General features: G+C 39.9%; 1 protein-coding gene and 1 long non-coding RNA gene across 14 annotated transcripts; one reads left to right on the top strand and one right to left on the bottom strand.

The window, feature by feature from the left end:
- Positions 1 to 613: 613 nt before the first annotated feature.
- LOC114012630 (uncharacterized) lies at positions 614 to 14,713 on the top strand. Of its 10 annotated transcripts, none has more exons than XR_008746361.1 (6): positions 2,451 to 2,843; positions 4,069 to 4,210; positions 5,605 to 5,779; positions 5,982 to 6,073; positions 6,253 to 6,884; positions 14,415 to 14,713. It is a non-coding gene; the product is annotated as an uncharacterized LOC114012630 (long non-coding RNA). The 10 variants fall into 10 exon arrangements; XR_008746356.1 differs by having other exon boundaries at positions 5,982 to 6,653; positions 6,758 to 6,884; XR_008746357.1 differs by lacking the exon at positions 2,451 to 2,843 and adding an exon at positions 883 to 2,441 and having other exon boundaries at positions 5,982 to 6,884.
- CDYL (chromodomain Y like) lies at positions 9,044 to 119,808 on the bottom strand. 4 transcript variants are annotated; one of them, XM_027789037.2, is made up of 8 exons: positions 119,148 to 119,808; positions 71,203 to 71,869; positions 33,134 to 33,178; positions 21,007 to 21,263; positions 20,228 to 20,400; positions 16,663 to 16,873; positions 11,960 to 12,103; positions 9,044 to 10,924 (listed from the first exon to the last, which is right to left on the bottom strand). In XM_027789037.2, the coding sequence occupies exons 1-8, from the start codon at positions 119,169 to 119,171 to the stop codon at positions 10,766 to 10,768; spliced, it is 1,680 nt and encodes a 559-aa protein (XP_027644838.1). In that variant the 5' UTR covers positions 119,172 to 119,808; the 3' UTR covers positions 9,044 to 10,765. The 4 variants fall into 4 exon arrangements, with proteins under 4 accessions (XP_027644838.1, XP_013155993.2, XP_055655041.1 ...); XM_013300539.3 differs by lacking the exon at positions 33,134 to 33,178 and having other exon boundaries at positions 119,148 to 119,805; XM_055799066.1 differs by lacking the exons at positions 33,134 to 33,178; positions 119,148 to 119,808 and adding an exon at positions 22,545 to 22,608 and having other exon boundaries at positions 71,203 to 71,333.
- Between the last annotated feature and the right edge of the window lie 2,088 nt (positions 119,809 to 121,896).

The raw sequence follows: 121,896 nt of genomic DNA, 5'->3' as shown, positions 1-121,896 counted from the left end.
TGATCATTAAGAAAGATAAACTTCCTAAAACCAGGCAGTAAATATAATTCTGGGCAGATTGTAGCCAGCAGTGCTTGTGGCCTAGTTCATGTATGTGTGAATGGGAGATTAGGAGCCTAAATGCCTTAGGTTCTTTAATGCTGTATAGTGTAGTAGCTGTGGGTAGGTCAAGCTCGAAGAGTGCCTGGCTCCCTCCAGCACCCCCGTGTCCCTTTCACTGGTATGGCTGACCTCTTCAGATGGCGAATAGTTTCACATGTCCTTGTCAAAAGCTGTTCTGAGCATTGGTAAAGTTCTGCTTCAAAGTTGGTGTTGGATAAAGGCAACATAGCAGAGAGGGATGAAGGATGTTAAATATGTGTCAGTACTGCTCTGAAGGGCTGGGAAGGATACAGTGCACAGCCTTTCAGGGGCTCCTGTTTCATGTGGCTCCTGCCTCTTCTCTCAGTAAACCTGAGGGACACCATGTTTAATAATTTTGTGTTTCCATACGATTTGATCAGGGGATGCATAGTTCCTGCTACAGAAAAATAAATACTATTCAGATCGACTCTTTCTAGGCAGGAAAAGCCTAGAATCAAATAACAGTGCAAAATCATTGCACTGTTTGAAAAAAAATATATTTTTTTTTGTTTACAACAGGGGACATCAAGGAGGATGCCTGATATCTACCTCCAGAGGTCCTAGAATTGATTGTGGAAGTTTCCCCATCATGCATAACCTTGGACCAAGAATCTTTACAGTGAAGCTCCTGCAGCCATGCCAGCAGACCCTGTTTTGTGGTTTCACGAACACTTCTGATCTTCACAAGTGTTGAATTCAGAAATTCTGCTGGAACAATGATAGGTCAGTGTGATGGGGATAAAATTGAATCTAAAGTTGTTTTGATGCACAAAGATAATTGGGTGATTTGTTAGTAAAACATTAAAAAAAAAAAGAAGAAAAGTTACTGAAAAAACGTGGTTAAAACTCTTAAAATGGGCAAAACCTTGTAAAATTTAGCAAATTGTCCATGTAGAATATTAATACATGTTAAGAACACGTTATACATTGTATGCATACAATCAGCTGTTTGTGTATTGTAAATATATCTTCAACAAGGGGTCTTTGTAAAATTTTAGTTCTGAGCAAAATTATTTCCCACTTGCTTTTATTGACAGCTATGTGTCAAAACCTCATGGTTACTGTCAGAAATATCAAACTTTACCGCTGTCTTAGAGCATAGGTTTATTAATTTACACAAATAAAGAAGTGAGGATGGAGGAAAATCTGTAGCTAAGATTTTTAAAAAGTTGGAGGTCATTTTGCTTTGTTCCAGGGCTGTGCAAAACTGTAATATGCTTGTCAGTTAAACTGGCTTGGGGTTGTTTACCCATTCCGGGCACCTAGCCAGCCTGACTTACAAAACTGCAATTATCATGATTGTTAGGAATAGTTCCACTTCTCTAGGATTTCTTCTCCCTTGCTTCTTTTCTTCTTTGAGGAAGTCTTAAATTTTCCTGTCAGTTCTGAGGAGACCCTAATTTTCCCCTCAGGGGTTCCCACAGAGATGCAGAGGCTCTCCAGCTCGGTGACAGACATCCTTCCAGATGCAACAAGCAAGAGTGTCAATCCTTGGGATCAAATCCCTGCTGGCCCCGGCCAACAAAGCCAGGTCTTGCTGCTAGGAGACCCACAGTGTTCACTTTTTTTTTTTTTAATTTTATGGTTTAATGCAGAATTTCTAAATATATGTCTAATTTGAAGGCTGAGAGGCTTTGGCACTTGTGTTGTTTCTCATTTATGGCCACACCGTCCCTGTGGCAGTTGCTGGTGGTTTGTCCACAAACGCTCCTGGGGTATTTTGAGGCCCCTCCACAAACATGAATTGGGAAGACAGAAGGGCACCAGGTGCTGGGCACCCAGCAGCTTTTGGGCTGCAGGTGCTGTGAAGTGCCCACCGTTTGAAGGCGCTCGGGTAACATGGTGTTTACTGCGCTGTTGCCTCCGGCCTCGCTGTCTCCAGGAAGAATAAGCAACCGCTTCTGTTGGGCTCCTAGATAACTCCTTTCCAACTCTTCCCAGTCTGCCGCGCTGGCTAGACGTAGCGGTGGATGGCTTTCGTTATCAGGCAGAGCACGCGGGAAGGTGCAGTTTCATGTTGCTGGTGTGAGCTGGGATCGCGGCTTCCTTCACGAGAAAGCCTGCGAGGTGGTGATAGCGTGTTGACGTAGCGGGGAAACCGGGCAAGTCTGTAATCTTCGCCGTGTCGTACTCTGCTGTTTTATCGTCGGTGATTTGCAGGGTCAAGTATGGCCGCAGGCCAGGCACGGCGCATGGATGCCCTTGCGCAGCTCTCGAACGGAGCTCCTGTTGTGCACAAGAGGAAAAACAGATGTAAAAGACCCTTAATCTCAGCTGTCATCCCCGCAGGGCAGCTGTGCCTCTTCCGTGTCTTCCGCGTAGGTTTTGGGTGGGATGCTCTGATTCTCCTTCGTCTGCGCAAGTGGTTTTAGTTTGTGATGAGGCAGTGGTCAGAGAGAGAAAATCCAGGGGTTATCTTGCTTGTGCCTTGTGATGCTGGGCTGCTGCTGTGTCTTCAGTGATAACCCGTTTCTGGGAGCTGCTGTGGGTCCCTGCTGTTACTGCCGGAGCCCTTCCCAGGCTACAGCTGCTCTTCATCACTATGAACTTAGAGGAGCACTAGGAATGGTAGAGACAGGACAATAATGATTGCGTGTCAGGTTATTGCGGGTTGCTGGCCAGAAATTTTCCATCAGGATGTTTCCTGGGTTCAACTTCTTGGGGTACACAACTCTGCTGAGGATTTCTGAAATCTCTGAATGTAAAGTCGGAGGCTCTGTGTTATGTCTTTTTCTAGACACTGGCAATATTACATTTATTTTCAGCCAACCAAACTCTCAGGAACTTCTAGATGATTTTTATGGCTAATCTGTTGAATTATTTGATATACGTTAGTGTTACGGACTGCTGTATTACTTGCTTACTTGCTTTTGAAAGTTCAGTAATCAGGTGATATGCTGAGAATCGGTGATAACCGGTTCAGTGGCAAAATTACGGTTTTAATGCTTCTGTGTCAAGAACAGTCTAGAGGCAGATGTGCCACATCGCTTGTTCAGCAAAGGTTGCTCCCAAAGCATTAACTTACCACATGAGCATTGGGTGGACCTACCCTGTTAGGAAGTGTAGTGGAGGAACCGAATGGCATTTTAATGTAGGCTACCATATTTTCCCTACATATAATGTAGGCTACCAAATTATACCTACATATAATGTAGGCTCCTCACGTATTTTTCAGGTTTTGAGGTATTTCATGAACAGCAGTATTGTGCGCTTACCACTTTTTTTCAAAGCTGTGTTTACAACCAATTATGTTTAAACTGTTCAATGTCTGTGAAAAAACTGTTTGCTGAGCCACCGTGTCTAAATCTGTAGCAGAACCTAAGAGGACTGAGTGAATGTGAAGAACTGCTGTCACCTTCATCTGAAAGGCTGGTAGTAAGGCTGGGGGCGTCTGCTGGAGCGGAACATGAACTGTAGGCCTTGGGGTTGCATCTTTTTAAGGATTAAGTGCAATAGCCTATCTTCATGTGCCAGGACCTTCCAGAAGCATTTGGGATCTTAAATAATTAATTGTTTATTCTACTTCAGAGCTGGGTTATGTAAGGTCCCCAAATTTCCTGCTTTATAACATTACGATTAACAATTTGCAAAGATCTTCTGTTGAAGGATTTGGTAACAGTTCTGCTGCGCCACGGAGTAATTATCAGGAAGTTCAGATGCTTATGATTCTAGGGGAAAATAAATCTGTTCTCACGAGCTGAAATAGATTGTCCAAAATGCCCAAAAGATTGTGGAGTTGTTGCCCCTGGTTCTTCTATCAGACTGGCTGTTGTGTTTTATTTTGCTTCAAGAAAATTGATGTCAAGACCTGACTTTTTTCTTTCTCTTCCCTTGGATGCATGGACTTGTGTCATTTCTATCCATAATAGAATTTTCTGTCAGCATGAATTGTAATTCCTTTAGATACACTTTCATTTTTTAATGTAACTTCAATTTTATTCCTAGATACCATATAATGCTGGCTTCAGAAATACTTCTGTGGATGTTACGGCCCAGCTCTTGAGATCACAAAGTTAAGTCTGCAGACTCCTATTTTGATGTGATCAGTCTTGAGACGCCTACTAAGAAACAAGCAGAAGTGGATGAGGTGCCTTCCCTTTGCTTTCTTATTTTCATCCCCTTGATTCAAGGGGTCATCCAGTTTAAAAACTCTCAGCTTCACATTGTTTTAATTTTTAAAATTGTTATTTAGCATTCAAAATAATTCTTCCAGCACATAAATTCAGGATTTATCAGGTTTCCAGCTTAAATCCCACCACCCCCTTTCTAAGCACAAAGCCCATGGAGGTGGAGGTGTGGTGGAGAGAAGAAAAAGAAGAAATATGGGGATGTGCCTGTCTTTTGACATTTGAAACATGGAAAGGAAATTGTTGTTTGTTGATTTTACTCTACATCATGTAGTGCAAGCATGATTTCTGTAGAAGTGTGTGTCTCAATTATTCCTGGCTTAGCAGGTGGTTTTAGGTTTGTTTGTTGGTTTGGTATTTTTTTAATAATACTGCTTGATTTAAGATCCCAGTCCAACCTGACAAGCTCAATGAACTCCAGAAATGTTGTTTTTGTAAGAAGCAGTATCTGCATTTCACAGAAGTTGCTACTGGCAGCAGCCAGTTTACCCAGCACATGACTGGCGTGACTTTGAGGGTGGCCTCTGTGAGTGCCTTTTCTTACTGAGACAGATGGTACAGTGAATTTAGTGAAAATTAATTAGTAAGGGGGAGGCAGGGAAGACAACCAGGACTTTGAAGATTGTTTATACTCTAGGTTTTGTTTAGCAATAAGAACTTTTTGCTGGAGATGGAAGTAAAGGGTTATAATGAATGGGTCTTGGAAAGCAGCATCTAGGAAACACTCATTTATTACAGCATTATGAGTTGACTTCTCATCCTGCAGAGTTATGTAGTTGCTCTATAGTGGTGTGTGTTTAATAAGTTATATCCAGAGGACATAGTAAAGATGTGTTACATTTGACCCAACGGCTCACGCTATGTGCAGTCATCTTGAGTAGCTCACATGGTTACATTTCAGTATGACCACTGGTGGCTGGGTTACTGTTCAGCTTGACTGATTGAGGCAGATCTTGGGAAAAAAAATTTCAAAATTTCAAGGAACTGCTGAGACCAAAGCAAAGTTTCAGGTACTGTAAAAGGCATGGCTTTGTTTTGGTTGATTATTGCAATCCTGTTTATCCTTGAAGAAATAAATTCTTCTTCTTTGAACAAGTAACATTATTTATGCTTTTTAACAGACAGGGTAAAGATGATCCCCGTCTTACCTGAAACTTGTATGTCGATCTGTACTTCTCTCTGTTCTGGGTGATTTGGTATCACCCAGCACAAGATGTTGGCTTCTCAAAGATAAAGGATTGCAGAGCCTGATGAGCCTGCAGTTCCAGCCACAGAGGTTGTTTGATGGATGACTAGCTAGCTAGAAAACAAATGCAAGTTGGTTGGTTTTGTTTTTTATTTTTTCCACACATAGTGGTAAAGCTTAGAAGGGATCTCTGGAGGTCATCTGGTCCCACCCACCCCTACTCAAGGAGGGCCACCTACAGCTGGTTGCCCAGGACCATGATCAGAAGCTTTTTGAGTATCTCCAAGGATGGAGTCCCTACAGCCTCTTTAGGCAACCTGTGCCGGTGCCTGTCACCCTGACAGTAAGAAAGTGTTCCCTGATGTTTAGAGGGAACTCCTCTGTTTCTGTTTGTGCCCATTGCCTCTGGTCTTGTCACTGGGCACCACTGAGAAAAGCCTGGCTCTGTCCTCTTTGTTTTCTTCCTGCAGCTCCTTTTGACTTCTTACCTGCTGTTTCTTGGTGGCTTCTAATTCCCCTTGTTTGTTGTATTTTTCCTTGTGCAGGAGGGATGAGGAGGACCAAAAGAACTCTGTCACCATCATCTCATTTTCTATTGCACTTCAAAATCTTTGCATATCAAACCACTCTCCATCCTGTGAGTACCTCACGAGGTAATTGTATTTTGGATTTTGTTTGTTAGTAAGTCTGGTGCATGGCTTGCCAATCATGTCCCTCGCAAGTAGGAAAAAAAATGCAGACTTGTGAGCAAAGTATTTTCTAGAGAAATCAGAGTGACTGTACAGGACTGGACCATGATGATTGTGTGCTATACAGGGCCTCTCCTCCTGATACTTCTTCCCTTGGAAAGAAAAATTCACCTGTGTGCCATCTTCAGTATAACTGAGTTCCCAAGCTGTGTGACTTAAGGTTGCCAACCCAGCCTCTGCTACAGCCTTGTGAGACTGCCTGTGTGTTGACAGCTGCTGACAGTTCCTTTAGGATGGAAAATCATAATGCAAACTGTAATTGAGTTGAGGTATCTCCTCCTTCCTACTCTCTTCAGCAGCATACTTGTCATGTTCCAGATGAACGTTAAGTGCCTCAACTTCCACCAGCAAACCCAGGGAGAGTACAGGCTCTATTGAAGAAAGTCTCTCCCGTCCACTCGGCCAGAAATGGTTTGTTTGCTGCCCAGTTCCTTAGATGCCTGCAGTCTTGTTTTATCCACTGTTTGGGTAAAGTATGAAAAGTATCGGTGTAAAGTTAAGCAGTTTACAGCTCAGTATGACTTTAATCTCACCTAAAAAGATTACTTAATTCCCCTGAACCTTGTTTTCAGTATAATGGTGCATGGAGCAGTGTCTTTTAGCAATGTCAGCAATCCAGTGAAGGACTCACTGAAGGAAACTGCTTCACATCCTGGATTCATGCAAATTAGGAAGCTTGAACAAGGAAAAGACCTGTAGGTGAGTTCAGATCTTCAGATTACCTCAAAATACCTTTTGTTGTAGGTTGGCTCTCCCAGTGCTAAGACCTTGCTGTGCTTTATTTACTCAAACTAACATATCAGCAGAAAGTGTGGTCAAGTGTACACAGGTGGCTTTCAAACAGTTCCAAGTACATTCAACCCGTGGCTCTGTGGTCCCGTTTCTTGACCAGGAGAAAAGTTCTTTTATTTACTTCCAAAAATAAACTTCAATGTGATGGAACTTTTGTGAGGAAGGCATACTCTATGGCCTCAGTGCAGTCCAGTGGCCAGTGCTGGTCAGTTTGCTGTTTGCTAGTGCCTGAGATGTTACCTATTTCAGGAAGAGAATTAGAATGTCAGATTCCTACACTGCACTATCAAGGCTCCTGTGCTCCTTTAAGGTTTTGGCACCAACACTGACAGTTGCCTTACAGTGTGTCTCTATGCTCTGTAAATAATTAAGCAGATTGTGTAGTACAGGGATGCAATCAAGCCAGTCTTGATAGGAGACTTAGGGGTCAGGACTAAGAAGGCTAAGCCAGCTGGATTTTATGTTCCAATACCCTTATTACTAATTCTACTAGCCCCTGACTAGACATCTGACACCCAAACAGATGTGATTTGCCTTCAGGCCTGAAGGAGGAAAAAAATGAGGAAAATTTCTCCCTTGCTGGGAAAAAAACCCCAAACAAACAAAAAATCCCAACCATACAGAAACTCTCTGTATCTTCAGAAAGATACCGTTTCTATGTTCTTACATTCACCTGAACCCAACAATTCACGATGCTCCAGAATTCCCCTAGTACAAGGTGTTCATACATCACTACTAGAATCAATTGCTTCTGTGAGGCTGGGACTCCAAACCAGGTGCTTTAGAAGTGATGGTGGCTTCTGCAGCCTCCCCAGGCTTCTCCTTGAGCCCAGTCAAACCCCTGTGGCTACAGCTGCAGTCAGTCATCAGAAGCTAAAGCTGATGCTTCAGGTTAGTTTATCTATGCAGTACTGCAAATTTATGTAGGACAATACAAGCATCAGCAATGAACCAGGCTGGACAAAGACCTATGTCTCCTGTGAAGAAAAGCTTGGAAAACACTCATGTAAAAAATGTCCTAAGTCATTTTTTATGATCTGTCAGGCCTTCTTGCTTGCTAACTTTTCTGGCTTTGTTCTATTGTGGTTTTGCAAAGACTAAACTAGACTTAACTGTAACTGTCACACCCATCAAAGGATACTTAGTGACCAATCCTGAAAAGAACAGGGCAGTATTTCCTCCAGAAACAGGGTATCTCTAGTCCAGTATGTAGGCAAAACGTCTACATTACTTATTCATAAGGACATAATTTGTTAATAGTGTGAAGTTAGTTACTGCTTTTAATATAAAGGTTGGGCAATTGCACAGTGACTCTGATAGTGTATGTGAATTTGTCTGAACTAAGGACTTTTTCCACTGAAAGGAATTTACGTGGTCACCAACTTACATCTTCAAACTGTCAGCAGCAGCACAACAGCCTGACAGATAGTAACACAAAAAATGAAGCAAGTAGAATTTTTTCAGTTGAATTGCCTGCACCTTCAACTGATTTAATTCTAAGTATCTCTAGACCCAGCCTTCTGTTACAGTGAAGTTCTTTCATGTTTAAAGAAAGCATAAATAATCCTCTAGCTGAAACAGATGCAATCTATGCCCAAATACTTCTTACAGAGGCCAGAAAAGGGACCTTTTATATAAATTTGAGTTGAACTCCAAAAGGTTTCCCATTACAGAACTGTAGGTAAGGTATCTTTCCTTCTGCCTTCAATAAAATCGAATTCAACTAAGGAATTTTCACTTTACCACATCACTGTAGGAAAAATGACCCATTTTTAAGAGATTCCAAAGAAATAATTACTTGAATTTTTTTTTTTTTTGAACTGTAACAAAATAATGAAGAGTAGAATGACTTCCTATGTCATCTTCTCCCATCAACCTCCTCTAAGAGAAAACTTCTACACAGTTTACAGCAATAAACGGATTTTCAACTTTTCATTTAACGGAAATTAAGAGCTTATAGAAGTTTAACAAAATAAAATATTGAAGTCTTTAATTTGAAAGATTTGTTTCAGCAACCCTTAAATCAGAAGTATCTTTGAAAAAGACAATTATATGAGAGAATCACATTTAAAATGTGTTAAGAAATATTAGTTTTATTTAACCAGTTTTCACAGCTGAATATTTATTCTATAAAAACTTTACAGATTGTACAGTTTATATATAGTTCAAACTACTAGAACAAAGAAGTAGGTCCCACAGATGCAAAAATACTGTACCAATCCAAGGTAAAGGCAGATTTACACACTGTACAGCTCTCCACTGGGAAGGGGAGGTGGGTCAGTTCCAAGTAAAAACTTCAAAACTGTACAAAAATAAGGTTTGATTTCTTTTTCATTCTTCATAATACATTCATTAAGATTGCAAGCACAGATACCCAAGTAATAATAGGTATCTGCGGTCAGGAATCAATAACCACTCCTGAAAGGAATGCAAAATAGGTCTATTTACACAGGGCACTCTTACACCATACTGTATATAGTGTATATTTAAAATAATAAAAAAGCATAGACAAAGAACATTAAACATCTAATATAAGGTAGTTTTTTTTTTAAAAGGAGTTTTTTTTTTTTACTTAATAGTGTGCCAAAAGATTTTTAACTTATTAAATAATATATTCTAAGTGAACCTAAAACCTATGAACATAAAATGCATTTTTGGTGTAATACATCAATTAAACCAGCAAATAGGAAAAAAAAAAGAACCGAAAACAAAACCCAAACTGTATATAAAGTAGTATTCTCACCCAGCAACAGAAGCACTTATGTAGTTATTTAAAAAAGAACCAAAAAACAAAACAAAACAAAAAAAACCAACCAAACCCAGAGAGACTTTTAAAAAACCCACTAAAACTAACTTATAACTTAGGATATTCATACATAAGATATTCAGTGATTCACTAATACTGCAAAACAAGCTTTTTTTTTTTTTTCTTTCTTTTTTTTCCCTTCCCCCTTGCTTTTCCCTCCCACTTCCCCTTATTCCCCTTTCCCAAGAGACAGTGGTTTCTTCATGCTATCTGGGTAAGAATTAAACATATTCCTGCCCCCTTCCTCCCACCCCTCTATACCTCCCCCCAAAAAAGGACAGAGTGTTTTCTTAGCATTAATCCTGAGCACACTCTCTTTTTGGGGATACGTGTGATTTAAGCTTAGGGTTTAATTCCCAAAAATTTTAGAATGTTCCATTACTTGAGGTATTTTAACCTTCTTCTGAGACAGTGCCTTGTATCTTAGCTGACTCATTGGGCAGTGAAAGTAAGGGCTGGCTAATACCCGTTTCAATTCTGTATTCTAATGAAAAAGAAAAACATGATTCCAGACTTCCCTGCCACAGAAAATAATGCAACACCATTCACTTTTTAATCCATTCTCTATTTGATACAGTACTAGCCAAAGATAACAAAAACTAGAGCCTTTAAAGAGATGTTTGGTAGTGCACTCTATCTTTTTTTTTTTAGCTTGTGTGTGTGTGTCTACATACACACTCTCACACACATACTACCTTTTATATATATATATATATATAAAAAAAGAGACATATATATGCACACACATACACACAGGTGTGTGTATATATATCTATATGTAACAATCGGGGAGAAAGGAGTTTTGTTCAAATTTAAGTGATACAGTACTTTTAAACCCCTTGACAATAAAAGGTGGGGGGGGTGTCCACTCCTGTTCCCAAGCTGAGCAAGGGGTTAGTTTATATAGGTTTTCCTAAGATGGGCATATTTTGCTTGCCCTGATGTCCAAAGAAATACAATTCCAGTGTCAACGGGCATCTCATCAGAACTCATCAATCTTCTTCTGCAGATATTTTAACATTGAGTCCATCCCTTGTGCTGAGCCCCAGATTTTCTTCAAAACTTCACACTCCTTTTCATTTGCTTGTTCCAAGTCCACCTTCATGATATTACGTACTAAAGCTTTGGATTCTTCAAGTACCTAGGCCAAAAATGGAGTTGGCTTAGTATTATGAGAACTGAGCAACATGTATACTTACAGGTTTATATGGATGAATCCTGAAGTTGGTCATGAACTTTTAAACTTATCAATTCATGGACATACTATGCCCCTAGGAAATGTTTCTCAAGGGTATTTCTCATAGTTTCACACAGGATTTCCTTTATGCTATACCAGCACAGTTTACAACTGCATAAAAATGTGGAAATAATAAAAAAATCTAAATCATAACTCTCTGCGTGTGTACATATGTATTTTTTTTTTTACTGATAACTAGAGAAACCCTAGAGAAACCTCCAACTCCATTTTGGTGAAGGCTAATCATAACACTGTTATCCAGAACTGCTCTAATGACCTTGAAATTCTTGAGCATTTAAAACAGACTGAAAAATCTCGTTTGCTTTTCCATTTAGAAAACTATTAATCTGTTTCAAAGTCCAAAATTTCTGATGTACAGAACAGTTAATTTCTGCTGCATCTCTTCTCATAAGAAAGCACTGAACACCGGTAGTTTCAGCTACCTTGTGCAACTGCCAGTAGTGCACACAGCCATGAACGCACTAGGCTTTACTCATAAAACTAAGTTCAACATAATGTCAAAGACTGCATTTATTTCCTTGGTAGTTTAAATTGCAACTCAAGACATTAAATGATAACTCAAGATTTGTGTGTTTCTGTGCAGTTCTTAGGGCAACTGTTTACACTGTTGATTACAGTAAGTTGGACTTACACAACTATGTTAAAACCAAAACACACTGCAGAGTCCAATGCTGTTTTAATGTTCTTAACCACAATGTGCTACGGCATATGATAAAGAAGAGTTAGATGCAAACTTTAAAAAACATCCTCAAAACCCCAGAAACAAAAAGTTGTATAAGAATGTGTTAAAAGACATTGCTATACTAAAATGTGGTCCTTATTTCATGAAAATGGTCTTTGTTTAGGACATAATGATGTAGAATAATAAGAACTAATCTAATCATAAAAACGTTTTGTAAGAAAATGAAGGAAACTTACAACTGAATTACATGTGACAAGTTCCTTAATTCGAACCATTACTTCTTGTGTGAATGTTCCTGGCCAAAACACTTGAGACACGAGTCCTTTGGCACAAGCCTCCTGCGCAGTCAACTTCCTTCCACTGAACAACATTTCATTGGCCTGAAGGGATAAAAAGTTACTTCTGGTATGAAATGTAATGAGACAAAACTCATTAAAGGAAAAATGTTCAAAACAAATAAGGAAAATGCCTGCACTATTTGAAATAGTTTTATTTATTATAGCTCTTCCAACTTTTAATTAAAGAAAAATACTTGCCTACAGATAGCTGGTGAGTGGTGTTGACTATACTACATGTCAGTAGTTATAAAAATACAGAGGTCTATGATTAAGGGTTAAACATGAAAAAAGTCTTTTGTCATCTCCCATTCATGAATGTTCATTAGCTCTAGCTTTCTTGCAGTATTACTGACTCGTTAACTGTATATGTGGTAATACGTTATAAAGCCTGGCAGATCTGTAAAACAGCAATGAATACATCAGCTTGCCATTTATAATTACATTAGTTGCAGCACTGAAATCTTTGCTAAAAATCTACTTTATCTGTAAGTTATAAAGATAATCCAGTTTTGGTAGTAGATCTGGGAACTTCAGTTTTCATAGAAAGGAACAGTTAAATATTTTACAACTAAAAATGTTTTTTAGTACTGAAAATGTTTGAAATCTAAATATATGGTTTATTTTCAGCACTTCTCAAAAGTCTTCAGCAGTATTTCATTTATGATGCAACATTTAAAATAGCTGGATCATCTTAGAATTTGACCTCCAAAACTCACCGGTTTTGGAGCAGGACATGTTCCAATTTCTGATTAAATTCATAGAACATAACCATTCCCATCTTATTCAGGGGTTCAATACTGAACTGCCAAAATCTTTCAAAAGCTGATTTAGCAGTCTTATTAAAAAGAAACACCAGTATTTAAAGGATCTTGTACATAGCTTAAAGGTACAGAACAGTACTACATTCTATACAATAAGGAGATCTCTAGTTCTGTAAATCTTTTTCATCTGTAATCAACACACACCACTATTTATCAGCTTCCCCATTAAAGCTTCAGCCCACAACTACTTATGCTTTAATTCTACCTATAGTGAAGTTTCTTACAGAGTCAAACTTTTTGTCTGCAGTGACATCAACCACAAAAAAAACCCCAAAACTTTTTACTGTTTCTTAATGACTAATTTACATTGAAAATATGGCAAAGCCATTGCTGGACTCTTGAAATAGGGAAAGTAAGGCTCTTATAAAACACCCAAACCTGACACGTATAGTATTTCTGAGGACAAAATTCTGTGTTTCTTCATTTTTTCTAATACTGGAATTCTTGGTAATTATTATAGCAACTTCAAGTTACCCAATTACTGTAGGTACTGTTCTAGTATTGCCATTTCACACAGGAAGAAATCTGAACTCTCAGAAGTCTATTACTCGCCCTTTTGTAATGAAATAAAAAGCCTGGGTTCTACGGCAGTTTAGTTGCTGACTCCCAACGTGTTAAAATAAAAATGAAAAGAGGCTTCCTAGGATCTTTTACATAAATTTTATCAGCAGTACATCTCTCCTAAGTTAATATGGGAAGTTGTGATTCACATATTTTAGTTAAAAAAAAGAAAGCCTCACACTAGAGGTACAAATTATATACCCCTATAGTTGTACCTTCTGTGAAAGCAAAAATCAAATATACAAGGTTGATTAACTATCACAACTACACCTCCTGATTTTCCAGGATATAGGTGAGTAATACTAACCTGAAACACTAGCGAAAAGATCAGTGACATACACAAGTATGTCTAAAACAAGGAGTCATTTTCCTAAGGAAAAATTCTTCCAAAAATAATTTTAAAAGATACTTAACATTTATATCAAAGATCAAAAATGTGAAGTCAATCTAATTGGGAGTTAGAAAAGTCAGAACTTTAAGTCAGCTGGTCAGGTCTACATATTCTTCACATGTATCTTTGGTAGCAAGGGTGAAAACAAATGCTAGAAAACCTTAATAATCTTTTTCTATAACTCAGTAGCAACTCTTGAGTTCTCCTGAATGTGAAAAACCACGAACGATAATGGTGCAGTTATCTTATTTCTGCCAGCTGTAACACTGCATTAGCAGAAAACCTCACATGAAATGAGCACTCCCATTACTGTTCTGTTGACAAGTTTTGAAGGAAAATGTTTTGCTCTGGCATCTTCACTTTTGATCTATACACAATATATGCTGGAGTACACGGCTAAGTAAGTTTTAATCCTATAATCAATCACAAATTGTATCTGCTGTGAAAGTTAACACACTTGGTGGTTACTTTCCAAGAAATGCAATACAGCAACAGAAACGAAGACAAAAATATTTCATTAATACAAGACTCTCATTAACAACCTACATTTTCTACTCATTCTGTCTTACTCCTTTCACAGAGGAACATCCTACAGCCCCTCTCTTACAGCGAGTGCTTTGAGGCTTACAGGAGACCTTTACGGAGCATCTCAGCTCTCGTGCACTATGATCAGGAGGCAGCCCGACACCCTGGCTGTCATGTGGACTACAGGCACGATGGGATCGTGTATCCCTCATCACTGACACAAGGGCGTAAGAAATACTGCCAAGCGTGCTGGAGGCTGACAGGGAAACCCAGCATGTGAAGCCTGATCATGCAGCTCCTGTGCTTTGCATCCAAGACCAGAAAGCCAGCCGAAGAACTCCACAGCAGACGCACAATAACATATCTCCCCAAACAGATGCTGCCTTCATCTCTATTCTAGATTATTTTCAAAACTCAAAAGCCAGGTTTAAGAATCCTTCCAAAATTCTTGGTATTCCCAATACAGTATCGGTTTTGAATCCTAAGGTCTGGGCTTCAGCTTTCCTGTAACAACAACCTCTGTTGAATGTGGTCTGTGGAAAAAACCTCCCTCCATGGCAGACCTGCTCACCAGCCAAGACTGACCTGGTAGGGAAGATTATTTCCAACAATCTTGCGACTGAAGATTTTTACATAACTGCTGATTATAAAAAGAATGCACCGAATCTGACAAAGAGTTAAATGTAGGACTAATATTGCCAAGCTAATACACTTGCAGCAAATTTTAGGATGCATTCAGAGGCCTCCATTCCTTCTTTTGTGTATTTTTCCCCCCCGAACACTTCTCATATCATTCATACCATCTCTTCTTTCTGCTGACTTCTATCTCCCTTTCATAGATAGAAAGCACACTATTTAATCAAAATTTTCAGTATGGATTCTGAACATAATTAATGAAATCTGCTGATTAAAGTCCAACTTTGTCCCATACAGCACTGACATTGCTACATTGCAGAGGGTTGAAGATAGTATGCAAACAGTGGCCTTTCCCCCCCTCCCCTTTTGCACTGAAGATTCTGGAATTGTTATCACTAGAAGCTTTCAATTTAAATCTTTATATTTTAAACCAAAAGCATTCACACACATGAAAAGAGTTTACTAGGGAAGAGCTTCTTGGATTTTTTTTGTACATCTAAAGAAAGTAAAAGTAACAACCACAAGTCTCTAAAGGACGGGGATGGATGGAATGGATGGATGAATGGATGGATGGCCAAATAAAAAGGGAAAGGAACAATCAGTAGTTTGAAACATGCTAAGATATTAAAGATACTCTTATAATTATTAATCTATTTCAGTTACCTTTTCTGTTCTCTTCTAATAACTTAAATCCAGACATCACACAATTAGTCATTAGATCTGTTCAAACTGATGTTTTTAATATATCAAAGTCTGTATTTTTACATTGATAAATACTTACAGGGAAAAACTGACTTTTATAATAAACAGTAATTTAGAAAAAAAAAGGTGTAGCTACAAGCACTTGTTTTATACTGTTACTGTTTAAATTGGAGTGGGACGTAGGTCAGTTTTCAAAGAATACAGCATAAAAAAATAGTAAGAAACATGAAAATAATGTAGGTAAGATATTTTAAAATAGCGTTTTGTTACATTTGCTTCTTTCATCTGACTGGAAAGCAAGAAAAGGGGTACTAACTAACATGTAGTATGTTTTCAGCAACAATGCAAAGCGTTATTTCCCCCTCCCCCCCCATCTTGTAAATTGAGTGCAAGACAAAAAAACCCAAATCCTTCACAAAGGTGGTCTGGGTTGAGTATTTCTTGCATAGCACGCTAGCATTAAACATCAACAGAGAACTACCAAGCAAGGAAGTGCGACACGACTTCTTGAGAACAAGTGCACGAAAGCTGACTTGCTTTGCATGAGACTGCTAATAGCTGGTGACACAGCGCTCTGCTATGTAACAACACTGAGTGCAGACCAGCCCGTTCTGTGCTGAATGCAAGACACTGGTGTGGCTGGTCCTCATAAGGCATCAGCTGGGAAGGTGTGTCCTGGTATGCAGGACACAACCCTTCTGCCACTGTCACAGGGCTAAGGGTGCTCGTGACGCGGGATTACGTCCCATGCCTGCTTTCTGTTCTGTGCATGCAGGTGGGGGCTAGTTTGTAACAGCATGGAGCAGAGAAACTATAAATACTTGTTTCTCATGAAAGTTTTTCATGAGAGAAAGAAAAAAAAAATAAAAAAAGACAACACAGCAAAGGTAAAAAGTCTTAAAATCACTATGGATTATCACAACTGCATTGTGAAGCTGTCAGCCCCTACCCTTCAAGCTACTTACAGAAGCCAGGCCCATTATCCGAGGGAATGTAAGGGATGAACATCCATCTGGACTTTGTCCAAAAGTAGTGTATGGTGTCTGAAACCAAGCCTTCTCGTTAGCCCAAACCACATCACACAGAGGCAATATAGATGCTCCAAGTCCAATGGCTGGGCCATTTACTGCTACAATGATAGGCTTCTTAAACTGAATAAAAGTATTCACAAAATTCCTGAAGAGAAACAGAAACATGCACTCACTACATGAGAAAAATACACCAGCCCTTGAAAACTCAGTAATAATTCATCTCCACAGTAACATCACTTTCAAACCCAACCTGATCACCCTCCACGATGAGGTGGTTAGCTTGGTGGGCGAGGGGAGAGCAGTGGATATTGTCTAACTAGTCTTCAGAGTGAAGCTTTCAGCACTGCCTCCCTCCACAAGACCCTGAGAGTCAAGCTGTTGATGTATAAGCTGGATGAGCAGACAGCAAGGTGGACTGAAGAACGTCCGAATGGCTGGCCCAGAGCGTGCTGATCAGTGGCATGAAGTCTAGTTTGAGGCCAGCAATCAGTGTTGCACCCCAGGGGGTCAGTGCTGGATCCAGTACTGTTTGTTCAATAACTTCATCCATGATCTGGATGATGGGGCAGGGTGTACCCTCAGCAAGTTTGCCAATGATACAAACCTGGGCTGATACACTAGAGAGGCATGGTGCCGTCCAGAGGGACCTCGACAGGCTGGAGAAACGGGCTGAGAGGAACCTCATGAATTTCAACAAGGGGAAGTGCAAAGCCCTGTATCTGGGGAAGAAAAACCCCAGGCACCAAATATATGCTGGAAACCAAACAGCTGGAAAGCAGCTTGGCAGAAAAGGACCTAGGGGTCCTGGTGGACATCAAGTTGAACTTGACCCAGCAACATGCCCCTGTGGCAGAGAAGGCTTACAGTACCCTGGGCTGCATTAGGAGGAGCATTGCCAGCAGGTTGTGGGAGGTGATTCTTCCCCTCTGCTCAGCACTGGTGTCCAGCCCAGTGAAAGAGAGATGTGGAGCTACTGAAGACAGTCTAGTAAAGGGCCACCAAGATGACTAAGGGACTGGAGCATCTCTCGTGAGGAAAAGGCTGAAAGACTGTTCAGCCTGGAGAAGAGCAGGCTTGGGGGGATCTCATCAATGTGTATAAATACCTGAAAGAAGAATGCAAAGAGGATGGAGGCAGGCTCTTTTCAGTGGTGCCCAGTGACAGGACCAGGGGCAATGGGCACAAACTGGAACACAGGAGGTCTCCTCTGAACATCAGGAAACACTTTCTTACTGTCAGGGTGACTGACCAGGCAGCCCGCAAGGTTGTAGAATCCCCATCCCTGGAGATATTAAAACCCCCTGCCTGGATATGGGCAACCTGCTGTGTGACCCTGCTTGAGCAGGGGCAGGTTGAACAAGATGACCTCCAAAGGTCCCTTCCAACCTCAATCATGCTTTGATTCTGCAAAAGCCTAGTATTTCTCCCAGCTCAGCAAAGCACAATATCTGGGCAGGTGTGGAATTAACACCCCTCCTACAAGCAGCAGCTGATACGGCACTTGTGGTATACGCACATGCCTCACAGCCCCCTCTTAGAGGAGGCTGCAGTCAAACCTCACCTCTGGGCACCAAAACCACGGTTATAGCCCTGCTTGGTCTTCACTGTGGTTATGTATGGCACTGGTATAAGGTATCCATCTACATTTTTTTAAGTGAAGGTTTATAGATATAAGTGAAGATGAGCAAAGCATTAATGAATATTTCTAGGAGACAGCGCTTCTTAATAAATAAATTTGCCTTTTAAAATTATGAACAAGCCATAAATAGTAGAGTATCACACACATCTGTAAGACTTCCCCGCCTTCACCTTCCCTCTCTTGGTTGGTCATAATGCTACCGGTGCTAGCCTATTAACTTACAAAAGCATATTCCCATCCTCATTAATCAACACAAAAATCACAATTCATTCCAGTACTCACAGAGCATGGATGCTTAAGTGCTTCTCTGTTCTCAAAAAGCAAATGCCTTCAGGAAAAAGTAAGCATATGTTTGTACATACGTACATGTACACATGCATTAGACCAAACAGAAACTTCTAAAACCTCAAAGCTGAGGTGCTGACATTTGTCAGTTAATAGCTACCATACATAATTAAGAAGTTGTCCATATTTACTTCAAGTTCATGACAAATTCTGATTAGAATACAATGTACAACACACAGTTGTCAGCACTTGTAAAGCACTCCTTTGCTCTGAATGACAGATGATTTTTCATTTCATTTTTTCAGTATTAGATGCTGAAACATGGGATTTTCATCAAAATCTTAAAAAAAAAAAAGGGATTTAGTGGTAGTTTTAAAGTTTGCTCTTTATCTGCACTACAGGTTTTTGTATTTCTGCAAAACAGGACATTTTTACTATATTGCATCCATCGCTAAAGGTTTTCATGCTGCTTCTTAGCTCATTCTAGTGAGCCAAAATTGATGAATGCAAAAACATTTCTGGAACCATCTTATTCAAGCTGTCATACAGACATCCCACTCAGAGACTAAAGATAATTTTAATCATATCAATATTCCAGAGAGGACCATCTCCAGCATATATATGAAATATACCATTATTATATTTGAAGACAGGATATGTAGGTGTTTTAAGTTATCTTTATCCATTTTATTAACAATGAATAGTAGGTGACAAATCAGGCTTCTGGAAGGGCCTGAATTAAGCTAGGGACAGAAGCTTGGCGTTAAGAACCTCTGTCCCCGGCTGCCTCTGAAGTCACTGCGTGAGCAACTTTTACATGGAATGATTGAAAAATTTCCTTTGAAAAAAAGAACTATTATCATCTCTATGAGCCAACTGTGCCTCCAATGAAACAGGCTTTTCACATTACAAGGTCTTTTTTAGCGACATTAATAAATATTGATAATGACAATAGAACATAGGTCTCTGAAGGAATATAGATACTCTGGAAGCATATAAGAGATAATCCAAGACCGCAGGTCCTCAAAACTGATGTTCAAAAGATAAGCTACTTGTTTGTACTGTTAAAACATGTCTCTAAGATCCATACGTTTTTCCATATATATTCTTTTAGTTCGTAGTAGTTCCGCTCATTTTGTTTAATTGTTAGGTTTGGTACCTAGCATTGGGATGATGTTCACTACTATTAATCTACTCCTTTAGAATATCCATCGTTCCACTGCTCTGAATGTACTATGTGAAGTTAACTCATGCGATGCACACCTTGCATTTGTGAGATGTTTCCTGAAACCCTATGGTTGTTTAAGTCTTCAACAATTAGTTTCAAGTGGAGAAGTATTACTACACCACCAATTTTCACAGTTAAATTTTAGTAGTAAAAATAGTGAATGATGTGTGAAATGACAACCCAAATAGAAAGGGACAGGGAGTATAAAAGAAGTGTTGCACGCTATATCACGTAACAGGTAAATGTCTTAGATCTTGTTGAATGACAGGCTTTTGAAATAAGATAAACCAAGGCAGACTACAGTATGAAGAATATCCACTCAGATGACTGGAGATAATCTTACGTACCTAATAGCTTCTGCCATCTTAGTGCTTTCCTTTTTTCTATCATCTGTTAAACGTCGTATAAAATAAATAAAATCAAGACCACAGCAGAAAATGCTACCAACTGCACTGAAAAGCACAAGTTTACTGTCATCTGCAGCTGCTGTGTTCAGTGCACTTTGGACTTCCTTCATTACCTGAAAAATCAAAAATTCATTAGGATCTTTGTATTCTATCATTAAAAAGTAATATACTGTTCTCCTCCTTCCCCTCCCCCTCCCTCCCCCCAGATCTTCAACATCTTTAATTTTTACTTAGGATCCACTCAACCATCATACTGGAAAAGTTAAACGGTTTTTCATTATCCAAAAATAAGAAAGTTAAAAAAAGTATTAGAAGCTTTGCACTTCAAAAAATGTAATTAGATTAAGATAATGAAATCATTAAGAAAAGATCTATTAGATTTTATCTGTAACTAAAACACTCATTCAGCATTTCTGTAATTCGGACAGCAGATGGCATATGCAACCAGTTCAGAAAAAGAGTAATTCAGGCTAAAGCTTGTTTCAAGTTGCACTATGTAAATCACCACATCTCATAAAAGACAGAATATCTGCATGTTCAGATAACGTAGTTCTTAAACTCAGCTGAATTACACTTAAAGTCTGTTGTATGTGTAAAATCTTGCAAGCAACAACCTGAATTTTCCTGTGTGTACATCTGTGCATACGTGAGTCATAAATAAGGCAAGGATTTAGAACTCCCCCAGCACACTTCCCCCCCAAAATCAGAATTGTTCTGACCTCTGGATTTAGTGAATTATTTTCAGATGATTTTGTTGATAGCAAAATGTGTGTGAATCCATCTTGTTTTCTGACAACAATGTCTCTGTACCGGTACGCACTCTCCGTTTGTCTCACACTGAAACGTAGCCTTTTATCAAAAGGTTGATCTCTCCTGTCATCAATAAACCTTCGTTTGCTGGCTGTCACTCCTGTTACAGATGTCTGTATGTTGGTTGTACCATTGGCTGCTAATGCTTCCATAAAGGTGGATGTACCTGGAAAGGGTTTAAACAATAGCATTCTATTAATTACATTTTATTAGCTCAGCAGTTTAAAAATCCGTATTAGCATGAAAACATGCTAGTCATATTGAGAACACAGTAAATATGAAACTCAGCCCCCTGGAAGTTACTGTAATGCTACAGAAATAGACACTGTGCACAGAGCAAAACTGAAGTGACAAAGGTGTCCAACAATTCATTTTACAGTTGTAAGACGACACATGTTAAACAAGCTTAATAGACCACATACTCATTTTTAGAAGGAGGGAAAGGTTTATTTAACATTTCTAATACCAATGCACTTCAGTAGGTTAACACTCTGCTTTCTCCTTTTTACAACATCTTTCAGTCGTCTAACAGCATCAAGACTGCAAAGAGAAAGCAGGTGGCTTTTGTTTAAAACACCGTGAGAAGTTAATATATGAAAGAAAATGACACAAAATAAGCTAAATAAAGACTCTAATTGACAAGATCATATAAAACATAACACTCCTTAAAGGAAAATGGAAATGAAGAAATACAGACTATATGTCTTTTGAGAGGGAAACAAGACCCATGCAGTAATGGGTATTTTAATAGATTCATAGACAATGAGATATTTCTTAAGTCTAAACAATTTTTGCTATTAGAATTGGCAAATAGAGCATTATGTCTTTCTGGTTTTGTTCCCAGTCACTTAAACAGACAGAATCTGAAGGCATGCAAGTAAACAGGCCATTCCTCATGACACAGAAGGGACAGGTTTTTCCGTACTCCACATTAGAAACGGAATACAAAATAATTAACGTTCATGAGAGAAAATAAGAGAACATATTGGATCTAGAATCCATCTCTATGTTAAAGTCTTCATGTAAAATCTTCATAAAGTTTGTCAGATTAAAGTAATGGAATACATGTTGGGGGGAGGGGATGGTAGGGTTAAAAAATGTTGGAAAAACATGTTACAGGCCAAGATGGGAAAGTTTTGAAAGCCTGTTCTTGAGAACTGAGGTCTGAGACTTCATTAAAATCTACTGGAAACCCACAGCTCTTATCTCACTAACAGGTACTTCAGAACATCATGCTATGATATCTTAAATTTTTAAGTACAGCTAAACTGCATATAAGTTGTTAATTAAATGCCATCAGTGGATCTTGCTTAAATTGTCATTCTCTTTCTGAATAAGCTGTGTTTTTAAAATTCTAATATGCAATGCTATGATTTTTAATTTTTGTTTGTCTTTACAAGATACTACAAAGACTTGTGGGTCCAGTGAAGACATTAAACAGGCTCACTTATATCACTGGAATATCCTATGTCTCCACATTTTAACTGTATTCAAATGTTGCTTACTTTGACCTGCATGAAGCATGAGAGAGATATTAAGAGAAAGGCGAATGAAATTAAAATTTAGAACATTATACATTTTTCCATTTGTATTTCAGAAACTGCCTTCAGCTATAAATGAAGTCTCCATATCAAATATTTTCAAATAAATCTTTGATTATGAACCTGTTATGATTAATTAGGCAAGTTGTCTATCAAAGGAACTATACAATAATAAGGTTTTATTTTACTTTTTAAAATCTTTCTTGTTGTACTAATGATTTAATTCTCTTACCACTTTTTGTGAAGTTAAAAGACAACAAGATTTTTCAATTATTTCAAGTAAGAAACTCAATTTAGTTTGTGATCAGAGGTGAACAAAATGAAATGGAAAGTTAATATTTGATGTTGTCACAAGTTTCACATTTATTCCTAAATTTTTCACAGCCTATCAGATTCCCTTTTTCATTTCAGCAGAATAAAGTTTTTATTTGATGCATACCAGAGGAAGTTGATGAGGGATGCTTTCAATACTTTTCCCTTGTAAGCCACACTATGTTGTTTATATTCCTTTAAAAGAATTCCCTTCAAAGAGAATTTGCAGGAACACCACTGTTGCCCCGTATTTCATCAGCAACACAAGGTGAAATGGTATCATTGGCTGCAATGGTTTGATTTTCCATAGGAAAGGTAAATTAACACAACTGAAATCACCTCTGATTGCTATACCCTGATATAAGACTTTATGGCTTCTCCCCTAGCCAGAGTGAAAAACGTGGAGAACCAGGACAGCACAATAAACTAGACTAAGCCAAAAAGAGTCAGTAAACTTGTGTAAGAGCTTTAAGTAGATCTTTTCCCACGACTCATACTTCTAAAGACTTCCTCAAATATCAGAAAATTACTTTTGAGATGTAAGAGGCTATTATTATACACCTTGAGAGATAAAACTTCTGGCAAGAGAGACGAAGATGTAAGCACCACCAGCCGCTTTTCATGCTTACTGAATTGGCAAGAGACCACCTGAGTTTTTACACAAACTCTTGTCTGCACTTGTCAGTAGCTGCAGTTTCAAACCCCAAACAAGGGACAGCTGCAGTTCAGTGGAAGAAATCTTCTGCATCCAACTCTGAAGCACACTTTTATCACACCTTAGACTGGAATCATAAACCTGTTGTTGGCTTTAGAAACTGCCTCTGTGCAGGGAGATCTGCTCAGCTGGTGTGGATTAGAAAATGGCACCAGCAGAGTTAAAATACATTTGTTAAGTGTTTGTCCTTATCGCTGTAAGTTTGTGACCTTCTACACCTTAAAGCCTAGGAGGCTTGCTCTTTTGGCATTCAGTACTCAAATATGAAGAGACAACTCAGCGATGTAAAGCAGTACCTTCGTGCTGTATATAAATAGGCAAAGGTTGCATCACTGGGCAGTCTCAGACACGTGCTGCAGCAAGCGAGGATGAAAATAAATTATAAAAGTGCCAGAGAGAATGAACTGCATTGCCATAGATCTCCTCACATGAAAATTTTGTCTTGAGGTTACTTATTTTCAGGTTAGTTACAATTATATTTTACAATTTTAAAATATAGATTTCATAAGAAACCAAAGGCAGTTCTGCATTTTAGTGCATGAATGGAGATAGCATATCAAAGACTAATAAAACACCACAGCCCTCTCTTTCCAAGCCCTTTTTGTTTTTGGAAGGTTCAGTTTGAAAGAACAGACAATTTACCCTGGATATTGTCAACTATTGCAGAACTATGTTTAAGAGGTAAACAAACAGCTCTTACAGTTAAGAAAATCCTTCCAACTGCAAACTGTTAATTAGTGTAATGTGGTCTTCTCCAAGGTGAAGACATACTATTACTGTGCAAAGCTTCACCATACAGATGGAAAATGAAATTAAGAGGACTATTTGGTTTCGCAGCTGCTGATCAAAACGCGGTTAACAGTCACCATTTTCATGCAGCTGCTCTTAGAGGGATAAAATAAGCTCCATGCAACAGATAAGAAAGGAAATAGTCTTAATCAAAAGGAAAACAGATACAAAATACAGAAGTTGGAAAAGGTGCAGAACAGCAAAGGTATCATCAACCCCATTCCACTGGCATATGACAGAAAAAAGCCACCTCTTCAAAATACAAAATGCCAGACTTCTAAACAGAGTTAAAACCCAAAACAAGTAACACACAACTTCACAGCAATCCAAAAGCTAAAATCCCAAGCTCTTCTATGAGCTATTCGTGCCTCACTGTTATGGTCTCCCACATTCTTGAGAAATTCAGTTTAGCTTACATAGCAAGCCTTAAACACAAACACTCCCCCTCTCTGCAACAATACTGGGGACACATCCAAACAGGTGCTCTAAAAACAGCCAAGCCTCTTCTGCACTCTTCTTTTTGAGTACACATGAGGTACTTTTGTGTACATGAGTACACAAGTGGTGGTACTTTAATTCAAAGGTTTGTCTGACAGCGTATGCTCTTTCTGAAAGGCTTAGCACAGATGTCTAAGGAACAAGCATAAAATGGGAGGCGTGAACGATGCTGAATATTTTTCCCAGCTCCAGCCACCAGAAATTTAGCAGTTCCTCAAATCTGCATGCCCAGAACCATAGATTGCACCCAAACCCATATAATTAAATCCTTATGCCCCATGGAATGGTCCAATTTACTTCTGAACCCACTATGGTTTTGTCTTCTGAAATATCTTTTGGCAGTAAGTTCTGCACCATGCACCTTTACTTTCTTCATCCTTTTCATCACATCACTTCTCCAGATTGATTAGTCCCAATCTATTTACTCTCTCTCCCTCCAGAGGCCAGCCCAAGCCTGTCATTCTTCTCTGGGCTTCTTCTTCCTCTTCTACTAAATCTTGGAACAGGGTCAAAAAATAGCACACAATATTTAAGATGGGGACTTATAATGTGGCATATCTGAGTCTTCTCTTTTGTCCTCTACTCTTTTTCTGTAATAATTTCTAACAATTTATTTGTTGGTTTGTTGTTGTTTTTTTTTTAAAAAAAAAACTAGCAGTGAGCAGATATTTGCAGAAAATGACCCAAAACAAACCCAATGCCCTTTTCCTGAGTAGTAACACGAGTCGGGAACCAGTCACTGTCCAGGCACAGTTTTGCACAGAAGTGTGTTTCTCCCCTCCTCACCACTTGGCGTTCATCTGCACCGAAAGTGATCTCTCATTCCAATTAAGTCTGCAGTGGTCACCCACAGGGAGCTGCAGGGACCCTTACACCTTTCCTGTACCCCCATGTACCAACCACATCCTCTCCTACACTAAGAGACGAAATGATTAATAAGATGCTTCCCACTTGAATAAGCAAATGAAAAAACACCAGCAACAATAATTTCTTAAAAAGTGTTAACTGCAAAAATAACACTGCAATTGTAACTGATTACGATTCAAGTACCAGAGAGGGAAAAAACTCTGACCTGCAAAATGGATTGGGAAAAAAAAAAACCCCAAAACAAAAAAGAAATCAATTAGTGGTAGAAGCTGCTTTTTTCCAAAGTCCTTTCTTTACTTTCACTGCTTTATAGTCCCCTGTATATATAATCCACAAGTCTTCATGTCAGTTGTCCAGTGCAGGTTGGTTTGTTGGGTTGTTTTTTTTTTTTTTTCTTGTTTTCCTTTTGTTTTCTGCCTACAAACAGTGGTGTTTTGATGCATGTTCATATGTACTAGCAAGCCCTAACTGTAAACACTGTAACACTGCACTACATCAAATACTTCACACGAGAGGCCAACCCCAGACAGTGATATCACAATGTAACATAGTATGTAACAGCTTCCAGTATTTTTTCCACTTCTGCATCAGCAATTACACAGAAAACATTTCTTAGGATTTCAGTGTATTGGCACAGATTATAGAAATTAAAAATGAGGGTTCTAAAAAAACCTACATATGTGCCCATTTTTTGTCTGAGTAGATGTATTTACGGCATTTACATTTTGGAAGCAAACAAAAGTTCCAGCTTCCTTTGAAATGTCACTATAAATATTTATAAGAAGACAAAAAAAGGTCCAAATTTATTGTACATTTCACCTAGCATACTGTTTTGCCCAGTGTTTCTGGAAGAGGGTGCAGAAGGTATACATCATTTATGAAAGAGACACTTCAGTTAACTCCTTCCAGATTATGGTATTACAGCGATTCAGCAGACAGAACAGTGCAACCAGTAATAAACTGGGCACCCCCCAGCATTAGAACAGGCATCCCCCAAGATGCCTGGGAGGAGGGGTGGGGAGAGGGTGATACTCTTCAAATTATATGGCTGCTGATCAGAGATACCCTGCTGGTGCTGAAACCTTCTCAGCTGTTGGGAGGGAATGTGTGTGCGTGCACTGTAACTTTTCCTTTTCTCATAAAGTTAAGCACTTCTTGATTCTGTTTCAAGGACACAGTTTCAGAGGGAACCATTAGATGTTCTTCAGTCACCTTCTGTTCTTTTTGCAAGTATGTCACCTTTCCACACACAAGAATGTAGGTTTTGAGCACAGATTAACCAGCAAATTATTGCAATAGTATTTGGTGGAACATCACCAACAGGTAACTACAACTCATCAGTGCACAGTCCTGCAGTGGCTGGCAGGCTTGATTGTCTATGTCTATCTTCAGTTACTAGAAAGCCCTTTCTCATACCCCTTAATTCCCACTCTCTACCATATATTTTGTATAGGTGTTAATTTTAAATGTCACTTTGAAACAATGCTCCTATAAAATTGACATTTCTTACAGGACACTGTTGTTATGGACAGAATTAACACGAGAAGAGAAACACACACACATATTTACCCTTGAATTGCAATATTTCTCCACTCAAAAGTTTTTCCATCCTACACCAATTTTTATCTTGGCTGCCACATAACATACAGAGTACTAGGATCTATAGTAGTCCTTTTTTCTCCTTTTTGTAGATGTCCTGGTTTTGGCTGGGACAGAGTTAATTTTCTTCCTAGCTGCTGGTACAGTACTGTGGTTTGGGTTTAGTGTGAGACTGATGTGGAGAACACACTGATGTTTTAGTTGTTGCTGAGCAGTGCTTACCCCAAGTCAAGGACTTTCCAGTTTCCAATGCTCTGCCAGTGAGAGGGTGCACAAGAGGCTTGGAGGAAGCAGAGCCAGGGCAGCTGGCCTGAACTAGCCCAAGAAATATTCTATACCATAGAACATCATGCTCAGTATATAAACCAGGGGGGCTTGGGCCTGTTGATGGCTGCTTGGGGACTAGCTGGGCATCGGTCAGTGGCTGGTGAGCAACGGTACCGTGAATCACGTGGTTATTCTTCGGTTTTATTCCTCCCTCTCCTTTTCCTTACAATTCTTATTACCACTACTATTATTATATTTTACTTTATTGCAATTATTAAACTTCTTACTTCAGCCCATGAGTTTTACCCATTTCCAATTCTCCTCTCCCAGCCAGGGAGTGAACAAGTGGCTGCATGGTACTTAGTTGCTGTCTGGGGTTAAAAGACAGCCAATAGCTTTCTCAGTTTCTTTTTATTACTTACAGCATCAAATACATATAAATGTGTACAATGATACTGTTAGGAAGAGGGCATATTACTGGTCATAATGAACTTTAGTAGGGTGTAGGCTATTTAATTATTTTTGCTTTTGAATGTCTTTCCTTCTCAGAGCATAAACATCCATGTAAGAAACTCATAATGCCAACTAAAAATGCAACTAATCAGAGAGTAAAATTCTACTACTGTAGTGGGCAATCAATACAAGAGAAAATGTCATTCCTCCACCCTTCAGTTAAATAGCTTTAGTCTGATTATTTTAAGTCATATCAATGGAAATAAAAGACATTTTACACACTGTAAAAAGATGAGACTAACGAAATACTAGACCAAACACTTGTTAAGACCATGCCCATAAAAACAAGGATAACATTAATAATATGTAGTTTGGTAACAAATATTTTTAAAAGTCTGATAAAGTTTTACTGCCTTCAAGGAGGAACTATGCATTTTTATGCATAAGGTGTTAAGGAAACTTTCCACAGTCTTAGAGTGGAAAAAACCCACCCTCCTCCTAACAATAGCAAAAGGCTTTCCAAATACATCTGCATTCTTATTATTTCACTGGAAATATATAAGCAAACACTCCTCAGGTGAGCAAATTACTTTCCTCTATCATGGCATCAATATAAGTCAGGATTGCTCTCTTCCCTTCCACTGCAGTTTTCAGCTCATTTTGGAGTGATTTTTCTTTCATTGACTCTATAGTTGGAATACTACTGACAAATAGAAAACAGTGCACATGACCATTATCACAATTTTAGTTGTTATTCAAGGCAGCTATAAGGAAAAAACTCCTAAGCACCTCTGATATTACTCCAGTCAGGAGGTCTGAGCCATATTTCACAGTAGCACACACCAAAGTATTTGATGGGGGAAGCAACAAAAAACCCCAGTATTTCTTTTCTCACAAATACGTACAAATAAGAAAAACCTTCCCCAGGTTACAGACTTCTTTTTGAGCCTTTTTAATACTGGGAACATTTAATCAGGAAGAACCCTCCTATCTTGATATTCTTGCAGCTGCAGGTTATGACACTGCAGCGTTCGTTTGAAATGCTCTCAAATTTGAGAGTTAAGTAAGGACATCTCTTGGGGCTCATCTATAGAGGAAAGCTATCGCAAAATAGGCTAAGGTTTAAACCTGAAGTATACCCAGCTATTTCACACTAACTCCTAAGGTGAACACATTCTATATTAAGGGCACTTCATTGCAATTTAATCCAATCCCCAAAGTAATCGAAAAAATGGCTCTCTTCCTGTGGAGTAAGAGTGCCCTAATGTAAGGCTAGCCTAAAACAGACACTGCCAAAAGACATCCCAGGCAATTTCCCGTATAGACAACATATGCCATGTACATATGACATAGTTCTTGTAAGGACATCAAAACTTTCTGAAACATTCTAGCTAAATTATTAATGAGATTTAGACTGATGGGTATAGCACTGCTACGTTGGCAGAATACTCTCGTTTACCTTCTTTTTGAACACAAGATGTTAGTAAGTATTCACATTTCATTCTTATCACATAGATGAGGCTTTCAATACCAGAGTTTGCAAGAGCTCCACTCACAACTGCCCCCCAAAACATTTGGGATTTCAATGCAGAAAAACAATGGACAAAGATGTCTAGAGGACTATCAGAGGTTCAGGACGCTGACGTGTATGTATTAGGCTTTACTGAAGACCCCAAGCTCTGGTTATACAGAGTATCTGGCATGAGCATCCCTGCTGGGAAGAAGCATCTTTGTTTTTACCATCTACCTCAAGGAGGTACCTGTGTCTTTCCAGCCACTGTCTAAATGTCTGCTATTAATAGAAGATGTCTCAACATCTTGAGGTTTATTCACCAACAGGTTCAGGAAGAGACGGCCAACGAATACATTACCTAAAGCCATATGAGATGGCAGCAGAAAGGCCACCTCCAGTCACAAGTACACACAGATGTGTGCCTTAACATGGCCAGCTATACCCTACACTTGGGTAACCTGCAATACGTAACGTTGCTGGCTGCTACTAACATGAGCAGCAGCACCTCCTTAACAGAAATCACCAACCCTGACAGAAATAACTGGCTGGGGTGGGATGGGGAAGCACAAAGATGCCTCTTGAGTCTCCACCTGAGGCCTTTGGGTACCTCTTAGAAAAAACCTAAATATTGTAGTGCAGGGTGTTTAGTCCTGAGCCTTGCACTTAAGCAAGAAGGCCACTAGCTCCTCCAGCACTTCTGCAGACTGAAAGTCTGAAAGTTGTGGAGGAAAAAAAAAAAAAAAAATCAGAGCTGGACCTTGACACCATGGGGAGAAAACATGGATGAAAAGAAGGTTAGAGGTCTCAGGGAAGTGTAAACACAGCTCTAGACTCCTCTGACAAATGGCACATTCAGAAATGCATAGGCCAAAAGCAGGTTCTTAGTTTTGATTCAGAGGTACTTTCTGAAAGACCCTGCCCTTAGGCAAAGCGCACAACTGCTATTTACACCACATCTAAAGAGGCATTCAGAAATTGTTCTAGAGGCAAACTCTCCGCCAGTTTTCCCAATATTCTGGGAAATAAGTCCACATTAAAAGCAGGATGACCAAAGGTATTTTATCTCATGCAACACATGCTAGGTATTTAGATGCTCTGAACTAAAAATGTAATTCAGAACAGTGTACCACCTTGCTGAATTTGCCATTTCATACTGATGACGAGGAATAAATCCCAAACATGATCTATTGGCAAGAGCCGAAGTGAGGTATGATGGAAAGGAGTAAGTAAATACAACCTGTGCTCTAAAACTGAACCTGTTTTCTCCTGTTTATTTTTTTGGCAGTACTGGCTAGCATCAGTGAGTATGTGAGGACATGCCTGAACTGCAGAACTCACGGAGAATATCCAGTATTCTTTATTCCTCCTATAATAATAAATAAAATTTAAAAATAAAAACCAGAGACAGTTCTAAAGCCAGCAGGAGTCTACTAAAAGATTTGGATCAGATGCTTTGCATGAGGGAGACTTATACGATATCCTCCCTCAATTAGGCTTTGTCCTGTATCACTGCAGGCAACTGCTAGAAAACACTGGAGGCATTTGTCTTCACATCAGCTTGCCCTCCAGCTCGACCCCAGTACAAATGGTATGGTTCTCCACACTGTAGGATTTGCAGAGATAGCAAAAATCTTAAACATGGCCATGAGTCTTCAGAAAATGCCCATCATAAGAACACATTTTCATCAAATTTTGACATCAAGAATATAACTGTAAACAAGCAAATAAAAACCCTCAACCCATACCCAGGGCAAATCACAAGAAAATAAGCACAGCCGAAAGCAGTGAGCAGAGAAGGCAATGCTCCCATCCCAGCCAGCAGCTGGGAGGAACCGGGGGCAGTGAGCTGCCCTTGCACAGCAGGACGGGTCACACACACGGGCAGTGCCTGGGTGCATGCTCCTCATATCGCTGAGGGAAGCAGTCAGCTTCTCCTCAAGACCTCAGGCTTTCTACTTCATTGACTGTTGTCATATTTATGAACAGTCTATCAAAGTGAAAAAATATCTCGCAGACAAAAAACCTAAACTGATAACTTCATAAAGCACTAATTAAGTAGTTAACACATGCTGCCATACATAGGAAATGGTGCAGAGCTGTGGACGTGGCTTGCCTCTGGCTACAGAGCAAGTTAGTATACAAAACTGGAGTTACAGGTGGTCCCAATCCCCAAAAGCTACTTTCCCTTGTAAAAAAATGTATTTCTTCTTTTATGAAGTATTGGATCCTTTTTTTTCTTCTTCTTTACAGAAATTACTGGTATCTAGATTAAAGTACAAGTAGCAATACTGATACTATTGCTAGACAGAAGAGATAGCTACAGAAGCAATGGAATAAACACTATGACAAACCAGTTAAGGTCTATCTCAGAGTAGGACTTCGCAACTGCTCTCAACTGTGCCAAAACCAAGGGAGGCTTAGTTAAGTACCATAATGCTTGTTGCTACATAAAACCAAAGTACGAAGTGTATCATATCCAATGTTTTACACCGATCAAAGTGTGCAGTGGCCTCAGAGAGAATTTTATAGCTTGTATAGCTGGCAATAGGTAAGTAACGTTTATTTGGCTACTTAGATATGGAGGTAGGAGCACATCTTTTCACAGGAGTCATACTGGTGTGATCACAGTTCAAGAGTCAATTTGTAGATTTTTTTAAAAAAATATTATCACTGCAGGTGCATGGAAAGAGTTGGGTCCATAACCTGATAATTCGAGAAAGCAGGGGAAAAGAAGTGAAGAAGAAAACCTCCAATTGCTACAATTCTGAACTCCAGCACTGGAGCCTCAGCTGTTCAGCTGCAAGTCTGTACAGCCGTGCCTGGACTTAAATTTACTAAGAGGTGGTTCATGGGTGACAGGCTCCAAACATCTTTAGATACAGCAGGCACCCAAAATGCTGAAAGTTGCCTTAGGAAACAATCCATTAAGAACACACAGAGAAACCAAAAATATCAGAGGAAGTCACTACATAAAAGAAGAATTACTATTGAGTAAAGCAAAGATCATGTACGCAAAAATAATGGGACTAGTACATAACTAGTCACAATTGTGAGCTCAATTTTAATTTGGAAACCATTTAAAGCATGTCATAGATGACACAAAATAATAGACTAATTACATGACTGGTTGTTTCCTGAAACCTGCCAGGAACCCACCTGTTCAAGTCAGATTCCAACCACTAAATAAACAGAATGAAGAAAATAGAAACAGGACAGTATTGGCAAATGGAATTTAAATTTAATTTCTACCAAGATGAACACTGTGCAATTTTAGATAAATGTGTCATGTAAAAAGATTTTGCATTAAATACTTCATACAAATAGCAAGATACCCCAGTCATAAGGAGAGGATGTATAAATGGAGCTAAACTTATACAGTAATTGAATTATTTTCTTCAGGGGTGAGATGTAGCTTCAGTTAACTCCACATGGTTAAACAGGTCAATAGGAACTGAGGGGAAAATAGAATATGCTATACTTACAAGAAAATAGGAAGTAAAGAACACTGGGAAGAATACAGGGAGATGCTAAAACAGATAAAGAACGGGTATTAGAAACGCAAAGTAAAACTCTAAAGTTATCATAGTTACAGATGCTAAACATAAATTATTTTTCCAGTGTTATAAAAAAAGGAGAATTAGACCAAAAATAAGAGTGAAATGTAGTGTAAAGTACAAAGTCAGTTAAAATATTAGTGGGAAAACCAGCATGCCATAAAAGACCAGAAAAGACATTAACAAATGACAACTAAAAGGCTTGAACATGGCGAGATTGCTGACAGTATTAAAAAACAAAAAAAAAAAAAGAAAGAGACAAATGTGATAAGTCTATATGGAAAATGTTTCATAGTAAGTAAAATACCTCTGAGATTTGCTTGCTTAAAGACTAGCCAATTTGGAAGGTACTGTGAGTACTAAAATTTGTATTGATGTAGTTTCAGACAGAGTTGGAAAAAAACTTAAAAGAAAAAAAAAGAAGCCTTAAACCTCTGCAGTTTAATTCTGTTTGTAAACAACACTGCTTACAAAGTCGTGTTTCAGAAGTGTCCTTCCAATTAAAACCTGCTGGATATCCAAAGCAATACTCAGGAGAGCTATAATGGATACTGCAGAGACATTAAATCTTCTTACAAGATATATTTTACCAATATTTTGCAGTTTCATACCATTACAGAACATGCATCAGAAGCCTCCATATCATATATACTTACATCAAATGTAAATTTCAGGATTTTAAAATAATATCTCAACACAGGAGCAATCCTATTTTGCTCAGTATTGAAGCTGTATACATAGAACTATTCTTAGTGATGCAAAGTTGGAAATACATCAAAAAGTATTTTTTTTCTATCTAAAATTAATTTTACTTTAAAAGATCCTAAAATGTGGAAGTTTCTATTGATGTCAAAAAGCGGAAGCTCTTAACAACAAAGATTTTAGGGTCACTCTATGATATACAGAGTTCTAATAAACTCCGCATCTCCATTTGATCCCAGAATACGTTGCTGTATCACTAGTATGTTGCCATAAGGTTAACTGAAACAAAAATACTGGTTATAGTTTTCTATTCTGTTATTATCTATACACCAACATATTGGTTATTTACAAACCCAAACACCTTGTCCATTTTTAATTACTACGATATATGATTTTTCCAATATAGCTACATCACAGAAGATACCACACCATCAGATGTTTTCCCCCACAGCTCAGTTAAATTAATACCTCAAAGGAATTGATCTTCAAGGTGTTCTTTTGAACCATTGTACTTAACAAACATGCTGCAGTAGAATCTTTTCCATTAATTCTTTAACAAAATTACATGCTTACTGAAATTTATAAGAGAATCAATGTTGTGTTTTGTTTAAAAAAAGAAAAAAGTTAACATTTTCCTCTCCTTCCCACCGCAGCCCTTCCCGTTTCTTTCGAACCAGGTAAGAGACTACAAGCAAGCAGCAGCATGATCATATGCTGGCTGAGATCAGACCAACACTGAAAACCTATTAGCTAAGTTCACCCCTGCTACAAGGGGGAAGAAGTCCGCTGCACATCTGTCCTTGGGCTTGATTGCTTTGCCAGCAGACTGGCACTCCACGTAGCAAGTTCAGGAAAATCAGCCAAGGAGCTTCCATGAGCCATGATCTGGGCAAGCAGCACATACTGAATTCCTTATCAGCATTTAAGTACCAATGTAGTTTACATAACATGCAAATTAAGATTTGTTTCCCTTTTACTGCTGTTTCTCCCCTATATAGTCTGTCAGACCAGAAACAAGTCACTTATCACAGTTATTTCTGTCTAACCCAGAAACAAGGCAGCTGGGTTCCTTAATACCTTCCCTCCCTCCACTGATACACCCGCTGAACAATTCCACAAGAGTTTCCAAAGTTAAACCAAATTCCAGTTTAAGACTGTTTACCATCATCAGTGTTTCGACCCCTTCCGACTTTCCCAGACTTAAGACAACTGGAATCCTAAATCAAGTTTACGAAAAACATTAACTTTAGTTCAACTACAGCAGAGTATCTGGGCAAAAGTATTAGTGTTTTCCTACTCTGGGCTCATTATTTGGACAGAAATATCAACTTATGACTAAGTAGTAAGAAATGAGTAATAAACTGACATAAACAAATGAAGACATGCCAAAAAAACCCCACAAAACCTGACAAAATTAATTTAACAGCAGGAACAAGCCAAACATCTATGCTGGGTGCACTGGGTTAGCTTTCAGCTTGATCAGTCCCTGAGCGTTGCTGCTGCTGACCAAGCAGGGAGGCAAGAATGTGTGGGGAGGGGGTGGTGACAAGGGGACAGGAACACGGAGAGCAACATGAAAAGCTTGTCTAAGGACAACAGCAACACATTTCTCTCCAGTTTAAATAATATACTGACTAGCAGATAACAATTACAGAAAAAGAGTAGGTATTTCCTCACGCAAACCATTTAATTATGAGATTGAGTCCCAGTATTGTGAAATAAGCTACAACATACTGATTTATCTGCATAGGAAACAGGCAGAATTGGAGTCCTCAGAGAACAGGTCCCACTGTAGTGCTACGTACTCTTTCATGCTCTACAATCTAAAGCATTTTAAAAAAAACCACCTGCTGTGAATCTGTCTTTTAATATTTCAATTACGTGCTTACAATAAACACTGAGATTATGAACTACTTTTGCAACCGTAAGGTGACTTGTAGTTTAGAACTGATCTGTGCACTAGTTTCTTTATACTGTAGAAAACACCCCTGAGATGTAAACTAAACTTTCCCAAACAGAAAAAACATGAGAAAAAAAAAACGGTTGCAGGTATCTGCAAGGGAATATAGCACACTTCATTGCTGCCATCAATTTGTAGTTTATCAATGCTTACCTGGAGAGCAAAGCAATGAGAAATGTCACAGAAAAGAAAATGGCATCAGAAGCGGGCAGGATGCCCTGCTGAGGCACGAGCTGGAGCGGGCGGTGGGAGGTAAAGCCACACAGCCGCTGAGCCTGCCAGTCTGCAGTGGGATGAACGGGGACAGTCAGAGAAGCGTGACTATGCATCACCTCCTCCTCACAAGCAGGGACTTCCCTGCCTGCTAGGTCCAGCACGGTCCCAGCAGCATGAGTTTTGACTGTAATAAATTCTAGAGTAAACTGCGTGGAATAGGAAAGGAGACTAACGTTCAAGATGAGGCTCCACAAACCAGTCCAACAAGTGCTCCACTAAAGCCCCTGGAAAATGTTGTTAGAGAGTGCCCTGACATTTCTGAGAGTTACATTAGTGCAATACGTACTCAAAAAGCCAATTTGGGATTGTTTAGTTGCCGAGTTTTGTCAGCTTTTTGAAGGACACAGAAAACAGTACAACTGATACAGCCTCTAAAGCTGTTGGGAAGGCGTTTTTTTTCCTAAACCAACAGCTACAGTAAATAGTAGACTTCATGTCAAAACACATTCCTCCTCCATGCCATGATGCGTTGCCCATCATTTAAGACATGCAGATGTGGTGGTGCTGAGGGACATGATTTAGTGGTGGACTTGGCAGTGCTGGGTTAACAGTCGGACTGGATGATCTTAAAGGTCCTTTCCAACCCAAGTAATTCTATCTTTACCAGCCCACAGAAGAGCTTGTTTTCAGAGAGAGACTCACACCATGCTGCTCTGCGTGGTTCTCTCACAACTGCTCCTTTCCAAAGGCAAGTCTTTCACCATGCATTGCTCTGTGCATACCAGCCAGCAAGCAATGCATTTCTTTCTCTTTTAGGCTGGCTAAGGTTTAAAGTTTAAAATTTCCTCTTCCTTTTCATCTAGCTTATGTATGTTCCCTTAACATACAAAACCCAAATATGATGATGACCATGAAATAGGAAGCAATCAAGTGGATTTTGGCTCTGTAAACTGGAGACACTGGTGGCTCTTCTGCTTTCAGATTTACTCCTTCTGTGTAAGATCTTTCAAACTGTTCTGACCAAAATAAAGAAGCTGCTTCAAAATAAAGTCAAATGTGTATTTAATAAATTGGACTAATTTGTAAGTTAGGATTCTGCTCTTCCCTGCTCTAAGCTCTACTTCTGTGGCAATATCTATTGTTAAAAAAAAAAGAAAAGTTGCCCATACCCATTCAGGAGTAATGTAAGTATAGTACTTATTACTAGCAGTAGTTTTAATTCTTTTGCTGTATGAACATAAATATGTATTATTCATGTTAATTGGAGCAAAGATAAATAAGAAACATAAAGTTTCCAAACATTAATCCAGTATTTAACTCACTAGATTCTTGAGGAAACTTATAATTGAACAAACCCAGCACTATATCCTACAGGTTGATTTAAAATTAATCGTAACTTTAGTCCCATGTGTTTAGCTAAAAGCCAGAAATTATTTAATCTTAAATGCTAAGATTGGAAATATGTTTCCTGCATGTGGTAAAGGGAAACCAATAGTTTGAATTAATGCCTAGGCTGTTTCAAGATCACTCTTTGAAAGGCTCTATCAATTATCCAACTCTGCTTTGCTAACTTAAAAGAACTGCGTGTCAATGTTCACAAGGCTATTGAAAACAACTACTTTCACAATAATTGCCTTTCCAAAAACACTGGAGAACAACCATTCTCCAAGTCAGGATTCCTCTACAAAACACAAAACATTTGTACCATACAGGATCACTAGTGAGCAAATGCCGATTGCCCTGTACAGTCATGCTACACAACCAGGCAAAAAACCAGGACCCATAAACAAAAGAGCTGCAGTATGGTCCAGTTAAAATAACATACATCCACTGCCCTGTGTTGCAATTTTACCTAATCATATGCCCAAGTGTCCTTTAATGTTCTGATGCAACCAAATTAGTCAGTAACAAGTAAATTCAACCTAGACTCAAAGCAAAATGAAAATCCCCCATTTTGCAGTCCTCACAGGCAAAAACAGCGCAACAGAAAACCAAGCATCTCCAGAGACACACATGAATTATTTTCACTGAAAACTCCCCATATTAAAACTCTTCCCCTACAGCCTTGACTAGCTAGAATTACCAGTATTTCTGATATCCCAAGGGCACTGACAAAAGCAGATGGTATCCTGACTTCAGCCCACTACCTAAACCACCTTCTGCGCCACCGGATGACCCTCAGGGAGAACCTACCTCCATTTTGCAGTTTCTCACTTTTATTTCTGCACAGTGACACAACAGCTACTAGCCTTTTTACTCACTGGCACACGCTTTAACCACAGAGCTACAGGTGTTTCCCAGTGACTCTGATGGATTCCCCTGCATGTGAACACGATTTGACTGAATCAACAAGAGCATCTGCAGAGCAGTCTGAGGGGAGGGGGATGGATTGGATGACAAAGGTTTCTTCTAGCCCTATTTCCTAGCATTCTGTGATGCATATGTGATTGCGTAATGTGGCATTTACGCCTTTTTGTTCTACCTAAAGGCAATTGCTTTTCAACAAGCTAGAATACAAATACAAAGGTAGCTGGACCAAAGGTACCAGGTGCTGATTAGCAAACTGTGGACAATAGTAGTCGGATTCTCAGCTAACTGCTGCTTTCAGTCCTGATGGGAAGCAATCTGTCTGCGTCCCTTAATGAACCCTGGGGGGGGAAAATTCTCTGCTGTGGAGATGCCTGAATATTTGTTTGGGAAGCCACAACCACAGCTCCAGAATGTCCTTGTACTTCTGCTTGTAAAGCTTAGGGTCTCGTGCAATGTAAGGTCTTCATAAGAATGTTCCTATGGATTGGAGTCTCCATTCTGTTTCTGCAATGACCTCATTGATGTGAAAATTACTCCTGTTTTATACATTATTTGTAAAATACTTCCCCATCAGGAGACTAGACTCTATGACTGGGTACAAGAAATGATAGCCTTCTAACAGTTTCAAAATAGTAATGAGAAAAATAGCCTGTAGTAAGGAAACTTCTAAATGATCAGATTGAAAATGACAATCCCCTTTTCTCCAAGGGTAAGGAACGCGAACAGTCATTCGTCAGGGGAAACCATTAATGTCCTTGGTTTCAGCACAACCAAAATACTATCTAAATTAAATATGGATGCTATTATTGGATAAACTTTGTGCAATACCTTTTGGACTGCCCAAGGGAGTTTATGGCCAACTCCAGGAGTCATTCTCACTCTGAGATGACCTTCTGCAATGCTTGGTGTTAAGCTAGAATTTGGAAAGGTTGCAGCAAGAGAAGTAAGGCCAGTCTGACTCCTCTGATATCACTGGCATTTAAGCGTGGACCATAGTAAAATCACCTTTCCCCTGATGTGGGTGAGCCAGGAAGATCTGATAAAATAATAGCAAGAGCGGACATAAAGAGTTCAAGAGCACGATGCTGCCCTGGCTTACTGCATTTATTGAGGGGGGATAACAGTTACTTTCTGAGGGTATTTTTTCCCTTTCTTGGACCTACAGCAGTTTTGCAACCGTCTGTTTTGTCCAGATTTGTGAATGCTGAAAGTTACCGAATCATCCAAAGCATATTGGGGTGGTGGCGGGGGAGGGAGGAAATCAGGTTTTCCATCAGTCTCAGCTGAAGGGGAGCCAGTTCCCTCTTGAGGGGCTTTCAGGTTCCTCCTTTTTTTCCCCTAAATCAAGCAATACTTTGTCAGGGAAACATCACCATGAGCCAGAAGAGCGTTCAGTAGCTGAACAAGAGTTGCAGGAGGGTCTTCCACCCTGGCAGTGCTTTTGGCCCTGCACCAGTTTGCAGCTGCTGTCCCAGGCTGGCAGGCAGGAGGTGGCAGACACAGAAAGGATGCCGCAAGGGCACAGAGTCACTCTTCTACAGTGAAGCACTGAATTACATTACAGAAAGATAGAAAAGGCTGATGAAATTTGTCAAGAAGGAAGGGGGCGGAGGGGAAGGGAGTTGAAGCAGAAAGAGTCTTTAGCTGTGTGCCAGCAGAGGCAGCCACAGCTGGTTGTAATTTGGTGAGCAGCCCCTTCCCCACCTGGCCTGCCCAGACTGAGCCTCAGCTGTCCCCGCCGCAGCCCGCACAGTCCTTCCAACACAAAAGAAGCTGGTTTCACAACTCACTCCCCCTAAAAAAATAAAATTTAAAAAATCTTTTTAAAGAAGTCTAGCTAGTGGGTGCAGTATTTCCATGCTGAGGAGATGAGTTCACTTAAAAGGAGACTGCTTCCTCTGCTGTTAGCATCGTTAGTGGGAAACATTTGCAGGCGCTGTCACAGGCATTTGCAAGCCACGCTATGCTCAGTGTGGGCGATCTTCAGGCAATGTAATGGATAAACAACGAAGAGGGGTTTTGCTGAGTGTGCACACAAACATTTTTAGAAAAACTTAAAAGGTGGCCAAGTCTGAATGGATTTTAACATGATAGCATCTCTGACACAAAGAGGAAAGCTCTGTTAAATTGCAAATCACTGCACAAAGGCTTGTGTGAGGCGCAGACGATGCCTCCTTCGGCTGTTAAGATATTCAGAAAGCAAACTGCTGAGCAATGTGTGACAGAATATGGGAATTCCTGTCAACCCATACATTTCTTCCATATAATTTCCCTGATGCAAGCCCAATATTCACCACAGAACTTTCTGCTATTGACTTTTTTCTTTCCTTTTCCTTTCCTTTATTCTTCTGGTAACAAGTTTAAGTTTCAATGATAGATTTTTCTTCCCAAAAAGCTAAAACTGCAAGCCAATAAAATTTCATTGCTGTCTCAAAGTTTAAATACTGCAAGTAAGATGGCTAAAAACAAATCCAGCCCCAACAAACATGACATATAGCAATGACTCCCTGTTACATTTTCAACGGAAATCTACCGTTGAAAGAAAACTTTCTGCTGTCCACTGAAAGTTAGCCTGTGTGAACATACGCACACGCTAAAAATTCCATGTAAGAGTTTGTTTTTATTTTGTTTTAAAATTTCTTTCTGGAAAGGATGTTCCTTTATCTATCAAAGTAAAACATGTTAATTTGCACTGAAAATTGCTCCTTCTCATCTTCTTAGCAAAGCTGCATTTCTGATTCAAGAGTATCAATTATTGTTTAATTCAATTTTTGTATTTTTTTGGCCAGTGTAATTGATTCTTTTACTACGTAGATTTTAGTATTAAACTTCATCAATATCATTTAACATTGTCTTATCTAATTTACATCTATAACCTATATTTCAAAAATTGCTTTTCTTATCTCTTGGCAAAGACTCATTTCTTGGTCAATTTAACAATGTGACCACATTAAGACCTATTTTCTTTTACAAAATATGACAAAGTACATATTCTTAAGTATTACTATAAAACAGCAAAAGTGAAATCTAATCAGACATGAACAATCAGAATGCTTTCTCCACATATATATATTTATCCCAACCTTGATATATTGTGAAAATCAGTCATCCAAAGCAAGTATTCACATCCCTACTGGAAGTTCCAAGTGCTGAAGTTTCATAAATAAATAATAATGAAAAACCCATTTAAGAGTAGTCCATGAACATCAACATGAAATTTAAGAGTGAAAAGGGCCAGCGCAACTTGGAATGCACTAGCCAGACTGTATAACCTTACGAGATGAGAGGGTAAGAATGTCAATGTTATGGCTGCATCAATATTATGGTAGTCCTAACCACTACAGCAGTGGAGAATAGATGGAATATTACTTCTGTTGTGCCTGTAAAAGCTGCAATAAAATTTATGTAACAGAATCCTGGGCATTTCAGGCAAACACATTTGGTCACTGTTTGTCTATGGAATTCCTTTGGTTTATAACAATGTACAATGTTTTGAAAGAAAGATACACAGACAAAGAAAATAAATACCCTCTAAACTTTAAAATATTTGTCTTCTAGCTGTTAATCTGTTCCACAACTTAAAATGCCTAACAACAGTTGTAAGACGGGGAAAAAAAAAAAGTTCCTAAACCAACCACAAATACTCAAATTCTAGAGGAATCCAAATATTTTAAAGATGGAACGAAGACCAAAAAAGCAATGTAAAAACCGTCCTTCTGTAGGCTTTCACGGTAAAATTAACTGGCAAAGAAAGGGGGCTGTGGGACAGTAATCAGCAGATGAAGCCCAAGTATTTTCTGCTCAGGAAACTTAGGTAGATTTGGGGGAATAAGCTTTTAAAGTAGGAGTTGTTTTATTGAAATTTTTACTTGGTGAAGCCTGTGGCACTCTTATTATGAAATGTTCCTTCTCATCTTACAGAGTTTTACTGTTTAAATCCTTTCAAGTAAGCTAGAAATTTAAGATTAAAACATTATCTGTAGATTCATTTCTATCCTGCTACTGTTCCCTATGCCTTTTCACTTCATAGCAACTGAAAAACTGTTACACAGTAAGGGCAAAAACCAGACAACCAACCAGCACCAAAAAGTAAAACCTTACCATGGGGATTGTATTGAAAAGCTGAAACAGATAGATAGAAAGTGTAAAAATAACGTACAGAGAAATAAAAAGGATAAATCTGAATTTAGTATTGAGGTATCAGATAAGGGGTTTTTTTGTTTCAGCAGCTATAAGCATAGGACAGTATCATAGTATCTGCCTCTACTGCAAAAGAATAAACTGACAAATAAAAAACACCCACCAGGACTTCCAAAAAGCCCCTAAAACACATCTCCATGTCTTCACAAGTGAAATCTAACTTTTTTAAAAAAACACAAAATAGACTTTTGAAGAAATATTAACTTTAATGGAAAGATCAGAGTATGGTAAACTATTGGAACAATTATAAAGCAATTCTTTCAAATCATTATATAATAAATAAATAAATAATATACATAAAACAATTGTAAAGTAATTATTTGGAATTAAATCTGATAAGGGATGTCAACGACAGCAAAAAGGGCTTCTTCAAGTACATCAGTAGGAAAAGGATGACTAGAGAAAATGTGGTCCTGCTGCTGAATGAGGTGGGTGCCCTGGTGATGAAGGACAGAGAAGTCAGAGTTACTGAATGCCTTCTTTGCTTCAGCCTTTTCTGCCAAGGCTGGCCATCCAGTTTCCCAGACCCTGGAGGCAAGAGAGAAAGCCTGGAGAAAGGAAGACTTTCCCTTGGTCAAGGCGGATCACATTAGAGATCACTTAAGCAAACCTGACACTCACAAATGCACAGGCCCCGGTGGGATGCACCCCAGAGAGCTGAGGGAGCTGCAGATGTTACTGATAAGCCACTCTGCATCATCTTGGAAAAGTCATGGAGGACAGGAGAGGTGCCTGAGGACTGGAGGAAAGCCAATGTCACTCCAGTCTTCAGAAAGGGCAAGAAGGAGGACCCAGGAAACTACAGGGGTGACGGAACAGCTCATCCTGGAGGTCATCTCTAAGCATGTGGAGGAAAAGAAGGTTATCAGGAGCAGTCAACCTGGATTCGCCAAGGGGAAATCATGCCTGACCAGCCTAACAGCCTTCTGTGATGGAATGACTGGCTGGGTAGGTGAGGGGAGAGCGGTGGATGTTGCCTACCTTGACCTCAGCAAGGCTTTTGACGCTGTCTCCCGCACCTCCCTCACAGGTGGGCGCAGGCAGTGTGGGTTAGCTGAGGGACAGCAAGGTGGGCTGAGAACTGGCAGAATGGCGGAGCTCAGGGGGCTGTGCTCAGCGGTGCAGAGCCTGGCTGGAGGCCTGCAGCTCGCGGTGCTCCGCAGGGGTCACTGCTGGGTCCGGTCCTGTCCAACTGACTCATCAGTGACCTGGACGAAGGGGCAGAAGCGCCCTCAGCAAGTCGCTGACGATACAGAGCTGGGAGGAGCGGCTGATCCACCCGAAGGCTGCGCTGCCATTCAGCGAGGCCTGGGCAGGCCGGAGAGCTGGCGGAGAGGGACCTCATGGCGTTCAGCAAAGGCCCGTGCAGGGTCCTGCCCTGGGGAGGGACAGCCCCGCGCACCAGCACGGGCTGGGGCTGAGGGCTGGGAGGCAGCTCTGCGGGGAAGGGCCTGGCAGTGCTGGTGGGCAGCCAGTTGCCCGTGGGCCAGCAGTGTGCCCTGGTGGCCAAGAAGCCCCACGGGACCCTGGGGTGCGTGAGGAGGAGCGTGGCCAGCAGGTCGAGGGAGGTGATCCTGCCCCTCTGCTCGGCCCTGCTGAGGCCGCACCTGGAGTGCTGGGTCCAGTGCTGGGCTCCCCAGCTCAGGGGAGACTGGGAACTGCTGGGGAGGGGCCAGCGGAGGGCCATGGCGATGGTGAGGGGGCTGGAGCACCTCCCTGGTGAGGAAAGGCTGGGAGAGCTGGGCCTGTTCAGCCTGGAGAAGAGAAGCCTGAGAGGGGACCTTATCAAGGTCTGCAAATACCTCAAGGGCGAGTGCCCAGAGGCCGGGGCCGGGCTCCTTTCAGTGGTGCCCAGCCACAGGGCAAGGGGCAACGGGCACAAGCGGCAACACAGGGAGCTCCGTCTGAACGGGAGGGAAAACTTCTGCACCTTGAGGGTGCCGGAGCCCTGGGACAGGCTGCCCAGAGAGCCTGTGGGGTCTCCTGCTCTGGGGACATTCCAGACCCGCCTGGATGTGACTGTGCAGCCTGCCCTAGGAGACCCTGCTTCAGCAGGGGGTTGGACTAGATGATGTCCAAATGTCCCTTCCAACCCCAACTGTTCTGTGATTCTGTGAATTAATGACCAGAATTACGCAGCTTTAATCATGAGAAAATCAAACACCTGACAGTGACTTTAGTGAATGCTAGTATTTCCAGTATACTGGAAATAAGCAAAAAACCTCTGTAAGAAAGAATATATCCACATGTGCCCATAACATAAGATGACCTATGTGATACTGAAAGAGTACCATTTCCTTGGCATTTGCTTGTTTTAAGTGAAAAATCTAAATCTCAGGAATGCTACAATTAATTGCCTATTAATACAGGTTACTGGAAAAAGCTTATAAAATTGCTAACTTTATATTCTGTAATGCAAACAAGACAGCTCTACCTCCTAGCTGGAACCATCTTTTTATTTGTATTACGTACTGGAACTATGTCCAGAAAAGTAGTTTCAGATGTGTCATGGGAAAGGCATTGATGATATGCTCTCAAAAAACAGTGGTCAAAATCTCTTTTTTCCTTTTTAAAACACTTTACATGTTGTAGGCCACAAATCATTCCATGATTTGCTACCAAGCCTTATTCCCACAGACTGAATTTTACAAGAATCACATAAGAAAACCATGAGAAGACTAAAAGAAATGGAAGAGGCAGCAAATCCCTTTAATGCTGATGAATGAAATTAGCCTTCACTGAGCATAACTGTCTTCACAAAACTTAAGGATTTACATCAGCCTGGTACTTCTGCAGCATTTACTTCCAACCTAAAGAGCTGTCCAAATGAGTTCACACTGAGCTTAGGTCCCTGGCATGACCAGACAGCAGAATAGTTGAGAAGCAGAGATTTTCCCAGCACTTATAAACACAGTCTCAGAGGATCTTATTATCCTGACCTTTAATCAAAAAAAATTTATGAAATAACAAATTCATCAAAATTCTGTAGTTTTAAATTTAAGGTAGAGATACGGAGATTATTACCTCTTAGATTTAATCATGTTATTAATTCAGAGCAACAGGCTCAGGTGATAAAATTTGAATTCTTCCTAACTTAAGAAAAAAAACCCAAACACTTGATCCTAGAGTCTGACCAGTAGATTTTGTGGGCCAAAAAAGCCTGTTAACACTGACAATAAAAAAACCAAAGAATATGGCTTAAAGAGGATTTCATCTTAACTCAGATATAACACCCTCCTCCCCCAATTATAATTTATTACCTATAGACCACCAAAATTCCTAACTAGTTTGAATATGTATTACATCTGTAGCATTGCTGATCTGTGAATTTACAAGGCAGGAGTCTCTGAAGTGCAGGAGTGATTACAGAATTGGGCATCAGTGCTGCGAGTTTTATGGGGCAGATAATATTAGCATACTTATTGTTAGACACAAATTCATTCTCAGCATCATGTGACATACACTTCTAGTGGTATATGTGCACATCACCACAAATTACACCGAATAAATATATGAAGAAGTCTTAGAAAATCCACATTTACGAATTATATTATGCCACTTCCCTCAGAGGAACACTAGAAGAAAGTTATCCTACTACAGCTTTCACATAGCAGTAGTTACGATTTGCCACTGACAAAAGCAAAAGCAAAGCTACAATTGCATGCAACCACAAAAGATCCCAAATTAAGTATTTCGAGCCAGTCTATAAACTAAGACAAGTTTCTTATTTGCACAGTGAGCCAGGATACCTCTCCTGTCACTGTCTCATGTCAAAAGGATCACTCTACACTCCAAATTTTCCAGACTACAGAAACTCTTAGAAAATTATATTGCTCTTGAAGGTATATTGCCTCTTTCTTCTTCCAAAACTTTACCTCTTACAGAACTATAAAGATCCTTGTAATCATGCTGTGATAACCCATAATCTGAAGCATATATTTAAAACTGGAGATGTGGATTTTTATTTGTCAAATTGTTGCACAAACATTTGAAATCTGGGTCTTTATTGGTACCTTGATGAAAAGAAAATAAAAAAGTACAGGACAAAACCTACTAATTATTTTTCTTAAACACAGACAATATGTCATTAAATTTAACCGTAAAATATTCTAATCATTCTGAGTGGTGACTCCGTCAAGGTAGTTCTTAAAAAGGTTAAAGTCACATTTACCTTGCAAACAAGAAAAACCCAACATGGGCTATATTTGTCAACTTTCTACAATATGTTTAAAACCAGTAATAGTCAAAGGTTTTCAGGAAAGTCTTCAGGTAATGCTTCATTGCTTATGACGTTAAATAGATCTACAAAAATCATTGTAACAGTCTTAAAGTGAGAAGCTTGTAAGGCAAAAAGACAAATGGGTTTTGAGGATATGCATGCTGTTTCTTTAAGACTGAGACAGGAGGCCAGAGCCTGAATAGGAAAAATTCTTAGCAGAAATTCACTTAACTGAAGCACTGACAATTTATAACTAGTGATTTCACTTATTATGCCTTTTTTTTTTTAATCTTAACTAGGTATTTTTTTTTAACACAAAAAAAGTTCATAATTCTTTACAGTTAGCCAACAATATGGAGCTAGATGCTGATTTTCTTGTATTATTTCAAGCTAGAAGTGATAAAATAAATGCTGAAACGCATTCTTTCAGTACATACTGTAGTATTATTTGAATTTGTGAGATATTTTGAGAGAATTTTCCCCTAAGCTCTGAAGCAAAAACCTTAATTTAAATGAGCTGAATCCCTGTAACAGGGCTACTCATTCACGTACTTAAGAGTCAAAGTGATTTATAAATCATTTACCTTCACAGAGAAAAAGAGATTAAAATAGCTATGGCACTGTATTTAGAAAAAGGATGAGGACTACCATCTGAAACAAATACAAAACACAATAAATTCCCTGGTTTTACCTACAAAGTCACACCCAAAAGACTGGGAAATACTTGGGAAAATAAAGCCTTGTAACTGTGATGAGGAGGAACAAGCATAAACCCCAAATAATTCAAACAAGTAATGCATAATTTTCTGGAAATTTCTGGAGCTAAAAATGAAAAAAAAAAAAAAAAGTGCAACTGGTTCAGAAGTGTCAACTACTGAAACTGCAAGTCACTGTGCAATGAAAGAGTCAGTGCACTATAAACACTGGGATGGTTTCCCATGGAAAAGAGAGGCGCTGCAAATCACTCCTCCAAAATCAATACTTAAAGTAACTAAAATTACAGAGTCCCTTGGTCAAAACATGTAGTTAATGCTACCAAAAGGAAATTAAACCAAATAAAGTTCAATGGTCCAAAAAAATGAAAATAAAAGTATGTGTGGAGTAAAAAAAAATTTAAAGGAAGAAAGAATTGAATTTGCTGTGTTTTGCAAATATATGCAAACGACATCTCCTGACCAGACTGAGCAAACAATGCACTGTGTAAAGACATTATCTACAGATCTTGGGCTGCTAATATCTAGAGTGATCTTAAAAATCTGATAGGCAAAACATTCTGCATTTGTAACTGATTCAGGAACAGCACACACTTTGATTTACAAAACCTGATCAAAATGCCCAAACTCATAAATTAAAGCAGCCCAAGGTCACACTTGATAGCAAGATGGACAAACCTTTCCTGTGGCAGTTCAGAGGTTGTTATCACACACAGTCCACCCAGAGGGCAGGCGAAGATCTTCTTCGGGAGAGGGGGGCACAGCTTAACAGCCCACAGGCACTACTCCTTCCCACTATGAAGGGGAAGGTAGGACTGAGCTCAGCCCAGTCCTGCACGTAGGCAGTGAAATGCTGGGCCTTTCTGGTGCTGGTCAAAAACCACAACCACAATCTAGCAATCTCACTGAGTGGGGGTGAGGGAGGCAGGGGGGGAAGGGAAACAAAAAGAAGGAAATAAATTTTCTTCCCGTAGTGTGATATATACTGGTGTATATTCAAATAGGGTATTAAGCTGTGCTGTGAACCGTGTGACTTGCCTTTAGCACCTTCCTTTTTAGCTTCACAAGGATAAAATTAGGAATTCTGCAGAATCTAGGAAGTGTCACAGATGCTAACATCACCCCTAAGTTTGAGAAACAGCAGAACAAAGCTAGGAAATCTCAGAAGGTAATCATAGCTCCTGAACGAGACAAGCAGAAAAAGGTATGCCATGACAGAGCAGGAGGGTTACTGGGGCAGTGGCTGTAGGAATAGATGGGGGATCTGATGCAAAAAACCCAACTTAAGTATTACACTCCCATCTGTAAATATACTTGGACCACCACTGTTATTTTTTCAGTAAAATTTTGGCTCCTGCTGTTGGCCACCTGATTTTGAAAACACCCCCCCCTGCTCCCCCCGCAAAAAACAACAGCAAACCAACAACCAAAAAACCCCACCACAAACCCACCCAAAACCAGCTGCCACCATGGCCACCCCTCACACAGGCTGCTTGAAATCAAGTAAATGATCTATTGATGGGGGAGCCAGGTAGATTGAGTAGCTGCTTTTGGCACCAGTGGCATAACAAGATAAGAAATTATTGTCTAAGGGTGATAACCACTGGGAGGTGAGAGAAGCTAGCTAAATGAATGGTTGAAAAAATATATGCAGAAACATTATTACTCATACACTGTCAGACTAAAAATGCTTTTCAAGTAGAAAGGTCTGCCTTGGGCCCAATTCTAGGCAGTATTTTTTATTCAAGACTTGGGTAACAGAAGAGAAACTATACTTACAAAATGAATCAAACTGAAAGGACTGCAAGCTTTCAGAAGGAGAGGATCACATTTCTAAATTATATTGCTGAATTTGGAAGATGGCTTGAAAAGTGAATTTTTACTTGTACGGAAGAAAAAGAAAACACGCACTGAAAATGTGGAATAACAGACTATGAAGCAGAAGAGAGAAAAGTTTATTGGGTTACAATCAATCACAAAGTGTACAGCAGTTAACGATGTAATGTAAAAAAGGGCAAAACCCAATTCTGAGGCACATTGGTAAGGAAACATCTCATGTGCAATGAGATGATACATTCTACGAAGTACTTGTGAATTATCTGCTGAAACAATCGTACTTTGGGCTATCCACGGTTGATCAAAAATGGCAAGAGATTTAAAAACAAGACATACGAGGAAAGATGAAAGGCACAGGGTCTTTCAGTCCTGAAGAACAACTATGGAGACCTGACAGCTGCTCTACAGCATGTGCAAGTCAAATATGAATTGTTCTTTGGAAGTGACTGGCATTGGTCAAACCTGTATTGGTTAGAATATACTGGGGAAAGAAAAGGAAGAGGACTTTTCTAGTCAAAGCAGTATGAAAGGTGAGTTAGAGGTGGTTTAATCTCCATTACGGATGTTCCTTAAGAACAGCTTATAAAACCCCTGTCAGGGAAGAAAAGCACTCGCACAATTCTGCCTCAGTACAAGGATGGACTAAGCCGATCAGCATCTCCTTCAGTCCAAGCTGCAGCCCTAACAACATCCCTGAGGTTTAAAAAAAATATATCTGCTTTCCACATGCATAGTCCTGGTTTCAATGCTACCATATTTTGAAGAAAAGCTAATATTTACCGATTCAGTGACACATTGTTCTACATGGCTCTTAAACTTAAGATGTTAGGTATTTCTAAATGGAGAAAAAGTGTTTGATTAACAGTCTTACTATAAACACATACCATCTTGCTAGTTTGAAGCTGTTGGTAGAAACCTGTACTGCTAAAGACAGAGCCAATGAGGGCATTAACTCTCTAAGAGATTTAAACCAGCTCCAGAACACACATCACAGAATTCCCATCTGGTAACAGCATCTACTTTAGCAGGGCTATTGATTTCTCAAAATCTCCAGAGTTGTAACAGAGACTGTGAGGTTACATGTCCACATAATGAAATGATTCAAACATGACTAATACTGAACAATTACAAGGTCTGAATACAGTTTACAAGGTTAATTTGACTATTTGATGAGGTCAGTGGGAGATTCTCAGAACTAAGAAAGTCCCTCTTTGCCCCCCAGAATCAGACTCCCAACGGTGAAAGTGAACAAGCAAAGACTATTCAAATTTTGGTTCCCGCAGTCTACATAGGACGGCATGACACATTAGAAACAAGCACCTAATGAGAGCTGATGATCTTACTTGTGTCGTATTTAGCTACCTAATGTGTGGCATTGCCGAAGTATAACCAGATTATTCTTGGAGATGCACAGTAAAGGATGAGGGGCAATGGAAACAAGTTATAACTAGGGAAATTCTGATATTCTGACATCAGGTTAAAAATAAAGTTCATCAAGAGGTAGTTGGGCACTGGAACAAGCATCCCTAAGAGGTGTGGAATCTCCACCCTTGCAGCTATTTTAAAGAAGCCCTGAGCAACCTTCATAAGGATATCCAAATGTCTGATGAGAAGCAAACCAAAAAAATAGGACGTTAAGCACAAGACTGAATCACGTAATTTTTTTGAATAACCAAATACAACACAATATATTCTGTTCATTGGACTACCTGCTAGATCTTGGTAATGATTCCTATTACAGAGCTCAGTAAAGAATAGGGACATATTTGTCTGTTAAATTCTGCCTTGTAAAATTTGTTTAGCTTCTGTCTTCCTGTGACCATCGGACATTAGTCTAATGAAGTCAAAAGGCATCTTCCTTCATCAGGCAGTTCCAAAAAGTCATACTGACTAATGGCCCTGGCCATATTTTGCTGGGTCTGAATTACAAACTTTTGGCTGAAGCAAAGTTTCAAGTCAGTTACTTCCATTCTTACCATCCTCAGGGACGCGGCTGGAAATGTGGAGAGTGGAGATGACTAAGGGAAATAGTTATTAACAAGGCTCTGTATTAGCTTAGTTGAGATACAAAGCAATCTTTCCATTGTCGTAAAAATCAGTTCAGAGGTTTTTATGTTCATAGATTAGATACTGGCTGTATTTGAAGAAGCTGTTTAGTGACATTGCTTGTCTCTGTGAGGGGGGTAGCAGGCTGGTATATTGCATAAGGGTTGTAAGCATCTAAGAGATCGTTAATTAGGGGACCTCAGAGTTACCTCTGTATCTCTACTTGTTGTAATAAGGGCTTTTGCTCAGTGGAGAAACCAGCTCTGAAATACTTTCCCCATCACTTTAGCAGATGGCTTTAGCAGGAAAAAATATATAAAAAGAAGTATTTTGAAAATACATCTAGGGCATGCTTCAGTAAGCAGCAGTGCCGGTTTCAAGATCCTCCTCTGCCCAAGGGCTGCTGGTTTCAGCCCCTGCTCAGCCCCTTTAAGTGGGCTGGCATAAATTAGAGGATATGGACAGGAACAAGCTGCCAAAACCATGGAGTGATAGGAGGGACAGATAGAAGGGAAAAAGACATTGTGCAAGCAGGTATAGGAAGCATTCTATTTAATGTTTAACCACAGTACTTAATTGGAGGAGAAGTATAGCTGGCTTGGGCTAGGTTGCCAAATAGAAATCCGTGGCTGTATTTCTCCTTCCCCTCAAGGAAGTAGTATAGATTGAAGATTCTGAAGAAGCTGCATTCAATAAACAGAATGAAACTGGAGAAGACACTTATGCAAGGCACAGGAAAAAGAACCGGAACAATTTTAGAGAGAAAAATCCATTCTTTTCGCCAGGACTTTTCCCACCTTTGCGATGGTTCAGTACAGGGAACTTGAGGCATATTCCTGAAACCAACTTCTAAAAATTTTAAGTTTAAAATATTTTCCTTACTTTTGCAGAACCTCATAGCCTAGACAATGCAAGTAAAAAGCAGTGTGTGAGACCCTATCTTAAAATCTGTCTGCACTGGATCACTCTGTCTTAGATCTCCTACAGCTATCTTTCCAGACTACAGCTCAGTTTGAGACATGTAAAATTAAAAAATCTGCCTGGTCATATGCTACTCTATAGGCAATTGTAACAAAAACAAAAACCCCACAAAAAGACCAGAACAAACCAGATCAACCCCAAACCCTTTTTTGTTAAAAAGAGAAACAACAACAAAAAATACTTTCTATAATTCCCTTGTATTCATAATCCCCCCGTATGCCAACCCAGCTTTCACATGAAAGAGAAAGTCCAGAGTTTATGCTGCAGAGGTTTAGCAAGGAATCGTCTTGAGCCCACCTCTATGCTTTTCCTCAGTTGAGAAGGACACTAAAGGGAGAAATTGTTAATAGTGAAAGCAAGCCCTTTACCAGGATGACTGCGACAGAAGTTTTAATAACCAGCCCACACAGTTTGTCATTGTCAGCACACTCAGGCATTCAGGGAGGCATAACAATCTGCATAGGTCTTGGTGGGAAGAGCAGAGGTTGCCAGAAGGAAGTGTTTGGAGGGCACATTACCAGGGCTAGGCTATGTGTACATGGCTGAAACATAAGCTGCTTTTCTGCAAGCAAGCTCTTTTAATAGGAATCCAGTTTATTTATTCAGAAGCAGATGGCATCCTCTCAAGATGTTATGCAGAACATGACACACAAAACAAGTATTTTCATCTGAGCATATTTTTTCTAATCAACTCCCTGCTATTCAGCATTAAACGACAAGCAAAAATTTAGTCTCTAGAGTCTGGTAATACTCTAAGCTAACTCAAGCTAACTCAGGATATAGCAGTAAGTGATGAAATGTAATGACTTGTAATACACTGGAGCGCAGTCTAGATGACCCCAGTGTCTTTTGACTTAAATATTACATAAGAAAAGCATTCCAGCTGTGGGGGGAAAAAAAAGACAAATTGCAGCCTCCATGCTGATGAGCACATTTGACAAACCCCATGACCCAAGGTTAGTCAGAAGTGCCTAACCCAACTTTTTGTATTTATACAAAGTAAAATATAAGGCAAGAAACCCTGTCATAAAATACATTTGTAATACTGCTATGCAATCATTGTATTGTAGGGTTCTGTGTGACATTGCTGATAACTTCCATAATATCTTTTTATGTAATTCCTCCTGAATCATGACCTTTAGTCTCCACTCATTGCAGGCCTAAGCAACGACTACAAAGACTTGTGGAAGGATATCATGTAAAAGAAAATGTTACCGCTACACACAGACAAAACATAACTTGGAAGGAAGCCAAACACTACACCCTCTCTTGACCCTCCCTACTCCACACCTCAAGTCTGAGACCACTGTGTGCCACCTGCATGGTTTCCTTTTGATAAGGAAGTCATACATATCAAAGTGTTTTGATACACAGAGGTTCATTTACCACACAATAGTACAATGCAGTACACCAAAAGTGACTCATCCTCTCATTACAGCCTCATACAACACATAATTAAAATATAAGGGACTCCTACAAACTAAAGTGATTTTAAAATTTTTTGCATTAAAAACATGCATAGTCCTAATATTTTCCAATAATTTAACAATTTACTGGTTTTGTTTTTAAATAAGAGCACGCTGAAAGAATACTAATAATAACTCAAGGAATTTCTATCTTATGCACTATACCAGGATGGTCCAAATCCAGCAGTCACTGCATTCACATCCAACTTTTAAGGTCCCTTTCCTCTCCTGCCAGTGTGTCCGGCTTCTTTTCAATGCCTCCCCTGCACCCCTACCCAAGATCATCACCTTCCACTCTCTGTGGAAGGAGGTCCTCCCCCCTCCTCTCCCTCTCCCATACAAATACCTCTGCTTTCCATTTCTTCCACCACCAACAGCTGCTCCTGCACACACCATCCTGAGACTGCTAACCCATCCCTCGGGAGGGGACGGGCCTGGCAGAGCTGCTGCTGCCAGGCAGGGCACCCAGTTGCTGCAGGAGGCATGGGGCAGCTGTAGCTGCTGCTAGCAGCTTCCCCCCCACAAGCAGGAGCTGCAAGCCTGGATCCCTGCGAGGAAGGGGTAGGGAAGGACTTCAGGACTCTGACTGCACTTGCTGCTCAAACGCTTCTCCCATCTCCTTTGGGAAAGGGCAGCAGACCCCGAAGATGGATCCTCTGGGATTAACTCCACCTGTGACCTGCCTGTTGGAATCCACTACTATGTGCAGTTAGAGATGTTAGGGGGAAAAAAAAGAAATTATATCTTTTGTCAAATTTACTGCATGTCAAGGACACATGTACCCAAAGTTCTCATGATCAAGAATGATAAAATTTACAAAATCATAGTTGTATTAGCAAGAAATTTTGATATCCCCTTTCTCTTCTTATAAAGGTAAATTGAGTAGGTAAATCCACAAGTTTTAGTGTGAATACTCCATTTCGTACCAATGACTTAGTCTCACTTTACTGTGTTGTGCCTGAATATGGGTAAAAGCAAAAGAAAAAAAGTTAGGCATTGTTTAAATGTGTAATTCTTATTTTTAGAAGAGTCTGGGCCATTATTATTTAGATCATTTTGCCTAGCTCAAGTATCCTTGAGAAGATTAGCCTGCATCACTACTTCTCCCCTCTCTGCTACATCCAGAATGCTGAAAAGACTTAGCAGATACATAAATACCATTGGAGGTTGCCAAGGAAAGTTGAAACTCTAATTGTTCATATTTGTGCAGTTTTTCTTCTTTAGTTTTTCATATTGAGGTGGATTCCCAGACACTCTTCAAACACAGCCAGTCTGATTTGATGTTCTTTTTCCCTTTTTGGGGATGTGTAGCTGAGATGATAACTGAGAACCCTAAGCTCTAATAGCTCTGTATGAAGGAGCTGCCAAGCTTCCACCTCCCTCCTTAGTCTGGCTCTCCCACAACTAACCCTACAGATATTCTATATAGCAAACTAGACACAACACTAGTGAAAACCTAGCAAACTAGCTGGTAAGAAAGAGTTATTCAGATCTCTCTTCACCTCTTAGCTTTTTCCTACAAAAACCCACAAACTCTGAATGTGCATCTCATGAGATACTAAGATAAAAAAAAAAAAAAGAAAGGTTTGGGGTCTGGGCCTCCTGCCTTGAAGTAAGTAGTAAAACTAACTTGTGTACTGGGCCAGAGATTTTGTACTTTTTCAGAGGCAAACCTGTTACTATTTGGGGGGTGGGGGGGGGGGTGGGGGGTGGGAATGGTTGGCGTAAATGAATGGTTACAGCAATTGATGTAACTTGGAGGCACACCGGAAAATGTAATCACTGAGAAAATACTTACAGGTAACTGGAATGATGCTGTCCTGTCCAATACTGTAACTGAAAAAAAACCCAAACCAAAAAACAACACAAAACCCCCCACATTTCCCCTCACTTACTAAAAATGAGAAATAATGTTATCAAGTTAGTCACTTTTTGGCTTTAGTCTTTTAGTTGATCCCTGATGAGGATAAAAGTCAGTTAGGATCCCTGTGCAAACTAGGGAGCTTACAATTCACCAGGGTTATGAAAATTCAGCAGTGGAGGAGGGCCTTACTCCCCCCCGTTCAGAGAAGACTAGCGTACTAGAGACTAGAGTACACTCCCATTCTCATTGATGGGCTTTACCTCAACTCTAGATATTTTTTTCCATGAATGTAGATACAACGCGAACAAAATTTCAATTGCATATTTTTCTTCATAATTCTTCAGCTTGTTACACCACATTTAAGTATACAAATTAATTTTAAATGAATCAACTAAATGCCTAAGCATTAGAAACTTTAGAAATCACTGAGACAGTGTCATAGAATCACAGAACGCCAGGTTGGAAGGGACCTCAAGGATCATCTGGTCCAACCTTTCCTGGCGAAGGCACGGTCTAGACAAGATGGCCCAGCACCCTGTCCAGCCAAATCTTAAAAGTGTTCAAAGTTGGGGAATCCACCTCCTCCCTGGGGAGACTTCCAGTGGCTGATTGTTCTCATTGTGAAAAGTCTTCCTCTTTTGTCCAGTCTGAATCTCCCCAGGAGCAACCTGTAGCCATTACCCCTCCTCTTTTCTTCGTGACTCCTTGTAAACACGGAGTCTCCATCCTCTTTGCAGCCACCCTTTGAATACTGGAACACGGTGATAAGGTCTCCCCCAAGCTGCCTTTTGTCAAGGCTGAGCAAACCCAGCTCTCTCAGCCCTTCCCCACATGGCTTCCTGCTCCTCTGATCATCTCTGTGGCCCCTCTCCAGCCTGTCCACATCTTTTTTTGCACAGCAGGGACCAAAACTGAACCCGGCATTCCAGGTGCGGCCTGACAAGCACTGAGCAGAGTGGGATAATGGCTTTTTATCTCTGCTGGCAATGCCCTTGATGATGCAGCCCAGCATCCTGCTGGCTTTCCTTGCCGCGGCAGCACGCTGTTCACTCATATCAAGCTTGTGTCCACCAGGACCCCCCGGTCCCTTTCCACAGAGCTGCTCCCCAGCCTGTGCTGCACTGCTGGATTATGTTCTCCCAGGCGCCAGACCTTGCACTTGTCCTTGTTGAACTTCCTAATTTTCCTGTTAGCCCACTCTTCCAGCCTATCCAGGTCTTCCTGCAGGGTGGCTCTCCTTTCCTAAGTGTCCACTCCCCCACGCAGTTTGGTATCATCAGCAGACTTCATCAAGGTACACTTGATCCCATCATCCAGATCACTACTGAAGATACTAAGCAGCGTTGGGTCCAGTACCCACCCCTGCGGGACCCCACTGGTGAGAGGGTGCCAGTTTGAGCTATTATCACCAGCCCCTGGGTGCGGGCAGCCAGACACTTCCCCCCCACCGCACCGACCACTTGTCTAGACCCTCACACATCGGTGTCTCTAGGAGGAGGCTGTGGGAACCTGTATCAAAACCCTTGGAGAAACCCAGGTAGACATAGTCCACTGCTCACGCCCCAGCATCAGCCGAGCAGGTTACTTTGTTGTAGAAGGCGATCAGGTTTGTCAAGCACCATTTGCCCTTGGTGAATCCATGCTGGCTATTCCCAATCATGTGCTTCATTTGACTTGTGATAGCCCCCAGGAGGATTCATTCCGTAACTTTCCCAAGGACAGAAGTAAGACTGAGGGGCCTACAACATCCTGGATCCTCCTTTAAGCCCTCCTTGTAGATGGGGGGTGACATTAGCTTTCTTCCAGTCTTCTGGAAAGTCCCACAATCTCCACAAATTCTCAGACATTATGGAGAGTGGCCTCGCAAGGACGTCAGCCAGCTCTCTGAACACCCGTGGGTGGACAGTGGCAGGGCTGAGCTCCTATAACAGTTCCCACACCAACTCTCCCTTCGCTGATGGTGGGTCTGTGTTTGCATCCACCTGGATGTTTGTTCCCAGGGCCTGGGGCCCAGCAGTGCCGGGGAAGGCAGAGGGGAAGAAAGCATTGAGAACCTCTGCCTTCTCAGCGTCGCTGCTGAGTAGTTCACCTCTCGTGTTCAACAGTGGGCCAGTATCTTCCTTCTCTTTCTGCTTGTGGTTTACGTACCTGAAGAACCCTGTCTTGTAGCTTTTGACATCTCTGTCCACCTTCAATTTGACCTGAGCTTTTGCTTTTCTAACTGCATCTCTGCAAGCCCTGGCAAATGCCCTTGTAGTTCCCAACCGGTATTTGTCTGCTTTTCCAGCTCTGGTACACCTCTCTTCTGGTTTTGAGCAGACTCAGAAGCTCGCAGCTAAGCCAAGGGGGTCTCTTGGTCCATCTACTTCCCTTCCCTTTAAAGGGCATGAACTGGTTTTGTGCTTCCAGGAGAGATTACTAGAAAAACTGCCAGCACTCGCTAGCTCCTTTATCCCCCATGGAAGCTTCCCATGGAAACCCTCCCAACTGAGCTCTGAGCAAGCTGAAGTTTGCTCTTCTAAAATCTAAAACCTTTGCCTTAGTACCAACCTTCAGCATGCTCAGCAGGATCCCAGACGCCACAATACTGTGATCACTGTAGCCAAGGCTACCACTAACGAGATACTACGAAGTAGTACTGTAAGTAATTTGTCGGATCAAAACGTCCATTTCACAGTATCTAACTGATGTAAACAAGACCAATCTGAGGCGCAAACAAACATTGGGCAGAGCAGTTCTACAATTTCACAGCAATTTCTGCAAAATCTAAATGTAAAGAAAAAAGCACACTAAACCAATTTACCTACCCAACCTCACCCCTACAAAAAGTTTTTACTCCTTCTAAGTGAAGCCACAAAACAACTGGAGCAGAATTACAAGAGTATCTGTGAAAACTGGACACATACCAAGGAACTTACTGACCTATAAACAAGGTCTGTAAAAGTACACAACTAGAAAAGTACACATCTCATAAACATCCCTCTGCAACCAACAGAAAACCTCCTTAACTGCTGAGGATTGCCAGGGATACTGGAGTATCTCAGTTATCATCTGAAGGCTCCAACAGCCTCCCCAAGGGCCTTCCCTAACCCTGATGCAGTGCTGCCAAACTCACTCCTGCGCACATCCCTCCTCGCCGGGCAGGGGGACAGCGGGTAACGTCCCTTAGGCGAGGGTGCTAGGATGACAGCAGGGCTCAGCCAGGGGACAGAGAAGCCAATGAGCCCATACAACTGGGGGGGAGGGGGAAGAGAGAGATAGATATAGAAATACATAGTCAAACTGTAATTAAAACCCGTCAAAAATTGCCCCGGTATAATGGATTTCTCTTTTTGGATTCTTCAAAGAATGTAAAGCCTATCCAAAGAGTATATGAAGTACTTATAGCAAGAAAATAGGCTAATATTTAAGTATCTTAAAAATATATATTTAAAAAACTAACACATAAAAGGCTGAAACATTTGAAAATGTGACCATCGAGTTTAACTAAGTTCTTAGACTGTCATAGCATAGCTGACTCTTACACTGGCTAAATATTAAAATATTAGACAAAATTACAGAAAAAGCATAAAGATGTTAATGCCAGGTCAACTACAGACCCACCTACTGACCTTTACACCTGTTTAGCCTGAAGTAAATTTTGTTTAGCATTACTCCCACCCTTTTAAACCTGAACACATTTAAGTATATGGCCTATTCGTATTACACTACCCAACTAGGTTTGTAATTTATAATACACAATAGTTCAGTAATAAGTTCTTCATATTACACTTTAACTGAAAAGAATCTAGAGAGCTGTATTACTTTCACTGGGGCCTAAATTTCACCTGCCACAATCTAAAACAAGTATGATAGAAGAAATTAATTTGGTATCAGACTTCATACCAAGAATCTGAAAACAGAAAACAAAATAATTAAAAAAACCCTGAGAATAAATGCAACTCTATTATAAGAATTCACTGTCTTCAAAAAGAAAGCTCACACAACTGCAATTATGTCTTCCATTATTTTGTTTAAAAAATTATCTATTATTGATATGCATAGCATCTAATAGAGCATGGAGTGCTCCTTAACATTTCATGCATGAATCACTAATCTACCAATATATCTTTTTCAATAATAAGATGACATTTCAAATTTCCAGTTTGAAATGCCAACAAAACATAAACAGGGAACCCTTAAACAAGAGAACAAGAGGAAAAACGATTTCTTGAAGATGACCACTGTGCCAGAGTAAAACTTAATACTAGAAGAGAAAGGACTTAAGAGCAAAGTATCTTAGCATACCACTGTAACAAGTCCATTTTCTTCTCAAAGTTTCCCAGCAAGCCAAAAAATAAAGATCAGCGAGGGATACCGATTGTTCTGGCTTGTATTACTTTACCAGAAGACTTCTAGATTGACCTTTAATGTTAGCTAGCTACACCTGTGTTTGGAAATGCCAATCAAAAGAATCTGATTTCCAAAAATGCAGAGCATGAGCACTTCCCCATGAGGTCAATAAATACAATAGGTATCTAAACTGTCAATTGGGAGGAAAGAAAAAAAAGTATACCATTGATTTCTAATGTGTCTTGAAGGCACTCATGCTTGAATAATTTTACCCCTTGCTTTCAAAGCTTATTAAATATAATATACTTGTTACTTTTTCCTTTTACTTTACAACATCTAAAGGGTCTGTTGAATCTAGCATTCCAGAAAGAGAAAGAAAACCTTTGAAATAAACATTTCCTCTGATTCTCAAGAGCAGAAACATCAAGTAGAACTAAATCAAGCTTGGAAACCCCTCATTTCAGAGTACTTATTCCAGAATAGGTCCTGGATCCTAACCCACAGTTTGGGCAGCCACTCCATTTACTGTCATCACTATCTTAATACCACATGATCGTTTAAGAAAATGTATTCTCTGACAGCATAGTTATTACAAAATACACAGTTTATTATTAATGGTAAGATTTATTTATTGATTGATTTTTACCTTTTTTAAAATGGAAAACTCTCTGCTTCCTACAATAACATGAGATAAGCAGTATGTTTAAATTTTTTTCTCCTTCTACCATACTTAAAAATTGGTTTTGCTGCTCCATTGTGCTCAGAAGGGCAATTTCTAAAAACAGCCCCAACTTAACTGACTATACATGATGCAATAAAGCTAATGGAACAAAAAGCACCATCAATGTGCAAAGCAAAGCAACAAGAAAACAAAATGTCTCACTAGCTTTCAATAATAGCAATCAAAAATGTAACCTGTGTTTTGTACAAACTTTTAAATATTTAAAACAGGTTTTCAAGCTAATTGCCTACACAATACTTAAGTAAAAATAGATGATTCTCTAAAGAATGCAGAATAATCTGTCATCCTTTGTATTCAGAAATGAAAACAGAAAAGCACAAATACACAGTGAATTGTTCGAAATGCCCATTATTAGCACATTTTCCTGCTTGTACTAACATAAGAAAAAAACCTATCTTTGAATTCCTCGGTGAAAGGGTTTTGTCAAGCACTGCCACAAACACATCTTCACACCATCACCAACTTTAAGAGAAGCCCTAGCAGGATATTCTTTCCATATGTGGAAAATTATTTTAAAATTACCTATGTCAATGAAGTTTTATGCCTGGTAAAATAAGTTAGCTGTATATTTACAGTTGGTTCCAACTCATTCCTGTATCTCTCAAAAGTGCCCACGGAATTTGAATCTGTCCAGCAAGCAAAGGGATGAGGGGAAAATACAACGTAACAGATCTGTTTACACTGGAGGGCTTTTTTGCGCTGACTAAAAGAATGAGTGAAAATCAGTATTTCTTTACTTAAAGCATCCAAATTGTGTGGTGTTTTTTTTCCCCCAAATGATTGTTTTATACAGTTCCCTAAGCATTTTTTAAAGGACGTCATATATGGAACTAGAATAGAGAAAGGTACTTCACAGTAAGGACCTCAGCAGGAACCAGACCAGATCTCCACCTTATTACTGCTTTTCCAATGCTTGTCTTAATATTCTAACAGGGCAATGGTTAGAATCTCTGAACAACTGCACAGTATAAAAGTAATTTCATAAAGAATAGTTGAGTGAATTAATCCATAAATAGTAGTGTCTAACAATGCAGAAAGAGCTATAAAACTCCCTGAATTACAAATTTCAGGTATGTTACAAAACGTTTCCTTACTTCTAAAGCAAGTGAACTTACATTTTTTGTAAAATTATACCATTCCTATAAATACAGTTAATTCCCATTACGAATGCCTACCATTTTTCAAAATGGTCATTATCTCTTTATGTCTTGGACTCAAATCTGTATTAGCAAACAGTTCTCAGGACTAAATGGAAGCCACATCAAAAGCTATTATCTTTCTGGTTTGAATGTGACACCCTTTGATTTCTTTAGATGTCCCCTTGTCTTAATCATTCAATTCCAGAATAGAAATTTCCAGCTATATCAGTCATTATTTCATTGTGTCTATAATTGGTCTCTTCTCTAAGTTTTTTTTCAGTATTCCCTTCAGATACATTATTTATTATCACTGTTACTACTACTATTATTATTTATTATATACTTCATTCCTGTTGTACCAGTTTTCACCAATGGTTTCGCCTAGATTCTCCAACTGTGTATACATTGGAAGTCCACTTCCACACATCTCACATGTTAGTAGCCTGACAGGCTGCCAGCTGGTTTCTCTACTCCCTCTCATTCTAGCCCAACTTAAGAATGATACAGCAATCCAGGCTGAAATCTGAGGGACGGCAGTGCGAAGGCATGGAAGACACAATGCCAGCCAATACACCAAACCTGACTGAAGAGTAATGACGAAAGTGTGTGATACAACAGAGAAACCTTGAGAGCTTCCTAATCGAATAATAGGCCAAGCCTTCTTGGACTTGCCCTTAGCAGTGTGTAGGTAACTCCTATCTGCATCCCAGGTTCAAAACTCTGTTTAGGAGCCAGCAAGGAAAACAATCAGTCAAGTTATCTTCCTGCTGTTCATCACTTTACTTAGCCTCCCACTTTAGATATGCTCCTCTAAAGCTTCTAATTTCTTACGTCTTCAGGAATAAGTAAGTGTTTCTTCGCAAATTTTGAATCTTTTCTGCTCACTGCAATTTAAAAAGATCACTAATAAATATAAATAAGCACAGATGCTATTACAGAATCTTATGACACCCCACTGTTAACCTTCTGACACAACTACAACAAACCATTAAAAGCCTTCCCTGTTTTTCACCTTCCCAGCCAGTTTCTCAGTAGCCTTTCGAAGCACAACTACTTTCTTCAGTTGCCTCTTTCAAGGAATATTTTCAAAGAAAATAAATGACAATCTGTACTTCTTTATGAATCTTTCACAGAGATGTTCAAAGAACTCTTAACACAATAGTAAGATGCTCTCTTTCCTCTGTTTCTTCCACACTAAATCTGAAGACCTTCCCAGTTTTCAGTTGTGTTCAAATAGATTATGCTAGTTCAAAGCACTAACGTTTATGATTTTCTTTCGTTTCTTTAAAGGCATCTAAAATATAATAAACTCTAAAGCATTTTAAATTAAAAATACTTGCTAAAGAAAAACCAAAAGCTGTTCTATGTATTCTAAGATTGCAAAATTAAGAAAACAGTTACTAGAGTAGAATTAACTGTTTGATAATTTGTGGCCTAATGCATTTTAATGTGTGTTCTTAAATACTTATATATGCAATATAAATGGCATGTATAGCAGATAATTTAGATATCTTTGTTTGATTTGAAAATATGCGTACAGTATCACAAAAGTATGGCCTCTGTATTAATTTTCTTTTAAATAATAGTACTTTGCTATGTTATTATCAATAACTCAAAGCAGCAGGTTTGGATCATAATTATGCCAGTTTGAATGCTGCAACTTGTCTGGCTGGGTAGTAAGTACAGCTATCCCAGGGCAACATAGGATCCAGCTATTCATTAGTTCTCATAAAAATGATATTTTTGTAATCACCTGTAAATCGCAAAGCTTTTTTTTTTTTTGTTATCCAAGCAGCTAGCTTTAAATTTATTTATTTTTTTTAATCTCAGTTTTGCACCTCCTTGAATCTAACATTTTTCTCTCTTTCACAAGCATTCATGGAAAATAACTGAAATAGTTTGTTTACTAATTCTATGATATTTTATCCCACCTGTAACAGTCTATTTGTGGACTTTTTATTTTAAGTAGATACTGTGATCTAGGCAAATCTTCCCTGAACCATATTACGATTGTTTTGGTCCGTTATTTATGGATTTTTGTATCAGTCTATTAAGACTGATCTTCTTTGCAAGACAACACAGATTCATAATGACAATCTCCTTAGCAAACATGCATTCTATCCACTTCACAGCCTTAACAGAGACGGGAGATGTAACTTTTTAAAAAACTGAAACAGCAAGAGACAAGAAGTGTTGCTGGTTACTCTGCCAGGCACAACTGCAAAAGGCACAACATGAGTATTTCTGATTGCACTTCACACTTCTGCTGTATTATCAGAAACTGTTCTGAAGCTCTACATTTTAAGAGCGGTAGAAGAAAAAAAACCTAGCTCGAGATTTTTGTTCTATCATTCAGTCTGACCTTCAACACATTTTCTCTGTGCAGATTTGCATGCAAAGTAGGTTGAAAGCCAGCCTTGTCAACAGAGCCTTTGCTTCCTTGTGCTTCACCTTTCCTAAGTTTTTACATAGCAGGTATGACAAACGTCCTCAGAAATTACTTTTGTCTCGTGTTGGTACAAGTACTGTAGGAGGATGTGAAAGCTGATCGTTACTGACCCCATCTGAGTAGTCAAGAGAGATTTAGACTCCAGATCCTTAGTCCATGTAAGCCAGTGCAGTGTCAGAAGAACGGCACAGCTAAGAGCTCTATGTTTACCACTGGGCCAGGAGGTGTAATACAAATTTCAGTGAAAAATGACAGGGGTTTTTATCAACTTAGATTGAGGATTTCATGTCCAAACTGAGTATTTCTTAAGAACTCCCCACCCCTACCCCCCCAGCCCTTTTTTTTTTTTTTTAACATACATTTTATCCAGAGTTTCTCCATTAGTTATTCAGGGACAGAATTAAAACAAGGAAAAAGCATGCCTCTGTCTCCCTCCCCAGGGACACATCCTTTCCCTCATTGTCACTTCCAGAAGGCTGATAAAAATAAGCCTGTACTTAAAGGAGCAGTTGACTAGGCCATATTATAACCGGGGGTTGGGGAGGCAGGGGAAAGGAATGGGACCACTCTTCTCAAAGTAGCTACATTTTACACCAGCTTAGCTCTATCAAAAGCTACACCAATGCAGCATCCCACCGAAGCATCTCTGTCCTAAGTAGTGGAGGATGGCAGAAGGCAGAAAAAGGAAGAAAGCACTCACTTATGTTCTTATGTTACGAGCACTTATGTTCTCAAGAAAACAGCCTTAAAACTCAAGCAAACGCTGCACTTAAATCCTCAATTATGATGATGGTAATCTCTTGACATAAACCAATATGCCCCTGCAGAAGAGAGATTTTTCACAAATTCTCAATCCTGCAGCACCATGTAAAGTAACAACAATCTGGACCAGAAACTGCACTAGCAACAAGGCAGAGGGGTGACAAAACCCAGACCAGTATGGAATAACAGATCAGTTTTCCACATAATACCGACTATTCGGTCTACCATATCACTTAACACCTTTGCATTTATATTGAGCCAGAAAAATACAGATAAACAAGACACTGGCAACAATTTCAGAATATTATTTTAGTTAAGAGTAAAGAAGCTGAAGATCTTGAAAATGACTTAGTAATACAGATGGAAAATTTGACAGTAGGTTAAAATGTTGCAGTACAGTGCATAAGGGAAGTATATAATGTGAACTCTTAAGGAATAAGATCTAAATGAAATGCAACTTCTGAAAAAAAACCCCACAAAGGTGTCTTTAAGGTTGATTAAATGAAAACTGGTTTACTTTTTACTCTCAAGTGATTTGCTAAATGCATACACAATCAAAGATAGAAAATTACACACTGCTGCATTTGACAAAGAAGTTTAACCAGTGATTTCAGAAGTTAGGCAGGGTTTACAAGGATTTTAACTCATTTCATAGGCTTTTGTTTGTACTCATAAAACACTTGGTTGCTTTCCAGATCACTCAGCAGAGATCAAGCCACCCTTCAAGTGCAGTATACAAACACTGAAAAAGGAAGTTCCTGTCTTAGGGCTCTTTTGCGATTACATTTTACTACCTAACCAAAACAAAAACAAACAAAAGGAGGGCTCAAAGCTGCTTCTATCTTTCCAGGATGCTGAAAGGAAATCTGAAAAACTTTAACACAGCACCCCAACTTTCCTTTAGTTGTACTGTCCACTCTAATTCACAGAGCAATGAATTTCTGCAACTCTCCTCTTCATTTTGCTTTTTGAGAGGCTTATGTGCATAGCTTGTGGTCCCTGGACAATTAATGTGGTTCACACCCAACGGCACCTTTGTCAACTGCTATGCTCTTCCCATGGGATTCTATTTAGGGTGGCCTAATGAGTTGTGCTGGTGACAGTAGTCTGCTCTTCATGGAAAGCCCAACACCCAGGCACATAGGGGGAGAGGGAAGAAAGTAACTGGGAGAGCTTGGGAGGGAACTGGGTGAGCTCCCTTCACCCTAAGGAACAGGCGGTGGCTGAACACCTTCCAGCTCAGCTTGGTATTGTATTGAGAATGTATGTTCTCCCCACTTCCAGTTGCCTCCATAAGCACTTCTACACTTGCTTGATTCCTATTGAGACTAAAGCTATCAGACGCACTTAAACAACAGATGCTATTTTCCTTGGGCGTTAGAGCAGCTTTCGGTTTTCCGAATCTGTGGTTTTTAATCTCATAAGCTGCTTTGGGTAAGGCACAGAACAGGTAACAAACAAAACTCAATTTCAGTCATTTTTTTTTTTCCTGACGCCTGGCTTTTCTTTTGGTGCTAATACCATTGTTTTGAGATAAAACCAGCACCATTATCCAACTGAAAAATCAGCAGACACCCTTGTTCTTTGTAGGGTGATATACCGCAATAATCTCTGTATTGTCAGACAGCCCACTGCTCCTGCAAGTTATTCAGCTGAACTAATACGTGCAAGGAGGAGATGCTAATGCCACTGTGCACACTGGTGGTGCTTGTCTGTCTCACAAGTGATGTAATTCACTGTATTTCTTGTATTTCTTCTCTTCCTGTATGCCAGCCACCACCCTGCCTTATTCTAATTATAACAACATATGCAGCTAGATGTGCTTTTCTTGCTCATTTTATACTTTGAGCTTTGCATGCCTTTCTGCCCCAAATCTCCTTTCTTGTGGCATTTGTTCTCAATTACATCCACATGTTGGACACTGTTAGCTGAATAAAAACAGTAGCAACCATAAGGTGACCCAGAAAAAAACAATACTAAAATTTGCCAAGCAATGGTATCCACCTGGTTTACGGTCAAGTTTTGCAGATGAACAATCAATTCAGTCTTTTAGTCCTTTCGAAAATTGCAAGACAACTCTCTAGCCTTGTGTGACTGGCAGATTAAATTTCCTTTACAGTTTCACTTCTTTTGTACCCTATTACAGAACTTCCCTGGATATTATGAGCGTACTGTGCCTAAAACATTTGCATTAAAATTTCAAAGCTATTTTTTCATTCAATTTTGATGAAGGAAGCTTTCAAAAACTTTAAAGGTATCAGAACCCCATTGTTAGACATGAGACCACTTTTTGTCTTGCCTAGTTTTGAGTAATATCCATTGCCTGTAGGCGCCATTAACATCTTTTCCATAACATTTCAGTTCTTCAGTGGTGTTTTCCTGTTAATTCATCCATTTCAGGATCGCTTCTATTAACTTTTAGTAACAGCTGATGATGACCACATATTTCAGAAAAACAGAACTACAGCAACGTTCATTCAGTGACCCATTCCCACTTTTTCCATATATCATCCTTCTTAGACTCGTATGCAGTATATTACTCCATTGTGTCTGTTTTCAAGGCCAAGCCTTTAAAGTATGAACATTCAATACAATGGTTTCCTTTGTTAAAAAATATACTTTGGATAGCAGCTAGATTTTAGTGTGCTGAAACCACCAACTCCCAGAGCAAACATCAGTGTTATTTTATTCCCCTGGTACCCCTGCATATTTGAATAAATATTTGCAGGTTGCCTTTTCTGAGACCGTAGGAACTTTGGAACAAGAACGGCATCATGGCAGTTTGTCTCATGAAAAGCAGGACTAGGTGCTACAATAATGCTAATATTTCCAAGTAATTGCAATCATGGGATTTTCCTATGCATACGAGTTTTTTTGCATGGTGTGTACTTTTATTACAAATGAAATTAAAAAAAATATAAAATCAAGTCTGGGGAAAACAAAGAACAGACTAAATGCTGAAGAGTTTCGCCATCCTGAACTAGGACTAAAACCAACAGGAGTCACACAATTCAAAAGCAGTCACAGCAATAATCTCAACAATAAGAACACTGTTTTCATGTTAACATTTTAAATTATTTTTCCAATATTACTTTAAAAAAGTCAAAATCAAATCAGCTTTAATTGAAAAAGTTGTCTAAAATTTTTTGAAGTGTAATAGAATTACACTGAACTGAATTAGAATTTTTCAGAATTATGCTATCCAATTAGGATTTTGTTTTGACTAACTGGGTTTTTCCAACAAAAATTTTTTGACAAAAAAAAAATATCCCTAAACTAGATGAAGTAAAAAGTTATTTTTCAAAACACACTTCTGTCTTCCTGACAGCATCCTCCATGTGGAAGTAGGAACTCTTACAATTAACAGAAGGTGTATGCGGAGGAGGTGGGAAGTTTGGAAAGAATGCTCCAAATGCCAGATCTATCATCTGTATTATTAATATGTCAGATCTGGTGCGTATGAAGATGAGGGTACGAAATTGATGGCGTTTCTGTGCAATGAATATCTCCCTGGTTCCTCATGTGGTGTTGAGAATGTGATGAGGTGTCCATTTAAGACAGAAGGAATGTCCTGAGTAAGAAGCAAAATGGGATCCTGAACCGTGACAGCCCCTTGCAGGGGAGGGAGGGAAGCATCAATTTACTACATTTTTAATGAATAGCAGCGTGAAGCTAAAAACAGCAAGAAGAGCACAGCTTTAATGAAGAGACAGAGAACGTGTGAGCTCGGGAAGCTCCAAGGCCAGGCTAGCTCTGGGTGACGGGGCTGCCTCTCTGCGCTTCTGTCTAAATAAAGGTCCACTCTGGCTGTGCAGAATGGCTGAGTTGGAGCCTGGGCTTCTGGAGAAACCTATCTGTCCAAAAAATCCTAAAAAGCTAGGAAAACCGACTGATGTCAGACATAAATGCAAAGAAAAGTATTTTTCTTTTGCAACTTTGCTTCCAACTGTTACAATCAGAGAATTACTGTGTAATTTGGATGTTACCCCCAAAAGTGTAGCAGATGAGCATAACCACCTGCAAAGCCATAATAATTTGGGTATTTAGCATCCGTTTCCGAGCAGACTGCACAGCTCAGCTTGGGGATTGGCACTGGTGTATCAGAACAGAGAGGGAATGCCTCAGTTTATGTTCTTGTACTAACATCTCTCCATCAGCAGACAGAAGGTGGAAACATATTGTGTGGTTTTGGGCAACCACATATTGTGACTATCTTCTTGGCTCTCCTCTTTTTGTTCTACACCTTAAGATCTTGTGAAAAGAAAAGTATGAGGAAAATCCCACATTGCCATCATCCCTAGGGTCAGCCGACAGCTTTCATTGTTAGTTGCCCAGATAAATGCCTAAGAAGAGCTGAAGGAAGTGGTGGCAGCTGAGGAAATTGTAACATCTCAGTGAAATGGATAAATGCACCTCAGCTCATGTTTTATGTGTCACTACCATTCCTGTGCAGGTCTTCCCACTTCCACGTAATGCCCTGTAACTGGGCCCTCGCTGTACCACCATATTACCAGAGCGAAAGGTTGGTGGGAATGATTTAATCATTTCTGGTGACTGATCTACCCAAGAAGGTCCTTTGTTTTCCTTTTTTGTTTCTGAACGCTGTGAGGCAAAAAAACAGGACACCGAAGGCAGCAGCGCTTATCAATCACTCCACTAGGAACCAACACCACACTCCAAAATGCATATTAATTATCACAAAACCATCACATGTGCAAACACACTCCTCTACCTCACCTACTCAGAAAACTCACATACTGGCACTTCTTGCATTTTCCCCTCCAGCTTTGTTTACATCCTCTAAGATTTACATTCCTTCTTCAGCCCATGCAAAGGAAGAGATATTCCTGGCATCCGCGTGTGCATTACCATGGTTACCTAGCTCATCTGCAGCAAAACGGGTTGGCCCATGACCTGACACCACAGCTCCAGGAGCACACCCCTGCCTTGCCCACTGCTTTTCAACCTCTCCTGCTGCAGCTGTTTTTCCAGAAAATCTGAACGCAAGCAACAGTGGAGCACCCAACGCAAACTCTCCCAAAGTCTGCAACACATTTTTTGCCTATTTAGTTTGTGTCAGTCATTTTGGCAGGCCCAGCCCTTGATTTCCAAGCAATTTTCCCAGCAAAACATCATGAATAGCATACCTGCAGACTTTACCCGCTGCATTTTATTTGAGGATGCAGTATTACACTTGAGAATTTAGCCTCGAAAGCATGCTTACAAGAACATCTGCGACTACACAACAACCTGGATCTGTCGGGGAAGAACAAGGGTTTGGAGCACAAGAATGAGGACCACGAAGTCTTCAACAAGGGTCTCAGCTGGGTGGGGGGAACAAACAGCTTCCTCCCACAAAAGCAGTTTGGGTTTTTTGGTATCACAAATTTTACAGTAAAGTTGAATGAACTGTCATCTACCAAGATATTAGCAAACCAGGCACCAAACCTAAATAAGCTCTCAATATCAAATGAGGTATAAACAACAAAATATTGATAAAATATAATGAAGACAGATTCAATCCAGGCAGAAGGCATATGTATCTCCACAACTGGTTCAAATTTTCGCTGAAACAAAACTTACCAACTTCATTTTTTTAAGCAACAAAATTCCCACAAGTTTTTTTCCAGGCAATATTTGTAACAAAATTGGTATGTAAAATGTTATGAAGAATCCCTGTTCACACTGTTCATCTATTTCCATAATTAATTTTTCTAACATTCGTACAAAATGAGACTATTTAAATAAACTTAAAGCAATGATATAATCTCTGCAAATGGTACACTGAATAGATGTACCACACAATGTCAAGGCAAACACAGGTGTATTTTATGGTGATTCTGAAAACACAGATACCAATGAATCTCTGCAAGGAAAGCAAAAGCTGGCAAAAATCAAAATGGCTTTGTAGTCATATAGTTATGTAAAAAAAAGCTGTGAAGCTCTCCAGACTTGATTTAACATGGTTGAAACAGAGCGGGTAATTTTTTTGCATATGAACAGTAAAAAAGATCAGTCAAATGAAAAATCCACACAAAAATGACCGACTCGTACACATACCTTTTCCATTTATTGTTAATGCTGATGCAATTGTGGCTGTTACTGGCACTGGCAATTGTGGCACTAATGGATGTATCCTTGGCCGGCTCCCCATCCTAGCACGCTCTGCACCAGGTCCTAATAAAGCTCCCACTGGTTTTTCTGCTGCTACTTCTGGTGCTACAGAGTCTTCTTGATCCTGCTCTATATGGTCCATTTTATCCAGGCTTTCATTCTGGAAGCCATCAACTGTTGTCCGGCTCTTAATTGGACTTTTGGGCACTAGGATTTTAATACCTGATTTTGCGAGGTCCATATTTTTCCTTCCAGAAAGAGACGGTGAATTGTTTTTCCGGAACTTCTGGGTGGCAGAAAAGAGTTGATTATTTTTTGACTCATGATCTTTACCCATAACTAAAGATTTAGTAGATGTCTTTGAAAAAGAACTATTGGTAGATCTAGAAATTTGTTTTCTGGCGTTATTTGGAGAGGTCCTGTTTGTCCTGGTTAATGTGCTTTCTTTCTGCTTTTCATTGTGGCGTCTGTTAAATTCATGTATATATTCCTCACAATTAACAAGGTGCTGTTCTGGCTCCCAAGTGTCATCTTCACTGTCGTATCCTTTCCATCGCACCAAATACTCTGTTTTTCCCTTCTTGTTTTTCCTCTTGTCAACAATTCTCTCTACCTGTTAAAGGAAAATTAAACATTAGACAGGGGCAGATATACATCTCAAGTGAGCAACTTGCATGCAAGTCATTTGTTTGTAGTTCTGTAATTCTGTATCGTAGCTCTATAGCTGACAGTCTTTCACTGCTGACTGGAAATTCCTCTCTTTAAACTTCATCTGTTTACTTCCACCTCATAAAAGATGTTCCGAAATTGTTCTTCAGTAAGTGTTTTGCATGCACAAAAATCAGAATATGACACATTACAGTTGACAATCAGCACTGGCCCCAGCAAAGTTTTGATTCTAACTTCAACATGGATAGGACTTCCCTCTCCGAATATAGAGACCATGTTTAAATATGCTATGTAAACACAGTGAGTTTACCTTACAAAACTTATCAATTTGATATTGTTTGAATAATTTGCTTGCTTAGCATAAGGCATACACGAGAATCTCTTACTTACAGTGAGCTATCCTTTAGCTACCAGGGACAATATGGTACAGCTCAGAAATTGGGTCAAATATGGAAGATTTTCTTTAGAGGCTGTTCTTCTTGTGAAAACAGAGAACTTGTTTTGGCCAGAGTATTTGATACACATACTTGAACAAATTACCATGCCTCACTTATCTGCAAATAGAGATGGTATTTATGTCACAAGTATTAAGCATGCACATGCTCCAACTGCACATGGGACCCACAGGCTAGAGGAATTCAGGCAGTGGGGTAAAGCAGACAGGGCAGACAGCAGCAGCTGCAGGAACAGAGGCTCATGCCTCATACCAAAACTCATGCCAGTCATGCTAGTCCGGCAGAAAGGGAATTCTTTTACAGAAAAGAGATGTAAGGGTAAGGCTAGTCTCAGGATTTCTCCTTTTTATTTCATTTTCCCTACCCAGGCTGATCTTTCTGGTAAATCCTCCAGCCCACTTCATTTCACTTATGGGACCAATACAGCTTTTTTCCCCTTGTCTATCTTCCTTTTGGTTATTTAAAAAAACCCAACTACAAAGCAAACAGAAAATCAACAAAAAACCCCAAAAAACAAGCAAACAAATAAAAAAACCCCAACAAACCAACAAAAGGGGAGGGAGAGATGAGACTATCACTTATTAATGTAACTGGTAGCCCCTCATGAACAAGGACCACGCAGGTAAGCTAACGTGACATGTACCGAGGAGAAACTCTGACGACTAGTGTGTTAAAACAAATGGAATGTCACACAACGGTTTGGAAGGATGGAAGGAAAATTCAGGTATGTATGGTACACATATATATGGTACACATATATGGTATGATTCATTACCGAATCATATGACTGTTGACGACAGATTCTCTTACGGGTGCACTTCAGTTTTATATGTGGCATATTACCATAATGTACTGCCTGGTTTTCAACACTGAGGTTAAATGATTACTATTATTATAATCTCAGTAGCAATATAACTACATATTGTACGACTTCATGCGACACCCTGCAGGTATTGTACTATGCTGTCCTGTCATTAAGATGTTGCACAGCTCTCTTTGCAAAGGTCTTAAAAAAACCCAACCAAAACAACAACAGACAAATAAAAACCAAACACAACCAGCTCCACCTTTACCTTGTTACTCAGTTGTACAGTTCAATACATTTTATAGAGAGTAATAAAATACAAATTGTCCAAATATTATTTAAGAAGTTAAAATACATTAAACCTATCTTTATTCTGGTTGTTCCATTTTTTAGTAAAGTTACTGGACTTAAAAAAACCATGCAGCTAGAAAAATGAAACTACTGTTTTTCCATGAAACTTTATTAAATAACATCTTAATAAAAATGCTACCCCAAATAATAAGTCATTATGTAGAAATATGCCTTCAAATTCTTTTTCATAGAGACCTTCAAGTATTAAGCCAGAAATGGTAAATTAAAAAATAAAAACAAACTCACAAATCAAACTTGGTCTGCTGTCAAAATGGCAGTTACTGTTATAGTCTTGCTTATCCTCTCTCCCTCTCTCAACCTTCTAAAATAGATTTAAAAAAACTATTCTCAGAGAAGGATAGAAAGATCTCTGCTACTAGCAATTTTTTTAGGTAGGTATTTTTATTTTCTCGCAGGAAATCTTTGTAACAAACAGCATCGATTACTGTGCACAAAGTTCTACCAGCATCTTTCAATACTGAAAGGCCACCCATTAAGGACATGCCCTTTTCAAGTAGGAAGCCATCCCTCTCATCCAAAAAACCAGACACCTTGCAGAGATAACAGATGAACTCTAGAACAGGAGACGCAAAAATCCATTCCCAACCCGATGATTTATAGAGCAAACAGAAATGCATAAAGAAGACTGTTATATTTAGCTGTATTGTCCAAGCCTGCAACAAAACCTAGTCTGACACTGCTTTCTGATTAAAAGGAGATTTTTTTTTCCCCCAAGCCTTTAATTCTTCTTGAAGACATCTTATTTCTGTTTTATTTACAACACAAAAATTACAGCAATTAATCTGTGATACACAATTTTTCATGTGGTTCAGAGTTTTAGTGAGGGTCTTTTTGGATTGCCTCAGTTCGATTATAGTCTAACTCCCCTAGGACCACCTGAAAAACTGCTCAGGAGTATTCTGCCTCAATACTTTTGCTGATGATAACAGCTACATTAAGTGTTTCTCATCCGGATTTTGGAAGAGGAAACTGGAATGCTTCCACAATACACACAGGGTTTGAGTATAGAACAGGAATAGGAATATCCATCCTGAACTGGTGGCTTATTTAAACTCTTCCATGGCAAAACCAGAGACTACAAACCTGTACCTTTCTTTTCCTACTGAAAAAGAAAGCCTGTCTGATTTGCCCATTTCTGCTTTGGGGTACAGTGGTGACTTGACATGAAATGCAATGCGAGACAATACTGTCGATTTACATCCGAAGATTAAAATGAGAAAAAGAATCTACCTGGGTGGGGAAACAAGTCTATGTCCCTGCTTCCCGACAGACACATCAGTTACGGTGTGGTTCGATGGCACGGATCACCTGCTGGAAGAGCCAGGTAACATCCACACAGGCGGTATGGCGTCTCCCCCACCATCATAACCCTGGAGCCCAGCAGGTGCGTTTCTGATCCTACGCCAAGTTAGTCAGAGTTCAAAGCTGGCAGAGCGCCCCTAAGCACCAGGGGAAGAGCAAGGCCGTATCTTTTGCCATAATCACGCCAGAAAAGTTGGTGAAAACTAGTTCGTGCCAACTACCATTTCTACAGCATCAAATACCTTCTGCCATGGGGTAATATTTATTTTCAGTAATTAAAATGCTGTGTACTGCCAGGATTTGCCACCGATGGTTAGTTTTCAAGTTTTGTAGAAGAATCAAAACAAAATGGAAAATGATAGGAAAAGGGAAGAAAAAACAAGTGTGAGAGAAAGTTACCAGGCAAACTATCTGGCTGGCAAAAGATAACATCTCCCAGTTTATTTTAGCATGCCAAGTTATCACTTTCCCCACATGGGGTACTGATCAATGATGCTCAAAAACTCAGCCAGCAGAATAACTGACAGAAGAACAATGCCCTGTTCAGAGGTATAATCCAACAGTGAAGTGCCCAAATCATAAACCCACGCACCAAAATTATTCCTGAGATTTTCCACCTGTAAACCAGCAACATTTCCCATCCTTCCATGAATGCGGTGAGAATTGGTTCATGTCTGCTTCCTCTCCCTGAGAAAGGAGATACTTTGATTTTAATTGCTTTTATTAGCAAAATATATGGCATCTACACTTCTTCAAAAACTGGACAGGAACCAGGTAAGCTTGCAGGCCAAAGTGCTGTTTGGCTACAGCTGCACCAGGTGAAAACGGCAACGCTGCAACTGCTCCTCCCGGTCCTGTGCTTAGAGACAACAGCTCCTCCCCATCCGTCAGCACAACTTCTTGTGTAATTATTCCCTAATGCAGTTCTGTCAAAGTGACCTGGTTTAGATATTAAGAATACCTGAGCTAAGGTAGGCATCCTGAAATAACTGGTTGGGAGAGCAGCTGCATACGCGGTATTTTCTGACACATCTAAGTGGACTGCAACTTTCAGCAGAGGAAAACAAGCACCTATGGGCAGGACAGGTACTGTAACCTCGTCGTTCTGCTGCGGTCAGAAAAAGGACACAGAACCCTAGTCCACGATGAAAGATCTTTAGTTCAGGTCAATAAGAGCAAGCATGAAATTCAAAAGGATGTTCTCAGTCTGAAGCACTGTAATTTGGGTACATTTGTAAACTTACATAAGGCACACTCTGTGTATGTGTATATAGGTAAATGTCGTATCTATAAAGATCATACTTTACAGAAGATTTGAAGAGATTAAAGGTACAGCTGGGGGGGGGGGGGGGGCAGGGAAACCAGAATGAGCAAAATATACATATAAGCAGGCATGTAAATATTCAGTGAACGCTGCCTTCTTTAGCATAAATCCATTTTCCATTCCCATCTTCATCTCTGTCAAGCTAAATTAATTTAAAGTTAACAGAATGCAATCTATTTGACTTCATACTCTATCTGTTGTCTGTAAAATATAGGCGAAGGCCTTGTTCTGTTAGCTGCAGGCTATGTTTACATTAGCGTTTTGGTTCAGAGCAGTAGTGTAGTTTAGAAGCAAATCCTTCTCCCCTCTGCGCTATCCCCACTTACTGTGCAATGGTTTTGTTCACAGACCAGTTTTTGTATACATGATATGGATTCTTTATGGAGAAATATAAAATGGAAATGGAGATGTACCAATGCAATGGTATTATTTGTCATGCTTTAGCCCCTACAGGGGCACACAGGTCCAACCAAGTAACAGCTCTGTACAGTTTCAGCGCACTTTGTGGCATGGATAAATATTTGATCCTGAGAGGCTCCACTAAATCTAGTCCAAAATAAAAGTGCTGCACAGCAGAATATTTAGAGGCGGCGGTTACAGCACCAACTGCTTCACTCTACTGATTTTCTTCAATTGAGCCAAATTACTACTGTAGGCACTCCCCAGTTCAGAGACTGAAGCTAGAATAAATGCAAATCTTAAGACACATGTATGTGTTATATGTGTAGTCACCTGGGTTAAATTGAAAACTATTCCGTGTAGAAATGGGACTTCAATGATCATCCATAAGAAATCATAAATGTTTATGAATGACTGTATCCTCTATTTATTAAAATCTTGCAGAAGTCAATGATAAAAGGTAATCAAACGCTTGTTACTGTAAATAAAATAAATGCATTCTACATGTAAAAATGCAGCACACAACATATAGAAACAGTTAAGTGCCAAGTTTTGCTTAAAGTACAAGGAGAAAGCAGTTTTGGGAAGACAGTTATTCAAAAAGAAATTTGATGAAGATGTCAAAATACACCTCAAGGTCTGCAAAACGTGCACTAAAATCTTCCACGTACGTGCTTTATTAGATAATACGTCATTTCCAGTAGTATGACTTAACGCCAGTTCAGAGCATTGCTCACTGCAGTCAGCACCAGCAGGTAAATTTTATAAAACGGCTTAACACACATACATTCCGAATATGTATTTTTATGGTCTACGTTCAAATAACATAATTAAAAAATTACACTAGGATACTGTATAAATTCTAGAGTTCATCTTCACTGCAGCTCAACGCTACTCCATTCACGTTAGCCTGAGAGCGAACGTGTAAGCCTGCAGCCACATGCTCCTGGAACTGACTGATTTGATTAGCAGGACAGAGTGATTGGATTAACAGTCGATGAACTGCTGTAAACTGAGCCTCTGCATCCTTATGGCATGACTGGCCAGTGACTATAGGGCACGGGAGACTCTGGCTATGGTAACAGCTGTATTATATACATTGTTCTGGAAGCCAGAGCTGTAACAAGTACAGATCAGATGTGGGCAGATTATTGCCTTTCTGTCAAATTAGCTACAGCAGATGACACAGCTTTTGTGTTAGGTTAGCGACAGCTCTGGGATGAGGGGTGACACCTGACCTGGCCCAAGGCCTGCCAATACAGAGTTCACCCACCTGACTGCCTTCTGGCAATGGGGACCAGCAGGATGAGTTCACACAAGATCACTGCTTTACAGCCCGCCCTCACTCCCAAGCTCCCTTTGAGGAAGCAGCGTGCGCAGTGAAGTTGGAGCAAATTAATGTCTGAAAGGAGTCACATAAAGGGCTAATACACGTCCAGTGGTCCTTCATGCTAGCAGTGCAATAAAGAGAACTGCGTGCGTGTCTCAATCCTCCTTCCAAAAATTCAGTAACTGTGCTAAAAGGAATACTAAGATTTCTTTTTCCCAAGCTTTACTTCAATGTGACTGTCCATTCCTTTAGGATTCCTGGACACGAGTCATGCAAGAGCTAACGCTGTGGCTATCTGCAACATTCAATTAATATACTGGCCTGCAGGTCATAATTAAAGTTTTAATTCACCCTCTGTGTAAATTTCTAATCAAGCTGCCTATAAAAATACAATTGTCTCAGTCAAGCTCATAATTTATCATGAACTTGATGACTTACAGCCTTCCATAGTCTTAACAAAGACAATAGACAAAATATTTTAATTACCACATTCTCATCAATGCCAGCGGTTCCGGGGAATTGCAGCTGTGGCGCGTGCCATGTGTGGCTGCACAGCCTCCCCCTGAGAAAGCACTTCAGGAAGTTTTATGCCTCGTACTGACATTCAACAAGTATGATCTATTGAAAAATACAGTTCGCCATCAGAAGAAAGATCTTGGCAAGAAGCCTTTTCCACAGAGGACATCAGGGAAATGGGTGGGGAGGGAGGGCCTGCGGCACTGTCACATCGCTTTAGAGAATCAGCACACTGGAGAAACAGTTTACCTGAGATTCACTTCCTCACAAGTCACTGCTGATGATTGATGCTAAAACATCAGCATCACAGATCTTTCCAGAGACAATTTACGTAGACATAATCACAGCAAGCTCTGGTGCAAGTAACAGCCTACTGCAGCATTTATCAACTACTTTACCCTAATTATAGTTATCTAGCTATTGCAAAAGTGGTTAGAAAATCTTACTCTCATTAACTCACTGTTTGTAACTGTTCTGACCTTTTATTTACAGAGATAAGACAGACTTGCACATTTTCTACTTTGCACAAAAGCAGAATGAAAATACATGAAAAGCTGTTAACATGTGTACAAATACCCAATGTAAACAATGCCTGCAACAATGCATTCTTACCCAACATACACTGTTTTCCTCCTTTTGAAAAAAGAACAAGTAGTATCAAATAGGCTTATCTTCTTAAATGGAAATGGCCCTAATAAGAAGAAACTATTAAAAACTACTAGCATTTGATTTAAGATATGCATTTGGGGCAGTAAAAGCTACTGCATAAATATTACTGGGTTATTAAGTTATTAAAAAATTTCTCCTCACCAGTTACTAGCCCATGCCAAAGGAAATTCCTCCCATCTTCAATTCATTTGTAAAAGCACTATCCCAGGAAGCAAATCCTGGATCTTGTTTTTTCCCAGGAGTAAATATTCCATCTGCACTTTCTAATTCTGTTGCTGGTATCTATCCACTGCAGTCATGAAAAGTGCAGGTCCCAAACTTGGCGCAGTCAACACCATCCCAAATAAAAAATAAAGACAACGGAATTGTATATTTATTATTGGCAGCCCCGGCAACATGAAAGACAAAACTCTCACCCAAAGATGATCATTTTATGTGATGTGATAATTTGGGAAAATGTAGTTACACATTAGAGCTACCTCACATTAAGAGCTTCAACAGCTTGACCACTATTTATGTAAAGGATAAGGCCAATAGAAATATTGTCACTTTATCCTTCAGCTATAATAATACAGACTAGCAGATGAAGAATACGTCAACATTAAGCATCAAGACTAGAGACTTTTGCTTTCAAAGCAGGAGAAACTGAACCTTCAACAGTGCTCAAGGACAGACTCTATAAAGACAAGTGACTGATAAAGATTCAAAATATTTTACCTAAAAAGAGTGTTGTAAGGAGGGAGTAGGTCACAGCAAAACTTCACTCCAAATATGTTAGAGAACATTTTGTCATGGCTAAGCAAACTTCAGAAACAGGAACTGTAACAAGAAAGAGGAGCAGGAAAAAGAAAATCACAGGACAGTTGAAGAGTGAACTTGGTATGCTGTACTTAGCTTACATAATTCCACTTAATTCCACAATAACACTTTTTTCTACCAACACCAAATAAGGTTTTTCAGTAGCCTACTGCTTGCAGGAGGGACAGTGACATGAATCTCCTACTGTAGATCACCTGGCCAAACCTCATTAAGAAGGGACATAGACCTCACACAAGCTCTCAGAAGCCTACTCAGTAGCAGTCTCATCCTCCTCTTTTCTCTTAAAGGTCCTGAGGTGCTTGTCCTAAATGAAGATTGCAGTGACAGCTTTCTTTGGGATCACTGTATCCAAGAAGGCACAATGCACAGTTACAGCCTCCTACAAGGCTCCTCGCACCCCTGCACCAAAAGCTGATTTCAGCAAGACATAATTCAAGCTTCTGGATACAAGACCATGACTGCATTTTTGTTTTCAAATACAGCAAAATATACTCAACAATTCCAGACCACAGTTAAGAACAACATTATTTACTGACTCTTCCTTTGTTCCTTACCTCGGCTCCAACACATCCTAGAAGAACGTGCTGTATGAGCACGGGTCCCAAGTCACTCTGCCTGCAATGTGACTTCTCTCAATACTCGATCTAATCCCATCTAGAAAAGCTGGTGATATAGAAATTTCCCCTAATTAATCAACCTCAATGCTGCACAGCTGCTTCTTAGTTCTGACATTCTGTTTCTCTATGGGATTTATTAGCAGATGAACTATTTTTGCAGTTCGAAATAGGCATTTCTCTGTTTCAGGTCTCAAGTCCCTCTGTCTCCCTAGCTCTTAGTCTGAACCTAAATTCTTGTTTCTTATTTAGTAACAGTGCAGCTTCCATGACTCCACTCTCCCATTTTCTTTTGGAACCAGGCTGTGGGGTACAAATAAAGCTGTGGGACTGCTGGTAGCTCTGCTTTGCAAAGATTCTTCCAGCCTGCAAGTTTTTAAAGTCTATTTGCAAAAACAGGGAAGTGTTATAATGTTCTCCCAGTACATACTTTCCTAACAACAACAAAAAAATTCATGGTACGTACAAGTAAGTCCATTATCTTTTGCACGCAATTAACTTCTTACTAGACCCACACATGGTGCACTAGTAGTGCAAGTTTTGCAGTAAGTATGTGCTCAAATTACTTTATTTCACCAGTATTTGTAACTTTAAGGGGTTCCTAAGCTGCCTCCTTTCATCCTTCAAACATGCCAATCGGAAATAAATCTAGCCTACATTGTATCACAGTTCTTAACATACATATACACCACCCTGCTGGCATAATTTGCATGAAAATATATTTCCAATAATTACGATTTTCCTGAAATGTATCTAATGCTTTAGGCATGATACACACTGTTTAACATGAAATCACTAGTCACTCAACTTCATACATTGTTACTACAAGTCCTGAATCAATGGTAAGAATTTCTTCTTTTGTCTTTTGAAAATACGCAGTATCCTAAACTCCGTTATTTACTGATCAGATCCACCATCAGTTCATACGTGCACAAAGTAACAGACACTAGGTATTAATCCAATTACCCTGATGTTGGTTGATAAAACATGTTGTTCCATCTCAAAATCCCTCATGCTTTGGCAATGACAACAAACAGCATTAGAAACGAAGTGTTTTAGGCTTTGAAAATGGCAACTTTATTAACAGCAGCTTGTGTTGAGGTACTTAAACTCATTTTTCAGTAATTCAGAATTTTCTAAAAAAGCAGGGCAGCAGCAACTTACTTTATTATACATTGAACAAGAATTTCTGAAGTGATATAGATATAAAAATCTTCTTCAGAAGAATATTCTATTTGCTGTCCTCTGCAATGAAGTAAGATATGACGGGAAAGTACACGCAGTTTCCAGAATCAGGTAACAAAATAAAAAAAGTTGTTACTCAAAAGACCTCTTCTTGCCCATTATTTTTGTCCAGAAAACAGTGTCTCAAAATTGGCTGTAACAAGAAGTAGCCAATGTGCTCTTGATAAAACACTTCAAAAACTGAGCCCTTTAAAGTCACAATGCAGATAGTAAAGAAACCTAAACTATTTTTTTCTGTAGATTTCGCCAATGCTCTTTTAAAGTCTGTGGAAAGCCAGAGCTTCTTCCTAAAAAGAACCGTGGCTGAAATCTTCATTTAGGCAGAAATCACATGGCACTACAACTTGTTGAAGTCCACCCTCAAGAATAAAGGAACCGAGAATTACCTTCCACAAGCGCTAATTTCCTCCTCTACTGGCATTCAAGTCTTTCCCTCTGAGGAAATGTCAGATAAAATAATCTGTCAGCTTTCTACTGTTGCTACAAAAATATTGTAAGTAAGCTAACACGTACTGTTTTGCAGAGGAAGAACATATTTTTCTGTATCTTCCACCAGATATGGATACTGTATTGGCTTTTGGTGCCTCCTCACCCACCTGCTGTACTCTACTTTTAAGGTAACACTTCATCTGTCTAAAAGAGCAGCTCTTGGGAAAGTAAAAAAAATAAATCATCTCTCATGCCATCTCCTTCAGTTTCAGTTGCTTTTTATTCTTTTCCCTGTGTCTGTCCCTGGCTGAATCTGATACTGCTATTTGCAGTGCTTTTCCTAATCCCGTATCATAGCTTGCTCTCCAAATAATGCCTTGAGGATTATTTTCCTCATCATTTTAAACTGTAACAGCGTATTAAACGCTTACTCATTTCTCTACGTTCAACACTGAAGTAATTTGTAAAATAACACCGGTTTTATTTTTTTTTAAAAAATTGAAAATCACTTTAATCTATGCAGCTGTTCATGGTACATTCACTGTTCACAAATAGGGTTTTTGCTATACAGGAAGTATTTTAAGTTAGGCCCAAACCTTTCTTTTTGCCTTAGTTAACACGTACAATTTCACTGACAAATCTCAAATAATTATTTCTATACCATATAGGCTGTACAGAATAAATGACTGTCTCGCCTCTCTGTTTATGAAATAGACCAATTCACTTAGGTGTGCATGGAGGATCAAGACTTAGCCATGCAATACACTGGCATCTATTTTCCCTTTCACTACGTCTTTTCACATTTAAGGTCAGTTTAAATATGCACTGTAAGTGTGAACGCTTCTAAACTTAAGAGCTGTTTTTCATATACAATATCTTGACATTACTGTCCTTTCTCCATTGAAAAAAACCCGATATCCACGCTAGCGCCACAAAACAAACGTAAAAATTCACATAAAATTATCTTCACGTTGCAACATCAGCATTATTACAGATTGCCTGCCCTGAGAAATGGTAGTCACAGCCCAGTGTCAGCAGCAGGGAACACTTCTCCTGCACAAGTAACGCCGGTCCGTTTCTCTGCACAAACAAATCCTCAAATTCAGGGAATGCTCAGCCAAAGTCTAGCACCTCGGTTTTCCAAATGTCTAGTCTTGGTAATCCCTGCCTACATAACACAGAAATAATTTATTTCGAAACAGGTTGCCAAATGCCAGGAACATGGCATTACGCTTCTTTTGCCACAGTGCAGTTACAGTAGCACCGAAATACAGAAGCATCTTTCGCTTTCAAGCTGGACTGGAAGTTCCAATTGGAATTCCTTTCTCCCTATACATTCGTCTTTACACCTGGCATTGTTACTGCACACCTACACTGCAGCCGAAGAATTTATGCTGCAAATTCCTTTCCAAGAATCCATCTGTTTCTTGGACAAGTTTTTTTAAAAAATCTTCTGAACTCAGGGTCTTCTTTAAAAAGTCTGCCTTTTTTTCAGGTGCTGGTAATTAATCTAGTCATCTGTTGGCCATGTCCAGTATCACCTGTAAAATTCAAAATAGCTAGTGGTTAACCTGAATATGTTTTAAAACATACCTTTAAAAAACAGATGTTTGCACGTTAAAGGTTTTTTGAAATAGTTTTTGATAGCATTTTTCATACCTTAGCACCGTAAAGTACAACCGGTGCTACTCAGCACAGGATTTAGTCTTATCTCTACAGTCACTCAAAAATTAACCTGAATTAATTGATACTGTTACTGTTACAGTGGTGCTACAGAAAAGATAATTGATTCTCTAATAAAACAAATGCAGAAATTCAGATGCAATCCAGAGCACTAATGATTTTGTAAAGGGATTTTCCGGAAACTGTGTCCAAACTGCTGTACTTTGTTAGGTAGCTCATGAGCCTGCATCTTCTGCACGTTGCTGCTTGACTAACACAAAGGTTCAGCTTCTTCCTTGCTATTTTTACTATTACCAATCCATCACCGATTAATTTAGACATTAATTTTAAGGCTATGATTTTCATTATACTGAGTGAGATTAGTCATGCCATCAATGTGAGAAAGATTTTTTTAATCTGAAATCACACAGTGAAGTGTTAAACATCTTTTAATAATTCCTTCAACTTTTTGTTCTTTTAAAAAGTGCTTTCCTCTTAAAATGTTTTGGCTTTTTTTGTTTTAAAAGGCATGTTAGTAATGCATGTAGTGTATTTCTGGGGAATGTTAAGATTTGTTTAGGTTTCTTTCCCTCTCAACAGATGAGGTCTTATAAAAAACCCTTCCTTGTTCTCCTAACTGTAATCCATGACAACAAACAAGGAAGGACCTTTGCTTCATATTCTGTTGAATCTGGAACTTGGCTCTGTTACTGTAAAGAACATAGCTAATACCTTCCTTTTCCAGAAAGTAGCAATGTTGTGAATTAAGCTGGTAAATGGATCTGCCTAAAAACAAATACATTCAAAAATGTTTTGGTTTTCAGCTGGTTTATTATGCAATCATACGCTTACATGATGCAAGTGGGAAAGAGAAGGAAAAATAAAAAGTAAGTGGAGATACAGCAGTGGTGAGTTTTTCTGGAGTAACAAGAATGTGGAATTATGGTGAAAATTGCTGCAGCTCTGTCGCGGCAGGGTTTATATGGGTTTGTCATGAACACAAAGGAAATTTAACCCAGACAGGGTCCCTCAACCTGAAAAAAAATCAGACGTGAGGAAGTTACCTGAAGCAATGCATTATTTTTGGAGATTAAAGACTAAATACTGAAGTTTATGCTCATGACAATAATCACAAATTGTATATAAATATTAAAGATAATGAACTGCATAATCAAGAATTCTTAAAGACTAATTAATTACATTTTATAGGATACTGGAAAGTGTATTAATTAAAACCTTCCAGTTTCTTGCTTGCATATGTTTGTCTTTTGCTCCTTGTTTTTGAAATGTCTTCAAGTACACCAGGATGCTACCACAGTTTTGAAAAGTCCGTCTCCTTCAGAAGCCTTTCTACCTCAAGTCTTAATCATTTGTTTTATGACATGATTTTTTCACAGTAATCAAGTACAGTGCAGTGTCAAAACAAAAGATTAGGACTTTGTCTCTTCTGTGTATTCCTTAGCCTGACTGCATGTTTAAAGAAGTCTTGCTTTCTAACACCTAAAACAGAGGATGAGTAAAAATGAAACCACCCCAATGCAGAAGACAAAATAAAATTTTGCAAGGAGCCTATATTAGCACTCCCCATAAATGCAAGAAGGATTATGTAATTTTTTTCATTTTTGTGCTGTAGACACAATGTCATTTTAATTTGTCAACTCACATTCAAAAATAATTATTCAAGAGCTAGTTTGGAATCTCCATTCAGAGAGCTCTGTTTCAAAAACAAAACACAATGCATGACTGCTTCCAAAGTAGAAAAGCATTTAAGTCAAGCCTCTTTATTTTTTTAAAAAATCCAAATATTCAGATGCCAATTTCTTAATTAAATTATTCTTGTCGCTTCCAGAACTCTATGACATCTCACTGGAGTGAGGAGAAAGGGAAGCAAAACAGACTCCGCCTCTTCAATCCTATAGGATAAAGTTACAGATGAACATGAAATTTCATTTCAGTTCCCACTATACACAAACAGCCAGTGCTACTTTCAAAAAAGAAATCTGGGGGAGAACAGTTTTTCTTCTAAAGGATTTTGTATGCATCTGTGTATGTACCTTAGAGACACGCTGCTAACAGTACATTAATTTATAATGGGATGCTTTTTTTCCTACCTGTCAGTCTATGACGGGATAGGAAAGGTAGACTTTCGCAGACCAACTACTGCTAGAGCACAAATTTACTTTGCCTTTTTTTCCCCAGCTTAACACTAAGAGAGCAACAGCCCTTTTGCTGAGTGCAATGTGTGTTTTAGAAGCAGTGCCATTAGCCATAACATAACTGTTTGAATCTGCCTCCTTACATCCTAAAGCACTGCTGCTGGTTCTCTCTTACACCTTCAAAGCTTTCCCTGTCTAAAGCAGGGCATCCAGTTTGCAGTCTACATCATCTTTCTGCACCTGCCCCCCCCCCAAAAAATAAAATCAGGTTCACCAGGGCTTCCGTTTCCCTCAGAGAGTTCTTCCAAGGCAGCGTATGTTTACAACAGAATACTTATTACTGCTGTTTAAAATGTGACCATCATTTTTAGATAAGGGGGTATCTGGATACCATGAGGGATCCATTCACATTATCCAATTGACTTACTAATAGTTGGATGCAGCAACTGTGAATAGACTTCATTTTGAAGAAGGGTGATGTGTGTATTTATGTAAAAAGAGAGGGAAACTGAGAATTTAAAATGCTGCCACGAACTAGATAAGTTGCTCTAACGAAGTGGAATAAGTTCTTACTTAAAAAAAATTAAGCCAAAAAAATAAAAAACCTTTAAAAAGTTGCAACCAAATTTAGATAAATTCAGTTTGACAGCTAAAAGTAGGAGAAATAAGATGGAAACCACTGACCGTGGAAGAAAGTATTGCAGTATTATTTGTAATTTTAATAAAATTAATTGAAAGTATTTTACTGCTGATTATTGGGGGAGAGGATTTACTTTGTGTTACACAGCAGTGACACAAACATAAAATTAAATTGCTGTGATTCTCTTCATCAAACAGTTTGGAGCCAGTTCTGAAGAATGAAAGTGGTAATATCCAGAATTAAAGAGAAATCCTTCAAGACTTTCCTAAAGTAACAGCTGACATTACAGTTCTGCTGACTTATTTTAAACAAGTGTCTATGGGATGGAAATGCTCGTATGGGTGGAGGTGGACAGACAGGACGAACAACTTCACAATGCAGCTTCCCAGAACAGATGGTTCTCTGAGGGGCTTCAGTTTTGAACTCCTGATATTTGCAAGGATTGGTAAGTTGAGCTACACTACTCTGTGTAAAGCTGTATCCCCTGCTGACACAGGCTTTAGATCTCAAAGGCCCTAGACAGATCTTTATGAGGACTGAGGGCTTTCCGAGTTTGCTTTTGCCTTAATCCTTTTTCCAGCTATTTTAGCTCACATACACACCCTCCTCAAATAAATCTAAAGCTCCATCTTTCTTTGTACTACCTTGCGCCACGGGATTCTCCTTGCTTAAGCAGCCCACCACAAACATGAAAATGCTGTTGAACTCTGGGGACCAGACCTTTTTCTAACCTGGAAAACCCCAAAACACAATCATTGAACTTTTTGAAGTTTGCTTGGATTCCTCAAGTACTGCACGGTATAAACCCAAACACTATCCACATCACGTGTGCAGCTGTCTCTCCCTCTTTCTTTGAGATCAGAAGATTTCAAGTAACAAGAACTACCAGAAGTTTGTTAACTCTTTCCAAAGAAGGAAAAACTGAACAGACTGACTCTCCAGTCTGGGAAGAAGAATGAGGCTGAGGTATATGAAATGATGAGTAAGAAAATGAATAGGAAATATTTCCTATACTACCCGTAACAACAACAACAAAACGCAGGGGATATCTAGTGAAAAAAAAAATGTTTAAAAATAAAACCAAGTTGCAGAACATATTGCCACATCATACAGTGGAGGGATTAGATGAACTCATGACCTACATATCAATTATAGATTACTAAATACCGAGTGCAAACTGTAGCTCAGGAAACTCTTAAATTACAGCTTCCCAGTAACGAGAAGGGTATGCCAAAGGAAGAGTCACTCTCTGCTGTCCTGCAATTCTTTATCCATTCATTACTGTCATTTCAAAACAGGACACTACCTAGGTGGATCCTCAGGCTAGTCCAGTAGAATATCTTTTACGTCAAGAGCCACTCAGTATTTTTAAGCAGAAAGATGAGTATTAATACTTCATTGACAATAAGGTAAAGAAGCTTTATGGAAAAGCCAAGGCCACCAGCAGATCAAGTACTTCAACTGCAGTAGTAGTTTTTATGTTCCGTTTCATTCAGACCCGTGGCAATTTGCGAGTCAGGGTTACATAGATAGTTTGGAAAGTACAGATAACACAGAGATAACTACTTGTTAAATTTAAATGTTGTCAGCATTTTTCAAATTAAATCTTTTTTTATCAGTAAGGCAGTTTTCATTAAATCAATGTTTCCCTGGGGGATGTAAATTCTCCGGAAAGTTTTATTTTCTCCCGTTCAACAAAATCATAAGACACTTTGTTGTTCATTGTCTGATCCAAGTTTGAACATCTCAACATGATATTTAAAGCAACTCAATGCACTCTGCTTTAATATAAGTTAAAGCCAATTTAACTTCCTTTTCCCACAAAAGTTCCAATTACTCCAAAGGTTACTCCAATCTCCTAAAGCCCCCACTCATTTCAGACGATCACAAGATCACAAGCCCTTCGATGCAATTCCTCTGTCATGCAGGCATGCCCTCCACCTGCCTGTGCAGGAAGCACAAGGCAGACAAAACTCTCGGTACATTCTGGGAGAAAAAACTTGGCCAAAGAGCCTCGTTCATTTGGGTAAATAATATATTGAGGCTCCTAAATGACAACACCCTGAAGATGATAACGCCAGTGGCGTAACAAAGGTTAAAGCATCAAAATTCCGCTCAACTTCAACATTCCCCAAAAAAGACAAGATGAGAATTTCTACTGTCAAATAGTTAATTTCACCAAGAAATTCCACCAAGAAAAAGGCCCACTGCCCTCTGTTGTTCCCCCCAAACCCAAACATTGACTCTTTGTCACAATTTCCCTGTGTTGGAAATTCTAAGCTTAGATTCTGCAGCCTGCTCTTTGCAGAAAGGCTTTCACTGAGGGCCCTGATGTTTGAAGGTTAATTTGCTTGCAGGAGGTCAAAGCAGAAGACACTTGAAAACATATAATGCTTAACACACAGGTAAAATCCAGATTACACCAGACGCCAGAAGGGAGATATTCCATACATACACAGCCTGCTATAGTCTCTAGACTTAACAGGCTCATTGGAATTCAACCAATTCAACCATACCCTCCATATAATAGGCGATATTCAGGCAATCGCATAGCTAGGATCCCAATGCCAGAGACCTGTGGTAATGCAAAAGCCTTGCCTTCCAAATGAAAACAAACCAAACCACACACACACACACATTTCCATAAGAATACGTTAAAAATACCAGCATAACTAAGGCAGCATAGTTTAACACAACGATAGGAGGTATTTTTCTTTTAGTATGGGCACTGGAGCCAGTTCAAGCCGTTCCTGCTCTTTGGACCCTCCCCCCAACATCAGCACAGGAGTCTTTTAGCTACACAGTGAACAACTCCGGGAAACAGATCCTGCTTTAAAATGTCCCAATAAAGAAAAAAAAACAAAAACCAAACCCCAAATTGTTTTCCAGTATCGTGTTGCAGCATTATTGCTTCAAAGCTTTGCCATGCACAGGGGCAGGAAAGAGCAGCCAGGCACAGGAGAACAACTTTTTTGGTTTTTTGGCACCCGTGCTAACTCACGCCAACATAACATCAGCTTTAGCTGTGGTCTGATGGAACAAAATGAAGGCTCACAGATGCTTACAGGTAAGGTTTGTGTTGCAGGTAAATGATAAAACTATCACTGAAACAGGCAGTCATCATTTCACTGTCTCTCTTCCCCATCCCTTCTATCAATTAGAGGGATACTGCAGTCCTGAAGAATCAGATTAATTACTTTACTCAATGGAAAGCTAGTAATTCCAGGGAATAATTGTGTTATTTTTCCTTCTATTCTTTTTTTTTTTGTTTTGTTTTGTTTTTATCAGCTAACAGGCATCAGAAAGGTCTCTAATTACTTTGAAACCAAGAGCTTTGATGGTAACTAGAGGACGAAACCAAAAGCTCTCCTTCAAATGGGTCCAGTTCAGAGACCTTGTTTGCTTTGATGACCTTTGCAGGCATCAGATGGAGCTCCCACTGAAGATAGCTAGCTCCTCCCTGGGATTGCAAGGATTAAACTCCTCCACTTGATGTGATTTGACAAACCCAACGACTGTAGGAAGAAATGGCACCACTCAGTGATAATCAAACATAACCGTCCTTGTGCAGATACCACGGTGTCCAAAGCCTTCTTGTAGCGGGTCACAGAACATCTTGTCCCCCTGCCCCAATACACTGTCTTACAGCCTGTTTGTATCTTCCCTCCTCTCCTCTCTTCCTCCCCACAATCAACTGCCTCCTAATAACTGAGCCCATTAAAGATTAACTAAATTATTAAGTACTACAACGTTCCTACCCATTCAGCAAATAAAACCAAAGCCTTAGGAAGGTCATTTCATCCCATCACCCAGTCATTTCTCCAGCCTTCCTGTAAGGGAAGTTTCAGGATAAAGTATCTCCGCCACAGCCCCGCTCTCCCCACCCCCAGGGTGTCCCAGTCCCTTCCCTTGGGAATAGCGCTGCCATTCATATAGCGCTGATCTCAGAGGGAAAGGATTCAGGAACCTTTTACCCCCTGTACCCTCACCTGGTGTAAAACTCCCCAGCTCTCCGAACTGCCTCACCAACAGATCGCCTCTGCAGCAGCATCCACGGGAGGCAGGAGACGGTGGTTTGGGATGGGTGGAAAAGGAAACCACAGTCGCCACTCAGCTCAGCTTATAAACTGTGATGGAAATGCACCTTGAAGCTGTCCATCCCCACCTCCTATTGTCTGGATAGGTGGGTCCAGCCCCCAGTAACTGAGGACCTTTTCAGACCAGGAGTCTCCTGACTCATGAGTCATCCTGCATTTTGCTGGGTAGTTAACTCTACGTTGGCTTTCTCAAATCAGCTGAATGAGTCTGGTGGGGTTTTTTTAGTGCTGGTTATCAGAAAGAAAACTAACAACTGCACCCAGAGAATAAGAAATAAACTGAACTACACCAAACAGAAAGCCAAATTTAAAGGAGAAAATACAAGAATGTTTCAGGTACTACAAATGGGCTAGAACAAAGTTCAGCTAGCTCTTGCTCAACCTGCTTTTTAAATTTACTTTTCCCACTCTATCCTTCTCCTCATCTAGCCACTAATCAAATTTACTTTACCTCAAATTTGTTCTGACTTCCTTTCCTGCTCTTTTTAACTCCCCTGGACAGACACACAATGTGGAAATGAATAAGATCAATTTAGTCAGAGTTGCTTTCCCCTGCTCACTTCAATGGTCTTTTCACTCCTCTTCAACCCTATCGACACCTTCCAAAGATTCAGGGTCCAAATTTGTTTCTTCCATTACATTTTGGGAACAAATCCTTTATGATTCAGTTTGTTCAGCTCATTCTGGGTATACTCTTCCCTGTTGCACCAGAGAGGTACTTTAACAAGAACGAATAAACTCGGAGGCATAGGAGCAGCAGAATGGATTCACTGGAGGGAAAAAAAAACCGAACAAACAAACAATACTAAGACCATCACAGTTTTTAATCCTGGTTCAAATCAAGGTTTTCTGCTCCCTTGAATCTTAGATTTTAACAGCAGCTGCATCCTACATGTTAAGGAAAGGCCCATTTTCACTGGTTGGTATTGCTCAGTCAAAATGGTAAATAGGATCTTTTAATCAAATTCAGCAGGTTTTGCTGAACAGGATGATATATCACTCACATTTATTAGTGTGATGATAAAGGTGTGAAAAGATGTATCTGATTTTTTTATTCAGCCAAGAAATGTGCAGTTCTTAATCCTAAAAGAATTAACAAAACTCTGAATATCCAAGGGTTTATCTACTTACAAGAATTTGTACTTGTATGCAAACTAAAATTTAACTACAGTGTATGAAGCTTACCTTTCTGATTGCTTATTTTATTATTATTTAATTAAAAATAGGTTACGCACTTACAATACTTGGTTGGGTTTTGTTATTTTTTTTTACTTAACATGATAATATAAATTCTTCTGAGAAAGTTATCAGTAACAAGGAACTAAACTTGGTTTTGTGTTTATGCTTCAAGATTTTGGAAGTAAAACATCTTAACCCATACCTATTGTTTTATTTAGACAAGAATATATATTAGACATTGATTTTTGAAATCCAAAATGTTTTCTTAACTTTTAATAAGTTAATTAATTGAGACGGTTGAATAAACTGAAATGAAGAAAGTATCTCTGTGAATCTATAAAAAGTTTGCTACCACTGCCTAATGGATTAGGTACCTAAAACTCAGGTTTACTTAAGCTCAGTGTATGACTGATTACATTATGTAGTTCTCTGGCAGCAAAATATTTTGTAGCATTTTATACTTCTCTGTAGTTTTCTGTACCTTGGCAGGTTATAGAAAGTTCAGCCTTTAATATAGGTATCATATTTATGTATGTTTTTCAATAAAAATACTTATTTAAAAATATACCTAGCCATATCATCACATATTCAGATTTTTATATTGATCTGTATCTTATTTGCTAATCTAGCATAGTATTTTTAATTTCATTTTCTGCCAAGAAGAGATTTCTCTAAATTCCTCAGATGCAGTTTTCTTACGCTACCCGAGTTACTATATCTGTTAAATGTTATTACTTCACTGCCTAAGCCTCTCTCTCCAGAGAAAGAGAAGAAGTTATAGTAGTAAACATTAGCTAAATTAAACTCAGACCAAATTCTAAATTTAAAAAACAGATTCAGCCAATTTTTCAGACTAGCAGTGGGGAACTGCTAATGCACAACAGCTGGGGACAGCTATTTAAATCTAGGAAACGAACAACTTAATTAGGGAAGTATGTTAAGGAACATGACAAGCCACAAGTACAGTATGTGAGGATTCATTCAGATAACCATTTTCAGATCTGAGAATCAACATACGCTCCTTACACATATTATGGTGAAGTGTATCTGATACATGCGCACCTCTGTAACTGCTTCTGGCCTAAAAATCTACATACATGCATGTTTCAGCCATGAAAAAAAATTTATTGAATATATCTTAAAATTGTCTGGAAAAACAAATAGAGTCTAAAGGATGGTTTGCCTGAGTATGCATTTCCCACATACGCAGAAGTTGCAGGATTGGCATTGCGTGCTTTTAGGAAACAGAAGTGGGTATCCTACTACTTAGCAAGGCACTGGCATTTACTTTATTGTGAACTGTTTCCAAAAAGCCTCTCCTTAATGGTGCATCCAGGTACTATGGATCTAAGACAACAGTATGTGCTTTCGTATTTAAAGATTAGTGTGAGAGCAAAGGGTCAAAGATAAATTTATTTAGTTTTAACTATTGAGTTTTACATTTAGTGGTGTGGTTCAATCACACCAACACAGTTTGTGAGATATTTTGCTGACTACCAACAATGCTAACACATGAAAATCAGCAGAAACAGATCTTACAGTGACACCAGAGGAAACCTAAAAAACCCGTTCAGCTTGGCACCTGCCAAACAACTTGAAATCCTGCTGGGAAGCACTTAAGTTACATAGGTGATCCAAAAAGATTTAAAATACACATGAGAAGGAAAAGGGTAGAAAGGACTGGAGGAACAATAAAGAGTACACTCTGAAAATAACATTGTTTAAAAGGCAGCCCTGCATCCCTTGCTGTGTTCAGCTCTCAAGGTGGAAGAAGAATAGATGGTGGGGTTTTTTTAGTAAGAGCTTAAGGAAATAATGATTGAGAATAAGGATTCAAGCAGAAGGGAAGAAGGAACACTGTCTCTTAAAGAAGCCAAGTAAAAAGAAGGTGAGGATTAGGATACAACAAAGGCTACAAAGGTTCCATGTAGAAAGTGCTGTACAGCAGTAGTTTCATCAAAAAGACAAGCAGGTGGCTTTTAGCACTGTGTGCAATAACAAATTTTAAAGTGACTTGGAGGAGAAGGTGGGAATAAAATGGCCAAATGGAAAAGGAAGAAAAACCCTGCGGATGAGGAAGTGGGCTACAGCACTGCAAGCACAGCTCAGCAGTACCGTGGTTTGAGAATCTAGATGCTAGCTCCTGGCTAAACTCAGTCAAGATTCACAAAGGACCAAAGATGTGCTTAAGCTCCAGTGAAGACTGCGGTCTAGTGGATCCATGCTCAGACTACAAGGAACACTCAGATTTCACTGAGGTCTACGCAAAACTGCTCAATGTATGTATAAAAATGATTTAAGCAATTCTGAAAAAATTAAATGAGGAAAAGGCTATTCTGAGAAACAGCACTATGCTATCACTTTTTCACTCAGGCTAAACAAGAATTATTCCTACAGTGGAACCGGACAGCACTGAAATTATCATCATCTTTAAGTACTGCCTTCCAGAAAGGCATCATTTTTCTCAAGAAAAGCAGCTGGATATTTTGATGTATCGTTATGGTGGTGGCATATATTCTTCTGAACACCTCCTCCCACAGCAGCCGGTCTAAGGTCTGAACTTGAGTTCTTGACATAAGGGAACGTTTTGCATTATTTGCTTTGCAGTACAATCCGTACTGTGATTCCTAGCTTAAGGATGTAGAGCAGGTGTAACCAGGTAGATGGACAACTATATTTCATCAAATTTCTCCACAGTCTGGCACTGACGGAGATTTGAGTACTTCCCAGTAATCTTTACTGCCTTCTTTATTTTATTATTATGAAGCCTTTTTGAGCACTAGTCCTCCGCAGCATCGACTGCATTTTGAGAACACAGTATTCTTGAGAGGGTTTCTCAGATTCCAAGACACTTGGGAAGACTAGAAGAAAACACATTGTTAAAGACAAAACAATTACATGAAGAAAGGAATTATCCTTGGAAAAGAAATGGAGGAGTAAGATTCAGAAGCCTTATGAAGTGTCTGACTGAACCTCCAGGACAAAACAATTTTTCATACCACTGAAAAAATGACAGCGCCTTGCAAGCAAGCTTTTGCCACCTCGCCATGTACATATGTTACCACTGGGACCCAGATGGACTTTCTTTGAGAGGATGTTTAAACGCAAGAGCAGAAATGAAGCAGGTACTAAGTGCTAGCAGTGAAAAAGCAATCTAGTACTGTGATTTGCTCCTAGAGGAGGTCACTGACCTGCCTCGGACAGCACCACAATTACAAAGCATTTACAAGTCAATTTATTCCTTTGGAAAGCCAAACAGCAGAGTGTGAAAGAGCTTCCTCAACACTGTTTTGTTTTCTATGGAAAAATTAGAAAAATATGAGAGTAGGGGACAACACAAAGACCAGTTACAGCCAGATGTTGAAGCTGGAAATTCATCTTCCATTGAATGAACAGAAGCCCTTTAATGGCAGCTTTCAGGAAAGTCTTATTCACTGGGTGACCTGCTACCTGCTCATCCTCGCTTCCTTCCTTTAAGAATCTTTTTTTTTTTTTTTTTTTAAAAAAAAAAAAAAGGACAACTTTTCTTGAAGTTTCCTTCTGTTCCTTCTCTCCCACTTCTGTGCTGGCACAGTTGTGGTGCAGATGCACATTGTACCCATTCGGAAAACTATTTCTGCTGAAAAGCAGACCAGGGTAATATTTATGTTTTAGCTGAATTTCTGAACCTGGTTCACATTCAGCCATAAAAACAGATGAGCCAGCACAATGGAAGAAAGTGCACTGGGAAAAAAAATCCCAAAAAAACAAATGTTGTCTCCTCCCCCCACTCTATTCCTGCTGCTGTACTGACTTGATATATATGAAACCTACAGGCTAACACTCAGATGGGGAAACACTAGTTTTATATCAAGGGAGTAGAGAAATATAGGGAGGCTAAAGGCTGACATCACCCCCATCCCTATATAAACCCCAAAAGAACCTGATCATCATTATCCTCTGCAGTCTTCCAAAGAGCAGTAAAGCACAAGGCAAATCAAAAGACCACCTGTTTTCTTTTCAGGCCTAGCAGCTCGTCCCCCACATAGACAGCAAAGGATGTCACAAGAAAATGGGGGTCCCTACAATGAACTCCTGTTCCACACAGTTCCTCGTTCCTCTACTTTAGGAGAAAGTAACCTAAACATCAAGCCAAGGAGATTGTTGTGCTGGACACTGTCCGCAGAGATACGCCCAGGCACGCTTCAAATGCAGAGTACAGCTGCTGTTCCGTAAGGCTATCAGAGAGGTAAACTGAGGGAGGGCTGCCTCTGGCTTACCATTTCTAAGCATCACCCTGATCTTGCTCATTCTGGGGCAGTCCACATCAGTCCTTTATGATGCTTTGTTTCTCATACCAGGTAAGTTTTTAGATATACGTCAGTTCACAACAAAGGATGAGAAAATCATGTGTCTGAAACATTAACTAGTATACCCCTAGAACTGTATCTCCAAACAATTGTTCCGGGCATTTTTAAAGCAGGCTTATTTCTGGCAATACCAACGTGCAGGACTGAGACACACAGATCACTTGTGGTTGTTTGAAAACTGCCTGCAGATATCAGGAGTTGCTAAGCTATTCTCAGAGTCAGCAAGGTACTACCAAAATGTACCAAGTCCAAAACGCATGAAGTTCTTTCGATGTATGGCATAATCAAGATATTCCTGAGAAACATCTGTGCTGTGGTGTTCTTGAGAATCTGAATGGAAAAAATTACACATAAGATAGCTGAGAACGGTAGGGCTGGTTATGTAAAATGTGCTTCTTTGCAGGGGGCAGAGGCCCTGAGGTGGAAGGTGATTTAAAAGAAAAATTCCTCCCTCAGTGGTGACACCAGTTTTTGGCATTTTGTTGGGGACATGTGTGGTGGTGTGCTCCTATAAATGTTCTGACATCTAAGCCTTTCCATCATTAACAGCTTTAAATTAGGTCTTGATCATCACAATTTGAAGTCCACCAAGGCAGAAAACTCCTAGTCATATAAGGCCATGTTTTGTGTGGTCAAGTAGTTTCCAAAATGGAAACTAAAAGGAATTGGTAAGGAAGATTAGGAAAAGATTAGAAACTGAGAAAAATCCTCTGGTTTTATTTCCATATATCTACTAACAAATACACCTCCCAAAGAGAAGATTTGACTGTTAGAGGAGGTGCAGAGGGCAAGCACTGCTGCAGCTGACAGTGAATACACATTTCTGAGTTTATGTGTAAATTAGCACTATGTTCCACAAGGAAAAGAGCAGTCTACTGTCTGATGTTACTGTCAGCATTCTCAGAACTTTTTACCAGGACAAAGAGACCTTTCTCTTTCCATACAGTTGGTTTCCAATCGCTCAGCCCAATTACAAAATCTTGTGTTGTTATAAAGTAGGCACCAGAGGGAGACCTGCACTTTAGTTCAACTATGAAATAATGTTGGCAGGAGTCATTCAAATATGGATAATCAAAGCCTCTTGGTCAATACATCCTAGGTGGTTCCAGGTGAAACTGTGGCTAACGGGAGCACTCAGAGAGGGACCGGTGTTGGCAGTCTTCTCTTTTTTAATGGCCCAAAAACCTTAAGAGTGCTCCACGAAGAAAAGCAGGTTCCCAAATTTCAATCTGTAGATGAGCACACCTCAACCAGTTTGCCACCCGTGGCCCCAGCTTATCATCACATCCCGCTGACGGTTCCCACTTCTCAAATCTTCTGGCTGAGCTGCGTATGTAAGAACTCCCTAAACATGTCAGTCAAAATAAGCTAGATCAGCTTAAGTAATTTAAATAACAAATCTTTCCTAACATGGCTCAATTTGACCGAATTGGATTAGGGACAGCTCCCATGAGCAGCTCAGCCAGCAGAGCAGAGTGGGCAGTAACCCCAGGTAGAGGGCAGTGAAGAACGCGTTGGGGTGCACCTGCTCCTCAATCGACAGAGCTACTGTTGAAGGAGGACTATAAATATATATATATTGTAAGCAAGTTGCTATTGTTTTCTAAGCCTGATAGGGAGAGAGCAAAAGAAGCTATATGGACGGGAAATATATTATTCTCTTAAAAACAGGTAGTCTTAAGTTCAAGTGGGGAAAGGCAAGGGGCAATGGCTTCTAGGAAGCAGACAAGAGCCCAGAAGACTGATCCCCTGCACATGGAGTCCAGCATACTAACTGGAATCCATGTAGGTAAAGGAAAATAAAACTGTTAATATGAATGATAGCTGTTTTGGTATGGAAAAAAACTACTGACTCCTTACCTATACAGCTGGATACAAGGTTTATACTTTTGATAACCAAAACAGTTATTGATGGGAACACAGAAATGCTCATTAGAAGCACTCCCCCTACCTCATATTTTTTTTTACTATCCAGAGGGCAAAAAACATCAAAACAAATCCTCAGCTCCTCATATGCATTCCAAGTTAAGAAAATTATTGAACAACAAAGAATACAGAGCAAGTTCTAGAAGAAAATTGTAATTTGACTGCTCTCATGATAAAACAGGCAGTCATAGTCAATAAATTTCTAGAACATTTGGTTTTTATGAAAGTTTCAGATTGGCATTTTTAAGTAGATACAACTCAAGTTTTTAATGAACAAATTCATTCTAGGTGCTCCCAACTAAAAATACAAAAATGTTGGTGTTTCAGCTACAAAGTTGATATACGTTTAATATAGTTTTGCATGCTACTGTAAAGATACTTCTTTATAGGGAGTTGGTAGCGAAATAATGCCAAATTTAAAGTCTCCTTACCGTGGCAGTCTCTTTCAGAAGTTATACCACCTCCAAAGTTGCCAGCAGCTTTTGAAATACAACTGAACTGTCCAACGCTTTTCCAGAGCGGCTTAAAGCAATACTCATGGGGTTGCCAAAATTTAAACAGACCCTGCTCTTGGAGAAAACCTGGCCTCAAATTAACCCTATTAAACAAAACGGGGGAGGGAGGGGGGGAAGAAAAAGTTGGGGGTTGTGAGGGAGGAGAATTTTCAGATGAATAAACTCCCTAAACTGACTGAAATCCGGAGTGCCGGTGTTGGTAGAGGGAACACCCAGCTGAGAAGGCGGGGGAAAGCAGGGTATCAGCGTACATTGCCTTGGAAATATGTGGGAATCTCTAGTCCTTAAGAGTAAGGACAAACAGAAGAACCTAAACATGTCAGTGCCAGAGGTTTTGCTTGTGGCTTATGCTTCTCTCCTGGGAGCACCCAAGGGGAAGGACCCCTTCCCACTGAATTAATCCGAAAGGGTAGATTAGCTGTGCACCTTCTAGTCCTCTTTTAATTACAACTGCAAACAGTTTTCTTCCCGGACCACAGGACCCATGATCCAGTCTATGCACAAATTAGATACAAATAAAGAGAATTAAAAACTCACAGGCAACCATAAATTTGTCATTTCCTCAATCTATTGTTTTCGAATTTGTGATGTAAATAGCCATCTTTTTACAATGTGGTATAAATTCTATAAAGAAAAAAAAAAAAAAAAAGATGCTCAGGCATACCCCTTGCCCTGGGGAGCTCACAATCATCTTCTTTGCAGGGGTACAAAAGTTTTATCAGATTTATCAACTATATATGACAAAGGGACTAACCTAAATATTGTTTCTTTACATGCACATTCCTTCATCAGGCAAGCAAAAGCAATTATCTCAATTTGGTGGGAGCTGAACTTGAAATGTTTTTGGTTTTTTTTTTTGTGGTAACACATATACGTTGCCAGTTAACTGTACCATGGAGCAGATTGGCTATAGTTTCGATTATACTGCATCACTTTTTTTTTTTTTTTCTTTCTATCAAACAGTTTTTCTACAAAGTGTAAAATTAGTTACTTAAAAAGTTATGGTCAACTACAAAAACGTGCCCTACTATAAGGAAGGTTTGTGTGCGTGGCTACACTTCCTAGTTCATTTCCACGCAGAATATTCAAAGGTATTCTGTGCTGTTCTCAGCCTGCCACCAAATCATCAAGCTAGTTATCACGAAATTTAGTACACCATGCTTGCCTTCCATTTTCCATCGAATCCATTAGCATGGGTGCAGGGAAGTGGTAGAAAGGAGAAGGAAAATGTTAGGCCTGACCAAATTTCACCATTTAGATACATACAGCGACTACACTCAGTGATTGCAAAAGTGGAAAAGAAACAAAAACTGCATTCTGTGCAATTCATAGTTATTTTTCCTATTTGGGTCATGTTTTCCTAAAATGTGTGAGCAGCTAAAGCCACATTACAAAGAAGGGCATGGTAATTAAAGAGGTAAGATGCTTGTTTTCTTCCCAAAGGATGCAGTACACACTTACGTACGTACACAGGGTAAGCATAAACTCTATAGCATGTCCCAAAGAAATAATTTAGAATTTAGATACACAACATGCAATCTTGAGGCATACCACAAAACAAAATTCCGAGATTGCCACAAAGAACTACCTAGATACATAAGCCTGTCTACTAAATGATGCTTATTTTTAAAGTTAAAATGGATTTTCCTTGACATACCATTTCCCATCATACGTCTTTGAAAAGTGAGATACTTAAATTCTAAGATAAGCAAAGGTCTTGAAAACAGCATATTATTCCTTCAAATATTTTTCAATAAGATCTTAATTATATTACTAACACATCTTTTGAGAATCTTAACCTGCAAGAGCTAATTTAGGCACAACTTTAATCTTAGAAAGCACTACAGTAATTTGGGGACCTCTATCAAAGCAAACAAAATCACCATTCAAACCAGAAAAACCTGGAATTCAGGAAATCTAATAAAAGATTTTCTGATAAAGATTTTAGATGCTCCAGTCAAACGTCTGAAAGGAATCCAGACAACACTGAACTCACATTCTGCTGTAAAACTGCCATTAAACCGGAATAATTTTTTTAAAACCACAGAGGTGTTCAAGAACAAACTTCTGGAAAACTGTATCTGTGCCATTCATGGAAAGTAGGATTTTATATACAGCCTTAACTTTCTTTCCCCCTTGATCATCACAACCTTCACTCCACATACAACTCCTGCTTTTCTGCCCACCTTTAGCGCTTCTCGACTTTACCAAAACCATTTGAATGTGGCAGATAGCGACAAGAGGCAAAAATCTACATCTGAACTGTTAAAACCAATACAGAAATTGCACAAAATAAACAAAACCTGCAGCATAAAGGGATTCTGACACGTTCACCTCTACATTCATCAAAGAGAAAGACCTACTTAGTCTTTTTCACACTGTTTGTGAAGTAAGTTGAAGACTAAGCTCAATAGCTGTGACATGGTTAAAAATAGCTGTACAGCTTAAGCACGGCAACTCATACTGCTCCACAGGAAGAATTATTCTCCTGGTCAAAATATTTGCCTTTTCAATGAGCTGAACTTTCAGGTCATCTGTTAACAATGTAGATTCTTTCCTGCCTAGAAGAACTTTATTGTCTCTCCTTTAACAAATAGCAGGGTATTGTTCCCAGCTGGTTGCTAATTCACACAATTACCACGTAAAGATCTTTCAAAATGCTATACAGAAGATGCGTGTATTGCTTGGATAATCACATCTTTTGATTTAATAAATCTCATACTAAATTCCTCTGTAATGTGAAATAAAATGTAAACCCATCTTTATTTTATCTTATCTTCTCCCCACATCCCCAACCCTCCCATTCCCTTCTCTTTTCAGCCTTCCCTTCAAAAATACAGACCACATTACAACTGAGAACAGGGTGCTTTTGGTGCTGAAAACACTTTCGCCAGAATTTGCAGATGACCTGTGTGAGTGAGATTTAGTTTGCCTTCCTGTATAACAGATAATTTTATTCCAAAATTCCCGCATCAGGTCATCATATTGTACTTGAACTAAAGGCATCTTTTTGGGAAAATTCACAGCTTTTTATTGCTGACATGTCCAGAACATCATTAAATAAATTGTTTTGATAGATAACTACGTTCAGTTTTAATTTTTTTATATTTCTAGAAGAAATACACCCAAGTTCAGCTTTCATCTCCTGTATTTTGACATACCATTGCCTACTACACCTAAAGGACGGCTCCTTCGGAAATCTTTGCCCCATATAAGTACTTACAGGACACCGGTCACTTCCTGAACTTCCTTTTGCTAAACTAAATAGACTGAGCTTCTCCAGGCTCTGCATACACATCAGCGTTCGTTCACTCACTTGTTTTTAAGGTTTTTAATTGCCCTTGACATGTTTTTCTGAATCTTTTAAAGTTTATCTGGGTTTTGGGTATTTTTTGCATCTTCAGCTCAAACAGAATGTGATTTTCTAACATCTCATTACAGCTATAGAGCAAAACAAAAACACACCTAATTCCGCCTGAGATTCCCTATATCCATACCAAGGGACTGCACTGCATTTTAGCTGCTGTGTTGTATCACTGAATGACTTCTTTCCAAAGTGCTACTCTCCATCCCACATGTATGATCTTACTGTCCAGACAGCTACATTTAGCTGTATTAACATACGTTGAAATGATCCCCGTTCACTAAGTACAGACCATCCTTAGCACTTACTAATCCATCAATTTTTTGCATGTATGCATTTTACCACAGATTATGTTCTATTTTCCTCCAGATCATTATCTAAATCCTCAAAGCAATGGGCTGTGAAAAACATCTATAAAATCCCAACATGATCGTCCTTCATCTATTACTGCTTTATGATCTGTCAATTAGCCAGTGTGAAATGTATTTAATATGGGCCATATTGACTTAGCAAAGAGCTAGGTTTAAAAAAATCAGAATACCGTGCAGTCCTGCATCAGGTGCCTTATGAAAGATTACTATACCTACACGATTATCTTTATCAATCAAAAACTTTCAACCTCAGCATAAAGAAATAAAGAGACAAGTTCTAGTCATCACGAACAGCTGACCAAGCAGTGACTTTGCTTTCCTCAATTTTCTGCTAAGAAAGTCTCATTCCAGCCTTTCCAAAGTTCTTTCTGTGATCACTACCAACTTGTCCTGTCCAGTATTTATGTTCTATCCTGGCACGTTCTATCTCATGTACACTTCTATGACAATTAAAATTAAACCAAAACAAAATGCAAACCCCAATACCTTAGATATCTTCAGTTAGCTGGGGTTTTTTTGTTTGTTTTAAATCCTGATTCTTGTAGACTAAAGAAAAAAAATTCATTTGCTCCTACCAGAATAAAGAAATATTTTTTAAGTCACTGTAAACCGTGAACACAACATGCAGATTTTGGCCAGAGAGCAACAGTACTTTGACTCACAGCATATTTTTTAAAGAGTCATAGAATAACACTTTTTGCAGTATTACTTCCCAACTATTATTGTCCCTATCTAGTAGACGCATGTGGTTACTAGCGTTTTTTTGCTCTCAATAAATAAGATAATTTTCGTATTGTTCTTAACCCCAGTGACACAAACTTTATTAGTGTCTATATAGTCTACTACGAATGGTCTTTTTGTTGTGACAGCTCACAGCCACTACTGCTTATGGCGTTTTCTCTGAATCTTCATTCATTTGAACCTTCACCTCTGCCTCACTATGCTATGGCAGTGTCATACCTATCCCTAATGACTTTTCATTGCAAGAATTACAAGTCCCCTGGGTAACCTTTATTTTTAAGTAATATAACTTTGAGACAAAATTGTTTTCTTTGTGTTTCCAGTAAAATCTGTATTAGACTATTTTTAGGAAATCATACATTTAGAAAAAGTGATTATCTATTATTGGCAAGGCCTGTACTGATTAGAGTAGGTTCAAATAAGGAACAATAATTATCAGTGCTGATTGTTTTTGTGGAAGTGATCTTGTATTTAATTTCATTTTGGTCAAAGAGTAAAACTGAACAGAACAGAATTTCTTATTCTCAGAAAAGTATGATAAATGACCTGCACGTTATTTGAAATGCCAGGAAAATTTTATTAATGATCACCTAATATAATCACTCTGAAATAACAATGCATAGTTCCTTTGCATCTAGACATCTAAAAAAAGATTCCTCTGTCACATAAACCCCAGGAAAATGTGCCTTTATCTCTATATAAGGACCATACAGAACATTCTGAGGCAACTTTATATCCTTAAGCATACACTCTGTTTAGTTGCTTTTACCTTACAAATAATCAAAAATAGAATGCAACGTTTTAATCCTTGCTTTCTGGGTGTAAAAAGACCCCAGTGCCTACGCCATGCTAGCTGTTAAAAAAAAATGTCAGAATTGAACCACAGAGGAAAAATGGAAGGGGCAATAGCGGCTTGATTTTATAATTTGTTTCTGGTCTTAATACGGGGTGGCACTCAATAAAAACTGGCACAGTGGAAATCTGTTTGACTTGGTAATTTTCACATAAGTAGTCTAAAGTGTTCATTGTTTGTTTTTGGTTTTAAACACTTCGTTGGCAAGTAAATAACATTGAATGTATTGACTGACTTTCCAGATGATGACCAACAATGTTTTTTAAACTGACTGTAGTTTTGTTTTGTACTTTGAAATTATTTACTTAATAATTTGGGTTTTTTTTTAAACTAAATGAAGCATAATGGCTGGCAATGCCATTAAATTGTACTGGTTTAAAAGCAAAGTATAGCTTTTAAACTTACTGCTATATGCACCTGTTAAAACAATGAGTCACCTGAACATACAATCATGCAATCTTAATTTTTGTGTGCTACATCCCTGAAATAACCAATATTTTAACCTATTTTATGTTTTCAAACTGCATACAAATATAGACTACATTTGTAATAAGTATATTAAATCTTTCCAATAAAAGGAAATTGTGTTCAAAATGCTGAATACATAATCTAGGTTTTTTATCATTATATTTAACATTTAGAAATAATACATATCTTAATTATTAGCTACACCTAAATAATTGTCAGAATATTTTTGCTTAATATAAGTAAAATTAGGGGCCAACACACATAGGGAACGAAGAACACTGGATCTGGGGCACTTAAACTACTTGGCTGCTTTCTAAATTTTAACTCCATTACTATTCCTACGTTCCCAAATCCTTCCATTATACAGCACTAGCCTTGTAGTCTTTACTATAAGTAGGTATTATTCTTTCCTAAGCAGTTTTTATTTATATATTGGAAGGAGTCAAAGAGCAACGCAGTTTACTTTCCTTGTTTTCCCACCTTCACAAAAACACATTCAAAGTGAAAATAATTTGTTCCCGCCCATGAAACTGAAACCAAAAGTAATTAAAGCGTAAGTTTTTCTACCCAAAAGATACTGACAGCACTTACACTTTTAACTCTAATTCCATTGGAAGGGCTAAAAATAATCTTTATGAATATCAGCATTTTAAATGCAATGCAGCTAAAAGGGAGCTCAGCTATGAGGAGACATCCTACCCCATCCCACTCCCTACCCATTGCCCATCCAGTGAATAACCAGAATCCTTAGAAATAAATGATGCTTTTAACTACGCCTATATGTATGTCACCCCCATCTCCAGACCGGGGTTGTGCAACAGCTTCAGAGCAATTATGCTATAATCAAGGTGGACAAGGAAAAGAACTGCAGAGGTTTCATTACTCCTGTAGCACATTAGAAGTAATGAAAAGTTCCAGCAAGCTTTGTAACTGCTACGCTCAAAATTCAGAGAATTGTTAGTAAGTAGCAGTTACACAGTACTGAGAAGTAACTTGAATCCCAAATACTTGTAAGCAGTCGTCTTCCATTTTCACATTAAAATGGCAGCATAACCAGGCACTAAAACCACACAGCACAGCCCCTTCTGCTCTGGAAGTGATGACCCCATCACTCGAGTGCCGCTGCACATGCCATCCCTGCGCAGTGCTGCATCACCCCCAGGTGCAGAGGGACACAGCTCTGCCAGCCAGCATCAGCCAAGGGCAAGAAGCTGTGCAGCCACACTGCAAGTCAGTCCCACCAGTTGGTCCAGCTGAAAATTAAACAGGCAGTTTGACGGATGCTTTCTTGTTGTTTTTTGTTTTGTTTTGTTTTGTTTTAAATAGAGCCAAGTCATTCCTGCAGCCATCTCCCCAGTTTTTTTTCTCCTGTCTCACTTCAACTGTGCCGTATACTCCGGCTCCTTTACTTGCAGTGGCACCTCTGGAATTTCAACCTGAGTCAAGTCAGAAAACTGCCAGAAAATTCTCTCCACAAAAGCCGCGGGCAGCCTTCAGCTTCCTTAAGCAGCGCTCACCTGGCGCGGCCACACAAACCGGCACGGGTGCGAAGGAAGGGGGACAATGAGTGGCTTGGTGGAGGCAGCAGTGGCAGCGAGCAAGGCTCGCGGCACGTAATGTTCCCTTAAGCTGTAGAGAAACAGAGCCCTCGGACTTCCAGTTGAAAGCAGACAAGGAACAGATAATCTCTTTTCTTAATCTTTAATGTTTCAAAACACCACGCCACTCAAAGGAAAGAGGAAAACTGACACAAACACTACCAGGACACACAGATTTCTCCCCCCCGGGTTCAGGGCTCGCTCACTGAGGCCGCTCCCCTGTGGGCATCCCTTGGCATCCCAACATCTCCGACGACCTTCCACACCTGCTTCACCTTCCACACCTGCTTCGTCATCCTGGCAAATATGGGTACAGCCACGCGCTGCACCACACTGAGGAACCGATTCAAACAAATAAACAATTTTGCAGCTGTGTGGTTTTGTTTGGCTGGTTTTAATTATGCCAGATTGCTTTTCCAATCTTCACAGGTGGCCAAGCTGGTGGTGGGGCTCAAAGGAAGGAACAGCTTGGTGGTTGGAAGAACGACGGTGCTGAAGTCAATTATAAAGCACTGCCACCCAAACACTTTCTGAGATTGAAGGTAAAACAAAGTAAAATACAACAACTACAGCTTAAAAAACATCACTTGATCAGTTACGGTCACTCAGATAACAAACCTCAACTTATACCACAGTAACTCAGTGCTGTGCCTAAACGTTTTATACCTCAACAGCACGATCCCTTAACAACATTCACCTACTAACACAGTTTACAGTCCCAAGGGAAGGCCTGTAATGAATGAGGAGTTGGGTGTTATCCTGCATTGTGTTCAGAAGACAGTAGGAAAAGGAAAAAAACCCTCAGTACTTAGGAGGTCACATTTAAATATATCTAACTTGACTAAACTAACCTGACTAGCCTTTCCATACCTCTCTGTAGAGAAAGGGGATAAAGTCTGATGATCTCCTAGAGGAATTTCACTTAGATGGTCTGAATGGCCTCCTGGATGACACTCATCACTGATTACAGAGGATATCGAAGATACCCTGCATGCTAGTTAAATACCTCTCTGCAGTTACTCCCACCAAAAAGCAAATGAAACCAAACCCAAAGGGAGACAGGTTTGTCTGTGGCTTGTACTTGTAGCTTAGCTTCTCTCTGTAAGACCCAACCAGCCTTCTCTACCATATTCTAAGATGTTTTGACAACATTTACGTGGGGGGAGCCAACCAACCAACCAAAAATTAAAAAAACCATAACAATGAAAAAAAGAAAAAAGAAAAAAGAAAAAAAGAAAAAGAAAAAAGAAAAAGAAAAAAAAAAGAACAAGAACAAGAAAAAGAAAAAGAAAAAAAGAAAAATGAAAAAAGGCTTTATTCTGCTTGTGCTTTGGCTCAGGGATTCAAATTTTACCAGGGAGATGAGAAAATTATTAGCAATCATTTCTGAAATACTCAGCCTGACTAGAATGCTCAGTACTAGACTAACTATGACAGAGGGAAGGGAGAATTACATTTTTCAAGACAGCATTCAGGTGTCCTAATGATGAGGCCCTCCATTTTTCCCGAACAAACCCTGCCTACCCATCTTTCTACAAAAGATAAGACAGTTCTAGCAGGATGTGCTATATAACAAAGTTCCAGTTTCTTGCTCACAAAAATTATAAATCATCCTTACTTTACAATCAACAGACAACTAATTCCACACTGAAAGTGTCCATTTCTGAACAAGTCAGATGAAAAAAGATCTTTCTGGTGGCTTGACTGAAAACAAGAGAGATGGGTATTGGGAAGACCCTGGGAAGGTAGAGCTTCAACACTTGGCAAAAGGGACAAACGAATGAAAAGGAAGCATCCATTTACTGAAAAGCAGAACATAAAAATATCACGTGGTTCCACAGCCCAACCACTACTTTCTTCTGCCCCTTCTCATAATTTACTATGTCTCAGTGTACTTTCAGACTTCATTTAGCATGTAAGATCTAAAATCCCTTCCCCTCAAACTGATCACTTCTAGTCACATCTTAGTTCAAGCTTCGTAAATATAAAGTGTACAGAAGAAAAATAATAAAGAGCCAAATAAAGCATTATTTTACTAACAGAACAGAATAAAAGAATAGAACCATATATAATATAGGTTAGAATAATAACTCTTATTAATTGCCATTATTTATGAAAACATCCATCATGAACAAGCAAAAAAGCCGAAGGATGTTATCTTTTACTTGACAAGAAGAACGTCATAATACAGTAAATTATTTTGTGTGCATGCAAGAAATCAGGTTTTTTACATTTAATAGCTTTTATTACAGATATATATATTCAAGTGCAGAGGATTAAAATCTTGAGAATAAACTAGGCTGTAATTACTTGAGTAAGGACTTCAACATTGAATAATTCACCTAACAATATATTCAAATAACACACAGCAATAAAGACAAGAACTTGCCATTTTACAGACCTATACCAGTAAAGAATGATTAACTGAGACCTTCACTTGCACTGAAAAAAAAAATAATCTCACGCTGTGTAAGTGTAACCTGACATCTGTCCATCACTCACTGCTTTTCATGAGTATCCAAAGTCATGAAGAACTAGAGCACAACAATTTTATCTGGATAAATGGAGGAAAATAACATAGGAACAGGTATAAATAAGTAACAGTAAAGTTTCATCTATCCCTGTGGGTGGACAAAGACTTAAAGTTCATGGGGACAGAAACCATACCATGTCCTAGAGCACATTCTCTCTCCTCACTAAATCCATGTTTTGCCACTAATGGCAGCAGAGACAACGACCAAAATACCATCTTACTCAATAGGCTTCTTCTGCATTGTACCAGTTTCAGGGCAAAACTGAATTTCAAATTGAAACTGATCCTTGTAAGGAATTGGTTTTAAAGATAAGGTGTTGTAATGATTTATCTCAATAAGCATTTTCTTAAAAAAAAAAACCAAACAATAAAAGACAACCTTGCTATTAAATCTTACTGATAAGGAAGTACAGAAGCATGGCACGGTTTGCATACAATTATGATACATGCATACTGTTGATGAAAAAAATCAGCAAGATCCCATCTTTGTGTGGTTTTAAAGATTTGTGAAGTGGTAATCTTTCATATCCATTGGGTTTCTGTAGACATGGACATAAGCTGTCAAGTCAACAACTGCTTGATGAACTAGCTTCCATGTTTTAACACTCCTACAATATTACATTTCAAAGAAGCATCCTTAAATACAGTAATCTCTGCCTTCTCATTCAGAACCTAATATTTTATTCTTGGGCAGTTTAAATAAATAAGCACCAATCTCAGGAGATCTGATGAGTACAATGTGGGAGAGAGGAAAAAAAAATCAATTAAGGAGCTGCCCTGATCCGAGAGAGGTGCCTCCAATATGAGTGAAATAGAATCTGGAACACCGATGGACCTTTTGAAACAGGATGCTACCTTATTTGCCATCAGCCTCTGGGAAAAAGTTATTTGTTGTAATTGATCTTCAATCCTTGATGACCTGGGTAAAAACACAGCTTTTCCCAACATTAATCCTGTGGAAGTCATGCCTCTTGAAAGTCTGATAATAAACTCATCCTAGACTTCTGCATTACATTCTCTTACAAATGTTTTTTTCAAAATTGAAATGAAATCGAGATTGTGGTCTTTACTCTCCCACTCAACACGACCCCTTCTGTACAATCACATCGGAACACAAAGTACATAACACTAAACATATAAACCAGACAAAGGAAAGAACAATTGCAAAAACAATTTGTAAGCTGGGCTTTAACCTTCTCTAGCCACGTACATACACTATAAACAACCTGGTGTGCACAGACAGCTTAAATTTTAACTTTGAAACTTCTGACCTCACTATATCGTAAGTGAAAATTTATTGACTCCTGTATAACTGCGCTAATTTAAAACTTCTGTTGCCCTTGGGAACGTTTGGACATCTAGTTATTCCTTCAGCTGCAAAGTATGGTGGCGAGCTGTTCCTGCAAATGCCTCCGTCTTCCAGGGGAAGAAGCTCTACAGCATCACTTTCAGGAAGCATTAGAAATCGTTTACTGGAAATGCTCGCTCAACTGACTGTTGGGTTGCTTTGGGTACATCTGTGTAGAATAACTATATTTATGATCTAATCGCACAGAAAAGTGCCCTAAGAACAAAAGCTCAAAATTCTCAGTCTGGTGTAAACAACATTGCTTTTACTTCTGTTTCTTTTTTCTTAGAAAGCACTGACAATCAAAGATCAAGTTTGGTCTTTATCTGTGACCCAAACAAGCAATAAAAAATGTGCCAGCCTTGAAAACATAAGGGGCCATCTAAGAGTTACAGCATAGAGTTACTGTATGGCAAAAAGCCTACTTTCCTTGTTTGAGGAAAAGTGTTCTGTCAATCTTCCCAGTTTTGGAAAGATTATACTCCAGTACAATCTACTATGGTTTACACTTACTCTCACAAAAATAGTATTAGTTTCAAATCATCAGGTTAATTCCTAGAATTATTATTACAAGCACTGTTACAATTTGTTTTATTCTGTGGCCATATTCCTCTATAAATTTTCTAGGCTAGGAGTCTACTCACACAAAGCAGTTAGTTAGACCTTATTTTGGGATGCAGACCTTAAGGACGTGAAGTCTCCACTGAAGACTTTGCAGGCATCTAGAGCATACGCTGCTCATGACTTTAGATTTCACTGAGCTGGTGTTTCTGTTTTGTCTGATCACATACCCTAACGACCTCTTCTTGAAAATTAAAATCCAAGTTAATACAGAGTTCAGTAACAGCAATGCATTCAGTGGTTAGGACTCAGAAAAGACTTGTACAAACACCTTAAACTCTACCATTTGAACAAGACCCCAGTGACTGTTTAGAAACATTGTCTGGAGAGAAATGACGCAAGCTTAGCCAGACGAACAATTGTGCTAACACGAGTGAGTGACCTGGCAATCGCAGCACACTCCCCGCTCACACCACGCCCTGCCAGGATCAACAGAAACATGCGCAGCATCGCTCTTCCCACCGACGTGCCCGCCTTCACCCAAGCCTGCAGCCACCATCTGCCAGCAGACGTGCCCAGGGAATGAAGGTGGCCTCTGAAGATCTGGGGAGCTCAGGTCACGCTGCTGACGATTTATAACCAAGGCTGAAATCTGGTCCCACCAAAACCAGCCACGAAAGCTCCCAGTGATTATCGCTGTGCCACGTTTCCCATTTTTTGCCTCTACAGTAAGACACTATGGACCCACAATAGGAATCAGGATGCTGAACTGGATGGATCTTTTGTGTCAATAGGTATAGTCTTCCATTCTCATTATTTCTTAGAGACACAATCCCAGGTCTGTTAGTTTTAACCTTCTAAGTGACCCAGCCACTAAAATATGATGGAAGAGTCACGCTGTGCTAGCACGAGCTATATTTTATACATTTAACCGGGGAAAATCAGGTGCTGAAATCAAAACACAACAAACCAGCCCGATTTAGCAACTAGCCAAACTACAATCCAGCTAACTTTCCCAAAGTTACATTGAATTGTTCTAGATTTCATGAATCTGTATCATATGTCTACCAGTAACTGGTAACAAAAATGTTATCAATATAGAAGCAAAGTTTAATTGAAGAACTGTGCTTTATGGGAGGACCTCCAAAAACTACAGACTTCTGAATATCCACTGAATACAACATGCAACACATCACAGTGTCAGGGAAGTACACTGCAGTTAAGATACAGTCATTTCAATACTCTGAAGAACATACCTCTAGGTTCTCCTACATTATATTTGCAAAACGCCCATCTAACATTTTTCAGTGATAAATATATTAAAACATACTTCCCATAACTTGCTTTAAACTGTGGCATCTTCAAACTAAAGCCAAATTATTATTCTCTAAACCAAACAAATTTCCATAAACTGGTGTTTTACAGTAAGTGAAGATGTTTAGAGAGGTATTTAAATGTCTTTGCAATATGAAAATCACAGACACTTTAAAAAAAAAGTACATCTCCTTCCTAGCCTGTTCATCCAGGATACTCAAACCCCCACCCCCACCCTGGGTTTTGATTTTTCAGATGCTACTGTGACAATCAGCAAAGCCTGAACATTAAGACCTAATTTCCTTAAAAGCTGTGGAACTTTCAGAAGCTGTGGGGACAGAAGAGTTGGAGAGGCACAAAAACAAATGTGGTTAGGCCACTTAGAACACATACCTTATTTTCTCCCACACAAAAAAAGAGAAACAAAAAAACCATCAGACATACCACGGCCAAGAAGGAAGATTTGATCGGAGCTGCACTAATTTATTTTATGCGATGCAATTATAAAAGGCGAAGCCTCACGGAAGAGTCACAACAAAACTAGTAGTTACAGTAGTTACTTTGTTTCCTTATTCAGTAAAACAAATACACAGTTAAAAGATACTTAGTAGTTGCCTTATTTTGCATTTTATGCTAGCAAAGTCACCTCAAAATTATTTAAAAATGCAAATCTACGGTTAAAAAGTAGTTTTCATCCATATCCATTCTGTGTATTCATAAATATTCATAGATTCCTTGAAAAAGATCTACAGCAGGTCACCATTAAGGGACACATGTAAATCTTCTGAGGATGTTTATGAAAACAGTAAATATTCTTGCCTTTATAATGTATTGAACCGGTAACATGCCAATTTTCTTTCCCTCTAAGTAATATGGAGAGAAGTTCAAAGGAATTATTTCAAAGAACACAAAATTCTTGTGTGGTAAATATTAAAAGCCCATCAAAAATTAGAAAAATAAAAGCTCTTCTTAGAGAGATACTATGGCTTTGGAGAACACATTTGATAATGAAGAATACAGAACTTTAATTTTAAAGATATTTTCTGGACTAACAACACACTGTCAGAGAAAGCAGACAGTATATTTAATATTAAAATTATTAATACTTTACTCAAATATAAGAACCCAACGACCCTGTATTTATTGACAAATAAATGCCACCCCGCCATCCAAAAAATCAAAGGCACAGAAGACGTTAGCAGGGAGAGAGACCTGTGCATGCCTTTCCACCCGGCACATATAGTCTGTGGAGCTCATGCTTCCAACAGACACCCAAACCCAACACACTGCCCAGGAACACCAGATTCCGAATTTGTTACGCAAGAGTAGGAGTGGCATTGTAGGCCTGCATACCAGTTACAGCCAACAGATTGACACATCCACCCGTCACATATTGAAGAAGTCATTCTGGTTCTCGAAGTTTTGTATCAAATAGAGTCTTTGCAAGCGTGGAGTATTTATCAGAGAGAGATGGAAACCGTAACTGTTAGTAACTTGGTTTTTCTACCTCTTTGGCCGAGGTCAGACACTCTGCAGCAGTCAGGAAGAAACGATGCTGCACCTTCTGAGGAGTCAGAGGGACACGGTATCACTAACACTGTGCCAGCCACGCCGACCTCCTGAGGAACAAGGGGCTGTGGCATGTCTCAGTAAGTCCTTTGTGTCCAGTAATTTCTCCTCATTCAAGAGGTACTGAACGTGAGCAGAGTGGAAGCAATCTTCTGCGATAGTACAGTCCTGTAAGTTGGAAGAAATTATTTCGCAATTCTAAACATGACTGGCACGGTATTAGCCCATCTTTGACTGAAAAACTCAAGAAACTAAATGGCAGTGCGCTGTGAAAGAGACTGTGAAGGTAAGAATTACCAGAGCCTCGCATGCTTTGTGGATGGGGCATCTCTCCTCCTCTCCTCCTTCCTCTCCCTCCCATCCTTTTTGTTTCCACGATGGACATGGGCATTTCAAAGCAAGTTACACAGAAAAAAACCAAAAAAAATCTATTTTTTCAATATACCTATGACATATACTTGTATGTACGAAAGAGTTTTGTACATAAAACCTGCTAAAGCATCACCTACCTGTGAACCATCTGCCATCCTACAGAGGACCCAGGCAGAATGTCATTCCCTTGGCTGCGGGTGTTTGAGCGCTGGGAGCAGCCACCCGAGCCTTGCCAGGCCAGCGGCACCGCAGAGGGCAGGGAATGCCGCAGGAACCCCCGGGGCTCCAGCATCAAGAGGCAGCAGAAGATGGGGCACCAGACCTCCTCAACTCTGTCTAGAGCTCTGGGCCAGGAGATGGGAAATAACTCACGCTGGTGAAAAGCACCATGGCAAGGGACATGTTTGACAAAAAAAGTTGAGTTTCCTGCACTAAATGTGGTGGCTCCTTTCCTGCAGTACTCTTGCATTTGTGCTCTGGTTTAAAGAAGTGAAAGGCACTAAAGGGGAATGAACAGCTGGTCCTCAACTCTATTTTAAGTCAGATGTACAGATCCTAAGGGGTGGAAGCAAACCAAACAGGTCTGATGTAAATTCCTAGTCCTGTTTAGTTGGCTAGGGTTAGTCAAGCAAGTTTCTGTCTTTTACCTCTTCTGAAACAAGGAATAACATCTGCACCACTTGTCAAAATAAAATCGGAAAGATTCAGGCATGACAGCTCGATGACTTTATGAACAAGTGTCAGTGATGTTTAGCCAAGATCTCAGGAATCAACACATCAGAAACAAGCCATGGAAGATACAGCCCCAGATATCTTGGACTTCCTTCAAGACACACTGAATTAAAATAATCCATTTTGAAGGAGAAAGAAATGGCTATTGCCCATTTCTTATAGTCGTAAGAAATTACAACAAACTCCAAGCTGTGTACTGTAGATAATAGGTTTCATTTAAGCAAAACAAATGTTTAAACCTTCCAGTAAACACACACAAAACACGACAAAGATCTGATCACTGCAGGGTCACTAGGGCTGTGAGACACACTTTGATTTTAAGTGGGTAATTCCCATGCAGTATCAAATTTTCAACTAAATGACAGCGTTTCTCCTCCAGTTTTCTATACCCATGATTTAAAAAACTAGCACGGTAGCTGAAGAACAGCCCACAGGATCACTTTCTTTGACTTGTGGCCACTACTGTATAAACAGTTTAAATTTTCATGGAATACATGCCTTCGTGTCTTACTTAGAAGGTGATCAACCTTGACATATAGCTTAACGCAAGGCCACAGAACTTCAGCCAGTTGCTCATGAAATTAATTTCAGTCTGTAACTTCTCTGTATCTGTAAATTTAATGTTAAAGGCTTTAGTTCTAAAAATAAAAACAAAAATACTGAATCATCGCTGGAAGCGAAGTATCACCTTGAGAATACTAGACATTGGGATGAAAACAATACATATCTATTTTGCAAGACACCTGATTATTTTTTTTTTAAAATACGTTTTCCATTCCATAAAACATACCAAAATGTAGAATTTTGGACTATAGGACTTTAAATATGTTCTCCTGTAATATTTTAATGGAAATCAATTACGTCACCTTAAACCACTAGTTTTACAAGCAATGTCAAGGTGAAATACAGAGTGAAGAAAAGACAGTGATGCACAGGTGCACTTGCAAATTTCACACAAACTGTTCTGCTTACTTCTTGGTAAAACCCAGAAAAAATATTTTCATATGAGTATCAATCACAGCCCAAGCCTAACTACAGTTACACAAGTGGATCCAGTAGGCCATGTATACCACCAGCTGAACCACTAATTCTCAGAGAAAAGATGGAAACACTTGGTCATTTGATCAAATACAATCTCCAACAGACAGAGAACTTCAATGCATCTCCACTGCATTTAGTAGACAAGGAGTTATTGCATTTTCTAAGAAAGAGACTCCTCCAAACTCAGCACTGCTTCAGCATTTGTCTACCAAGTACCATTTGGTACTTCTGACCTGCTGGCTAGCACACAGCTGTCCTGGGCAGTACTTTTATGACATCACGTCCACATGTCATCAAGCAAACTTGTCATGCCAACCACAATTCAGGATGATTTCAATCCCAGACACACTGCAAAGGTCTGCCAGAGGAGGTCAAGTGATTTGAGTGCAGAGAGAGCAGTCTGCTTCCAAATCAACCTTTTAAATGAGGCAGGTATCCTACTTCTAATTGCTCTAGTGAAGATGACCGGAATAAGCAACAACCTTTCAATGGGTGGAAATCCATCAGTAAAGCAAAGCAAACTTGTCACAGTGTAAAAGACAGCAGCCCCACTATTTGCCGAAGCAGCCGTACAAAGGACATTCCAGAAGCCACAGTAATGCAGACAGCAGCAGGCACCCATGAAGAAAGCTGCTGTAAGGTGTCAACAGCTACTGAAACACATTTTTGGGAAAAAACTCTGACAGCACCTCTTCTTATGTTTTCCTGTCCTGTTCATGAGTTTCTCCATGTCTGTCCACTTCAATTAACATGTTGTTGCTTGAAAAATCAAACTTACAAACACAAAACCTACATTATTTGCCTCACCCAGAAAGGTTGGCAACATTACTACTTGTTTCACTTTCCATCTAGAAAAAAAGTGTCTCCAACATTTCTCAATCAAAAATTTATATTTTCTCCAGATCTTCTCCCCCCCTCAAGAAAAAGCAGGTAATCATTACCACAACCTCTAAAATGCCTGGGAACAAAGGACATACAGGATATCCAGCCAACCCAACAAAGTCATCCTTCCAGCACGTTAGTGTATTTCAAGTTCCTGATCTTTGAATTCCAAATAATTGGCCTACAGTTCAGCTCCCCCTCTCAAGAGAGGATATCCAGACTAAAAATAAAAATCACCCCAGAAACAACAAGTGAATCCATATTTTTTTCCTAAAAAAAGGAAAGAAAAACAGAACAACAGAACTTACCTTCATTTTTATTGCTTATAAGAGGATTTCTCATTTGTACTTTGGGAGAACCATGACACATATCAGCAGTAGTCAGCATTCATACTTAGTCTAACAATCACAAATAGATGATAACACTTTTTTCAATCAGGACACAAGACCAAGATTCAGAAGGAAAAATGAAGGTGTAAGAAAATGGCACTGGATTTCAGTCACCAGATTCAACGGATAGTGTATGGCATGAATTACAAAAGGAATACCCATGAAACAGAAATAAAGTCCCAATCAATAACATGGACAGTTCATAGAAGTTTAAATTACCTAACACGCAACATTTCAGGCCAACTTGCAGTTATATACTTCCCAAATCAGTGTTCAGTATATTTAAATTATTTATTATTTTATGATTTTTCAGGCATGGCTATAAATATTACAAGACAAAACTTGTCAAAAAATGAAGAGCAATTTAGAAAAAAATGGCAAAATAGACAGCTTGACCACATCAGAGTCCAAAAGCATTAACGATTTTAGCATCTCAAATAAACCTTTCACTTACACAACTAAAGAATATGTCTGATTTTTACAATTAAAAAAAAGTAGTTTATCACTTCAGGCATTTTGTGGAAAAGGCTTTTACCCGACAGACATCACACACCGCCTGCCCAGTGAGGACAGCCACGCTCAACTGACTACTGAGCCTTCTGCACAAGTCAGCATTTCACACACAACTTAAGACAAGTTAAGAGAAGAGGAATGAGCAGTGGTCACTCTTAACCTCAGCCCAACATCCAGCAAACAGAATTTTTCTGGTCATTTTTTATGCCTGTCGAAACCAATATCCATCTTTGATCAAATACAGCGACACACAAAGAGCAAGTATTGGCCACAGGACAGTCCACGGGACCAACTACACAAGCCCTGCAGAACTTTTTCCAAAGTCAAAGCAAGTTTTTGGCAATCCTTTCACAGGCAGAGGAGAGAAACTAAATTTCTCTCCTACTTTCAGGGATGATCCCTTCAAGATTGGCTTAAGCCACATGATGAGGATGGGGAAACTTGCCAAAGCAATTAACCATGATTTGTCTGTCTCGGGGAATACAGGCCTTCAGTCTATCAGTTCAGCACCTCCACTCGGCAGTCAACTTGCTTAAAATATAAGCCCACCCAGGGCACTTTTCACTGGCTTCTATGGGGCTGATCACCCATGGCAGCACAGATGTAACTCCATTAACGGGAGAAATACGTGCACCAACGGCACAGTAAGACATCTTCTGTCAAGTGTCCTGAAGGCTGTCAAGTCTCCCTTTGACCTTAAGCCTTCCAGCCTCTGGATATAAATACTTTTATTTTTCTTTTTTTTTTTTACCAAAACACTGCCTGGATGTGTATCAACTATGAGATAAAAGCCTTTTTTGGTTTTGGGTGGCCACTTCTTCACCCAAAAAGACAAGAATGGCTCCAAAACAACAACGGCTTTTCACTCCCAGGGATGACTTCTTGTAAAAATAAAAACAAGGAAGTTAAATCCAAGAGAACCATAATGCTTTTCAATTCAGGGCAAGGATGTGAAATTGCCACACGTAAGACAGGAAATTCAAAGTTAGGCTGTCACCTCATCCCCTTCTGCCCCCCGAACCTCCCTCTCCCGTCAGCACCCCCGACCACCTCCCGAGCGACAGTGACGGATGGCGTGTCACAGCCTTAACTTTGAATCTTCCTGGCTTCCCTCGCAGCCTTACCCGTATCGGGAGAGCACGAAGAGCCGAGGAGCTTCAATTTTAGTATTTTGCACCCCCGCAGCTTGCCAAGGCGCAGGGATGGGAGCGCAGGACTTTGGTACAGACACAAATCCAGGAGGAAAGCCCCTCCGCGCCCCCCCCCCCCCCCCCGGACACATGCAATAACTCGGCGTCGCACACATTTTTGCACACATTTTTGCACACCGCCGGGCTCGCACTCCGGCGTGCTCGCTGCCGGAGCAAGTGGCGGCTGTCAGCGCTGCTCACCCCATCCAGGACCCCCCGCCCCCCACCCCCTTCTCCTTCTGGAGTCAAAGTGTTGTGTGAACGGGGGGGGGGGGGGGGGGGGGGGGCGCGGGGGGGGGGGGGGGAAGCGCAGGCCACGGGTAACACTTTGCCGTCTCCTCCTTTCAGTCACATTTCCGTCCTCCTCCAGCAAAACTGGGGAGGGAAGGGGGGGCGGGGGGCCAGGCTGGGCGGCGGGGGGAGCGCACACACGCAGGCGCTGGGCCCAGCGGGAAGGGGCAGCCGCAGCAAGTGTGGGTGACAAGCCCGCCGGCTCTCCCGAGAGCAACAAAAAGGCGGGTGGGGTGGGGTGGGGTGGCCGGAGGGGCCCGGGGCAGGGCCGGCGCTCGGGGGCTCTTACCTCGTAGAGTTCCTCGGAAGCCATGCTGGGGAGCCTCACAAGGTGGAGTTGGGTGCTGGTTTGGAAATACTTTGTTTCAGTTGGTGTCCGTGTGGCCTCCTCCTTCTCTTCTCCCTCCTCGTCTTCTTCGTCTTCTTCTTCTTCTTCTTCTTCTTCTTCTTCTTCGTCTTCTTCTTCTCCTTCTCCTCCTCCCTCTCCCTCCTCCTCCTCTTCCCCTTCTTCTCCTCCTCCTCCTCCTCCTCCTCTTCTTCTTCCTCCTCCTCCTCCTCCCTGCGCGTCTCTCTCCAGCGCAACTAGCCGCTCCGCTCGCTAAATGCCAGTGAGGTGCTGCTGCTGCTGCTGCCGCCGCCGCTGCTGCTGCTGCCGCTGCCGCTGCTCCTGCTCCTGCTCCTGCTGGTGGCGGCGGCGGCGGGGCTGCGCGCTCGGCAGCTGCGCAACTCGCTCGCGCTCGCTCCCCGGCCCTGGCGCTGCCGCTCGCGCAGCCCGGCGGGCCGGCACGCGCGCACGCACACACTCAGCAGCGCACACACTCGCCGGGGCGCGCGCGCGCGGGCACACGCACACGCGCGGGCACACGCACGGGCACACACGCACTCACTCGCACACACGCACTCGCGCACGGCGGCGGCGGCGCCCCGCACCCCCACCCCTCCGTCCCCGGCTCGCTCGCTCGCTCCCTCCCCAGGAACACTAATCGAGCGCAGAGCGAGCGCTACACGCAACCACTCCGCCTCGGCTCCAGCCGCCCCCGGCACCATCCTCCTCCTCCTCCTCCTCCCCCCTCCTCCTCCTCCCCCCCCCCCCCCCCCCCCCCCGCTTTGATCTCCCATTGTCTGCTCAGCTGAGCCCGGCGGCGCGCGAGGGGCGGCGGGGGCCGCGCGCGGGCGGTCGGGGGCCGCGGGACGGCGGCGGAGCTGGGGGGAGGCGGCCGCGGGGCGGGCACGCGCACACCCGGCACGCGGGGCCCACGCACGTGCGCGGCCCTCGTCGCTTCCCCCAGCCCCCGCGCCCGTCCCGCCCCGGGCCCCGCCGCGCCCCCCCCCGGCCCCCTGCCCCCCCGGCTGACCCCATTGCCCCGCGCCGCCACCCCCGGTGAGCAACGTCGAAATGCCGCGGCACACGTGTCCCTCCGAACTCCCTTGGTTCCGTGCCTCGGCCACGAACCAGCGAAGGACGCGGGCAAACCCGCACGGGAACTGGGCAGCCCTCGGTGGTCGCTGCCAGTGGCGCGGCTGTGGCTTGTGTCTCCCAGCTGACCGCCCTTGCAAAACCGGGAAGGCCCCACCAAGGCCTTGCTGGCATGACGGGTCAACAGAAAGTAGCTGAGTTGTTGACTTTCTTAGGAGTCCGCTCCTAGTTACACCACGCAACTTGTTCTTACCACCTCGTGTGTCATCTGGCGGCGTTTCACAGGAAATTGTGCAAATAAGGTGCCATGTAGTCAGCCATTAACTTGATGAATTGAAGGCATCGTTGTGCAAGGTAGATGTGATGAGTTACTCCTTCAAGAGCAGATTCTGCGAGACAGACTTTCTGATCTCAAAAAGGGCTGAAAGGTGGGATGAAACCAGCACAGGAATGCCTTACTGTGCGTTCGGTCATACTGAGGCATTTGTTCCAATGAGCGTTTCCTATTCCATACCACACCAGGAAGCCATACTGTGGCGCAGAACAGCACGAGCTAAAGCAGAGTTAGTTCCTCACATTCGTGTAATCAACCAACCTACTGACTAAACTAATTTTTGATCAAGATCCATCTTTTTTTAACCTTTTTTCTTTTTCCCCCCAAAGTCCTTCAAAAATGTTTCTGGAAAGCCAAGAAACTCCTCAGCCTTCTAGTTTGATAAATAATTTTTGGACCATAGACCAGTAGGTACCCGTTCAGAGAGGGTTGATCCATTTGTGGACTTTGGATGATTTACACAGAATGAGCTGGAGATCCCTTTCTCAGACTTGGTTAACCTTGCCATTCTTTGTGACAAATACATCATGTCTCCCAGGTCAACATCCTTCTGAACAACTGAAATTCTAGTACTGGACTGCTAGGTGGACATCATTTGTGCAGGTAAAACATCTAACAACTCATACTTTTCATACTCTCCTGATTTCCTAAGTAGTTTATGACAAGGTATTAAAACCACTTCCTGAGATCTTCAAAAGCTAGGCTTAATCTAAGTGGTAAAAATGCGGGTCGTTCAGTGACAGTAACAGGATCATTGACAGAAGGATAGGCCTATGTAAGAAATGGAGATGTTAAGGACTAGGAACTCTGCAACTCCCTTCTGGAGGTGAGCCAGAAGGTGAACCACAGTTCCGAAGATGTGGTCTGAATCCTTTTTGAGCTGTACATGGCATGACATCGTTGCTGTAGCCACCCTTTGAAGGACAATCTTTTAAAGTAATTGGTATTCATGTTTTAGCAAAGACATGGCAGTGGAAGGCATTGATGAAGATGTTACTTTGCTTGCAAGGCATAAGGCTAGAACACCTTGATTTGTGCTAAGCAGTAAACCAGGTCTTAGGCGTTCTGATCTTCTGGATGACTAAGAAGAAACTCAGTTCATTTGTACTGCTCTATTTTCAGTACTTCAAGGCAACAACAAAATCTCAGAGTTATTACTAATTTTTAATGTTTCAACCACACTCCACATTTCATCTTAAGTAAAAGAAGTTCTTCTCTAACACATATTCATTGTTTGCTTTGCCATTGATTCTTCTTTGCCTTTTATTCTAACCTTTTGTCCTTGTT

Source organism: Falco peregrinus, chromosome 3 (genome assembly GCF_023634155.1).
Source record: "Falco peregrinus isolate bFalPer1 chromosome 3, bFalPer1.pri, whole genome shotgun sequence".
In the NCBI taxonomy this organism is placed as follows: Eukaryota; Metazoa; Chordata; class Aves; order Falconiformes; family Falconidae; genus Falco; species Falco peregrinus.
The sequence above is the reverse complement of the archived record's forward strand: the minus strand, read 5'-3'. Positions and strand labels throughout refer to the sequence as shown.

Bases quoted from the DNA above. Each gene is read 5' to 3' on its own strand.
- CDYL (XM_027789037.2), bottom strand. From the start codon at position 119,171: ATGGCTTCCGAGGAACTCTACGAG. The intron at 33,179-71,202 runs GTATGTGTACGA...TATCTGTTTTAG, and splicing joins ATTAACAATAAATGGAAAAG to CATCTCCCTGTATTCTTCCC. The intron at 21,264-33,133 runs GTAAGTATAGCA...AACCCTTTCCAG, and splicing joins TCTTTACTTCCTATTTTCTT to GTACATCCACCTTTATGGAA.